This window comes from Monodelphis domestica, chromosome 3, assembly GCF_027887165.1.
Source record: "Monodelphis domestica isolate mMonDom1 chromosome 3, mMonDom1.pri, whole genome shotgun sequence".
Taxonomy (NCBI): domain Eukaryota; kingdom Metazoa; phylum Chordata; class Mammalia; order Didelphimorphia; family Didelphidae; genus Monodelphis; species Monodelphis domestica.
Window position 1 is genome coordinate 23,412,681 of NC_077229.1, and position 144,179 is coordinate 23,556,859.

Consider the following 144,179-nt stretch of genomic DNA (forward strand, 5'->3'; position numbering starts at 1 on the left):
AGATTTTTAACCATACATTCCCCCCTGAGACTCACAGAAGACTAGTCTCTCCAGTGGGTCTTGTAAACATACCAACTTTGAAACTGCAATAATTTAAGGATAAGAGGAAAAGAGAACAAAACCAATAATTGCTGGGTGCATTGACAAAAAGCCAGTTGGGGGCAGTCCCCTTTTGTCATAAGAGTATACATTCAAATTAAATGTTCAATCAACCTTCAGTTCAATCAACCACACCCAAAGTTCATTCTGGATCTTCTTGATGTAGCTTGTGGTCTATGGAGGCACATTGGTTTTGCTGTCTCTATCTTCTATTCCCCTCTTCTCTCTAACTACTGTAGTTTCCTCTTAGAAGGGAAAATTTTGTATGCACCTGCAGTTAGAAGAATTTAGAGGTGCAAGATGATTATGTTTAGTGATCAATTGGGGAGACTAGTCCCCCAATAATCATCAAGGGGGATTGTGAATTTTAGATTTTCTCTACCCTGCTTAGTCTTTAGAAATTCTAGCAACTAGGAATGTATACACCCCCACTTAAGGATTAACTGTGAGGAGAATGGCCTATGACCAACATGTGCTAGCAAGTGACAAATAAGAAACTACTGACAGACCCCCTGGGCTGTCCTAAATCAAGCTTAAGCTACCATTGGTACATGTGAGACACAAGAAGTGTTGTAAAGAACAGTCTATATATTTCATGTCACTTCCTCTCTCCAGGCTCTTTTGTTGAGGTGTTGGGCTCTTTCAGTGTTGGGAGCTTGTGGCAGCATTCTTAGCATGCTTGGTGAGTGGTCTAGGCTGATTCCTTTTTTCCTTTACCTCCTAAAAACGCTATCCTCCTAAGAGGCCCCTCATCTTGGAGGAGGCCTCATGGCTGGAAGCCAAGCTAGATTGAGAAGGCCCCTTGGCCTCTGAATTCCTATCGGGCTTGCCAAAGTAATCCAATTCCCTTTCCTCTCTCTCTCTTCTTAATTTCTTCCTTCTATTGTAATTAAAACCACCATAAAAATCCCAACCTGACTTGAGTAATTAATTGGGATTGAATTAATCCCTGGCAACCACTAGTATAATATATTCAGTCAATAACCCCTAATTTTTACCCTTTACATCTGCCAGATTTGAATTCAGGTCTTTCTGATTCCAAGCCCAGTGTTCTATCTACTGTACCACCTAGCTGCCCAGTCAATAAACTTATACAGTTAAATACAAAGAGATTTGAAGAGAGGAGACATTAAGAACTGTAGGAGAATAAGAGAGACCTCAAGAAGGTGGCCCTTGACCCAGAGTTGGTTGGAAGGAAGCCCGGGGTTCAAGGAGGCAGAAGTGAAGAGGAATTGCATTCTAGACATGGAAGTCAGCTTACATAATAGGTGAGTTAACAGCTAGCATAGATCTAGGCTTTAGGATTTTGCAAAGTGATTTTTAAAATATTATCTCATTTGATCCTCACAACAATCCTGGGAGGGAAGTGCTATTATGGTCCCTATTCTATATTTAAGATTTAGAATCCAAATAGAGGATTTTGTATTTGACCTCGGAGATGATTTGAGACTCATTCAACACAGAGACATTCATTAAATCCATGGTAGCCAATGAGATCACCAAGTGAAGCAGTATAGACAAAGATAAGAGGGCTCAGGACAAGAGTCCTGAGGGACACTTTTATTAGAGAGAAAGCCCTGGATGAAGATCAAGCAGATAGGTAGGAGGAGACCCAGGAGCTAGTGCTGATCTGAAACCCTAACAACAACAAAAAAAAGAGTACCATATCAGGGCAGCCAAGTAGCATAGAGAATCAGCCTAGAGTCAGAAGGACCTGGGTTCAAACCTGGCCTCAGATATCTCCTAGGTGTGTGACCCTGGGCAAACCACTTAATCCCCGTTACCTAGCCTTGCCCTTCTGTTTTAGAATTGATACTAAGGTAAAGGGCAAGGATTTAAAAAAAATTATCAAGGAGAAAAGGGTGACAGACAATGTGAAAGGATGTAGAGTTCAAGAAGAATGAGAACTGAGAAAAGGCCATTGGATTTGGCAATTAGGAGATCATGGAGAAAGCAGTTTCAGTGTAATAAAAACATAGAGGGTTAAAGGGAAAGAAAGTAAAGGTACCTGTTGCAGATGACTTTCTTCAGGAGTTGAGCCATAAAGACACAGACGATGATAGCAAGCAGGGATAGCTGAGTGATAGGAGATGAAGAAGAGGGGGAAAGAGGGAATTCTCAGCAAATGAACTTAATTTTTTCAGCAAAATATGACACAAGCTGAGAGGTCATGGGGAGGGGAATTATTGGGAAGTTTGATGATAGATGAAAAGGTTTGGAAGATCCTCTTTGGAGACTGAGATAGAGAGCTGAGAGAGGAAGTTGTGCTATTCTCTGATTTGTACCCAACCATTGCGATTTACTTGAACTTAGTTCTAAGGAAACCTGACCTCTCTGTGGGGGAAGTAAGTTACTTGTTTTTACATTTATTGGCTCAGCACTCCCATCCCATCTACTCCAAGGACAATGCAATTGAGTTTTTACTCAATTTACACAAATCAATTTAGTTTAATCTGTTAATTTTTCATTAAGTTTATTAAGTTTTTATTAAGCACCTACTATTTTATTTACTACTACTAAAATATTATATTCTTGGGTAAATTCCATGGTTATTCCCAAAATGAAGGAAGCAAAAAGGTACTCAATATACAAACACGAATCCAATATAGCACAGATGGTTTCTTATTACTAGAAAGCATTACTAAACTTAATAAAAACTATAGTGTGCATTACAGAGTGACTAGCACAAAATTTAGTAGCTCAACCTATTAAAATTAGAACAGTTAGCTGGGAAGCTAAAGGTTAGATCTCATGGAATATGAAACAACTCCTTGCTGAAATGATATCTTGTCACTTGGAGGGCTTTTTCCAAGAGGCTGTCAGCCAAAAGTTGCCGCTCCCAGCAATGAGTCATACATAGTTTGAAATTGGGCCTCCACATCTCCAACATGGGCCAGTGGAAACAGGCAGTAAATATCAACACATCCTCTATAGGGAAACGCCTTACATATTTATGGGAAACAAATGGAAGGTCCATTTGATGGGAACAATTTATTTTGAAGTAAAACTAGAAAAGTAAGTAGCCAGCTACATGGTAGAGGGCATTAAATGTTAGTCTGATGATTATCGTAGAGGCAAGAATAAAGTACTGAAAATTTATGAGCAAGAGGACACGGCCAGATCTGGGTTTTAGGAATATCATTTTAGAATGTGTGTGAAAGATTGGTCAGAGAGGGGAGATAGTAACATCTGATTTATTTGCTGTTGTTTAGTGAATTCACTTATGTTCTGTTGTTTGTGACCCCATTTGGAGTTTTCTTGGCAAAGATCCTGGAATGAGCTGTCATTTCCTTCTCTGGCTCATTTTGCAGATGAAGAAACTAAGACAAATAGAGTTAGGTGACATGCCCAGGGTCATTCAACTAGGAAGTGTCTGAGGCTGAATTTGAGCCTAAATCCTCCCATTCTAGGTCTGGCACTCTATCCACTGCACCACCTAGCTGCCCGCCACATCTGATCATGTCACCATTCTATCTAATAAATGTCAGTGGCTCCCTCTTCCCTCAAGGATCAAATATAAGATCCTCTGTTAGGTTTTTAAAGTCCTTCATAATGTGGCCCTTTTCAACTTTTCCAGTTTCTAATACTTTATGTGTTCTGTAATCCAGTGACATTAGTCTCCTCACTGTACCTGTCCTCCAGGTCTGGAATGCTCTCCCTCGTCATCTCTTACTGACTAGTTTCCCTGTTGTCCTTTAAGTGCCAGCCAAAGCCTTACCCTTCTGAACAGAGGTCTTTCCCAGTCCTCCGTCATCTTAGTGCTTTCCCTATGAGGTTACCCCTAATTTATCCTGTCTGTATCTTCTTTGCCTGTATTCTCCCCCTCACCACACCCCCATTAGACTGTACGATCTTGGAGAATAGGAACTTTTTTAGTGCCTTTAAAAAAAAAAAACCACCTCCACTGCTTAGCACAGTGCCAACTAGGCAGAGGATGCTTAATAAATGTTAATTGACCAGAAGCACAGAGGCCAATTAGGGAATTACTGTAACAGTTCAGGCCAGAGATGATGAGGGCTTGACTTCAGTAGGAGCTATGAGTCAAGAAAAGCAGGTTCAGGGGCAGCTATGTGACACAGTAGATAGAGCACCAGACCTGGTGTTGAAAGAACCTGGGTTCAGATTTGGTCTCAGATACTTCTTAGCTATGTGACCCCGGCCAAGTCACTTAACCCCAGTTGGCTAGCTCTTGTCTTTCTTCTGTCTTAGAACTGCTATCAAGACAGAAGGGAAGGGTTTAAAAAGCAAAGCAAAGCAGGTGCTCTGTCATTTTTTAGACCACTAGCCCATCATTGCCTGCAAAGAGTGGAAGAGAGGAGGAGATTGTCTTATTTCTTTAAGACAACCAAATCATCACTAAAATATGTAACGTTGGCCTTTGCCAGCAGAGAGTTTCCATTGTTTACCTCTCATCTCTAAGAGCATATTGAATTAACAACAGTGATAATAATGATAGCGGCTAGCATTAACAATAACACCAACTATGTACCAGGCACTATGCTAAGTACTTACATTTGATCCTCAAAAAAACCTATGAGTTTATTATCACCTCCATTTCATAGATAAGGAAACAGAGGCAAACAGAAAGTAACTGACTTGTCCCGGGTAAGTACCTGAGATACTTGGGCTGAACTCATCTTCCTAACTCCAGAGCCAGCACTCAATCTACTGCACCACCGCACTGCCTAGATATCTCTGTCACAGTTTATCTCTGGAGTGAAATGAAGTAACACATTGTAACAGGTACCTCAAAGTTAAAGACATGCTCCTAATAATAACAACAACAATGATAACAATAACAACTACATACCAAGCACTGTGCCAAGTGTTTTTCAAATATTATCTCACTTGATCCAGCCTCTTTCCCCCCAGGAACCTATTATGCTCCTGTCTGCCATCAATTTATTCAAGCAAGCAATGAGGATTTATGAAGTCCCTGCTATATGCCAAGTGCTGTGCTAGATGATAAGGGAATGAATGCAAAGGATGAAACGAATGAGGGGAAACAAGAAAATCTTGGCAAGTATTGACAGCATAAATATAAAATGAATCAATACAAATACATACAAAGTGATTAAATTCAAGGTAGTTGGGAGGGAGAGAACTAGCAGGAGGGATGAGGAAAGCTTTCATGTAGAAGATGGTACCTTTGGGGTATTTGTATTTTTAGCATGTGCCAATTCTATGTTTATATTTTCAACTATTACCACCTTAGGGTGTAATGCACTAGAAGTTCTACATCTTATTGTGTAAAATATGTCCTCCTATTATTTTTTTTAATTTTTAAAAATGTTATTTCCCACCCTCAATTACATGAAAAAATCATTTTTTTTATCCTTCATTTTTTTAAAAGTTTGGGCCAGTTCTCACCCTCTCTTCCTCCCTCTCCTCCCCACTTCCTGAGGTGCTAAGCAATCTCCATCAATTATCTGCAAATCTGCTGGTGAACACCTCTGTTCATCTGAGAGATGTTCATTCCTATAGAGCAAGAACTGTTTTTTTTTTCCTTTCTTTCTTTGGTATCTCCAAGAGAGCTGCCTCCATTACTCTGGTCCTCTCATTTAACAAATGCAAGGAGATTAACTATATGTCCTAGATAGATATCCAGGGCTTTGATGAGTAAGTCTGTGCTTCCTTGTGACTTCCTGTCATTTCTCTGCCCCAGATCAGTCACTAACTTTTTTGCATTTTTTTCTTCAACTTCTTGTTTTGATTGCTCTTCTCTGAACTTTTCCCCAGTTTTGAGTTTTATTAGAAGCAAGCAGAATGAATGAATGATAAAATTATTGAGCGTTTACTCTGTGTCCTGCGCTAAAGAGATCAATAGAAAAAAATGAGACCATCTCTGTGCTCCAAAAGCTTATATACTCCATTGGGGGACACAATACACCTAGCTCCGGTCCTCACCTCTTCTGCCTTGGACTATTGCAATCCCCTCCTAATTGCTCTCCAGGAAGTCTGTCTCTCTTCTCTCTAATCCATCTTACGTGCAGCTGCCAAACTGATATCCTTTTTAAAAATCAATTTTCCCCATTATGTGTAAAAGTTTTTAACATTAATTAAAAACATTTTTTTTAGTTTTAAATTCTCTCCCTCTATTCTTCCCTTCCTTCCTCCTTCAGAAGGCAAACAATTTGATATTGGCCATACATAGGCAGTCATACAAAACATATTTACATCTTAGACATGTTGTGAAAGAAAACACACACTGGAAAGAAAAAGAAAGTTTTTGAAAGTATGCTTTGATTCATATTTAAACTCCACCAGTTCTTTCTCTAGAGGTGGAGAGTATTTTTCATTGTGATTCCTTCAGAATTTAGATCATTCTATTAAGGAGAATGGCTAAGCCATTCACAGTTGATCACTGTATAAAATTGCTGTTACTATGTATAACATTCTCCTGGTTCTGCTCACTTCACTTTCCATCAGTTCCTTAAATTCTTTCCGGTTTTTTCTGAAGGTGTCCTGCTCGAAGTTTCTTATAGCACAACAGTATTCCTTCAAATCATATATCACAATTTATTCAGCCGTTTCCTAATAGATGGGCTTCCCCTCAATTTCTAATACTTTGCTACTATGAAAAGAGCCACATATAGATCCTTCTTTTTTTATGATCTTTTAGGGATACAGACCTAATATTGATATTGTTGGATCAAGAGGAATGCACAGTTTTATAGCCTACTGGGATGGTTCCAATTGTTCTCCAGATTGGTTGGATCAGTTCACAACTCTATCCACAATGTGTCAATTTTCCTACAACCTCTCCAACAGTTATCATTTTCCTTTTCTGTCATAGTATACAATCTGCTAGGTATGAGGTAATACCTCATATTTGTTTTGATTTGCATCAAATTGATGTTCTTTTTCTATTTTATTTATTATTTTGGAAAATTTTATTTAATTAGTTAATTTAGAATAGAATATTTTTCCATGGTTACAAGAATCATGTTCTTCCCCTCCCCTCAACCCCATCCTATAGCTAATGCACAATTCCACTGGGTTTTACATGTGCCATTGATCAAGACCTATTTCCATATTATTGATATTTGCATTAGGGTAATCGTTTAGAGTCTACATCCCAGTCATATCCCCATCGACCCATGTGATCAAGCAGTTGTTTTTCTTCTGGGTTTCTACTCTCACAGTTCTTCCTCTGGATGTGGATAGCATTCTTTCTTATAAGTCCCTCCAAATTGTTCTGGATCATTGCATTGCTACTAGTAGAGAAGTCCATTACATTTGATTGTGCCACAGTGTATCCATCTCTGTGTACAATGTTCTCCTGGTTCTGCTCCTCTCACTCTGCATCAATTCCTGGAGGTTGTTCTAGTTCACATGGAATTCCTTCAGTTCATTAATCCTTAGGGCACAATAGTATTCCATAACCAACATATACCACAATTTGTTCAGACATTCCCCAATCGAAGGGCATTCCCTCATTTTCCAATTTTTTTGCCACCACAAAGAGCGCAGCTATGAATATTCTTGTACAAGTCTTTTTCCTTATTATCCCTTTGGGGTGCAAACCCAGCAGTGCTATGGCTGGATCAAAGGGCAGACAGTCTTTTATCGCCCTTTAGGCATAGTTCCAAATTGCCTTCCAGAATAATTGGATCAATTCACAACTCCACCAGCAATGCATTAATGTCCCAACTTTGCCACATCCCCTCCAACATTTATTACTTTACTTTGCTATCATGTTAGCCAATCTGCTAGGTATGAGGTGGTACCTCAGAGTTGTTTTGATTTGCATCTCTCTGATTATAAGAGATTTAGAACACTTTTTCATATGCCTATTCATGTCCCTTGTCCATTTATCAGTTGGAGAGTGACTTGATTTTTTTTTTTTGTACAATTGATTTAGCTCCTTATAAATTTGAGTAATTAGACCTTTGTCAGAGATTGTTTCCCCAATTTGTTGCTTCCCGTCTGATTTTAGTTACATTGGTTTTGTTTCTATAAAACCTTTTTAATTTGATGTAGTCAAAATTATTTATTTTACATTTTGTGACTCTTTCTATGTCTTGCTTGTTTTAAAATCTTTCCCTTCCCAAAGGTCTGACATGTATACTATTCTGTATTCACCTAATTTACTTATAGTTTCCTTCTTTATATTCAAGTCATTCATCCATTCTGAATTTATCTTGATATAGGCTGTGAGGTGTTGATCCAAACCTAATCTCTCCCATATTCTTTTCCAATTTTCCCAGCAGTTTTTGTCAAATAGTGGATTTTTGTCCCAAAAGCTGGGATCTTTGGGCTTATCATAGACTGTCTTGCTGAGGTCACTTACCCTGAGTCTATTCCACTGATCCTCCCTCCTATCTCTTAGCCAGTACCATATTGTTTTGATGACCACTGCTTTATAGTTCAGTTTAAGATCTGGTACTGCTATCAAATTGATATTCTTAAAGCACAGGTCTGACCATGTTACTCTCCTGCTCAAGATGGCTTGAGCAATGACTAAAGCTTCACTTTGGCTTTGAAAACCCTTCTTAATCTTTCTCCTACTTATCTTTTCAGGCCAATCGATTTCACATTGTTTTCATGTATTTTTTTTAAACCCTTACCTTCTGTCTTAGAATTGATGCTAAGTATCAGTTCTAAAACAGAAACTGAGGTACAGAGAGAGCAAGGGATTTACTCAATCTTGCACAGGAAAGAAATAGTGATGGTTGATTGTCTTTCTGACTCCTGAATCTGTGCTGGTTGCCTTAAGGGCTTTTTGGGAAAGACCTTCAATTTCTGAACAGGTCTGGGTTCAGTCTACACAGGCGAGCACCTTTCTTTTAAGCCTGTCAACAGAGATGATGGAATATGAAGGAACTAGTAAGTTGGCAGAATCACAGAGGTAATCTACTCCAATCCATTTTTCATTATTTTATTCCCAGCACCTAGTACAGTAATTGTATTGTATCCTTAATTTTTAGTATAATATAATATAGTATGATATTTAGTATAGTATATATGCATTGGCTATTAAATTGGAATTTCCCTTCACAATAGTTCAAACAAACAATTATCTAACATCTACTTGAATGCCCAGTGAGGAGCTCCCAGGGCACCAGTTAACCATGGGTGTCCCATAGCTTTGTCTCATTTCTTCTCCTATTTTATTTTACTTGTGATCTCATCAGCTCACATGGATTCAATGATCATTGATATGTAGATGATCTTTAAATCTATTTGTCCAATCCTAACCTCCTTCCCAACTTCTAGTCCCTTATCTCCAGTTGCCTTTTGAACATCAAGAACTGGATTTCCCAAAGACATCTTAAACTCAACATGTCCCAAAATGAATTCGTTATCTCTCTCCAACCCCACTCTGCCAAAACTCGCCTCTTGCTTGTTCCTATAAAGGGTGCCACCATCTTCTTCTCAGGCTAGAAACTTGTATGCCACCCTTGACTCTTTGTTCTTTCTCACCCTTCCCCCTTATCCAATCAGCTGTCCAGTCTTGGGATTTCTACCATCGCAATATCTCTTGTATACATTCCAGATAAGCATGCAGGATGTAACTATTTCTCACCTGGTTGTACTTTAAGAATTCTCTGCCTTACCACAGAAATCTCATTACTGGGAAAACCTCATCATCAGCCTTGGGACCCCACCTCATTTGCTACCCTTTGCCCCTCTGATAGGAGAATGGGGCCATGAACTCCAAACATCTATTTATGGAGAAAGTTCAGCTTAGACATGTCCTCATGGATTATCTTCCCACCCACCCCATCTTTTCAGCTTCTTTATGTGTATTGTCTTCCACCATTAGATTGTAAGCTCCTTGATGAAGGGGATTATCTTTTTTTTTTCATATTCATATCACCAGTGCTTGGCACAGAGTAGGAACTTATTAAGTGTTTGATTATGCCTAAGGAATGATTGCTGTGTTGTTGTTCAATAATTTTTCAGTTGTACCTGACTCTTTGGGACCCCATTTGGGTTTTCTTGGCAAAGATCCTGAAATGGTTTGCTATTTCCTTCTCTGGCTCATTTTACAGATGAGTAAACTGAGGCCAACAAGATAAAGTGACTCACCCAGGGTCACACAGCTAGTAGGTGTCTAAGTCCAACTCTGAACGCAGGAAGATGAATCTTCCTGATTCCACATCTGGCACTCTATCCATTGTACCATCTAGCTGCCATGGTAGTTCTGCCTTCCTCCAAAATCTATCTACCTCCAAGAAGGTAGAGTTACTCTTCAGGAATTAAGGGACTTTGGAGTTCAAGAGGTAGAGTTATTACTCTTTCACAGAGAGATGTCCAAGAGGATTCTCTTCTGTAGAAATCAACCACCAGAGATTTTATCTTGTTCTGTTTATTAAATGTCTTTTTTTATATGTCTTAGTGATTTCCCCTGAGATAGTTTCTAATTTGTTCTCAGTCCATCAATATTTCATATATATTTCATTTGTATATAGTTATTTGGGGCATACAGGGTGTACAGGGAAGACTGGTATCTCTGGTATGAGGGCTGCTGCGCCCCTTTCAGAGCTGCTCATCCAGCTTTGGTGTCCACCTCCCACCTAGCTCTCCCCTGAGGCCCCAAGAAGCGGTAGCATGCATAGCAGCCACACTCTAGTAAACCAGTAATGGAAGGGCCTCGAATCCATTAGTGAGTTAGAGAGTTGGCTATTCCAAACATATGAAGGCTTCCCTGGTGGGATAGGCAGAGATGAAAGATTTGTTCAAACAGGCTATGAAGGTGGTAGCAACAGTAGGTGTTATGGATCACTTAGAGCTTGGTTAGACATCAAAGGTGGCAGCTAGGTGGCACAGTCGATCAAACTCCCAGCCTGACTTGAGTTAGGAGGACCTGGGTTCAAATATGACCTCAGCTTCTTCCTAGCAGTGTGACCTGGAGCAAGTTGCTTAACCCCAATTGCCTAGCCCTTACCACTCTTCTGCCTTGGAACCAATACTAGATTCTAGAAGAGACGGTAAGAGTTTTTACTTTTTAAAAAGTACTCTGAGCTTGGTTAGACATTAAAATCACCAGGTCCTTCCACTGCATCCTGAGCCATCATTAGTAATCTTGACTTTTGTCCTACCTCAAAGTTCTGTGGCCACAGGCAAGTGACAAAGCACCACATGTGAATACACTGGGAGCTGTAGTTACTACCCTACACATGGGCAGGCCAAGGCCTAGGGTCATCTTCTCATTGGACAAAAGTAGCAGTAATATTCAGTGTGTCCTGGGTGTCTCAGCAGCCTCCTGTCATGAGGAAGGGGCTAGAAAAAGTACCCTAAAAATTGCCTGCTTCACCTAGCTTAACCCTGGCCTGCTTGCTGTGACAGGTAGCAATTCTTTTCTGCTGTCGAAGCCCAACAAATATACTGAAACGTTTGAGAAGATGATTCACTCACCACTGGCATATGGAATGTGTGCAGTCTTTATGGCCAACACAAAATCCATTAAACCTTGTGAGAATTCAGCAGGAATTGTGGGGAGTCCTTGGGAGGAATGGAGTTGGAAACAAGAACGGCAATGGCCCCTTTCTTGTGAAGTCTTGTATATATCTCATGATCTCTTATCACCAATACTGGTCTCCATTTACCTAAACACAATGAAACTTCATGGAAACACCCTTGAAGCACACATTGGCATTTAATAGTTTATGCCAGACAGATAGACTGTGAGAGTGATGTGTGGCACAGAATCCTGGAATGATTACAGACTTCTCTTCTCCAAGCTAAACATTCGTGTTCAACAAAAGTGGTGGCCCCAAGGCAAGATGACTAGGAGAAGATGTAATGTCAACAACTTAGAGTGCTTCTTCATGCATGAACAATCTGTTGCTGACTTGGAGGGAAAGCTGACCCTCTACAGAGGCGGCAACATTGGAGCAAGAAAGGAGTGGGCAGCGTGTAGAGATTTGGTGTTCAGTACTGCTTTTTACTCATCTGGGCCAGAACACTTGCAAACATCAGGATTGGTTTGATGAAAATATTGGGGAAAGATTCAGAAGCTACAAATTGAAAAATGAGAACTCCACAGGTTTACCAGCAGGATAGTTCGTCCGTCTCCAAGGAGGCAGCATTTAACTCCATCAAAAGTAAAGTGCAAACAAAGCTTAGAGAGATGCAGAATTCTTGGTGCAGTAAGAAGGCAGATGAAATTTACTTTTATGCTGATGATAACTCAAAGTGCTTCCATGATGCTCTGACAGCCACTTGTGGGCCAGAGACCTATGGAGCATCTCAATTATTCAGCGCTGGCGGAACCCCACTGATCAGTGATAAGGACATGATCCTGGAGAGATCCACTTCCACAGTGTTTGCAACAGACCATCAACAACCAATTCTGAAGCCATGCACTGTATACCTTAGGTTGAAGTCAGTCCTTCTCTAGTTGAACTTCCAACTGCAGAAGAGGTTTTGATTTTGAATGGCATCAGGTTCCTCTTGTGTGATGAGGCAATTGCTGATTACATTCCAGCAGAGATTTACAAAGCAGGGGGTCCACTCCTCAGACAAAAGCTGACTGAAGTCTTCAGGGTTACATGACAAGAGGAGGTTATGCCCCAGGAGATCAAGGATGCCTCCTTTGTCCATCTCTATAAAGAAAATGTTAGCAAGTTGTCCTGTGACAATCACGAGGGGGAGAGGGAATCCTCTTAGTTACTGCTGGCAAGATTCTTGTTAGAGTCCTCCTTGTTCAGCTGATTCTTCATCTGGAAGATGGTCATCTACCTGAATGCTAATGTGGCTTCCATATCTCCCCAGCTGCTTGAGTCTGCCCCTCTGACATCACCGTCCATCTATTCTAGATACATATGCCTTGTATGTGCTTATTTATTTATGTGTTGTCTCTATTGACTACAAGCACCTTGAGAGCAGGGAAACCCTGAGCTTAGCATAGTGAGTGCCTGGCTCATAGTAGCATTGAATAAATCCTTGTTGACTATCTCTCTCAGCAGCCTTTTCCTAAGTTTTAGACAGCTAGGCAGCACAATGGCTGGAGTCAAGAAGACTCATCTTCCTGAGTTGTGTGACCTTGATCAAGGCACTTAATCCTGTTTGCCTCATCTGTAAAATGAGTTGGAGAAGGAAATGGCCAACCACTTCTAGGACCTTTGCCGAGAAAACCCCAAATAGGGCCATAAAGTGTTGGACGTGACTGAAAAATGTCTGAAAGAACAACAGGCTAAAATTGTTTAGAGAGCTGTGTGCTGAAAACCCAAGATAGTTTTCATTAAGAATTTTTTTCTAAGCTCAGGCCAAAATCTTCTTCATTGAAACTTCCCCTCAGTGTACCTACTTCTACCTTCTGGTTGGCCAAGCCCAATCCCTTTTCTATCAGAATTCTGCCTTTCAGATATCTATCCCATCCCCCCTGTGAATCTTCAGGCCAAATACTCCCAATTCCTTCAGCCAATGAAGCTAATAGGGGATGGCCCAGTTTCCTTGTTCAGCCTGGTCAAGGCTGGACAAGGTCAAGTCCATCCTCTGGACTTTGTCCAGCTCATCAATGTCTTTCCCAAACTTTGGCTGCCAGAACTGAACAAAACACTACTAAAGTGGAGATCTGATAAGAGCAGAGTATGGTGAGTCTGTTACCTCCTAGTGAGGGAGTGGAAAGCTGGCTTCAGTCTTGGGTTCAAGTTCTGCCTCTTGTGTTTTGCCCTTCAATGCTCCAGATAACTCCATGACTGGTGAAGAGCCCAGTACCCATTTGCCTCAGAAAACAGTTCTCTGAAACAATGAAATCATAGACCCGTCCCAAGCAAGGTTACACTTATTACTTTTTTTCTTAAACCTTCACCTTCCATCTTAGAATCAATTCTGTGTATTGGTTCCAAGGCTGAAGAGTGCTGAGGGGGTAGGCAATGGAATTAAATGACTAAGCTAGGAAATGTCTGAGGTCAAATTTGAATCCAGGGCTCAGGCTCCAGGCTTGGCTCTCTATCTACTGAACCACCCAGCTGCCCCCTCAGTATTTCTTTTGGGATCTAGGGGCTGCCGCATTGGGCTTGAGGGCCACTAAACCTCCCTGATCTTTTTTGGAATCTGCTGTCTAGCCGGTCCTCCCAGGTTGTGCTTGTGGGCAAATGGGTGTACAGAGGAAAGAGCGCTGGAGTTGCGGTCAGGAAGACCCAAGTTCAAATTCTGCCAGGAGCAGTGGGGAGGATCTGCCCCAGTTTCCTCATCTGAACCTCCCCTCTTTGCCTTAAAGATCTTGGAAGCGCGTACTCTCATGATTTTGCTTGCTAAGTGCATTTTTTAAGACACATAACATAGCGCTTTGGGCTTGGCAAAGCGTTTCGGCCCTGAATTTCGTCGGGGGAAACTGAGGTAGACAACAACAGCAACCAGAACTGAGAGGAGTCCGGAGGTGGGAGCGGCCGGGGCGGGATCCTCGCGAGGGTCGCGTGAGGGGGCCGGGGTGGAGCCTCGCCTGGGATCCAGCTGAGTAGAAACGGCGTCAGCGTGATCGGGGCCGCGCAGGCGCTGTGATGCCTACCGGGGAGGGGGCGGGGCCCGGTCCGCTGCGCGGACGCGGCCCTCAGGCGGAAGGGCGCGATGGCGCAGGCGCCGGGGCAGGGGGCGGGGCTGCGCAAGCGCCGTGGGGGGGGCGGTAGCGGCGGCGACGGTGGTGGCGGCGGCGGTGGCAGCGGCGGCGGCAGTGGTAGCATCGGCGAGGAAACGATGGTGCTGATTAAGGAATTGTGAGTGTGGAGCCGGCGGGAGCTGGGGGCCTGGGATGGGGCGGGGGAGGAGGTCCTTCCTCGGCGGGCGCGGGCCTCGGCACGAGGTCCCCCGCAGGGTAACGGAGCCGGGGCAGGCCCGGCGGCTCCTCCTCCCGGGCGCCCCCTCCGCGAGAAGAGACCCAGGCCGACCGCTCCCGGCCCCGTGCTCCGCCGGCCCGCTCCCCTCCTCCCACTTGCGCACGCGCGTGTCCCCGCGCCGCGCCCGGTTCCAGCCTTTCCGTTGGGACCCGGTCCGGACGGGTCGGGGGCGGCTGAGCAGGGGCGGCCTCGGCCTCGGCCTCCCGAGAGCCCCTCGAAGGGAAGGAAAAGGAGGGAAAGTAGGGGCGGGCCGGCCTTGCGGTGGGTCTTTGCTCTGGCCGCTAACCCCCTACCTCCCTTTCCCCCCCAGAGCTCAGGGCTTCTTGGTGCTGGGGGCTGCCGCGACCCTTGTTCTCCTCTGAGACCTTCAGTATGGGGTTGAGGATGTCAGAGGGGCACCCGCAACCCTCTCCCTCCCTGGTGGAAGAAAGGCTTCTTAGGAGGGGCCAGGAGGGCTATTGGCCCCGAGGGGAAGGAGGGGAAATGGGGGTTTCCTTTCTGCTCCGGAGAGCTGAGACCAAAGGTGTACTGCTAGGAGGGAGCCACCCAGGCCCGCCCCTTTGTTACAGAGGAAGAAACTGAGGCATAAAAGGCAGAAGCTTGGACACGTGGCAAGGTTCAAAGCCAGTATTTGAATTCGGGTCCTTTGACTTCCAATGCACTGCCTTTTCTGCCTTCCGTGATGTTTATAGGCCATAGGGAGCCACCAAAGGTTTTTGAAGAGTGACATGGCAGGACATTGAGAAGTTGATACAGAAATATAACAAAATCCTTCTACCCTTTCAGCAGAGTGAACTGGGAAGGGTGCTTAAAGAAGACTCAGCTTCTAGTTGAATACCTGCTTACCTAGCTCTGTGACTATGATCACTTCCTCTGAGAAGGGGTTAACAAGTTAAAAAGTGGGGGCCTCAATTTCCTCATCTGCAAAATGGGCTGACCACCTACTCCGATGTTTTGAGGAAAGTGTTTATAAGCTTTAAAGGGTCATAGATTCTTCTTCAAATACATCTTGAAACCTCTTGTCACATGTTGTAGCTCTAGAGGACTTTAGAAACCATCTAAATCCCCTTATCCCAGGTGAGGAAACTGAAATCCAAAGTATTGACAGAAAATCTGTAGCTGAGCCCGGACTCTTTAAGTGAGCTTTGAGGTCTCTTAGAGCTCCCCAGCTATCTTCTCACCAGCATCCTGCAGTTGTATTCTTTCTATTAAATACTAGTTTTAACTGCTATCCTCTGCCTGTAATTTACATTCTTCATAGAACTTGAGACAGGTCATAAACTATCTCTCTCACTTGACATAGACCATACTTCAATACAATTTCCCAATCATAAAAACCAATTATATAAGTAAACCAAACTTTCCTGTGAAATATGATTTGGTTGGGGATGGCCATTTCCAGAATTTATTTAATCTTTTTGTATAACTGAATATCCTTTTTTTTTCTTCACTCTAGAATGAAATGGTGGAAAATGCAGTTAAAATGTGCGAAATGTGCGATGATATATTTAAAATGCTGAAGTCTTGTTAGCTTTTAAAACTCTTTAAACTTTAAATTTATGTTTTTTGATCAAGAAATTCCCACTATTTGTCACTGGAACTTTTTCATTTTTTGCTCCATCATTTCTGTGGAGTAAGTAAATAAATGAATCAGTGGTATTAGAGGTAGAAAAGTGAGATTTATGTTTATTAAACCCCTATTATGTGTGGAAGATATGAAGAAAGGCAAAAACGGTCCCTGCTTTCACAGAGGGACTGATTCTAATGGGGGGAGGCAGCATATAAGCAACTACAAACTGTAGAGAGGATGAATTGGGGGAAATCAACTGAAGGAAAGGGCTAGAATCTTAATTGGGGTGGGGCTGGGTGGTTCAGTAGATAAAAAGCTGCGCCTGGAGATAGGACATCCTGGATTCAAGTGTGGCCTCAGATACTTTCTAGCTGTGTGACTCAGTATAAATCACTGAACTCCAATTGCCTGACCCCTACCACTTTTCTGCCTTGGAAGTGATCCTTAGTGTTGATTCCAAGACAGAAGGTAAGAGGTTTTTTTTGTTTTTGTTTTTGTTTTTTAAAGGACTAAGAAAGGCTTCTTGTAGAAGGTGAGATTTTAACTGAGACTTGAAGGAAGTCACCAGAAGGGGAAGATGAGGAAGGAGAGCATTCTAGGAATGGGGGACGGCCAGTGCAAAAGCTAGGTGTCTGGAGATAGAATGTGTCTTGTTTGTGGCACTGCCAGGAGGCTGGTATCATTGGATGGAAGTGTATTCATTTATTTAAACCCTTACCTTCTGTCTTGGAATCAATACTGCGTATTAGTTCCAAGGCAGAAGAGTGGTAAGGGCTAGGCAATGGGGGTTATGTGACCTGCCCAGGGTCTGAGCTGCCCCCTGAAGTGTATTTAGAGGAGTGTAAAATGTAAGAAGACTATAAAGGTGGGGGGGGGGGGTAGATTTAGAAGGCCAAAGGGAATTTATGTTTGATACTAGAAGTGACAGAAACCATGGACGTTTATTGAGAAAATTAGTGACATGGTCAGGCCTTAGATGTGGGAAGACTACTTCAGCTGTCAAGGAGGGGATAGACGAGGCTGACAGAACCCCGAGCGGGCTTTTGCATAAGTCCTGTTCTGTCTTGTAGTGTTCTCTCCCATCTTTTTGCTCAAATTCTATTTATCCAGAGGGACCCAAGTCAAATGCCACTTTCTCCAGGAAGTCTTCCTTGATCTAAGTTGTAAGGAATCTTCTTTCTCCGAAGTCTTTGAACTTTGGACTTTGTATTTGTCTAAGGGCCTCTCACTTCTGTGTGTTCTTATGTACCTGTCTTAGTTTGTAGTGTGGGAACTCCATGGGAGTAAAGGCTTTTATCTTCACATTTCCCTCGGCCCAGGGCAAAGTGCCTTGCATGTAGTAGGGGCTCAGGTATTTGTATGAAGGAAGAAAATATTTAGGATAGAAACTAGAAGGTGGGTTTTTGGGACACTGTAAATTCCAATTCTTTTCATCCTCTGTGGAAGTGATGCTAGGTTCTACTAGTGACCAGTCAGCTTTGGCAGGTTCTCAGAAGCTGAAATGACTGGGAGCACTGGCCTGGCTGTGGGTTCTTTGTCTTATCTCATCAGTAAGCCTCCATGAGTTTGGAGAAACTCAACTCTAGAAGGATGATCATTGGTATGGGACCTTTGTTTGTCCTAAGAGACAAAAGAGGCTGCCTTCTAAAGCTTAGAGGACCAACCTCTGATGGGCTATAGTGATCATTGCTTTGGAAGTAAAAGATTTGTTGAATTGTTCAGGAGGTGGAAGGATTCTTGAGATCTCTGGAAAGATCCCAGATATACTTTAAAGCAATTGGGTTTTCCAAAGAAATAAAAGTGAACAGGTTTGCACGAGTCTGAAAAATGTTTTTGGATAATAATGGGAGATAAAATGGATGTTCTTTTTCACTAATGAATTGGGATTTATTTTTAAAAACTTTCCAAAATACATTGAAGACTCATTTCTTTATTAGTCACTAACTTTACAAAACCAACATTTCTGGGAAAACCAATATTACATAAAAAGGATTTCATAGTATCTTTCTTCCAATGAATTTCTTGGCAATCTCCTCAATAGTCTGTGTTTGTCATACCTAGGAAAGTTTCTTGTGAAATCAGATTAGATTGGTTATTGAATTGCTAGGATCTAGAGAATTTTTGGCTGATTGAAGTTTTAGCATATCTTGGCAGTAAACATTTATTAAGCAATAAATGGGAATTCCCAACTCTTTTTGGAATTGAACTGCTTCCAATTTGATTCCATTACCTACAAAATTGTTATATAGCATTTGAAAGGATAATGAAGCTCTTTTGGATTTGAGAATTTTTGACACTACTTGATTTACTTGGGGATCTCTACTGTCTAATACTACTACCTAATCCCCTACCAACTGGTCTGTGTTGGACACAGAAAAGTTGCCTCTGCTGAGGCTTTATTGTGTCTTTGGTGAATTCACTTAGGAACTGGTAGACAAGTAATGGAATATTCTGATCCAATTGGATCAAAGCCAGCACCTAGACTACATTCTTCACGTATGTTTTCTCCTCCAATTAAGGTTCTGTTTTGCATTTTAAAATGTTGGTAGGAAATAGTCTGGGATGTATTGAGTAAAGGTTCAGGTCAAGGATTTTGTGGTGAATTATGTGAATCCACTGACAAAAACAAAAACTGACTGTCCCTGCCTGGGACAGTATAGAATGATGAGAGAAGATGGATAAGATACTACCTGGCCCTCGCTCAGAGAGGCAGCATTAATGTGAGAGAAAAGATGAAGAGGTGGCACATTGGGTAGAAGAAATAGCAGCTATCTGCCCCAAGCTGGACAGCAGTATTCTAGGATATTGGAAGCTGATAATTGAAAGTTTGGGGGCAGCAAAGTGGCTCAGGAAAGCCAAGCCTGCAGTCAGGAGGTCCTTTGTTCCAATCAGATTTCATATACTTCTGAGCTATGTGAACTTGGGCAAGTCATTTAACTCTCATTGTCCATTTCTTGCCCTTCTGTCCTGGAGTTGCTACTAGGACAGAAAGTAAGGATTAAAAAAGAAAGAGAAAGAGATATTTACCAGCAGACTGGATGCTGGTGATCACTGACTTTTGCATTAAAGTGTGCCCTTCTTGTGGGCAGGACCTATTTTTGTCCTTTCTTGGTGTCTTCCAGATTACTGAATGCTTGTTAATTGAGTGCCCCTCGATGGCTACTCTAGGAGTTGTGTGTTGGGTGAAGTGGCAAAAAGGCAGTCTTAGGCTTGACATAAAGAGTATCTTTTAGAGCTCCCTGAAAGCCTTCCACAGTCTGGCTGAAGCCATAATCCCTGACTACTTTGTAGCCAATCTGGTTCCATCTTCCATCTTTCTTGGTTTGTACTGGCTGCGCTCTCACTATGAATGCTCTACCTCCCTACTCCTCTCTGATCACAAAGCATTTATGAAATGTCTGATAGTGCTGGACCCTGGTGATACTAAGTGAGTATGTAACTAGACAGGTGTGTGCAAACCCAGAAAATAGGTAAAAGCCTCCTGGGATGGGGTTAAGGCAGGAATGTACTCATGGTGATGTTGGTGCTGGTGCTGAGTCTTGAAAGAAGCTTACAATTCAGAGATGGCATTGAGGGGGTGTGTTACAGATGTGTGTGTGTGTGTGTGAAAGAGAGAGACAGACAGACTTATGTGTAAGAAGACTAGAAAAGTAGAGTGGTAGGGCACACATTCTCTAAATGAATGATTAGCATATAAGGGCTTATTATCTGCCAAATTGCGACAGTCATGGTGCTGAATACTACTAGTGCAAGCTGGACAGTCCCTGCCCTACAGGAGTTTGCATAATAGACTACCCTTGTATGAGCTATGAGAGGAAGAGAGTTTAGGTCTGATGGAGACTGGGAATAGAATAATTGGGCCCTCCATTAGCACCCCTTATGCCCCCTGGCCTGGTAGTTGTGATTTGTTTGCCTTGGGTGAGGAGGCTAGCTGGGGTGAAAATAAGAGCCCAGTCCCTGGGAGTGATACCTGGTGTCTTAACTCCTTCCAGGCACGGCCATTGGAAGGTGGAGGATTGAGGCTTCCTAGGAGTGCCTGAGGAGTGGGGGCACTTTGGAGTGGATGGAGATCTGCCCCAGCTAGGTGGGGAAACACCTTGGAGCCAGTCTCCTCCAGCCTCCTCCCACGTAGAGGGAGGCAGCCCCATAGACACTGAGTTCTCTTACTATCTGGGAGAGTTTTCTATTTGATGGTAGGGGGAATGAGGACCCAGGAGTTAGGTGGGTGCAGGGACTTGTAAAATGATCAGACCTGGGCTTCAGGAAAATCATTTTGGTGGCTCCTGGAGGATGAATGGGACAGAATAGAGATTGGAGGCAAAGAGACCATTGAGTCTGTCGAGTCCTCCAAACTAGAGGTTCAGAGGGCTGACTTGGGATAGGGGATTGTGAGTGGAGAGAAGAGGACATACTCAGCAGCTGATTGGCTGTGTGGGGTGGGTGAATGAGGAGGCAGCTGGGGTACCAGCTTCCAAACCTGAGGAGCTAGGAGAATTGTGGTGGGGACATTTAGAAGCCAAATAGGTTTGAGGGGAGAAATGAATCCTGGTTCAGCTCAAGTCTTGCCTTTTCCTACTAGAGGCCTTTCCTGATAACCCTAGTTAATCTCCAGCCCTTTGTATTTCTTTTTGTATACATGTAGTTTTCCTCAGGATGGTTTCCCCCAGTAGTAGAAGGTGAACTCCTGCAGAGCTGGGACTCTTAGACATCCTCTTGCGCTGTCTAGCATATAGCAGGCACTTAATATGCCTGCTCAGTTGAATTGTGAAACTGTCCCCCTCTTTGGATGCCTTCAAAAAGGAGTGGGATGACCTCCTGCCTGGCCCATGGGGGTAGAGAGGATTCTTTTGCTATCATGGTTGGATCTTTTTGTCCACCACTGGGCTCCCTTCCAGCTCCAGGCTTTATTGATTTTGAAGTTCATGTTGAGTAGCAAGTTCTTCATGAAGAGATTCCTGGAAGAGATAAGGGCAAAATCAGATCAGAGACTAAGTGAAGGGAAATCTGGAGTAGAAGAATGTATTTTTACAGAAAAAGACAAAGGTGTGGGTGTTCTGGCCAGCTACTATCAGGTAGAGTATTATTAAATTTTCAATGTGAGCATTTGTTCATCAGAAACCAGCAAATGCTATAACTCTGGCTTGACTTGTTGATTGTGTAGTCTTAGGAAAGTCATGAAGAAAACATTAGTAATACAGATTAAACTTCAGAGTGCATTGCGCTTACCTTTTTTTTTCCTGGAGAGCCAGCATAGCTCTAGCTAGAAGCATCCCAAGACATCCCACTGCTTGTGGAGGTAGTGGTTTTCCTTCCTTGGTGGTCTTCAGGATGACGTCCGAGGTTCTTTGCAGCTCTGAAATGTAAATAAATAATGGAAAAACATATGGAGATATCAACTGGAGGGTATGTATTGGTGATTAAGCAGGAGACATTGAAGAGAAATGAGATAAGAAAGCTAGGACAAGGCTTTGGAAGCTCTCTCTGGAAGCCTGCTATTTGGGCCTTAGCATCCTTGGTGCCCATCCCACTGCAGGCATGAAGTCAGTGCTTGTCGAATTGAGTGAGGGCCCAGGGATTGAGAAGCAAAAAGGGAGCTTTTGATCAAATGCTGTTGTTGAGTATATTGGAGGCTGTGGCTAATGGTTTTCCCCCCTTTTGCCTCCAGCCAGTGTTAGGGGTAAAACGACTATCAAATGGAAGCTTCTTGAGGGAATGGATGGTTTTTACTTTTTTTCTGTGTCAACAATGCTTAAGCCTGTATCTGGTCTAAAATATGTGTTTATTAAATGCTTGTTGGGGTATCATAATGCATTCTTTTGGCATATTCACTAGTCGATACATTTTGGACCAGGTTAAAGACAGAACAACCTTCCTGAGTTGTACTTTATTATAGCAAGGCTCTGTAGAAAACTTCTCCTGGGAGGAAATGTTTTCTTTCTCAGACTAAAGAATTTTCCTCAATTTCTTTCAGTTTAAAATTGAAGAAAAAATGGGTGAATGAGGAAGTCCCAGTTTCCTGGAACAACCTTTAGACTCGGTTGTATTTTGTTAGAAGTACTATGAAGCGGAGGTGGGGTGGGGGGGTGGGGTAGCTAGGTGGCTTAGTGGATAGAAAGCCAGGCTTCAAGATAGGAGGACCTGGATTCAGATTTGACTCCAGATACTTCCTAGATATGTTGGCCTGGGCAAGTCACTTAATCACAATTGCTTAGCCCTGTCCTCCCTTCTGCCTCTGGACCCATACTTTAGCATTGATCCTAAGGCAGAAGGTAAGTGTTTGCAAAAAAAAAATAAAAAAGAAGAAATATCTTGGAAATAATTTGTCTGAAGCATGGATGGGATGGGAGACCTTGTGTGCCACACATTTTTTCCCACTTATTTTTAAAATGCCGTGTGTCTTAGTACAAGTTGTTATGGCGATGACAAGGCATATGTGCAGATAGCACACTGTTGGGTGCCTTCCTCAGTTCTTTGTTCCCCCAAGAAAGTTAACAAAATCCTAAGGATGAATGTTCTGGTTGCTTCCTGTTTAAGGTTAATTCAGACAAAGATTTATGAATCATAGTTGTGTTTCCTGAACCAAGAGAAAACATTCTGGATTTGGAACCACAGGACTTGTGTTTGAATTCTGGCTCTTCTGTACCTACTATGTCTTTAAAATGAGGGAGTCAGGGGGCAGCTGGGTAGCTCAGTGGATTGAGAGTCAGGCCTAGAGATGGGAGGCCCTAGGTTCCAATCTGGCTTCAGACACTTTCCAGCTGTGTGACCCTGGGCAAGTCACTTGACCCCCATTGCCTAGCCCTGACCACTCTTCTGCGTTGGAGCCAATACACAGTATTGACTCCAAGACGGAAGGTAAGGGTTTATTTAAAAAAAAAGGGGAATCAAATTAGATGATCTCCAAGTTTCTTTCAAGTTAAGTCCTACAAAGTTATCCAAAAGGGTGGAGAACTCTATGGAGACCCTCAGATAATTTATAGCGTTTGCTTTTCTTCCTCACAATTTTATTAAGTATACATTAAGGAAAATCCCATTACAGTCTCTAGGGATCTGTGACGTAAAATTAATTTTCACTGTGATATGGTTATAATATATATTTTCTTCTTTTTTTTAGCCGTGTGGTTTTACCATGTTCAGTTCAAGAGGTAAGTCTTGCTTGCTTCTGGTTTATCTAATGATGCTGTGTTTAAGTTTAGATATTATAGTGATATATTGTAACTCTTAGTCTAAATTCATACTTTTTCTGATATTTATTGATGTCTCCAGCTGTTAGAATGTGAATCCCGGAAATATCCCAGAATAATGTACATGTCTATAGTTCAGACCGTTAGCCTCCTAATTGGTTGGCTTGCCTCAAGTCTTTCTTTCCTCTTTAAGCCATCTTTTCCTTACTTTCAAAAATAACTTTCCTTATATAGATTGTCACATTATTCTCCTCTCAAAACCTTTCAGTAGCTCCCTATTAACTCTAGGAGGAAAGGCAAACCTTAGGAAAAAGCAGTATCATCTAATGGGAAGAGTCTGGAGAATTATTTAGGACATATTTAATAAATGCATGTTGATTGTTTGGTTTGAATCCTGATATTTCATAGCTGTGGGACCTCAGACAAATCACTTGACTTTGTGTTCCAATTTCCTCATTTGTCAAGTGGGTATAATACTTGTAGTATTTACTGACAGGGAAGTTGTAAGGAGCAGATGAGAGTGTGAGTGAAGCTCTTTGCAAATCTTTGAAGTCTTCTTAAGGGCCTCTACAATCTGGTTGCCACCCAGCTTTCCAGCCTTCACACAGTCTGCCTTCTATCCAAAGCAGAATATTACCAGCTAAATCCTAACTAAACATGCTCTCTCTCAATTTCCTCCATTCTCATCTACTCTCTCTGTCTGAAGTGTGTTCCTTTAGCATCATCTCAGAATCTCTTTCAGGAGTCAACCCAGGTGGCATCTAACCGATTGGTTCCCTTCCATTGCTAGTGTTCTCTTCTTCATGTCACCTTTTATTTCTGTATCTCATTCAATAAATAAACAATCAATTAACAGTTATTAAGTACCTACTATGCCAGGCAGTATGCCAAGCCCTGGGGATATACAAAGAAGCAAAAGACAGTCTCCAATCAATACAGCCCTCAAGGAGCTACTATCTAATAGGAAAGCCAACGTGCAAACATATACAAAGCAAACTTTATATAGGATAAAAGGAAATAATTCAGAGGCAGGGCATAGGACTTATGGCGATTGGGAGAGGCTTCTTGTAGAAAGAGGGATTTTAACTGGAACTTAAAGAAAGCTGAGGAGGTCAGTAATTGGAATGGAGGAGGAAGAGCATTATAGGTTTGGGAGATAGTCAAGAGATGGAGTATCTTGTTTGTGGAACGCTTAAGGAGGCCAGTGTCATTGGATTGAAGGTTATATGTCTGGAGTAATGTATAAGAAGATGGGAAAGGTAAGAGGGGGCAAGGTTATAAAGAGCTTTGAATGCCAAGTAGAAATTTGCATTTATTCCATGAGGCAGAGACCATTGAAGTTTTATTAAGTAAAGGGAGAGAAAGAGAAGTGTCATGGTCAGATCCTCATTTTAGGAAATGGCTGAATGGAAATGAATTAGAGTAGAGAGAGGCTTTCAGGTAGGCAAACCCACCAGCAGCTATTACAGTAGACCAGGTATGAGGAGCTGAGAGCCTGTACCAGGATTTGGCCGAGAAGGGTGAGAGATAGTCAGGAGTCCAGAATGTCTCCCAGGTTGTGAGCCTGGGGCCTAGAGGGAGTTTGGAAGCAGGGGGAGTGTAGGGGAAGATAAAGGGTTCTGTTTGAGATGTTTACTGGATGTCTAGTTGGAGATGTCTGAGAGGCAGATGGAGATGTGAAATTGGAGGTTAGCAGAGAAGTTGCGAAGGGTAGATGCATTTGAGAATCAGCATAGAGGCAGCAATTAAATCCATGGGATCAAGAAGAGGACCCAGGATAGAACTCTGGGGAAGACCTACATGATTTGGAGGAGGATCCAGCAAAGGAGACAAAGAAGGAGCAGTCAGAGAGGTAGGAGAACCAGGTGATAGAGGAGTCCTGGAAACCTAAGAGAGAAGAGAATATCAAGGTAGAGAGAGTGATCAGTGTCATAGGCAGCAGAGCAGTCAAGGAGGATTAGGATTGAGTAAGACAATTGGATTTAGCAATTAAGAGATCATTAGTAACTTTGGAGAGAGCAGTTTTGGTGGAATGATGTGGTCAGAAGGCAAATTATAAGGAGTTAAGAGAGTGAGAGGAAACAAAGTGGAGGCACCTTTTTGAGGAGTTTAGCTATAAAGGGCAGAAGAGATACAGGACAGTAGTTGTCAGGAACAGAAGGATTAAAGGAGGGATTTTTTGAGGATGAGAAAGACATGGGCATGTTTGTAGACAGTAGGGAAGAAGCCAATAGGCAAGGAGAGATTGAAAATAAGTGAAAGAGTGGGAATAACAAAGGGAGCAATCTGTTGGGAGGAGATGGATGGAACTGGAGTCACTTGAACAGGCAGAGGGTTTAAAAGAGTAAGGTGACTTCATCAAGTAGAAACAGGTAAAGGAGGCAAGAAGGGCAGAAAGAATCTAAGTGATAGAAGATGAGGAAAGTATATGTTGTATTCCTGTAGCAGAATATAAGATCCCTGAGGGCAGGGACTGTATCCTGTTTCTTGTAGCATTCTAAGTTAAGAGGCATGTCATAACAGACCCTTAATATTTGTTGATTGAATCCCTAAATCTTTTGAGTGCTTCTTCATAAAACATAGTTTCCATCAGTAATTCTCTGCTATGTAGATTATAGTTTGTACATTTCTCTTAAAATGTGTCACCAAGAGCAGAACCTGCTGCTTCAAGAGAGATCTTTTTGGATTGAGAGTTAGGCCCAGAGATGGGAAGTCCTGGGTTCAAATGTGGCCTCAGACACTTCCTAGCTGGGTGACCCTGGGCAAGTCACTCCCCCCCCCCCCCCCCAATACACACAATATTGTGTATTGGTTCTAAGACATAAGATAAGGGTTTAAAAAAGAGATTTTCTTTCTCTAGATAATGGTGAAATCTTTTGGTCTTTTTGGATCTCCTTGGTTGGCAGTCTCATGCTCACTGCAAGTAGACTCAGTAGAGGACTCTTGGCCTTCTCAAAAGCTCTGACTTCAATAGTCCAGTATGTGTAGATTGGCATCTGTGTGAGCATCCCTTCCAGTGACACAGATGACAGCCTGTCCAGGGTGACTCTTGGCCATGTCCTCCCATCCTCCCATCAGTTCAACCTAGGGACCTGTCTCTAGCATGCCACGTGTCTTTCTTGGATTCTCTTCATGTGGTGTAGGATGGAGTGGATCCTTCCCTTTTACTGTGAGGGTGATCTGTCTGTTTTCAGGCCATGCGCTTCCTTGCTCACACCCGTTTTGTACAATTTCTCATTGCTTATAATATGATAGCACCTGTCCAAACCTACCATACATCCCTTCATTGCTTTTTGGTTTTCAGCTTCAGGTCTTTGAAGACTCCAGCATTACCTGACTCCCGACTAGATCAGTGGAAGAATAGGTCTGTAGAAAGGATAGGCCTTTGTTTCCAGGAAATGGTCAGGGTCATTTAAAGCACTACATAGTTTTCCAGAGAGCCCAGCGTTTTCTTCCTTTCTGGCCTGGCCTCACTGTTTCTTTGCATGATCTGCACCAGGGCTCTATGAGTGGACCATCAGTTTCTCTGCTATAGTCTGGACAATAATAGTCTGCATTCTTTGATTCCTTGGTTTAGCCAGTCAGTTAACAAGCATTTATTAAGTACCTGGCGTGTCCTGATTGCTGGGAAGAGAAGCTAGGGAGGCCAGGAAACAGGGAGGGAGATGAGGGTCAGCCAGTGAAAATGCCTGCACTTGGGATGGAATGTCTCGTGTGAAGAGCAGTAAGGAAACCAGTGTCACCAGATCTCAAGAGTGTATGTAGGAGAATAAAGGAATAAAGACTGGCAGGATAGGACAGAGCCAAGATAGGATAGACTTTGAATGCCAAATAGAGGATTTTATATTTGGTTCTGGAGGTAAAAGGGAGCTTCCTCTGGAGTGTCTTGAGAAGGGGGGGGCACATGGTTAGAGTTAGGCCTTTGCTTTAGAATGATCCATTGACAGCTGCATGGAGAGGATGAACTGAGTGGAGAGAGACTTAAGCAGGAGACCACCCAGGCAGCTATTGCAGAAGGCCATTGCTCCTTCCTGTGTACAGTGAAGCCACACTCTTGACTGTGGATCTCATTTTGTTTCTCATTTTGAAGTTTGTTCAGACTAGTAGTTGATTTGACTACTCAGCTGTTTTCAGGAATAACTCCCACATCAGTAATGAGTCATTTCCTGCCTGTGAAAATGGGATCAGTTTTACCTTTTGTGTTGTTATTTGGTGCTCACTGTTACCTGCACCTCCAGCTTCTTTTCTTGAAGGAACTATTCACTGCATATGAGCATGAGGCTTCTGTGTAGTTGGCCTTTGAGGCTTACTTAGCTCAGGTACCACTTAGGGAGGCCTTACCTGGGACCCCCCAGATGTGAGTCATTTTCTCTGTACTATTCCAGAACTTGCTGAAATCAGCACATTTGCCACACAAACAGGAGTGTGTGGATGAGCTCACACTATCTTTAAGGCGTCCTTTTGGCTCACACAATCAGCTGGACTTGAGCACACTGACAGTGACGGAGGGAGAGACACCTTGGCGAGCATGCCTCCTTGCTTTATGCCTCACTTGGTATGAATGATCAGAGGACTGCTGTCTTTTTTGTTTCATGGTGTTTTATGTGATTTTGGCATATGGATGCCAAGATATAACTTGTTAGAGGAAAACCTTTAAGGTGACATTTTGCTTTGCCAAATCTTAAGCGTTTTATAGTCTTCAAGCAACAAAAGCTCAGTGGGATATTCTGTCTACTCGGTCTTTTTCAGTCACTTGTGTGTTGGTTATGTGATATTACTTGGGAAAGCCTTTTTGTTGTGGGTCATTTTTCAATGGAGTCCAACTCCCTATGATCTCATTTGAGCAAAGAAACTGAAGTGATTTTGCCATTCCTCCTCCAACTCATTTTATGGATGAGGAAACTGAGGCCAACAGGGTTAATGCTTGCTCAGGGTTACACAGCGTCTGAGGTCAGATTTGAACTCAGGAAAATGAGTCTTTCTGACTCCTCACCCAGTGCTTTGTACACTCCTGGCGCCCCCTTGTGACTCTGTAAAAGCTTACCTGCTCCCTTCCAGCACTGGTTGAAGGTGCTTCCCCTGAAAATTTTATCTAGGTAGGAAGGTAGTCATATGAGCCATCAGCTCTCAATATCCTCTTTGATCTTTTTGGCCTCATCCTGAGGCCTGAGATTATTTCCATGATCTTGGTACCTTCCCCTCTTATATACTCAGCCCTTCATCGCCTTCACAACTGTGCTGCCTGCCGCCTGATCTGCTTTCCTAGCTTTGTTTTCTTTGTAGAACATTTTCACTTCCTCTGAGAGCACATCTGGGACTCCCTTCCCTGCCTATGAAGGGGAAATGTTTGGTTTAAAACAGTTTATATGTAGATATTATCCTTTTTTTCCATCTCTTTTCCTACTTCCACATTCATCCTGATGTTCCTTAGGGTGCCAACTTATTTGTTTGCGTTTCCCATTGACTTTATCTAAATTTGTTGTTCTTTCCAGTACTTCTTATTCTTCCAAGGTTATAGTTCCCATAGTTTGCCATCCTTCTCTATGAAGTTTTAGAAGTGCATTTATGTATTTCCAAACCAGGTTATCTTTTGATGCCATATCTTTCCATTTGACAAAGAGTTGCAGGTGTTGGCAATTTCTTAGCTCTCTTGATCTCATCATTTGGGAAGAATTACAGTTACAACTTTTCAATGAATGTGTTACATTCTTTGTTATTCTCTTCTTCCTCTGTTTTCCTTCTTTCAGTATCAGAACTCTGTCCTGATGCCTCTTTGAGGAGTGGAGGGCATGCAGGGTTCTCAAAAGACCAGGCCAGTGGAATTAATAGCTCTAATAGGTTCTGCCATGCTGAATAAAGGCTTCTTGCATGACCTAGGCAGCAGGGATCAGTCTGTCCAAGCACATATAGAGGATTTTCATCTGTAGACTTGCCACTGAAGAATGATTTTTTTGGCAATATCAGTCTAGGAAATTAAGAAATATGTTAAAAGAGCTTTCAGTACTGTGTGACCCCTTCCTCTTCTGGAATGATGGAGGCAATGGATATCTATAAACTACAACTTAGCTGCTGATATTCTAAAAGTGAGAGCCTTATCCATATCAATCTGACATTCTCCTATAAATCAAGTCAGAAGAAACGCATGCATTCCAGCCAAAAGGAATGACTTAAGTGGCAGTTCCAGTGATTTCAGTGCAAAGGCGAGGGTTGAAGAGATAAGAGAATGATGAAACATGTTGGGTAAGGTGGTTCAGCAGCAAGAAATGCGAGGGCAAAAATACTTGTACATTGTACAGATGCCTCATATCTGCATCTTGAATGTTCCCCTTCCTTAAATGAAGGGTTTGTTGTCTCCTCCCTCCAATCATAATAGAAGATGGTGATGAGATATGAACAAGGCTGATTGGATCATGCAAAATGATAAGATTTCCCAGTGATGAGTTTAGTGGGGCCATGGTGAAGTCAGAGAAGTACCAACGGATTTGGAAATGAGATACTTGATATTTCTATCAACATAGAAATGATAATTATAGAGGAATAAGAGGCCCTGGAAACAGGGCTTTGGATTAAGATCCAGCAAAGGATATAGAGAAGGAGCAAAAGAGATCAGATAGGAGGAAATATAGGAGATGGTGGTATACTAGAAATCTAGAGATAAGGCATATTAAGGGAGAGGGTGATCAAGTGTCAGTGTTCAAAGAGGTAGGACAGAATCTGAATTGAGAAAAGCATTGGATTTGGCAGCTAGGTAATTGTTAGGAACTTTGGAGAGAAGCCTTTCTGTAGAGTAAGGTCAGAAGCCAGATCAAAAGGGGTTGAGAAGGGAGTGGGGCACCTATTTTATTTTATTTAAATTTTTCTTTTATTCTGTCAATTTCAAACATTATTACTTGGTTACAAAAATCATTTTCTATTCCTCTCTCCCTTCCCCCCCACCCCTTCCATAGCCAACGTGTAATTCCACTGGGTATTACATGTGTCCTTGATCAGAACCTATTTCCATGTTGTTGGTGTTTGCCCAGAGTCTACATCCCCAACCATGTCCCCTCAACCCATGTAGTCAAGCAGTTGTTTTTCTTCAGTGTTTCTACTCCCACAGTTTTTCCTCTGAATGTGGATAGTGTTCTTTCTCATAGATCCCTCCCAGTTGTTCAGGAACACTGCATTTGGGGCACCCATTTTAGATGACTTTTTGGAGCAATTTGGCTACTAAGGGCAGAAGAGAGGGTGATAGTTAGCAGGGATGGAAGAATCAAGTAAAGATTTTGAATTGCAAAAGAAAATAGACCAAAAAAAAAACCAGGAGAAGAAAAATTAAGAAGTGTGCTTCTGTCCACATTCAGACTCCTTCATTTCTTACTCTGGAGTTGATTAGCATTTTTAAATCATCATGAGTTATTATCTTATCTTATATTATATTATCTTATATTACCTTATATTATATTACTTTATATTACCTTTATCACTGGATTGCTGAGAAAGGTAACTCATTCATAGCTGATCATTATACAGTATTGTTATCATATATAGTGTTCTGATTCTGCTCATTTCACTGTGCATCAGTTCATTTAAGTTTTCTCAGGTTTTGCTTAAATCCTTCCCTTCTGTCTTAGAATCAATACTGTGTATTAGTTCCAAGACAGAAGAGTAGTAAGGGCTAGGCAATGGGGGTTAAGTGATTTGCTAGGAAGTGTCTGAGGCCAGATTTGAACCTGGGAGCTCTGGTCTCCAGGCCTGGCTCTCAATCCATTGAGCTACCCAGCTGCCCCCTCAGGTTTTTCTGAAACCATCCTACTCATTTTCTTAAAACGCAATAGTTTTCCATTACAAATATATTCTACAACTTGTTTGACCATTCCTCAATAGATGAGAAACCTCTCATTTTCTCATTCTTTACGACCACAGAAAGAACTGCTATAAATATTTTTGTATATATAGCTCCTCCTTTTTTAGGATCTCTTTGGGATATCGACCCAGCAGTGGTATATTTATATTAGGCTGCTTTGTCTTTATTTTTGACAAGACCTATGACTTCACCAGTGTGCACAATTCCCTGCAAAGCCACATTCAAATAAATGGTCTGCAATTTTCAAGTTTTGTTCTCTCAAGGCACTAAAGGGTTAAATCCCTGAGAGACACGGTTCCATCCAGAGCCAGATGGGGCAACGGCTAGACTTTGGATCCTGACTAATGCTGCTGCATCTCTCTTTACTATTTCACTCAATGTCTTTGTGACTGTCATTTCAGTTGTTCCTATGCAGAAATCTTATTCCTACTGCTTCCCTGACCAAGACCTATTTGCCTTCTAATTTCATTTTGGCTGCTAAACCCTAAGTATGCAATTTGTGAAGCGTACATTGAGAAAGACATAGGGATTTTGGCATTTGAAGTCTGACTACATTTGAGAGAGTAGCTATGAGTAGGAATTGTGTTTAATGTTTATTTTAGTGGACCCCTCCCCCTTTTCTCTTTGAGTTTGACACCACTGCCCTGTACCACTGAAATCACAGGCATTTGGGTTTTTGTGTACACAGACACACAGACACGCAGACACACACACACACACGCACACATGCACGCACACACACACATGCACACACACATGCCCATATAAATACATAAAAGATTTTGAGCATAGAAGATTTCTCTTTTGTATATATTTCAGGTGGAAATTCTCTTATTTTTTTGCAATTCCAGTATCAGGTTGGACAACTGTACTCTGTGGCCGAAGCCAGTAAAAATGAAACAGGAGGTGGAGAAGGCATTGAAGTCTTAACGAATGAACCTTATGAGAAGGATGGCGAGAAGGGGCAATTCACACACAAAATTTACCACTTAAAAAGGTAAGCAACAACCCGATTCTCATGGAGGAGCTGTCTTGAATACTGTTTTCCTTAGCTGACTCTTGGGCATGTGCAGGCATGTTGTGGCTCTTCTTCTTGGATGTTTTCATGGATTTCCTTAGTTGCGGACTGGTTTTTAGGCCTCAGCCTGCCTCACTTATCAGACAATTCCAATTGGTAAGTGTGGGTTTAGAACAGGAGGTGGCCAGGCACAGAACAAAGTTAAGGGCTCTGATACTGCAGGGGCTTTGGGGAATGTTACAAGACCTCCAGGAGGGTCTCTGGCACATTGAGCTGTGGATATTAGCCAGGTGATAGAATTGTTGTCAGACTTTGGAGGGGTCTATGAGACTTGACATTTTCCCCATATCTGGAGGGCCAGCCTATCCATTAGGCTCCCCCCCCCCCCCCCCCCCCCCGAAGAATTGCCTATCAGCACCTAGTACTACCTTTTACTTGGGGAATAATCATTTACTTCTAGAGCAACAAAAGTATGATGGGGAGACTGACCTTATAGAGCTCAATGGGCCCGATTTGCTCAGACTCTGGCCAATCTTATCAATATCTTCATTCTTAAGAACTTCAGAAGGCTCACATTTATGGACTTTTCCGACTGTAGGCCTATTAGTGAGAGGGGATGTGGATGGGCATGGCAGAGACACAACTGGAGCCAAATTTCCTGGCTTGCAGGCCTGTGCTCTTTCCACAAATATAACTTGTCTCCTCATGTAGTGAACATTCTTTTAAAAAAATGATGTTAGCTTACGTGGTGCTAAAAAAAAAGGTGGCTGTTTATAGTAGGAGTATGTTTAAAATAGAATTAGTGCTAAAGTTAGTCTCTTTTTTAATATTAGGAATGCTATACTTAGTTTTCTTATTACTTGTTTGGGGAATAGTTTAAGTACACAAATGAAAATCTGCTTCAGTTATGCACATTATCCCACAGGTAAATAATGGTTCTTTTGCAAATAGCCTTCACTTTGACTCTGGATGCTTTTGTTAGTCTAGAAAATACTTTTACCTTTTTATTATTTATGAATCATTTACTAAACATTTATTAAACTAATGCTAATTAAAAATAAAAAGCCCTTACTTTTCATCTTTGATTCAGTCCTATGTATTGGTTCCTAGGTAGATAAGTAGTTAGAGCTAGGCAATAGCTAGGAAGTAGGTGAATTTGAACCCAGCACTTCCTATCTCCAGGCCTGACACTCAAGTTACAGAGCCACCTAGCTACCTCTCAAGCTAATGTTAATTTTTTTGAATTGAATTCTATCCATTATGTTATTGGAGATTTTGATAAGTTTATCACTTTTGCCTGCTCTTTGATTCAAAAATTACAAAAAATAATGTTTTGAACATTACTAGTAGCTAAAGGAGTCTAATGAAAAAAAGGAAGAGAAGCCAGCATGATTTTCTTGAAGGTGAAAAATATCTATAATTTTCCTTAGCATCAAAAATGACAAATCAGGGGGCAGCTGGGTAGCTTAGTGGATTGAGAGCCAGAGACGGGAGGTCCTAGGTTCAACTTTGACCTCAGATACTTCCCAGCTGTGTGACCCTGGGCAAGTCACTTGACCCCCATTGCCTAGCCCTTACCACTCTTCTGCCTTGGAGCCAATACACAATATTGATTCTAAGACAGAAGGTGAGGGTTTAAAAAAAATGACAAATCAGGGGATACTTTATAACTAACCCACCTTGCCTGCTCCTTGATGTCCTCTGGAATGTGATGATTTTGTTCTTGACTACACAGAAAGTTGCCCCCATTTTACCTCATACTTCAGTCAGTTCATTTTTTTGGGGGGGGTTAAGTCAGTTCACTTTTAAATAACCCCAATAGAGGGCATTTAGATGCTCAATGGATAGATAGAGAGCCAGGAGTAGAGAAGGGAAGACCTGGGTTCAAATATGGCCTGAGATACTTCCTAGCTGGGTGACCCTGAGCAAGTCACTTATCCTCTATTGCTCAGCCTTTACTACTCTTTTGCCTTGGAACCATACAGAATATTGATTCTAAGACAGAAGGAAAGAATTTAAAAATAAGCAAGTAAATAACCCTCCAAAGAATTATTACCCAATAATCAAAGGCTGATTGGTCTTAATAATGCCTTTATAAATTATATGTTAAAATGTTTGTGCTTTATTGCTGTTACTTTCTTTATGCTTGTTTCTTCTTTGTTTTTCATATGTTATGTGTACTAGGTCACTGAACTTTTTCTTGAAAGTCAGCCCCTTAATTCATCATATCTGTGACTTTTCTTGAACACACTCCAGTTTTCTCCTTCCGATGTTCTTGTGTTGAGTAAAATAAGTGAAGATGCGCTTCTGATTTATGTAGTGAAAGGTCCAGGTGGATTATTCTTGATTGTATGAGAGAAGTTGTCTAGGCCAAAGATGACCTCTGCCTTTTCCCCATTTTCCCTTCTTTCCCCTGATTCTGCCCGTAGCATCTCACAGGCACATCCAGAATGGGATAGAAACAGATGGGAAAGAAATGGAAACTCAGATGAATGGATTTTTCTGCTAGTTACCAGGTTGAATTAAAAGGTTCGAAGCAGGTGTTTTTTGCTTTTATTGGTTGAAATGGAGATTTCCTAGATGCCCAGCTAATGGGGATTCCCCTGGGGTGATTGTTCAGAATAAATGTGGGCAATAACTTGGTATTTCAAATGGCAGATCCCATCAGCTTCTCCCAAGTGCAGTGATTACTTTTGCTTATTAAGTCATAAGATTTGAGATGGTACTCTTGAACCTGAACCCATGCATACACTGCTGAATTCAATCTTGTGCTTTTCCAGCTTTATCTTAGATGAAAGTTGAATTTCTTTGTAATGAAGATGGAGATGATCCCATTATTCTATAGCCAGAATGAGCCTTTATCACCTTGGGCGACCTGGTGAGGACAGGATGACCAGATCTAGATCTAGAGGGAACCTTTGTGATTGAGAGGAAGATTCAAGTGACCCACTCCATGAGGACAGGGACAATATTTGAGCTCTCTCTTCAGCCTTTCACTCTTTCCCTTGATTCACACAGAGAAATTTAATGGACATTCACTTTGAAATAAAAGCATGCCCATATGATAATTCATCAATTGAATTTATTCATGGGTTGGGATGAGCTTTGCACAGTGGATATTGAGACATGGGCTTGAATAGGTCAGTAGAAGGCTTCCCTACACTTATCTGAAGGCTATCACTGACACTTTATAGTGTCCCCAGTACACTAAAAATCTTCATCTTCCCCTCTGGTTCCTTTGGATTTCTGAGTTTGCCCTGCAGTAACGAAGGGTCATGATTGTGGCTGCCCTGTAGGTGAGTATCTACAGAGATCATGGAATCAGGGACCTCAAGCTAGAAAGAACCTTCAGTTGTAAATTCTTAGAAGACAGGCAGTAGGCAGGTTGTGTTTGATTCCTTGACTTTGGGTCTCTAATGACTTGGCAGAGGGCTTAGTATACAACAGATATCTAATAAATGCATGTTGATTGATTGGTGAGAAGCCAGGGAGTCCAACTTCCTCATTTCACAGAGGCAGAAAGGTTTAGTGATTTGCCCAGAGTCAGTGAGTAAATTTAAAAGGTGGGACTTGAAGCCAGGCCTTCCTTACTCCAGCACTCTACTCATTATACTGCTACCTCTCCAACAAACATGGCCCTTACAGGGAAGGAAATCTGTGATGTTGTTGACTGTAGTGGCACCATGCTCTGACAACTATCCAAAGTAACCAGCCCTAAGAATAAACATCTACTTCTTTATGGAAAAAAAAAAGGAAATTGCTTTGATCCAACCAAGTTTTTTCCCCCTTACTGTGCCATTGTAGTGAGATTTCTTCTTCTATTTGTCCTAGAAAAACACTTAAGTTTGTGCTTTGAGATAAATAAGAAGCAAACCAGAGACAGCAAAGCTATTTCAAAAGATTCTGGCCTGATGTAATTTGCTCACTTGTCTTGTGGGCGGAAACTGTTGAGGAAGGAATTGTCTTTTGTTGTTCAGATTAGACCATTCTGATCCACCATGTTCTTGCTGAAGTCTCTTGACTGCCATACACTTTGCCTTGTTTGTTTGCCTTTCCTAGATTTGTGAAATGCTGTGAGAGTTTTTAGAGACTAAAACCTGAAAATATCCTATGGTTTATTTTACTCATCCACCTGGTAATGATTATGGAAAAGTGGCATCTTGTAGATGTCCTCTTAGGATGACCAGCTGTCCATTTGAGCTGTGCTCTTTACCATATTTTGGGGGGTGAAACTTTTAAATTGTCATCTGTGTATTTTAAGCTAGCCCTTGATAATTACTCTTCCTCTATTTGGATAGTTCTGATATTGATATTGATAGTTCTTTGGCATGAAACAGAGGCTCAGAAGCAATGTGGTGTGGAATGAAGTATTCTTGCCCTCCAGTTTTGTTGTTGTTGTTGTTGTTGTTGTTTTTTCCTTGCTGGACTTTGCCCAGATAATACCACCCCTGAGGTATCATACTCAGTTCTAGGTGCCATATTTGAGCATCTGGAGGAGGGTGACCAGGAGGGTGAGGCCTGGATTTCATTCTATATTTGGATCAGGTAAGGGAACTGAGAAAGTTTACTTAGATAGAAAAAGACTGGACTTCTTGGCTGTTTTTCCTACATGACCTTTTATTTCCTGTCTATATGCTTTTGCATTGGCTGAACCCCATACCTGGAATGCACTCCCTCCACACTCAAATCTTAGAATTTGACATCCTTTAAATTCCAGTCCAGTGGTTTTTCTCGATTTCTCAGCTTCTCACACCTCCATAAAATGATTTTGTATAAACTATTATGTGGAGAGATATCCTGTCATAGTGGATGGAGACCTGGTCTTTAAGCCAAGAAGGCCTGGATTCAAGGTCTTCCCTCTGAAACAAACTGACTGTATAAACCTGAGCATTTCAATAGACTTCTTAATGCTCTCTATTTTCTCAGAGAAAGTACTGACCTGAATTGCTAGAGATAGTGTCCTCACCCAGAGCTGTCAGCACAATTTCCAAATTAAAATGTTATTGGGGAATGTTTAATAAAATAAAAATACAACGTAATGTTAATTCAGGGTTTTCTAAATCCATCTGTGGCTGGATTGGTTTCAGTTTGCCATTACTACCCTCTACCCATGAAGTCACCAGTATAGCTCCTGTCTTTAGATACTCCTAAGAACATATGCCACGTCCCCCAATAGAACATAAACTCTTTGAGGGTGAAGACTTTCATAGTTGTCATTGTGCCCCCAGAGCCTAGCACACTGTCATGCGTACCCCTTGATTGATTCCAAAGAAGCAGAGAAAGCAGTTCATTCATTTTTCAGTTGTGTCCAACTCTCCAACTGGTTTTTCTTGGCAAAGATACTGGAATGGTTTCCTGTTTTCTTCTCTACCTTGACCTGTGTGGCCTTGGGCAAGTTCTTCTCAGCCTCAGTCTGGGTATAAGAAATGAGAGCGGTTTGGACTCATTGACCTCTGAACTCCCTGCCAGCCCTCCATTGCTGATCCCATTTGTCATTCTGCTTTTCCTAGGGTGGGGATTCTGGAAGCATTAGACAGTCTTACCATGTGGTCTTTATATGCTGTCTTCTCTGACATTGATTATCCCAGCCTTAGATCCTTGAAATCTTATCCCTTTCTGTGACCCTCCTGTGAACTTGGAAGGGATAGAAACTCTGGCAGCGTTTAGCCTCTGTCAGTTTTATCCTTTTAAGGAAAAACTAATTTGAAGAAGTCTGTAAACATGTTTTTCTTTGTGGTCTCATTTTTTATTCTGCCATGTTTAATATGGGACTTGAGCCACTGCCTTCTTTTTCAAGACCCCTTTAAACTAGCTTCAGTTATACTAACAGACCCAGGGATAAAGAGGAGAAATAGAGAATTGAGTCCCTCAGTATTTCTGTTTCCTGCTGTCATTGGACTTCTCACCTTTGTCCAGTCAAACTCAGATTGACTAGTGGATAATGCATAGTCTACACTGTTGCACTCAAAGGGGTTGAGCTAGATCGGACCTGATGTCCTCCTTCCTCTCTCTCCTTAGCTAGACCTTTTTGCTTTTACCCCTCTGGCTCTGTCACAAAGTGCTAATGTACCTCTTTTCTCAAAAGGAAAGACATGTTGAATCCTCAGATGCGTCTAAGTTTCATCATCCTAGCAGTCTTATCATAGGTCTTCCCAGCCAGTCTTGTTAACTTTGGTCCTTCAGACAGGAAAGAGAAAAATGATGTTGGTTACATATGTTGTCCCAGGATGAAGTGTCTTGACTCTCTCCCCTCCACCCCCCCAGTTAAATGTGGATGATTTGCTTGTGCCTTCATTACCTCCTAACTGACTGTATTTCCAGTATTTGAACTTCTCACATAGCGATCAGGTATCCTTTTTGACTCTCGAAGGACCCAAGAATATTCTACACACTATTTTAGCAATATTATGTATCTTTATATGTTGTCTTAAGTTCTCAAACATATTCTTTCCTTTCGTTACCTGTACTCAGACTTTGTGTTGTTCTGAGATTCTTCTCCATTAAGAAATAATAGTTTGAGTATGAGATGGAATTAGGATAATTAATTTTACCAGTTAAATAGCCTTCATTTGGCCCTTGAGTAAAGGTAAGAACAAGCTTTGAATGGGCAGCCTTAAGAGTAGAACTACTTCTGTTTGTATGAAATCATCTTCCTACTCATTGTACTTTTAATGCAAATGTAATTTATTTTCGTATCTGCTTTTCTATTTCTTCAGATGATTGCTTTAGAATTGGACATAATTCATATAAAATCTAGTTGTCTACAACTTATTCAATATAATCATTTTTGATTAAACAGCTATTTGAATTGATAGGATAAGACTGTAACAGGCCCTTGTGGCTAAAATCGTGTTCATTGTTTTATTCTTTACAGTAAAGTTCCTGGGTTTGTCAGGATGATTGCACCTGAGGGCTCTTTGGTATTTCATGAGAAAGCCTGGAATGCATACCCCTACTGTAGAACAAGTAAGCATGGACCCTGTGAGCTGCTTCTCTCTGTTTCTGTGATCCTATTGAAGAGCTTAGCTCTTAGCCCCCAGAAACCCAGCCTTCATCTTGTCACCTGATCCAGGAGCCACAATTCTGTTCACCTGCTGGTGATAAATTGTACTTTCAAGCGGTGGTTCCCAACCCCCCTTTTACAATTATTGAAGGCCTCCCCCTAAAGCTTTTGTTTCACGTGTTGTCTTTGGACATTTCGCTTATTAGAGATTTAAACATTTTGGCATTATGGAAATAGTTTGGATCTCACAGACCCTTTGAAAGGGTCTCGGGACCTGCATTCAGTTTGTGGACTACACTTTGAGAACTGTTGTTCTAAAGCCAAAGAACTTGGCTATAGGAGATGGAAATTATTACTTCGTATTTTTGTTATTGCTAATAACAATGAGCTATGAAATATGAAAGATCAGGCCTTCAGCTACAGATCTCTGGTCGAGGGAGGGCTTTGTTAATATCCTAATGATACTATATATAAATAGATATAATAAATGAGAAATAAAAGCTGAACTGACTCCAAAAAAGAGACTAGAAGCAATGTGACATATTCTTTCTGCCATTTCTTATTAGTTTGGGTCATGTATATGATTTAATGGTAAAATGCCAGATTCTCAAATCCTTCCCTTGTCTTTTTTTCCAAGTTACACGTTAAAAACAATTTTTAGCATTCGTTTTGTAAACTTGTGAGTTCCAAATTCTCTTCCCCTCTTCTTGAGAAGGGAAGCAATTTGATTATATATGTGTAGTCATGTAAAACATCCCCATATTAGCCATATTGCAAAAGAAAACACAGACCCCAGGAAGAGAAAAAAGAAAGTTTCAAAAGTGTGCTTTGGTCTGCATTCACACTCCACCAATTCTCTGGAGGGAGAGACCTTTTTTTCATCCTGTTGCCTTTGGAATTGTCCTGGGCATTGCATTGCTGAGAAGAGCCAAGGCATTCACAGCTGATCATTGTACAGTATTGCTGTCACTGTGGACAGTGCTCTCCTGGTGCTGCTCATTTGACTCTGTATAAGTTCTTATAAAGACTTGCACTTTCAGGTTAATCCTTTTGTAGTTACCTTTATGAATTGAATTTTTATTTTATAATCTGTTTGCAGATTTCAAAAATGAAAATATTTTAGAGTACTGAATTCAAGTACTTGTATAGACGAAGTTGTTTCCTGCAGACTTTAGCTACTAAATGTTCTGTATGTACAGATAATCTGGGTAATTTATGTGCTGTAGAATCATTAGGTTGGGCTGTTTTTTATTCAGATTAATACATTCTGAAATTTTTCCCCTTTCCTTGCCTGCTGATCCATTGTGCCTCAGTTGTGACGGTGAGTAGACAGTTTATTATATGTTGTGTTCCTTTGTTTCTAAAGCTTAATTCCTATGCCCTGCTTTCCGCCTATCTCTCCTTTGCTTGTTACTGCCCATAGCTGCATGGCTTCTCCTACTGCATGGCTGTCCTACCTTATACCCTCACCTCCTGCTGCTGGGCTTCTCCCAACCATGCCTTCAGCTTGCCCCCTGGCTCCCTAATATGAACCTTCATGTATGCCCCAGGAAAAATTGGGACCTGAAAGACTGGAACGTCTATGCAGTATAGGAAGCTGGAAATCTGAGAGGAAAGCTTTCTTGCTCACTTGGGGCTGGGCACTAATGAAGATGAGTTTACAGGCTCAGTGGCAGAAACTGAGATCTGTCCAGAGGCTGCTCCTGGCAAGTTATGCGCAGGGAGGCTCAAGTTGACTGAAGACAGAAGCACCAAGAAACTGGTGAGAGAGATCAACAAATGTCCTCTTGATGTGTTTTTCACAGAACGAATACATGAAAGACGACTTCTTCATTAAAATTGAAACTTGGCATAAACCAGACTTGGGAACAACAGAAAATGTAAGTTTCAGCTATTTCCCTTAGTAATCCAGTATGGTCCAGGGTGGGAGGATAGCAGGGCTGATAAGAATGGGAATCAGGATGGCTTGGGCTCCATTCTGCCTCTGATCTCTATGTTGGTTCTGTGACTCCAGGCAAAACACTTCTTTGTGTTTCTCATCTGTAAAATGGGGATATCACAACCTATTGGCCCTGCTACAGAATTGTGGTCTTTGTAAGGCCAAGGTGAGAGAAGGTTTCTGAGTGCTCAGAACATGCCCAGGTTGTTACCAGAGGCTCCACACTGCTAATGTGACTGGCATAATTACCCTCAGAGGCTCTGCTCACTTTTAGCACTGGGTGGATTTGGGGATCTGCCCGCAGTTATGGACAATTACTTTACTTTTCATCATCCCTCACATTTACACAGCACTGGAAGGTTTGCAAAATGTGTTCCTTATATATAGCAGCCTGCCACCAAGTCCAGAACTTTTTCCACCAGACCACTCATGATTTATGGTAACCCCTGATTTCATTTTTAGCCCTGAATTTCATCTTCTCTTTCTAAAAACCACAGATGCTAATAAGCAGCAAGCTTATTTGTCCTAATTCAACACTAAATTCTGTCTCTCTTGGGGAGGCACTGCAATTTGATCACACAGCCAAAGAACCCGGTGCAGGAGGAGGAGGAGGAAGGGGCCGCAGGACATAGTTGACTGATTCTCCTAATAAATCATCCAGTCCCTAGTTTACCTGAGGTTGATTGTATACAACAGTTCCTGTCATATTAAAATCATCTCTGCTTATTCTCCGAACTGAATCATGCCAAGTCTAAAGGAAATCATTTAGTCCTAAAATGTTTAATAAGAAGTTAATTAATTTCTTATTAGAGATTGATTACAGTTTGTGAGGGAACCTTGTGTTTGTTATAAACAGATTGTTTATTTCAGTCATGACTGACTCTGTGACCTCATTTACAGTTTTCTTGGTCAAGATACTGGAGGAGTTCACTGTTTCTTTCTCCCAACTCATTTTACAGATGAGGAAACTGAGGTTCACATAGCTAGGAAGCATCTGAGATTGGATTTGAACTCTCTTCTTCCTTCCTCTGGGATTTGTGCTCTGTCTACTGTGCTACCTAGCAAATGTTGATGTTTTGTTATATAGAATTGTAGGAATGAGTAAATATGGCTGAATTAATTCAATGGGATTCCTAAATAGAAATAGGGGAAGAGCTATTTTTGCTACCTGGTGAAAAGGTCCTGCCTCACATTTTAATTAAAATACCCCAGTGGCATAAAGCATTTTGAACCTGTTCACGTAGACATTTTCTTGGGGCTCTAATCTGAAGATGGTGCTTTTTATAAAATCTCATTAAGATGTGGTGGTGTGCCAGAAGCATTGGGAGACTCTAGTCCTAGAAGGGCTGTCACTGAGAGGGCATTTCTTAACTTGTCTGGGTCTCAGGTTAGACTAGGAGGCTCACCTCCCTTCTTCCAGCTCTAGAATCTAAAATTCATTTTGAAAAGCATCTTTGCTAATTGCTTTTAGATAAGGGCTCTATTTCATTGAAACAGATTTAAAGCTGGAATAGACCTCAGATATCATTTAGCCAATCCTGTCATTTTTGTAAAGAAACAGGCCTCTGGAGATAAGTGACTTGTTCAAGGTCTTGCAAGTCACAATAACAGCAAGGATTTGAATCCAGGTTTTCTGACTCTAAAACCAGCACTTTGACCCCTGTCCCATACTGCCTCTCACCTTCGTTTCTTTACATTTAATTTTTTTTTATTCTTTGTGCTAGCTTCTTTGCAGATGCTTTAAGAGAGGTATTGAGTTTCACTTTAAAGTAAATTAATGATGGTCAAATGCCTATCTTGAATCAAGATGACAGCATTTTTAAAGGGTTCAATTTCCCAGTGACCTGTGGGGGAAGTTTACAATGACAGGGATTGAAGGGTAGCTTAGTGGCCCAGTAGATAGAGCACCAGGTTGGGAGGATCTGGGTTCAAAATGGGCCTCAGTCACTTCCTAGCTCTGTCATCCTGGGCAAATCACTTAGCCCTATTTGCCCAGCCCTGGCTCTTTACAGAAAGTTAAGGATTAAAAAAAAAAAAACAGACAAACAACTCAACAAAGCCCAGTGACAATGATTATGCAGTTCTCAGAACTAGGAATCCAGGAATCCGAGTTATTTATAAACATTCTTCTCCCCCACCCCCATCCCCCCACTCCCCTTCTCTGAACTCTTTGGTAGTTCATTGGGACTCCTTAGTTCCTACAGGGAGGCAATTTCTAGCAATGCACATTGGTACCTGCTCTGCAATTGTCGTCATCATTATTATTAAGAATAGCAACTAGGGAACAGCTGGGTGGCTCAGTAGATTGGGAGCCAGGCCTAGAGATGGGAGGTCCTGGGTTCAAATCTGGCCTCAGACCCTTCCTAGCTGTGTAACCCTGGGCAAGTCATTTAACCTCCATTGCCCAGCCTTTACCACTTTTCTGCCTTGGAACTAGCACACAGTATTGATTCTAAGACGGAAGGTAAGGGTTAAAAAAATAATAGCTAGCATTTATATAGCAACTTAAGGTACACAAAGCTTTCTATAAATATTTTCTCCTCTGACTTCACCACAACCCAAGAGGTAGGTACTCTCATCCCTATTTTACACATGAGGAAACTGAGGTTGACAGAGGTCCCACAGTTAGGGAGTTTCTGATGCATAATCTGTATTCAGGCCTTCTTGATTGCCAAATCTAGCCCCTTACTCCATTGTACTGCCTTACTGCCTACATATCTTCCTATAACCATAGCCAGTATGAAGCAGAGTTGGAGTTTGAACCAGTATAGAGCTTCACTCCAGTCTTCTTCACTTCTACTTAGTCTGAACTTAAGAAATTAAATTGACTCCTGGTTGTTTCCCTATAACTGGGCTGTTGACTTTCTTTTCCTCTTGAAAATTTCTGCCATGTAAAAGAGATTTTGCTGATAAAATTGGATACTGTGAATGGGATTCATTTATGAAGTTGATCTTTTCCTCCTTGTTTGTATTGATGTTTTTTGTTTTTACAATATTCATCTTCTAGGATGTCTCCCTCCCTCCACCCCCACCCCCCAATATACCATTATAGTACTGATGTTTTCTTTTGTCATTTTTTTTTAATCAGGTCAGCGTCTTGAACATGTGTGTATTATTCTCCTATACAGTGTCTGTCACCTTCCTATGAAAGGCAGGGGGTGTATTTTCTATTAAATGTATTGAAATAACTTTTTCTCTGATTGAAAGGTTAGCCAAAGATATTGTTTTTAAGATTATGTTTTGTACATCCTTGAAATCCTGTAAAGAACCACTGAGAGGCACTTGAAAACTATGTAGTGACGATGATCTGATTTCAGTTCCAGCGTCATTGCTGTTTCCAAGGCCCTCACCTCATAGCACTTAGCTGCTTTGGGACCTAGGTTGCAAAAAGACAAAATGTAGAAGGGTGTCAGGGCCTCCCAGTTTCCAGACTAATACAGCTTACTACACGAAATGATTATTTGGGCTTTTCATTGCCTGTGAAATGGAAACTCGAGATCAAGATAACTTGGTAATTGTGATTGGAGATTCACAGGTCTCACTCCTTTCTTCCTCTCTAGGTACATAATTTAGATCCGAACATATGGAAGACGGTTGAAATTGTCCATATTGATATTGCAGACCGAAGTCAAGTAGAACCTTCAGTAAGTATTGGGGGTGTCATTAGAAATGGCCTCCTTACTGTAACCAGGATCGGCAGCATTGTTTCAGTAATGCTACCTCACACTCTGGCTGGGCAGGGGGTGGTTGGGATGGGGGTGTTTCTCTTGGCTTCCCTTCCTCCAACTCCTGATGTGGCCTCAGTGGGAGCTGTGGTGATTTTTCCTTTTTAAAAGTAGAATATTATAAAAATATCTGAACATTAAAAGCTGATTAGGGGAAAAGAAGTTATTTGCCTTACAGAAGGATTTACTTTGAAGTTTCTTGATGCCTTTAAAGTGGGATAAAAGTATCAAGAATTAGTTTCTACAGAACTTTTCAGTGACAGATCCATTATGTAAAGTAGGGGCATTTGTCTGTTACAGCATTTGCTGGGGTTGTGAAGTGACTTCAGCTTACTAAAGAATTGGCTAATTTGCAAAAGCACATAGAGCATTCTAGTGAAGTCATCCTCAAATGGACCCTTTGTCGGACCCTCCTTTTCTTTAGCAAGCTATACATCTTATTGGCCCATTAGGTGTTGTGTGTTAGAAAATAGATTTATTTTCATTTGACAAGTATTTGCTTTTGACCTTGTTAATCTGATGCATTTGACTTAAAACTACGCAGGAACAACTAAACTAAAAACATTAAAAAAATGATATATTGAAGCTCTTTCTTTTCTAATCCAGAGCACTGAAGCCTGAATCATATGGTCCTTTTTTTCCCCTTGTCAAGTCTAAGCCAAATGTAGCCCTACAGGACTTCTATTTCTATTTTTGGTCTGTCTTATTGCATGATCTTGAACTAAACAGAAACAACTTAGAAAATAAAGTTGTTGTTTTTACTGCTGAAATCTGGTAAATGCCTTGAGCAGGAATCTCCAGCCCTTTTGTGAGTGGGGTGAAGGCAGCTTTACTTTGCATTTTCTGGAGTTTTGTGATTCCTAAGGACAGAGCAATGGCAGGGTTAGTGTGGGGCCCCTGTGCTGAGACACCTCGGGACAACTCTGAGAGAAGTAGTGGGGCTCTGACAAGGATTGCAGATCACAGTTAGTTGCCAGAAGATTCGTGTAGGAACAATAAAGTTAAAAAGAATCCAGTGCAGTGGGGTTGCTTATTAGGAGGTAGCTCACTTAGCCTGATCCCTTCTGATAACTTCCCATCCGTCATTTCTTCACCTTGCCAACTAGGGGTAAAAAGATTTGGCAGGAAACCCAGCAAATAACAATGTTTATTGAACCCCTGCAAGGCCTTATGTTGTTGTGTTTTGGGAAGTGCATACATGTGTAAGATGTGCTTATGTGGAAAAGAGAGTGATACATGCAGTACTTCAAAATTTGATGCCATTGTCAGGGTGGTTAGGCCCTCCACCAGGGAAGATTACTACCTTTCTTTGCCTTTGTAGTAGGCAGTGTTAGTGAGTTGCTCTGAGAGGGGTTCATTGCCCTGTAGGGATGAGGAAGCTTAACATTAGGCAGATTGGTCCTCACATCTAGGACCTGCTGCAGTTGGAACAGCTCCACTATGATAGACTTTGAGAAAACCAGGCCACTTCCCCACCACCAGTGAGGCATCAGAGGGAGATTTTAGAGGCTCTCAACACTTAGGTCCTAAATAAAGGATCCAGAGTGTGCCGTAGGACTCCGAGGTGGAATTGGCCATGAGGGAAGGGGAAGTTGTTCTTGAAAATGACAGGGAATGCTTTCAGGTATGAACAGAAATGAGAGGAGCAAAGATTCAGAGGAGGGAATGCAGCTGGAGAGTTTGAGGACATGAATGGAAACACGGGGTTTGGGCAAAGCCATCAGATTGGAAAGGTGGGCTGGCCTCGGATTGAAGGACCATTAACTGGCCTGGTGATGGACAGTACCGACTCCCAAATAGAAATTGTAGGGAGATTGCACTGGTCGTGGTGTGTGTGGCAAAGATTAGATAGAGCAGTAGTGTTGAACTCAATGGAAAGGGATCCCTGAAGGGGATCCCATATTGACAAATTGACGTCTTCGATCTATTTGTATTTTTATGTGTTTTGTTAAACATTAGCCAGTAACATTTTAATCTGATTTTGGCTGCACTGGAAGTTTTGTGTGCAGCTGCCATTAGTCTGTCACCTCAAGATTTGAGTAAGGGTGAGGGTAGGAGACTCAGGAGCTTCTTGTGACACACCTGGGGTACAATTCAAACTATGTTCAGAGAGAAAGCCTCTGGCTTGTCTAGCCCTTGGGTCCTCAGCTCGTATTCTCTATTCTGACATGAATGGTGTCAGACAGGGTTTTCTACTAGGATTTGGCCCAACAGGTTTACCTTTGAATGGTTAATGTAAATGTTGGCATTGGATTTTTATTGACAATCCTTACTTTTTTTTATCAGATCCACTTTTGTGTTTTACTCCTTGTTTTACTCCTAAATAACTTCTTTGATTGACTACTTTGGCCCCAGTTTGGGTCTGGTAGACAAAACAGATGATTTAGAGGGAACTGTGAGTGACCAGTCTACAGCTGCCAGCTTAGAGCCTCCCATCTGCAAGTTGGTTTGTAGCAGAGAGGAGGGGAGCAGACATTGAGTGCTGAACAGATGGGTCAGATTCTGAATTAGAGTGGAGTGGGTACACCCTAGAACCTCATTAGTGAAGATGTGGCACGAGTGCAGAGCCGGGCACTGGGGGGAGCTGCTCGGTTCTCCCTCTTCCTAGTGCCCTAGAATATTTTTTGCATGCCTTATCTTTTGCCCAGCTGCCCAAAGCAAGCACTTTCCCCCTGAGCGCTCTCTGGTAATGGTAGGGCTCACCAACAGCTTGAATTTGCCTTCTGGGCACTCGAACTTGTTAAAGGTTCACCAGTGTTGCCCTAGAACCTGCTTTTGTTAATGCCCCAGCTGATACTAATGTTGAATTATTTTTGTCTTAATTTATGTTGAAAATGAAATACTTACAGTTATTCTTAAGAATGCTTTTCTGCTAAGGTTAAAGAATAGCGCTAGAAGGGATGGGGTGCTAAGGAATGTTGGAGATTGCTCTGGCTGACCTCACTGCCCTTCCTTTTATGGGTAGTGTGTGCTCATTTCAGTCGTGGCAGAGATACTAAAGTGGTTTGCCATTTACTTCTCTAACTCATTTTACAGATGAGGAAAGGGAGGCAAACAGGGTTAAGTGTCTTGCTCAGGGTCACACAAATGTTAAGTGTCAAAGGCCAGATTTGAACTAAGAAAGACATCTTTCTGAGCCAAGGCCAACACTATCCATCCGGTCACCTACCTGCCATTTTTATAGATGAAGTAACTTCAAGTCAATGCTTACTAGGAGTTTACTGTGTGGAAGGCCCTGAGCTGGGCTTGGTGGGCTACAGAGACCAAAAGGATACAACCCCTGACCCCAGAGAGCTTTTGTTGTCTTTGTGTCACTAGAAGCTCGGCTAATAAGTATGAGTTATTTGGAGGAGGAATGGGGGAAGAAAATACCTTCCCCCCCCCCCCCCCCCCCCCCGAAAATTGTAGTGTAAAAACTCTTGGCAGTATATAAGAGTAGAAAGCAGATATATAAAGTGCTTTACAGCTTTCAAGAACTTGAGCTATTAATAAATGTTACATCCTTTCTTCCAAGAATTTAAAGAAACCGGAATTTAAAAGTTGAGTTTGATTCATTTTACTCCATCTTGTGGTCATTTTCTGTCATTGCAGATGAATTTTTCAAAATATTTGTAGCCCAAAGTCTTACTTCAAGTCATAGTGCTGACTCCTTTGGACTTGGAACCCTGTGATGCTGCTGGTGTCCCGGAAAAGCTGTTCTAGACCCTGTTGGTTATGGGGATGGGGTCGTACAGAACCATGTGTAATCTTGACACCTTTCCTTGGCTCTTATCCCAGCTTCATCCTTCCTCTAGTCACCAGGGGCTTGCAGATGGTCTACAAAGATTACAAAGTTTGGTACTGTCAGAACGTTTGTTCATGGTCCTATGATCGTGGGAATTTGGGGATTTTTCCCTTCTTTGATATGAGGGAGCATTGGGAAACTTGGGGCTTCTGATGGTTGGAGCCTCAGGATGCTTACTAACAGGCTTCACCCAAAATAAGCACCTGGGTAGTGTTTGTTTGTTTGTTTTTTAATCTGATCAGTTGGACTTAAAATGCCTTCAAGCTAGTCCCTTTACCTCATTTAGCCTTAATTTTCCTTAGTCTACAAAATACTAATGATATTCTTGTACTGTTAGATTACAGAATTGTAAGAATCAAGTCAGAGAATGTGTGTGAATGAATAGAACTTGGTAAAGTGCTGGAAGTTGTTAAGGGGCCTTGGAAAGATCTACTTGAGTAGTTAGAAAATTTAGGTTGTGGGATTCCAGGCTAAGCAAGAATCTTCTTCTCTCGACACCAACTGATATAAAGTGCCTCAAAAGGACAAAAATCAAAATCAGATGAGTGAAGGCGCTCTATCATAGGGCACAGCCTTCAAGGTAGGCAGGGTTTGGGCATTTCCATGCTATAAGGGGGTAAAATTACTCCTACCAAAGCGTGAGCTGATCACGCTTCCCCTGCTCCACCTATGGTGCCAGTCAGTGAGTGCAGGGCAATTTCTAGGAAAATTTAGGTAGCAATCCTGGGGCTGATATTTAATAACTTGTGACCCTAGGTAACCCTGAATCTCTAAATTGGGTTCATCGTGTTTACCCCACCTGCTGCTCATTTATTATGTACTTTTCATTATGGGGTAGGTCCTGAGGACTCAAGGACAAAACAGGGCAGGCCCTACCTTTAAAGGTCTGAGATTCTCTTGGGGGTGGGGCAGGGGGATGGGGCATATAATGGATTAGTGTAATACAAGCTGAGGAATGAAGGGGGCAAAGCTTAGATAAGCTCAAGTGATGTAGAAATACTGGAGGAGGTGGATGGATGGATAGGTGGGTAGGCAGATAGATAGATCAAAGAAGTCTTCTCAGAAGATGAGGCAAATGAACTAAGCTTAGAAGGTGGGGGGAGCAATCTCCAGTCAGGAGAGAGGGGCTGGTAGGTCCTGGGTGGGTGGAGGGCACAGCTTGGGGTAGGAAGGTGGGACCCACCCACTTCTGAAAACAGCTTGTGGTCAACCCAGCTTGGTAGGAACATTAGTGTCTGAAAGGGAGACTATTAGAAAGGACTGCAAGGGAAGGTTAGAAGCAGATCATGGAGGCAAAGGGACTTTTATTTTATCTATGAAGGCTGAGAGATGACAGGCAGAATTGTGCTTTTGATCATGCTGACGGCTCCCAGAGCTTTGAGTGCCTGTTGGGCTTGAGATGTGAGCCCTGTGTCTCTGAGATCGACTCATTGGATCCTTCCGTTGTGCCAGGTTCAGCAACCAACTGTTCTGTTTGTAGATTGCTAAGAGTTCAGAAACCCTGGATCCTTACTAAAGCAAGAGGAGAGGACCAGGGCTTCTGCCTAAAACCCTTTGCTCTGTTTTTGTTTTCCATTTTCTGTTGGGTCATGAATTGACTTGTGTAGTTTCCTCCTTTAGCAGGAAGCATTTTGAATAGGACACTAGCCTGTAGGTAGAAACTTAGGATGGTGTCCTCTGGAGTGTGGTCTGAGGAGCTTACTGTAACTTAAGAAGGAAGGAGCAGAGTGATTATTCTTTCAATTTAGACCATCTCTGAAGGCTTCCTGTTTGCAAGGCATTGAGTGGGCGATGGCTTTCACGTATATCCTTTATATTTATGCTAAGTTTTATTTCAACAAGTTTTAGTGTCATTTGCAAATGACCAAGTAGTTTTATTTCAAATTCAGGAGTATTTAGTTAGGGTTCATGGTTAGATGAAAATATAATTTGATTCAAGATTGATAACATTCCATGCCAGAATATGAAGTTTTTAAAAGATTTTCATTTCAAAAGTTGTAATTGATATGTAACCAAAATAGAAAATTGGGAATTCTTTAGAGGTTCTGATGAAATACACATGCCTAACCTCCAACTCATTTCCCAAATGTACACAATCAATTCTTTTGCCATCTGCTTCTGCTTTTTTAAAGGTATAAATTTAAACCTGGCCCCTTTTAATCATCTCCAGCACTGTCTAAGTAGCTTTACATACTTTGTATACAAAAGCCACTTCCCAGGAGAGGGAGAGTCTTTAAAGTGTGAGTAGAAGTGTACACCCGATTCACATCAGAGGACCTGCTGTTTGGGAAACTAATTTGAAAGAAAATGAGAATAGAAAAAACCCCAAAGAAACTGAAACCGTATTTTTGGTATGTATGTACAGTGAGAAAAAAGTATGTATCCGTTTTGCTGTGGCATAGCATTCATGATTTTATTTTGAGAATTGTCATTTTTTAGTAGTATTAGTGTTTTATTCAGATGATTAAAACCTTATGAAATGATACATTATGCAATTAATACTGGATAATAGTAATAGCTAACATTTACAAAGTACCTACTATGTGCGAGGTACTATGCTAAGTATTTTACAAATATGATACCGTTTGCCCCTCACAAGTAAGGGAGATAACACAACCTACCTCCCTATTTCCCAACTGAGGAAGCTGAGGCATGCAGAGGCCATTAAGTGATTTGCCAAGCCAAGCCTGGTCCTGGACTTTCTTTGACTTCTTTCTTCTTTCTGAGAGCTCCCTCCTCCCTCCTTTCTCTCCCTCTTTTCTTGTTACAGACACACTTAACATCACCAGTGGTCATGGATCCAATGGCTGGGCTGTGGAACATTTAGGATCATGCATCTATGTGGGGATTTATGAAAGGGAAGTTGGGTCATGGTTTTAGAGGTGGACCCAGATCCCTTCTTTTGTAGATAAAGAAACAGATCTAAACAGGAACAGGTACTCATTGCACGAGGGGAACAAGGACAAAACTGTCTGCTCTTGAGCTTATATTTTAGCAAGGAAAAGAACGTGTGTACCTGAAGCGGGGCCTGAGCATTTTGGGACAAAGAAAGTGGATGTAGGAAATGCGATTGAACTGAGGTTTCATGGGAACTAGAGATGATAGAGTCAGTTGTGTACCTACAGGATAGCCCATTGCAGAGCCACCACCCAGGTGTAAGGGATCTGGCCAATTTGGCCCAAGGGTTATTGTATGATGGGGAGGTGGTAGGCTGGGGCTGTAAGTTAGAACCCAATTGCAAAAGGCATTAAATGCCAAAGGAGTTTGTATTTGGTCCACAGGGCCATGGGTTCATGGGAGCTTCTTGAGTGGGGGGAATGATGAGGTGGGCAGATCTGTGCCTCAGAAATATTGTGTGGGCAGCTTTTTATGTCATAAAATTCAACTAACTAGAAGTCAGTTGAACAAAATGCACTTAATATTATTGCATTGGAATGCCCTCAAAACTATGGTTAAGAGAAAATGGAGGCCAGAAGAGACTTTTATGGATTTAGTCAATAAAGGATGGGGGAAAGTGACCAGCAAAAGTGGTCACTTCTGGACCATACCAAGGAAAAAAGTTAATTTGGGAGTTTCTGCTCCTGGCCTTGGCCTATTCCCTTTATACTGAATCACTCGAGCTCATTTCCATTGCATCATGCAAGGTGACCTGGACCAGATGGAATACTAGAACATCTCTGATGACTTTTTAGGAAGGATAATGGTGTTAGACATTTGGTTCTCTGATACCCTTCTGCCATTGAAGCTTTGTCCTTTTATCATTGGTTTTGTTTGAATGGATAGATAGTGGTCCTTGGCCAGCAGGCAGCAAGAATTTCTTATTTGTATTCAAATAAGCACATGTGCCCAGTATTGTAAAACTGTTTGTCGTGAGCCTCCATTTTATGTTGTGATTTGGGGGGAGATGTAGGTCTCCCTCTTTAATTGACATTTGGCTTTTCTGTTCTGAATGCTGGCTCTTAACTTTGTTTCACATAAACAAAATAGCAAATAAAGCCTTTGGGCCTTAGATTCAAAAATAGTTTGTTTGTAGACTTAATCGTCCAGCCCAGAAGTTCGAATTACCAAATGTCCCATTGAGTTCTATGGTGACTTTTAGCCAGAAGCATTCTAAACCTTTCTGAGCAGTTCATTGTTTGATTCTTCTGAAGTTCCAGCTGACTTTGAAAGTTTCAAAAGACATACATGATTTTGCATTCCCATTTAAGAAAAAATGTTAGCTTTTTCTCCATCATTCCATTATTCGATTGTAGCAAACTAGCTGTTGGTACTATTTGTTACCTGATTTCCTCAAGATTTGAGTATAATTTAGTTTAAACCTGTGTGTAAACAAGTTCGTGCTTTTTCTGCACAAATTTCCTTGTGCTTACTTTTTTCTTTGAATCTTGCCTTTGAAAAGTGGGTAGTTTTGCTGCTTAGGTTCAATTGCTTAGGAACTAGGAACTTGGGTCATGTCATAGGCATGCAGTTTCTAACCCTTTTTGTGACTTACAGTACTTTAAACTGTCATCGTGAGGAAGAAGAATCATTGGTAACATTGGTCTTACCTCTCGAATGTTGACTTGATTATAGATATTGGTGGGTTTTCCCCTCTCAGATTGTATTGTCTAATTTTATCATTTAGTCATCGTGTTTGACTTAATCACCCCCTTTTGGGGTTTTCTTGGCAAAGATACTGGAGTGGTTTGTTATTTCCTTCTCCAGCTCATTCCACAGATGAGCAACTGAGGCAAACAGTTAAGTGGTTTGCCCAGGGTACCACAGCTAGTAAGTTTATGAGGCTGAATTTGAATTGAGGTCTTCTTGACGCCAAGCCTAGCATTGTATCACCTGGCCACCCAAAGAGGTCTAAATGGAAGAACATGAAGTGATGTCATGGACTGTGGCCCCGGTTGTAGGCTTTAATTAACTCTGGCTTCTGCTATTCAGACATTGGTGTAGTATTTGATTTAGGAAAGATTTTAGGTTTTTAGTGAGTCATTTTTATTCGTGACCTCTTTGACTCCTCAAGATATGCTTTCTTCTCCTTTGCTATGTACTGAGCAGAGAACTTTGAAAAGAACTTTGCTCTGTACCTGGAATCCTGCAGAGCTGAGGAGGGCCTAGGGCCACAACTATGGCTGACTGGAAGATCACACATTTTTCTCTTTTCCTAGTGAGATTTCTTTGAGAATCAACCAACATTAAAGTTCAGGATTCTATCCTGAAACCTGGTGATAATCATGCTCACAGGTAAGCTCAGAAAATTGTACTTTTCAGAGTCGGTGATGATTTCTGACCCAGCCCCTAAATAAAGTAAACGACAACTCTTTAAATAGCAGAAAAAAAGCTAGCATTTCTATAGCACTTGGCCTTCCCTGGTTTCTAGGAAAAAGCGAGCAAATTGATTTCCCTTTAAAAAGAAATTTCAAAAGTCTCAGAATATTTGACTGATGCAGTTGATTTCTGACTTCTGGTCAGCGTCTTGAAGAAGTTTGACAGTGCCCTCTGGTGGGAAAGGTGGGGAGTTGTTTGCTTCAGCCTGAGCCTCTTAAATAGATTTTTTTCTTCATGAACTTCCCCAGACATTTATTTGTACAGAATGCCTTCTTGGAGTTCACGAAACTTCTTGATGACTTTAATACTGACACAGAATTGGGAGAAGATCATCAAGAGTTGACAACCAGTGGCCAGCTGCTCTTTTCAGGTTTTATTGCAAATACTGTTGGAAGAAAGGAGGAGAGCATGTTTTTGCTGAACCATCTTCGCCAGCAACTTATTATGTTTAAAACTCAGAAATTTAATGTTAAATAGCAATGCAAATAACTCACCTTGTTTAGTAACTATTTTTAAGCAACGTTAGTACATTTATGTGGGCACTGCCTAAGCTCCCATCAGGATTCTTTTGTGCATTCCTTCTTATCCACTTTTCCTCATATGGCTTTTAAAGTTTCGTCAGTATAGAATTTGAAATATGAAGTCTTTGATGAGAGAGGCAAGAACACACCATGATTTTGTTGTTTTTAAGTTCGTCAAATTCTTTCTGGGGAATGTGAGCATTTTTTTAAAATAAGGCATTTCTTTGACCTCTCCCCTCTTTGTGAATAGAGGCTGCTCTTGGTTAAGCACCTTTGATTTTTAAATACATGAGTGATTTGTAAGTAAGGAGGCCAAATTCGTCAGAGCTTGAAATTCCAGGAGATTGTTTGTAAGTCACTGACCTCGGCTCTTGCCTAGGAAACCCACTGGACCTAGGAACCAGTGCTTCTTTTCTTAGTTTCTGATGCTGTTGCTAGTAAGCATATGCTACTTGCACATGAAAATTGCTGTTGTCATCAGTGGAAGAGGGTCTCTCAAGACGTGTACCTCATTCTAGAGTAGCAAGCAGTTGATTTTCAGAATTATAGAGTATTGTTTTTTATAGGGAGAAGAAAGGGAAGGATATGCCCATTCCTTCCCCCCCCCCCCCCCCCCAGTAAGTTGGGAGTTAAAAATTAATTATGGTTGTGGACACCCAGAGAAATGGGCAGACATCCAGACGCCTGGTTGTACAGTATGATGTGGAAGAGACTTTTTAGGTTAATAATGGCATGAACCCTTTGGGAGGTAAGTCTTATGATATCCCTAAATTTTTTAGAGACATCTTCTAGAATATAGATCTTTTTAAAAAATCTTTTCCTTCCATCTTAGAATCAATACTAAGTATTGGTTCCTAGGCAGTGGAGGTGAAGTGACTTGCCTAGGGTCACATAGCTAGGTATACCCTTTCTTTTAAAAATCTCAGTATAAAAGACAGCATATAAAGATCAGAACTTTGCTAGGACAGCAGATGAGAGAACTTACTATTTTACAAATGATTGGGAAAAGGCAGTTTTGGTGTCATTTTTGATTTACATGCAGGTTTTCAGGATTTAGCAGAGATGATAACATGCTTCAGACTTGGGAGAACAAAGAGTAGGATATGGCATTCTGATAGGACTTGATCTCCCTCCCTGTTCAGAGACTGAAGCTGTGAACTCACATGTAACTTCTATGCAAGATGCCAACTGTAAAAAGAGTGTATAGAGCCATATAGGCAGTAACTGGGCAGCTGGTGAGAAGATTGTGCTGGTGTGCAAACTGCAGATTGTCACGACTTTGTCTCTTCCCCACAACAGGCTTTTAAAACCCACGGTAGCAATATTTTCTGAGTTTCCTGGCTGGCCATAGAGTTTTCGAGTTTGCACCAGCCAGCCCAACAATGCTGTGTTTCATTTTATTTCATTTTATTTTATTTTTTAACCCTTCTTTTCCATCTTTCCAACTCTAGAGCAGCAAGGGCTATGCAAATGGGATTAGTGACTTACCCAGGGGCCACATAGCTAGGAAGTGTCTAAGGCCAGATTTGAAGCCAGGTCCTCCCAACTCCAGACCTAGTACTCTATCTTCTATGCTACTTTGCTGTCCCAATGATGCTGCATTTTAGAGATGAGGGAACTGAAGCCTAGAGAAGGAACATTTGGGCTCATAGGCAGTTAATAGCAAAGCTGCCTCCCCACTTTGCGAGAATCAGATGCAATAACATGTGTAAAGCACTCTATCCATTGCACAGTGCTATAAAAATGTGTGGTATTAAAGCTAGGACTGGATATTCTTGGGATCCCCTTCCCAAGCCCCTGTTTCTATTTCTACCTGTCAATTTCCCTCCAGATCAACCTTAAAGAGAAAATCTGTTCTCTTCATAGTTGAGAGCCCTTTTCCTGGCCTCTTCCTTTGTCCCATTGGCTTTAGAGTCCTTTTACCCCTGATCCTTTGTGCATATCCTCTGTAAAATAGGAATAAGACCTGTTTACTCCACAGGGTTATTGGGAGAATTCAGTGAAGTAATGCCTCTTAAGGGATTTGTAAACCTAAAAGGATATTACAAATGTGAGCATTTACAACTGATGTTGAGAGAACAGTTGGCTGACAGGAGTGCAAGGACTTAGAATAACTTGATGCTTTCACATTTTCCTTGTAAACACAGTCCCTTGGAGAGGAAGGTGTGGCTTGGTTTTTATTTTTACGCTAGTATTTCTGAAATAAAATTAGCGTTTAAAAGGAGCCTACATGATGCTTTCCTCTTGAAATCTTATTTTCAGCCCTGTAGTACACACACACATCTGATTTTTTGAAAAATAGCACTCCCAATGCCATCACAGATTTTTAACATCTTGTGTCTTCTCAGAAATCTGAGCTTCCTTTGGGGGAGCTCCATTGGAAGGGGAGGTTCTGAAAGACCAGTGGAGCTCACACCTTCTTGGAAGGGCAACAGGCCCCTCTGGTCACGGCTGGCTTTCACCCTATTACAAATCACCTCCTGTGCCATTTGTCAAATTTACACCCTGTTACCATCAAAAGGGCTGCTCAATTTCTCAGTTACTATTTCCCATAAAATATTTCAGTACTTTGTAATAGATAGAATAGATTCACTCTTGGTGTGTAGCAGAATCTCTGATGGGATGTTGTCCAGAACCCCAGGACTCATTTCCTGACCGTCAGGTCAAGTACGCCTTTTGATGATGAGCATTCTTTGTGCCTCATCTGTTCTGAAGAATTGAATGGAACAGTTGCCTGACAATGTTGAATCTGATGACTTAGCTTGCTAACATTCAGTGAGGTATGTGATTTTTAATATGAAATAGACTCTGTCCACAACAGGAGAATCACTAGTGCTGCAGGCATATCCTAATTTAGTTGTGAGATAAATGCTATTGTACAACAAGGAACAAAATTATCTAGAGGAAATGAACTTTATTTTAATGTGATAAAGATACCTAATGGTTCTTTGGAACCCTTTTTAGATCACATTTCTTCTGGAAATAGTTTGTTGATTAAGATTGACAGTTTTAGTATAGAATTATTATCCGTGTGTGTGTGTGTGTGTGTGTGTGTGTGTGTGTGTGTGTGTGTGTGTGTTTTGTGTTCATCATCTCATCTGAAAATCAAGGAAATAGATGTCTGCACAGAACATGCTTCTGTCCTTTTAGAATCACACAGAATAAACATGCTTCCTGCCTTGTGGGGTGAAGAAGAGCACTGTGCATCTGCTCCTCTCACAGCAGCAATGGCCACCCACCTGTGCTGATCCCCTCTTTGCTTTTGTTTCTTTTTCTTTAGCACTTGGAATATCATCAGCCCCTTGTGGAGGGAGGCTCTATTGTCTTGGATTTAACAGGAATGTCTTTAATGTACAGTATGTAATTTTGCAAGACTGGTCCTGTTGGACTAACTCACTTCTGATCCAAATGTAAAGGGACAAATATCTAGAGGGAAAATTAGGCCAGCTGAATTGGTACTGTCATTTAACATTCGAATGTCCAGTTCACACTTAATTAGCTGTATTCTGTGTCAGATAGAGTCCCCTGTCCGTTCCCCCAACTCCTGTGGAATATCTCAGTGGCCCCTCACATACCATTTGAAATTAGGGGAGACTGAAAAAGAAAAGGGTGCCTGCCTTGGAGACCTCATTGATGCACAACTGTCTGGCCCCAAGGTAGATCATGGCTCTTTTGGCTTCAAGATTTAGTTGCTTGGGACATTGAGACATTACTTGACTTGTTCATGGTCATGCATTTTTGTGCAGATGATTCTCAGATCTCTCTCCATCTCTGATCTCTCTCTCTCTGGTCATTAGCATAGTGCATGGCACATGGTAGGCAGAGATCCAGTCCCACCCACATCACTATCTGTCTGCCTTCTGGACATATGGAATTAAAACTGTTGATACTTTAAACTCACCATCTCTAAAATAAAATTCTTCTTTCTCCCCAAACCTTTTCCTCAGATCGACTCACTTTGTTATATACTCTCAGATACCAAAGAGATTTTTCCCACAGTGTAATTCTGACCATGTCATTTTCCTTGGCCCCTTCAGTCAACTCCAGGATCCAATATAAAATCTTCTCTCAAGCATTTGAAGTCCTTCATGTCTGTCGCTTGCTTGTCTTTCCAGACCTATCATACTTCACTCTTTTCTCCGCGTTCTTCATGTTTAGTTGTTATATGTGGATCCAGCCTAAGGAAGCCTTTGGCTCCCTTCTCACAATCACATTTGTAAATGTGTCCAATGTCCTCAGATGTAATTCTGAGGATTACAAAGAATTCCAGCTATCCTGGATTTCTGGGTGGGCCTCACTCAGGGTATTCCTATACTTCTCTGGACCTTTATATGTGGTGTTGCCCAGGACTGGAATGTTCTCCCACATCTTTGCCTCCCTGGGGTCCTTCTGTTCTCACCTGTGGCTCCAGGAAGCTGCAGCATGCCCATTAGCCATTCCCATATAAAACCATCTTGGCAGATGGGCTAAACCAGGTTGAGAGCAACTGATAGGCCTCCAGTGTGTTGGTGAGTTAGAGGGTGTCTGCCCCAAGCAGGTGAAGATGTCCTCTGGGAGAATGGGCAGATGAGAACAGTTGTTCCAATGGCCATGAAGGCAGCTGAAGCAGGTGCTGTGGAGCACTTAAATCTTGGTCAGACATAGAAGATGCCAGGGTCATCCATTGCATCCTGGACCATCAGGGATAGTTCTGGCTTTTTGGCCTGCCACTGGACTTGAATGATTCCAGAAAAGAGAGTAAGGCCGACAACTTGGTGCAACTCTGTCTCACTTAGGTTCACTTGTAAGCAGATTAAGACATTGCCCTGTTCTCTTCTAAAAGAAGGACAAATAGCAACACCTTTTCATCTAGACCTATGGGTTCCTCCTCCCCATCTCTCTTTTTTGAGATTATCTTCCTTTTTCCAATTCATATATTTTGTCTACGTAGTTATTTCCTTGTTGTGTCCCTCATTAGAACATGACCTTGAGGACAGGGACCATATTGTAGCCTTTCACCAAATTCTCTATATGTCTGCCTTTAGTATGATATCTGACACATGTTGCCTGACTGTCATCTTGTATGTATCAAAAACAGAATTTTATTTCAAAAAATGAGGGTAGGGACTCTTTCTTTGACTGGAAATGCAGTCTCTGGTCCCAAGAAGTATTGAGAAGGAAGCTTTGACCTGCTCCATTTTTCACCCTTCCCATCCTAGGGGCTCAAAATACTGGTGCTGATACATCTGAATGACTTTGTGAACCCTCTGTAGCTCAGAATCCCTGAGCCTCAGCCTTAATAACAGAAGGAACTTATAGGAGTGACCCCATCTCTCCCAGCTTAAAGGCAGACCTCAAACCCAAGCTATCCCGGCTCTAGTGTTGGCCTTCCCTTCACCTTTATACTGCTCCTCTTAGGTTCAAATATAGGCAGACCCCAACCTCCTAAAGAGCCGTCTCCCAGAAGTCTGATGTGATTGTTTATAAGTAAGAATACATTTTTCTCTGGGAACAATGTATGAAAGGTTTCCTTCAGAACTCATACTAGTCAGCCTCTGAATTCTGAAAGTCTCCCTTCTTGTGGTATGGAGAAGAATGACCCAGCTGACCTTGAGCTCTGTCTTACTGGCCTGGACATCATAGGCCAGTGGTGGCGAAGGTCTTCACATTCACGTGCCCCAACTGCAACTTCTGACTGGAGGGAGGAAGTGCTTGCTTTGGGCACCTGGACAGAGGGGCAGGGTATGTAAAAGGTCTCAGCATTGGGAAGACGGGGAATGGATCAGTTCCCTGGGTACACATGCCAATTGTTGGCCCAGGTGTTCTAGATTGTGTACTAACATAGCCCTGGATGCTGTTCAGGGGCCCCTGTGAGCTTTCCCAAAATGTGAGAACTGAGCTTTTCTGTAAGTTGGCGTCAGGGAGTTACAAAGTGTCTTTCCCTAGTCATCCTAATGGCAGTGTTCCCCTTGTGATCCCATCTGTAGCTTTTCAGAATCTGCCTCTGCCTCTTCTTTCAGTAGAGGCCTGATTTCACAGGCCATGTTTTCACCTTGCCAATAAGACTTCTTACGCCTCACAACCTCAGCTTGGCCACCATCATCAGCTTTTTCACTGTTACGGGAGAGAGGCCATGGGTCAGCTCTGCGGGCACAGGACATTTGGAGGGCCCCTCAGCTTAGATTTTGGACTTCTCCATTGAGGGACAGCTGGTTTAGAGCTAGCTTTCTTGGGATTCTTTGTAGAGTCTGGCTTTTTTCAAGGGGTACAGTGAACAAGAATTGCCTCCCCAAAGGTCTTGGAACTCCACATCCCAGTGCCAAAAAAAAAATTTATGAGATTTTAATGAATGTCATTCATTGCAGTGCTCATACTTATTTGTTATTTATTACATTTGATTAGCTCTCAAAAGGAACTCTTGGCTTTTATTTGCAAATAAATAGCTCTTTTCAATTAAAACCTGTTGTGTTAGCATTAATCAGAATTTGCCAGTGTTGGTCATTTGTATTTTTGTGTTTGGAGCACTATTATGAGTATAAAGGAAGAAACAATTCTAGGGAAATGACACCTAATCTTATAATGCTGCCTTTACAAAGCTTCCTCTGGCCCTTCTGTCCCCTGCCCACCCAGTCCTTTGGGGCAGTGTGTAATTAACATTTGATCATAAAAAATTTTAAACACAATGCACCTTAGCGATCTCTGCTTCTAAACATAATTTGAAAATGCATTTAAAAATACATTTCCTTGGCCAAGTGAATTTGCTTTCTTTTTTTTCCCAAGGATTACAGAAAGTGCATAGCAAATTCAGCCCTCAGAATACCCAGGAGCAAGTCGGCTACAGCTGTCTTCCCCCACAGTATTCTAAAAGAACTAATGAGATGAGAAGTCTACAGCTGGTGGCAAGCACAATAAACCATGCGCCAAGGGCTCCTCCTCATCAGATCCGCTCCTTTCCCCATGGGATCCTGAGGGAGAGCGAATACTAACAAAGCCAGCAGGCTGTCTCCTTCCACTCTATTGCTCATTTGCAGCTATAATTGGTAGCTGAGGTTGCATTCTCTATTCCGAAACTGTCATACATGAAGGAATAGATTTGTTCATTGTGATTTGGATATAAATCGATGGATATCCATCCACGTGTAGGAAGCCTACACTGGCCACACCACAGTGAAATTGTAGCGAGGCAGATAGCACAGAGATAAATAAGATGGCTGCTAGGGAGACTAGTGTGATAAACAACTTGGATCTTACTTGTACTACCTTTAGAGATGAAGGAGCTAAGAAGGCAGAAATGTCCACCTTGGGCAAGATGTAGTGTCCCCAGGGAGGTCAGTGGAAAGAAGAGGGCTGGGATTTTTCCTGGGAGCATCTTTACCCCCTTTGGTTCTATTTGAGAATGAGAACAAAGGTAAAACTTATTTTTTATAGGGAAAAAAAAAAACCTTCTGTATTGTTTTGTCTGAGATATTTTTTTAAATGCCTTTTGAATGCCCAGCAAATGATTTCACTTATACTTCATAGGTTTAGAGTTAACAGTAATCTTACTCTGAGGTCTCTGAGCCCTGATGTACACTCCCTTAAGACCCCATTTTACAGATGAGCAAATTGAGGCTCAAAAAGAGAAAGGACTTGTCTGAGATCACATGGCATTAAGCAGAGTAGTAGGGCTTTGAATCTGGATCCTCTAACTTCACTCCTATACTCTGTCTATGGCCCTGCATGCTCAGATGAAAATTAGAAGCACAAACATTGTGGACTTGTTTCTTTCTCTGCTATTGTAAAATTGCATCCGTGAGGTTTCAGTCAGAAGAGTCTGAAAGAATGGATCTACTTTATTCTGTAACTGTAAATGAAATCTATGGTGAAAATCCTTAGAGTAGGGTAGGTACCTGTTGGTCTAAATTGTAGTGAATTTCCATTGCCTTCATCTTCCTCCTCTGCCGTGGAATTTCTTGTCCTCTCTTTAGGGACAGATTCCATGGACTGACCATAATTTCATCCAAACTCCCATTTTTAAGAAAAATTCAAACATTTTATTTTCTTTAAAAAATATATATTTATTTGTTGGTTAATTAAAAATTTCAGGTATCTCACCCCGTCCCTCTCATCCCCACACTAGAAGGCATCACTCAACAAAAAAAGTCTATAAATTATGTCTTTGGTGTTTCTTTTTATCATTTTCTTGATATAGGTATTTAACATCATTGGGTTCCTCAAGTTATTCCACTGAGGAGGAGTACTCTCCCCCCCCCCCCCCCCCCAATGCCTTGTGAGCACATACCCCCAGCTCTCTGGAACCTTTTTTCTTTTCCCCTTGAAAGATGCTCCTTGCCAGTGGCAGGACTGACATGTGATATGTAGTGTTCAAACCCTTGCTGGGCACCCACACATATCATAAAATGATTGCATTGTCATCTCCCTCCCCAAGATTATAGCATTAATAGATTTGCCAGTAACAGTGCTCTGAAAGCAAGCTTTGTGAAAAGGAAATATTCTAGACACATCCATATTTTTAAGTATTTAATCTCACTGTCTAGAGCCCCCATTTGGCAGTGATCAGCAGTTAATTAATTGCCTCATGTGTTTAGTTATTTTTTAAGGGCCTTAAGGTGGTCTCCTCCACTCTTTCTACTTTTTTTTCTACACTCTTTCTACTTTGACTTTAAAGGAACCTTTCTTTATTCTTCTCTATCCCCTGCAAGGCTTATTGGTATAGCCCCTCAGCATGTGCCACATGAGAAGTAGTGGCATAGTGCTATAGGGATATAAATATGGGGCTTGGAGTTGAAAGAGAGAGAGATCTGAATTCTAATCCTGTCCCTCCCACTTAGCTCTATGACATGGACAAATTGTTTTACTCCCCCCCCCCCCCCCCCCAAACCTCAGTTTCCTCATCTCTAGGGAATAATAAAACCTTTAGAACTTTCCTCAAAAAAAAAACTGTAATGAAGCACTAGGTAAAGTGATCAGGAAACTTTCACTCCTCTATAGATAGGGCAGTTATTTCATAATGGGGGCAGAGAGTATCACTTTTTTTTTCCTTTAATGTTTATTTATTTAATTGTTGAATTTAGAATATTTTTCCATGGTTACATGAATCATGTTCTTTCCCTTCCCTCCTTCCACCTCCCTCCCGTAGCCAACAAGAGTTCCACTGCTTTTACACTGTGTCATTGATCAAGACCTATTTCCATATTATTGATATTCGCAATAGGGTTAAGAGTAGACTTAAGAGTCTACATCCCCACTCATATACCTATCAACCCATGTGATCAAGCAGTTATTTTTCTTCTGTGTTTCTGCTCCCACAGTTCTTTCTCTGGATGTGGATAGTGTTCTTTCTCATAAGTCCCTCAGAATTGTCCTGGATCATTGCATTGCTGCTAGTAGAGAAGTTCATTATATTTGATTGTGCCACAGTGTATCTGTCTCTGTGTATGGTGTTCTCCTGGTTCTGCTCCTTTTATTCTGCATCCATTCCTGGAGGTCATTCAAGTTCACATGGAATTCCTTCAGTTCATCCTTTCTTTTGGCACAATAGTATTCTATCACCAACAGAACCACAATTTGTTCGAGTATTATTCTTGATATGAAATCTGAGGAAAAGTTTGAGTTTGGCTTTGGAATATCAGATGTAGAGAAGAATAAAGAGGGTGCTCTTATTTTGAAATCTTGCTGGTAGTACTTAGTTGACAAAGAAAGGCAAAAACAGTCTCTTTTAAGGAGGGAGGTGACATGCAAACCACAGTTAACTAGATATAGATGGGACAGATTGGCAAGAATCTGAGGGGAGGCACTGAAATGGAGGGCTATGGAAGGCTTCCTGCAGAAGGGAGGACTTGAGGTGAGACTCTAAGGAAGCTAGGAAGAGATGAGGAGGGAAAGGGTTCCAAACCTGGGGAGCAGTTGGCAAAAACTCTAGGAATTAGGAGGTGTAGTGTTGGGTTCAAGAAACAACCAGGAGACCAGTATCACTAGATTACAGTACCTAGAGGCAAGCAGTACAGTGTAGAAGGTAAGAGATAGGAAGAGGCGACATTGTCATAGGCTTTGATCACCAAACAGGATTTTCTGTTCCATCCTAGAGGTTTAGGGAGTCACCGTGAATATATTGAGTAGGGGTGACTTGGTCAGACTTGGGTGTAGGAAGATCCTTTTGATAGCCAAATGGAGGATGACTTGGGAGTGGGGAGACTCTGCATCAGCAGGCTATTGGCAGCATCTGAGGAGAGAAGAGGGCATATTCAGGAGATGTTGCCAAGACAGAAACAATAAGATTTAACCCCTGCGTAGGTGGATGTGGGGATTGAAGGTTTGCTTCAGTTTTCTGTTCATGGCTGATTTTGAGGAGTGTGGTGACTGCCTACTTTATTGTAAAACAGTCAGTTAAGGCAAGCCTCTTTTATTTATCTTTAATGCTTGTTCCCAATCATGGGCACTTCATGTAAGAGGCATAGGTTCCAGGAGGAAGATCCTGATGGTCTCTCCTGAACTTTGTCTTCTAGCCTGTTCACACCCCATCTGGAGTACTGCTGTGTTCTGGCCACCACATTTTAGGAAAGATTTTCATCAACTGAAGAGAACAATAGGTATGATAGAAGGCCTTCAGTCCTTTCTATTTGAGGGTCAGTTGATAGATTAGGACTGACTGGGATGAAACTGGGAAGGTACTATGATTGACATCCTCAAGGGACCTTCCAGTAGAAGGCACAGCCAACCTGCTGGGCTTGGCTCTGGGGCCTAGCTAGAGTTAGTAGCTAGAAGTTGCAGAGAGAGAGAGGCGCATATTGAGGCATGGGTGATGGAAAAAGGTTTGAGTGTAGCAGAAGTGGAATGGGAAGTTCTGGAGGGACTCAGATAAAATCTGAGGCTTATTGCTCAGAATCTGGATTCTCTGGACTAACCAGATGACCCCTTACACTTCAGTTCTGTGAAAAACACTAGTGCCTTTTTTTTTAATGGAATTACTTTATTTTTTAAAAATTTCATTTAATTACATAATTTAAAATATTTTTCCATGGTTAGTAGATTCATGTTCTTTCCCTCCCCTCCCACTAAAATGCCTTTTCAAATAAGCCTTTAGTAGAGAAGCAACTTGGAATAGGACCCAGGGCCCAGGTCTTGGAGTCCAGAGGTTTGAGTTCTAGGCTCTTTGTTTCCATTGGATGTGATCTGGAGTGGGGCCTTACCCCCTCAGTGTCAATATCTTCATCTGTGAAATGGGAGTGCAAATGCGGTTAAAGATATACCTCAAGGCTGTTGAGAGAACACTTTGTAAACTATGTACCAGTGATTATGAGATGCCCCTGCTGCTTAATTATCTCTTGAAATGCTTCTCTAGTTGATTAGATTTCTTCTAAAGGCTTATTTTCCATTTGTTTCCTTTTTCATTTTCACCCTGTTGCCCTAGCAGAAGTGACTTGTAATCATCCTAGGTGTGTTATTAGATGCTTTACTCAAAAATTAGGATCTTAGGTCTAGAGCAGGGAAGGACCTCAGAGGCCTTAGAGCACTGTAGTTCCTTATTTTATAAAATAGGAATCTGAGGCCCTGGGAAAGGACTTGGGGCAAGTGATAGAGGTAAAATTTGAACGTAAGTCTTCTGACTGCAGTTTCTTTCCCAATGAAAGGCAATTAGGTGATACAGTAAGTAGTGTTGTACTTGGAATCAAGAAGACCTGAGTTAAGATCAGCATCAGGCACTTATTAGCTGTGTGACCGTGGGCAAGTCATTAAACAGTCCTCAGTTTCCTCAGCTGTAAAGTGAAGATAATAATAGCACCTACAGAGTTGTGTGATTGTTAAAATTATTTTGAGAGATTGATTTTGGTTAAGAATATAATTTTATTGATTAGTCCAGCATCATAACCAATAAAGTAACATAGGTCAATGGCCCTTTTGATAATCAGACCTCAGGGGTCCTGAATCAGTTCCTTCATACACTTTGAGAAGCTCATAATTTAGCTCCTCCCTTAAGTATCCCAAGATATCTCTAATTAGGAGGTGGTCCATTAAACTCTCAGTACTTCCCCAAATCCAAAGGTAATGCTTGTCATGTAACAGGAAAAGAGTCCTTGTACAATCTTTCTGTTAGCCAGACTTTGCCAAAGGAATATATTTCTTTGGATTCCTAAGAACAAAGAAAATCAGTAGATTGGGGTATGGTATCTCAGGTCCAAGGGTTTGGCCTAGGAATCCTCTCTACAGGAATACTCCAGGACCCTGATAGAAGAATTAATACAGTATAAGAAAAATCAGTTCTCACAGTTGGTATGAGGATCCATTGAAGTAATATTTGTAGTTTGGAAACCTTAAAAGAGCTTTATAAATGCTATTGTTATTTCCACTGTGTTAATTATTTCAGTAGTGGAGTAAAGGTAGAGAGCACCTGGAGAGGGGTCACCTCCCAGTTAAGAGGAGATGCCAGATGTTTTGCCAACTTGAAATGAGCCAGTTTGAAATAGGTGCTCAGTAAGTATGTATTGACTGATAGAAGTGACTGAGATTTCCTAGTTTGGGGTCAGGGGAAGGGGAAGGCTTCTTTAAAGGTGTCTGGGCCTTATCATTTTAACACTACCACAGATGCTGGAGTATGTTCAGGAACAGATATCATCTATGCTTTCGTTATTGTCCTCCTGCTTGGTCTCCAACATAGGCTTGGAGTCAGGTTTCTGCTTCCTTCACCTTGCTATACCTGATGGATGGAGAAGAGGCCTCCTGGCCCTGGACACATCATTTAACTGCTGAATGTTTCCCTTTCTTTCTGTGGACCAATGCTGGTGCTTGCCTGGAATCCATGACCCTCCAGGAAGACTGAGATAGTCCTGAAGCAGCATTTCCCCACTCCACTTTTCATAACACCTGTAGCTTCTCTGGTCCCTAGATTTGTTGGGGAGGCAGCTTACCTCCCTGTGGTGGCCCCAAAGATGCCCTTTCTTGCCAGGGGGAGGCTCTTGTGTCCTGTAGTTGTTCTCCTGCTTCTGTAAGCCTTGAGGACCATCTCTAGGTCCTGCCAGCTTCTGGATGGGTGTGTGCCTCCTCTCTGCCTATGTGTAAGAAACATAGTTGATTGCTCCCTTAATAATCATTAGGATGCAATGATGCTAGAAAATGTGCTCCTTTTTGTCCACCTCAGACGTGGCAGAGGAGAACTTACCAGATGTTGGGGAGTATTGGGAGCTTTTTTGCAAAGCTGCAACATGTTCTGTCAGGGGGGCTTGGTACCCTCAAAGAGCCTCTCCTCTGTGACCAAATGTGTTCTCACTTATTTTCCTGTCTGATACATAGGCTCACAGATTTAGATCTGGAAGAGAACCTGATGTTCCTGTAGATTTGTCCTATCTTTTGATTGAAGAGGAGACTGGGGCCCCAAGAGGGCAGGTCACCCAGCTGGGATTTGAGCCCTGATTCTCTGACTCAGTCCTCTTGCTAGTATCTCTCCATAACTGAGACTTTTATCTTTGGCAGGATTACAAAGCAGATGAAGACCCAGCACTATTCCAGTCAGGCAAGACCAAGAGAGGACCTTTGGGACCCAACTGGAAGGTATAGTGTCCTGTCAGGGCTGATGGGTGGGTGGTCTTTGACTGCACAGCAACGACTGGGCAATTACCAAGCCCTGGAAAGGGACTGATGTTAAAGGTAAAATTAGAATGGGATTATAAAATGAGAGTTTGGTTCTGTGGTTGTGGCTAGTGGATATAGCTTGTCTGCAGGTGGGTAGCACCTCCTTAACAACTGCAGGGCACCCCAAACCCATGTTGAGTGTAGCGCCCTTCAGAGAGGCTTTGGTGTCACACAGACTAGACCCTGAAACTGTTCCAGGGAAGAATTGTGGTTTGATTAGTCTCAGACAAATGCTAAAGAAGTTTTAGCATATTTCTTTACATTTCTTAATTATGCTTTAGCTCTTAGAACCAATTTTTGTGACCATTGTTCCAATCCAACTAGTACTGCTTGGCCCAGGAGATACTCCCAGAAGCAAAAATGAACTGGTCCCTGACCCCAGGGAGTGCTTGTTTATTTGGCATATGCAGAAGGTGTCAGGGGAGTATCAGGGTGTGCTCTTCCTAAGAGGAGGCATTGAGGGAGGGATTGGGAATGGGGAAAGCCATGAAAGGGTACTCTCTAGGCAAGGAGGCAGACAGACTGAGTAGGGCAGGGATGTGGTGGTGATTGTGGAGTCTTGTGGTAAGCTGGAAGGCTCGTTGGACTGATGTAAAGGGATAAGCAGAAGGCACACAGGAGAGCATGGTAGCATCCTTGATAGGGGTGGTATAGTCAGATTGAGCTTTAGGGACATGATTCTGAGAGCTACATGCAATACAGATTAGAGGGAGAGGGGAGAATTGGGAAACAGGGAGCTGCCCTTGGATCAGGAGTCAGAGGTGAAAGGTCCTCCCCTTCATTAGTACAGGTGGGGAAACTGCCTCTTTCCACTAAAGTTGTTGGAACAGTTATAGTGGAAGAGGCTTAGGACCTGATGGACCACTTACTAGGGGGTTATGTCGGTATAAAAGAGGAGAGAATTGAGGTGACTCCAATGAAGGGCAACAATGACCTTGTCAGAGTTTGGGGCATGGGAGTTTGGAGGGGCAGGGTCGGTAGGAAGAAGAAAATAAAAGAAAAATCCCATTTGGGAATAGGAGGGCTTTGAAGGTGCTCATGGGACATCCTGATGGAGGGATGGATAGATAATAGGGACTAGAGTGAAGGGAATAATCTTAGTTTATTCACCTAAGGGTGAATTAAGACAGTTGTTCAAGTTTGCCTCATGCACACATAATAGAGTGCAAAATAAAGAATAAAGTAGTCAACTTCAAGGAAGGTCGGATGATCCATGCATAAGTATTTCTGGTCATAAGACAAGAAAAGAACTTAAATACTCCCTATAATTGAGTGCCCAGAGCAGATTTTCTGCCATTATGATTTTATTTGGCAACTCATCTGTCTATTTTTAAGCCACTCTCAGGCCATCTATAAATAGTGTGGGTCTAGGTGCCAGTTGTTGCTTGAAAATAGAGATTGTTGTAATATTATAGCAAATAACTCATGGAGTGGCTTATTTAAGGAGTCTTGTGCTTAGGCAGATTGGGCACCTGACAGATTCCTTCTGTTTGACAAATGATTTGTAGTCTTGTCCTGCCTAGGGGCCACTGCCTGGAAGACCAGCCCTGGCATGGTTTGGTAAGAGTTGGTATGATTGTGGGAATAAAACATCTTCCATCTTCAGTCTGTATACCTGGCTTACCAGAAGTAAGACCTGTATTTTCTTGAAATGTATTGTACAAGTTAGATCTAGAGACTTGCTTAGAAGTTATAAACAACTTCATCTGTAAGATTTTCTGTTATTTATAAATTTGGAGAGATACATATTTTCTTAAATTTGTTTTACTTGAAACCATCTCACGCGTTTTGAGCACTCTGCCAACAACAGAAGGCTGTCGCTTTTAAGCCCCGACTTCTTTTTGAAACAGAAGACCACAATAGGAGTAGTCAGAAAGTCTCCTTACTGTCCTGGAATCACGTTTTAAAGACTTCTATGTCACAGTTATTAGCCTCTCTAGCCAAATAATTTATAGAACTTCAAATGAGCAGTAGAGAACAGAGGATTGTGAGACTGAGACATTGAGACTCCCAGAGATGGATTAAATATTAATATATTTTATCATGAATTATCTATTCCTTTCAAATCTGTACTTGAAAAAATGTGTCACATTATCTAGTGTGATTTCTGGTGTCCTCATTTTTTGTGTAGGAACTCATCTCCAGTTTTATAATCAGAATCAGACACAAAATTGGGTCCAGTCTCCTGGATTTCATGTGACAGCTAATTCTTTTAGGATCATGGACTACACGTATAAAATAGCAAGTTTAGAGTCAGAGGGACCTGTATAGTCACAATTGCTTGTTTTGGTGTGGCTCCTTTGTAATTCTTTTAAAAATGGCACCAGTTCTGTTCTTAGGATGATCAGGAAAATTTTCATGTTGTTCTTTCTCAGTCTTTTTGCTTTGCGGAGTGAAGGAGAATCTTGAGTCTCTAGTAGATGCAGTTGTTGCATGCCTGTTGAATCCTCTGCCTGGCCAGAATAAGTGGCAAGAACTCATTGAGTCTCCACTGATAACTGAATTTATTCTTTGTGGCCATCCCAACAGTAGCTCCATTAGGGAAAAACCATCACATTCGTGTGCTGAATTTGGTACTTTAGAACATAAATAGTAATCAAATGATATTTCTGTTAAGCACCTGTTGTGCCAGGCACTGTGTTGGGAGCTGGGGACATGAAAATAAGTGCGAAGCAGTCTTTTCCTACAAAGGCTAAAAGAATGCCCATGACTGCTTACAGGGCTTAGACAAAGTCTCTTCTGAGAGGAGCAGCGAAGCCCTCCAGTAGGAGTTGGCACATAGAGCATGGGAGAAATTCTGTTCCATGGGAGTCCGTTTCAGGGACGGGAATAGCCTGGGGCTCCTAGGGGCCTGGCATATGAAGGCAGCAGTGTAGTTGAATCCTGAGAAAGGTCTACTGGAATCACCTTGTGATGGTCTATTAGGATTAATGACAGGAAGAATTTATATTGATTGAGTAGGGGAATGATGTGGTCAGGTCCATGCTTTAGAAAGGTCATCTTTCTGAGTGAGGGAGAGATGAGCCAGAGAGACCTTAGGAGGTCCTTCAAGGAGTCCATTAGTGAGACAATGAGTATCTGTCTAGGGCAGTGGCCATGTGAGTGGAGAGGGACATGTACACAAGATTTTGTGGAGGTCAAACAGGTTAGACTTGGGGCCTGCTCAGATATGTGATGAGCTCAGCATGCTGGGAACCTGGGAGTCTGAGAGGATAGTAGTGCTCTTGACAGAAATAGGGGAAACGGAGCGAGGTGGATGGGCCAGGAAGATGAAGGACAACAAGTTCTTTCTTGGCCAATTCTCAGAAGTGTCTGTCTAGTTGTTGTGTAGTCTGTAGTCTAATCCATAGGCTGTTGGCGATATAGAACGGATGCTCAAGAGAAGACCTAGAATTGGGAGTAATCTGCATAGACAGGGTCATTGAACTCTTGGAAAGGATGACATGTAACTGAGGGAAGAGTTCTTGGGACAGAAACTTGGAGAACCCTCACAGCTAGTGGCTATAATATGAATGATGGTCCAGGCAAACAGAATGAGAAGTAGTGATTTGAGAGGCAACAAAAAGTGTAGTGTCAGTAATAAGCATATGCAGCAAAAGAGGGTGGTCATCCTTATCAGATGTTCCTTAGAGATTGGGAAGGAGAGGAGTGAGAAAAGAGGTGGTGGCTATTAAGGGGGGAGCCCTCTTGTTATTTGGGGGAGATCAATTTCTGGTGATGAGTTAAGAAACCAGACTGCAGAGGGATTTTAGAAGAGAGATGGAGGAGAATTAGAGACTTCAGGTGAGTGTGGCTTTGTTTGGCTGAGAGAGATGGGTCATAGAAGATAACTGCCAGGGATGGGGCAATCTGGTGATAGGGGGAGAGTTGGGCATTTTTATTGGTAGCAAAGAATGAGCCTTTAGTTGTAAAGGTACCTCGTTTACTCTTTGATCCCAACAGTAGGTGAAACTGTCTTTCAGAGGGCAGCTAGTGGATTGAGAGCCAGGCCTAGAGACGGGAGGTCCTAGGTTCAAATCTGGCCTCAGACACTTCCCAGCTGTGTGACCCTGGGCAAGTCACTTGACCCCTATTGCCTAGCCCTTACCATTCTTCTGCCTTGGAGCCAATACACAGTATTGACTCCAAGACGGAAGGTAAGGGTTTTAAAAAAAAACAAAAAAAAACCAAGGCTGTAGCAGAATCATGGGCTATGTGACATTGCAGCAGGGTTTGGTACTTTACAGTGGGTTTTAGTAATAGCATTTCCATAATATTGCTGTGAAACTCCAGCTCAGACAACTTATGGGAAGGTTCTGCTGGTGCCTTCTTTACCGGCCCCCCTTGGCCTTGACATGCTCTAAGTTCAAGGATGGCCCCTTGCTCTGGCTTTTTGGCATTTGGTGAGCAAATCCACATTAGACCCATCTCTAACCACCATCATTTTGAAAGAACTGAAGACATTCTGGCCACCTCACTCAAGCTGTCAACCTTAAAAGAAAGTAGATTCACAGTACTGAGAGATGTTTGCCAGAGGTGATGGGATTGATTGCCAAGGCTGAGTGGTGGGGAGCACAAACTTGGTTTTGCCATCTTTTGTCAATGTTGCCATGTTTTGGGCAGCATTGGTTCACCATGTATTCCTATGGTGTTTTACAGTTTGTAGGGCGTTTTCTTCTGGAAAACCCAGTGATGGAGGTGGTATAAGTGTTCCCCTAGCCTTGTTTCCAGGTGAGGAGACAGTATCAGATTGGGTTTGAGGCCTCAAGCCCAGTCCTCTACTTGTGACACCTATGCAGTAAGCATTCTTGTCTGTCACAAGCTGACTTTGTTTTTTCTTGTTTAATCATCACCCCATGAGCTGCTTCCAGATGTGGGCCAGCTTATTGGAAAAACATTTATCCCCCCATGGAGAATGTTTGGTTTTTAAGGCAAAGCCACTTGATGCCCATGTTCATTTCCTCGTGGCTATAGATACCTTTTCTGTTTTCTCATGTGCAGGGAAGGTAGCAGGGCAGTGTGTTCAAAGTGTCCTGACTACTTCATGCCTTTGCCCTTTCCAAATTTGTTTCTCCTTTGGTTGAGGCAAGAAACCACCTACTTTAAAAATAGATGAAAATCTTACTTTGGATGTTATTTATGGTCCAATAAAGCTGTGTATTGGCCCATTTAAACCAAATGCCTTCCAAAGATCTGGGATCTCACCTTCATGATTAGATAAATATGAAAAAGGTGATTATATCTGGAAGTACCTTTCTACAGAACGAGCACTCCCTCACATTTCTATCTTCCAGTCTGGCATTCATGCCTTTACCCAGAAACCTCAAATGGTAGGCTCTTGCTGGTTGCCAGTAATTCTTGCTCAGTGTTTGATGATTCTGTGGTAGTGGCCATCCCACAGAACCTGGGTGGGGAGGAAGAAACTTGAAGCCAGCCCCTTTCTTTGCCTGCATTAGGAAACTGTCAGAATTGAATGAGCAGAATTTTGGCTAACAAACTGTAATGTTCACCTGTGCCTTTGGTCATCCATGATTGGGTATATGATTAAACTTGGCCTTGGGGTCCCCCTGCTCTGTAGGCACTTAATGGGAACAGTGTTGGCAGCCAGCCCATTCCTGAACTCCTAGAAGTGAGAGGAGGCCCACAGGAAAAGGAGGGAAGCCCACAGTGACAGGAAGTCTGGGCATCCTATTGCTCAGATTGGAGAAGGGGATGGAAAGAGCCCATGCTTGAGTCTTAGCTGACCTGAGGCACATTGCTTTTCCTCACTGGTGCTGTTTTCTCTGCTATAAAATGAAGATGATTTTACATGCCATCTCAAAGGCCTCTTGGATCTAAAGCTACAATCCTAGGACAAAAAAAAATCCAGTGATGGGAAATGAAATCCCTCCAGGGATGAAATTAATGGTAAAAAGGGCACCCAGCTATTTAAGAGAATCGTTTTGATTCTAGGCTGTGTTGATGCCCCATTGAGCCTGTTGCCTTCTGTTGTACTTAAGGGCTCAGTGGAGAGAAGATGCCAGGAGCAATGGGCTAGAAACCAAGGGTCTGGTCCTGCCTTGTCATTGACCGACCCGTGTGTCCTTGGGCCAATCACTTTACTCCTCTATTCCTTGTTTTACACCTCTGTAAAGTCAAGAGGGCTGTACTAGACCAATCAGCAAGCTTTTCTTCCTACTTTTCCCCTATTAGTGTGGTATGGTGCATGGAGTGCTGGACTTGAAGTTGGGGAGACCTGAGTTTGAATCTTGCCTTGGACACTTACTAGATATGTGATCCTTGCTAAGTCATTTCACTTCTTTCTCAGCCACTGTTACCTTATTTGTAAAATGAGGATAGGAAGATCTATCTTATATGTTGTTCTGAGGAGCAAATGAGATAATATCTGTAAAGTGCATTGTCAGATTAAATAGTGATATTAGCTTTTGGGAGTAGTAATTGTAGTTATTGGCTAGGCATTATATTCCGTGCTGGAGATGCCAAAACAGAAATGAACATTCTTTACCTCTCTCTTTTAGGGGACGCGCCATCTATTGGAGATGATCTCTCCATTTTGTTCTCGGGTCTGAAGTTTTTTGAATTGGTGTATTCAGACTTCTAAGGTGGTGTTAGGAAAGCAGCTCACACATTTGCTTCTTGGTAGACCTTTTGAAGTACCATATTGTACAAATGATTAAGAACAATTTTTTTTAGCATAGCTATTTTTAGAGCCCATGTTTTCAGATATCTTTTAGGTATCGCTTTTGGAACTCGGCACGGAAACATGGGTTCTGTTGACATTGAAGAACATAAAACATTTTTCGTTATATGTAGTGACTAGTCCCACCCAATGTTCGCTCACTCTATGCTCAGCTGTTGGAGTACTAAGACAAAATAAGACCCAGCTCTTGCTGGATGCTCTTTGAAGCAAGATTCTTATAGAAGGACTTGCCAACTCAAAGGGAGCGATCCCAGCTCACTGGATTTGTATGGCTTTGGACATCCAAGGGTCATGGCTTCACCATGATGAAGTATGAATGGAGAAGGGCATGGATGGGAATAACTCAAGTACAAATTAGAGTGGGGTTGTGTACCATGAGGAGGGAGAGAGTCCCAGCAGAGGGAATCAGGAAAGGCTTCTTGGGCTGAGCTATGCCTTGGGGGTAAAAGATGGCTCTGGGAGACATCTTGTTCAGAAGAATCAGGTAGTGTGAGTGGAGTCCTGGATGAAATGATGCTACAATGAGATTATAATGAGCTTTTTAGATTGGGGAGCCACTGAAGGGCTTTGAGCTGTTGAGTAGTGCTGTCCTTGTCAGCTCTTTGTTTCTGGCCCATTTCCCTCATTGTGATGCGGTACATAGCTTAAAGGCCTGACACTTTTACAAATTAAGTTTATGGACTTCTTTTCTCCCAGTATCCCTTCCTTTCCTCTGGTCAGAGAGCCATTCCCTATAATAAAGAATGTTTTTAAAGAAAATAAGAGGGAAGAGATCAGTAAAACCAGCCAGTATGTTAAAATGTGTAGAGGTTCGCATTTGGGCATGCAGGCCTTCCTGCAGTGGGGTAGCATAAATCTTCATAGCATTTTTCTTGGCAAGCTTGTTCTTTGTGAGTTTGTTGTGCACTCTGGGTTCTGATGGGAGTCATTGTGTGCTTCTTCACCCTCTTATTTCTGGCAAATCTTGAAGTGCTTCTTTCTTGGTAGTCCTCGGTGAGACTACATGGCATTTATGAGCCATTTTGGGTGGAACCCTTTACCAGTGAGAGACTTTGTTTCCAAGTCAGCTAAAATGAGAACATTGTTTTAAACACCCTTAACTTTGTGTCTTAAATCAATACTTAGTGTCAATTCCAAGACAAGAGCGCACAAAGGGCTAGGTAATGGGGTTGGGGGGGGGTACCTTGCCCAGGGTCACACAGCTAGGAAATGTCAGTTTTGAACCCAGGACCTCCCCTCTCGAGATCTGGCTTTTAGTCCACTGCACCCCTTAGCTAAAATATTAAAATACTTTAAAAAGAATGGGCAAAACAATAGAGACGCTCTCAGGAAAGGGGGCTTTCCTGGTATAATCATAGCAGATATAGCTTGCATTCATATGATAACTTAAGGTCTGCGAAGGTGTTTTGTATCTGTTTCAATACAGTGAGTTTGTGAGGAAGATGCTGATATCCTTTCTTGATGAGGAAACTGAGGCCTAGATTCATAGCTAATGAGTGATTGAGAAAGGGTTTAGCTCTTTGTCTTTCTGATTTCAGATGCCTTTGATGATCAAATTCCCTTACATATTTGATCATCAAGAAAAAGCTGAGGTTTTTTTTCTTGGAAGGTACTTTTAAAAATAGCATATGTCCCTACATTGCATGGCTAATGTCAAAATATATGTGGTCTGTAAAAAAGAATGTCTGCGAATGTGGCTTGGAGAGAATGGCTCAATAGGGTTTTTTGTTCACACTTTACATTCTTGGCCCATCTTCATTAGTTCCTTTTATAAAGATAGCAGTGTCTTGCAATGAACACAGTGTTGATCTGGGATGGCTTTATCCTTTGATTGATGCTGAATGTAGTGTCTGATAGCTTCCTGTCTCCTGGGCCACCAGGCTTTGGGCAGGTCCCAAAGTTCCAGGCTATCCACTTGTCATCTTTTCAATGATTTCATTTCTCTGGGCCTTTCTTTCAGACAGTGCTGCTGGCACCAACCCAGCAGTGCGGCATTTAGGTTTAACTTGTTCATCTTTCCTTTGGCAAGCTAGGAGTCGAAGACTTGCCTTGCAAATTCTCCGGAAAGAGGGACTTCAGACAGTTGTCTAAAGTTGGACATCTGGGAGGGGTGGGGGAGCCAGGCCTCCATGCTGGAGAAGAGGCTTTGTTGGTGCTGGATGTGAACTGGAACTTGAGGTGATGTGCACGCATCTAAGACCCAGCCGGCCTCTTTTTCAGGAGGTAGAAGTAGATGTGTATTGTCGACATCCAGTAAAAGGCTAGGAGAGCGTTGCCGTCTGGAGAATTGAGTTTTTAGTATCCCTCAGGACTCACTTTTCAAAAAACATTTCCCATCACATTTGTATATATTTATTTGTCACAGTTCTGAAAGGCAAGAGCTGGTGGATTATACAGACTGATTGCACGCCATGCTTGCTAAACATACGGCTTTTTGTTTGGTTATAATATGTCGCTTGAGTATACATTACCCTCCCCTAGGCCTCTTTCCCATACCTTAGAGTAACCGAATATGCAGTGTTAAATGAAAAGCATGATTTGGCCTTTTGGGTTTCATTTCATGTTAGAGATGTGAAACTTAAGGAATTTGGTAAAAATACAAACTACTTTAAGTATACTTTGGAGGGATTTCACAATTGCTTAGTCCTTGAGATATTACAGTTGAAATCGGAATTATGTTGTGGTGATTCAGGACTTGGGGGTTTTTCTCTTGACTTCTCATTAAAACTCAAGGGATCTTGTCCCTTGATAACCAGATGACTTTTGCCTCTATTTTTGCATTCCTGTATTTGCTTGTCAGCCTATTTTTTAGTTGCCTGCTTTGATTTTTTTTTTAATCTTCTGAGATAGAAGAGAAGCAAGGGCTAGGCAGTCAGTCAAGACTTTTCCAGGGCCACGTAGCTAGGAGGGAGGTGACTGAGGTCAGACTTGAACCCAGGAACACCTGTCTCCAGGTCTGGCGCTCTATCTTCTGTGCTGCCTAGCTGTCCTTACCTGCTTTGATTTTTCCTTAGCCTGATATAACTGCCATGGAGCTACAGAAACAGTAGGGGTTTGGGTAATGTTTGAGTTGTATTTTCCCCCAAATTTTTGTGGAAGAATTGAAAGACTGGAGCCCCAGAATGTAAAATCATTGATCAAATGCACTTCATTCAGTACGTGGGTGTCTCCCTCTTGTATAGAAATCAGGTCAGTGAGGAGATGAGATATCTAGGTACAGAAGGATCCCACAGTGCCCAGGGAGTGGCATGAATGAGAGAGGAACTACCTAAAAAGAGTTCTCAGTAGTTTCCCTTCTGGCTTTGCTTGTCTCAAAAGTAGACCTGCTGCTAGGATTGTATAAAGGAGGAAGGGGTTAGGGAAACATTCAGGCTGCATGCCTGGCTAGATAAACAGATGGTATTGAGAAATGAGTAGCTGACAATTATTCCAAAGAACCATTTTCCCCTGTATAGTCAAAGCTGGGTGGGAGTCCAGAGGTTATCAGAGACCATCCCTTTCCTTTTAGAGATGACTGGGAGGCTCAAGAATGCACCCAAGGTCCCACGGGTTGTAAGTCGTGTAGAGCCAGACTTGGAACCCAGTTGCTGAGATTCCCCAGCCTCCATTCTTCCCATGATTCCATACTCTCTTCCCCCGTTTTTCCATCAGCTATTTTATCTCAGAATGGTTACGTGACTCCTCCACCAGAGTCAGAGGTTGTAAGCAAGGCAACTCAGTCTTCTGACACCCCCCCCCCCCAATCCAGTGCTTTTCTTGAATGAGAGAGGAATGTTTCAGGGGTTTTGTTTGTTTTGACTTAATAACTTTTTCTTTAGACTACAGTCTTAAAATTTATCACATAGGTGGCATGGTGGAGAGAGCTCTGGGCCTGAAGCCAGGAAGACCCAAGTTCTGATCCAGCCTCAGACAGTTTTTAGTTGTGTGACCCTGGGCAAGTCACTTTACTTGTTTTCCTTAGTTTCCTCATCTGTAAAATGGGGATAATTAAAGCACCCCCCCAAGATAGTGAGAATCAAATGAGATGATATTTCTAAAACTCTTAGCCCCTGTGCTTTTCATATAGTAAGTACTATATAAATATTAGATATTATTAATTTATCTTAAAGAATGAATTATAACATTATAGAGCCAAAGGAAGCATTATTGTGAATTGTTGCGTAATGTTAAGGAAAGGAGAAGCATCCAAGTCTGTAGCATTTTCTCCCCTCTTTTTCCTTGAATATTGGAGAGAACATATTTGTGCTGCCTGGCTTCTTTGTTTTGTCCTTGAATGATAAGAGGCCTGAGTTCAAATCCTGTCTCCATTGTCTTTTCTCTTTGTGACTTTAGACAACATACTGAATCCATATGGACTTCATTTCCTTATGCAACAATATAGTAGGTTGACTTTCCATGCCTGTGAAGGAACCTTCCAGCTGTGGATTCTGTGCTCTGGTTATAGAAATGTGTGCATGGACCCTTGGGGAAGGAACACCTCCCCCATACTTTGTCATTGTTCACATGCTCTTCTTTGGGTGGTTGTAATGATGGGAGCCAAGAGAGATGGCTGCTTTCACAGCCTTCCCCAGTCTGGCACCTGCAGCTTAACTTCCTACATGCCTTTTATGTCCTAGTCAGACTTTCTTCTTACTCTGCCTTTTGTTTGACATGTCAAACACTACCCCTGCTCTCCCCATCACTGGAACACACTCCCAGCTGTGAACTTTGCTTTTCAGATTTCTTCTCCTCCATCAAAACCCACCTCAAATGGCATCCAATATGTCAAATCTTGGGCTCGAGTTTAAGAACCAATCTCATTGCCCCTCCCCCCCTTAACCACTCTTCTCTTTTGGAATAGTACACGTCCAAAAAAACTCAACCTCAATAAAAGGATAGCAAGATATGGTTAGACAGTAGTGTGTCTGAAAAAGATCTAGGGATCTTAGTGGATTGCAAGTTCTGTGTAACTTTGCCACTGCCAACAAAGCTAACACGATTCCGAGCTACATTAAAAGAAGCATCACTTAGGCATTTTTTTTCCCCTTACAATAAAATGGTTTGGGATAAATAGTTTTCGATAAAGATCCTTTTCCTCTATGGGGTATGTATGCCTACTTGCTATATCACCAGACAAATTTTGGGACATAATTCCAAAATGTTTTCTTGAATGGTTTGGACTCTGTCCGTATTGCCAAGAATGACTATCTCTAAATTGAAGCCTAGCTTTCTTTGTGTGAGGCATGTTTTGGAGTGGTATTCACGTAAGCCCTGAGTGTGTCTTACTGTGGTTGAATTCCACCTATCTGCTACCTCTTTGGTAATTCCTGTGAATAGAATGCCTTCTTTTCTTTCTTCCTGCTGAATTTTCTTAGCCATATACGGAAAGGCTGGTGGCTTTGGTGGGGTTTAGTAAAGTTATTGTTTCAGTGAAATTTGAGTTGGCCTCTGCTAGGGTCCTGCAAATAAACGTTTCACAACCCAATATTTTGTTGGTTTTTTCTTTGCCTGTGATTATTGTATTGCTTTCTTTGTTCCTATTTCAGTAGTTTGTGGTAACAGCAGTCATCCTGACTTTATTCCAGTCTTACTGGAATGGCCTCTAGTGTTTCCCCATCGTACGCAATGCTAAGTCTTGATTTCAGATAGCTACTGTTTATTATAATCAAAAAATCTGTTTATTCCCAAGTTTTTAGTGTTTTTTAACATGATCGTGTTAGTTTGTCAAAAGCATCTTTTCGATCCATTGATATAATCATCTGTTTGAATTGTTTTTGTTACATGGTCTGTTTATAGGTTTCTTGAAATGTCAAACTGGCCCTACATTTATGATTGTATAAATCCAACCATATCATAGTGTATGATCTCTTTAATCTGTTTCGTTAGCCTTCTTGCTAATATTTTATATTGTATTTCCTTACTCATTCATTAGAGGTGCCGATCTCTGGCTTTCTCTCGCCTCGATCCCACCCTTGATTGGACATCAGGACCTCATTAAACTGCTCATTAAAGCAGTTTGGTTGGGTGTGTTCTTTCATTTTTATTGCAAACAGTTCATCTATTGTTGGAGTTCATTTTTCTTTGAATGTTTGCTAGAATTCACCTGTAAATCCATCTGTTTCTGGGTTGTTTTCTTTTGGTAATTTATTTATGACATATTCAATTTTTTTTCTCTCCTAAATTGGGTTATTTTAAGTCTATTTCTTGTTCTGATGATACGTGTTTTTTTATTTTTGCAATTAGAGTTTTGTCGATATATAATTGTGCAAAGGAGAGGTATTGTGGTGTATCAGATAGAGACTTGTTTTAAAGTTGAGAAGACCCGAGTTCACTTCTGAAACATTTTTGTGTGCCCAACTCTGGGCAAGTCACTCAGTGTCTGTGCTCTTGGTAGTGTTCGCCAAGACTCCGTGTTTCGGAGAACGTGCTGGTTTGAATTGGGAAAGGGAGTTCCTCACAGGGAACTGTAATGAAAAATCATAGATCCAGGTCCAAAAAATTAGTTAAAAATTTTTTTTCCTGTTTCTCTTGGGTATTCTTCTTTTACCTTTTGATTTTGGTAATTTGGATTCCCTGTTGGGTTTTTTTTTTTTTTAACCAAAACAGCTCCTACTTCAAGGGGATTTAAAAAATCTTTTATTCTCAATTTTTTTTTCATGTTTCTTTGGGATTTTTGGTGTTCTAACTTTTAAAAAAAATTGCATGTGCAATTCCTTGATTTATTCTCTCTGGTTAACGAAAGACATTTAGAGAGAAAAAATTTCTCCCTAATAACCACTTTGATTTAATCCCCCAAATTTTGGTATACTGTCTCATTGTTAGTATTTACTTTAATAAAATCATTGCTTCTGGGTTGTGTTCTTTCTCCTACTCATTCTTAGGATTACATTTTTCACCATTTAGATTTCAATTTTCAGATTCCCTTTATTGACTACGTTGTTGTCAGTAAAGGTTGTGTGTTCAACATTTCTGCTTTTCTGTGTTTGCAAGGGAGTTTTTCTGTCCAGACATAACAATACATTTTTGTAAAGTTGCTGTGGAAAGTGATACATACACATACTACTTTCAATTCCCATTCATTAATCACTAGATACAGCCATCATGATTACTACCCCAACTCTTGGAGAGTCACCTGAAACATAATAAATTCTACTCAGGCTCTCATTTTAACTCTGTGTCCAATTGTGTTTCTTTTGAACAACATATTGTTAGATTTTGCTTTTTAGTCCAGTTAGCAACATTCCTGCTACATGAAGAAATTAATCACAGTCACAATGTGTTACTTGTTATTTTCATTTGTTCATTCAATTGATACTTGTATTTTCCTTCCCTATCTCTTATTATTTTTCTTCTCTTTGGCCCTATCATGAAGAAATAAAGAAAAGAAAGCTGGGGAAAGAAAAAGAAATGAGTGTAGCCCGGTAATCTGTAATTGGAGTGTTCTGATCCTGAGCCTCTGCCTGTCCTTGCTTCATTAAACCCAGAGCCATATCCCTGTTTCTTGCCGCCCCCCCCCCCCCCCTCCCCACACACACACTTTTAATACTTGACTTCGTGATAGCCCTTTTGCTTTCCAAACTACGGCTGTTTGCTGTCCAAGCTAGGCTTCTGCCCACCCTAACCCTATCCCCTCCTGTTTCCCTATTGACTTTAATAGATGTATTGGTAGAGGGGTGGGTGGGAATCCTGAAGTATGTGAGGTGACTAATTCTGGCTTACCTTAGTTATAAAATATTGTTTCTTTATTTCTTCTCTAGTATAGTATTTTCATTTTTCTTCCTTTTATTACTTCTTTGACCTTTGAACTCTGAAGAGTTGGTGTCTCTTTTCTCCCTATTAGAATGAAGTTGTATGATCATTCTTTAGCTCCTTCATGTTACTCGAATGTAATTTGAATTTTAAAAAATGTCAATTTTTCATTTTATGATGCTTGCTTCCTATCTCTTCTGTAGTCCTAAATTCTTCCCTTATCCATAGATCTGAAATGTAAACTATTCCATGCTCCCCAATTTGCTTAGATCACGTACCCATCTTGGTATATATACTGTGTGAGATGTTGGCATGTTCTCAGCCTCTGCTCTACCATTTTTCAATTTTCCCGACCATTTTTGTCCAATATTGTCCCAAAAGTTTGGGTATTTTGATTTATCAAACACTAAATTACTGTGGCCAGTTATCACTGTGTTTAAGTAACTAATCTATTTCCACTGATCCACTGCTATTTCTTAGTCAGCACCAGATTATTTTGATGATTATTGCTTTGAAATACATTTTGAGATCTGGTACTACTTTCCTTCACACGGTTTTCATTGATTCTCTTGGTATTCTTGACCTTTTGTTCTCCCAGGTAAATTTGATTATTATTTTATTCTATCTCTAAAAATATTTTTGGGCAGAGTTTGATTGGTATGACACTGAATAAGTAGGTTAGATAATATTGTCATTTTTACCATATTTGCTCAGTTACCCATGAACAGTTCATATTTTTCCAGTTGTTTAGATGTGACTTTAACATATGAAAAGTATTTTGTAATGAAGTTCAGACAATTCTTGGGTTTGTCAGCAGGTAGATTTCCAAGTATTTTTTAATGGCCTATCATTAATTTAAATGTGATAGAGATAAGAAGAGAGAAGTTTTTGCAGGATTTTATTGGTGATATAGAGAACGCTGAATGAGTTGTAAGTTTTTTTCTTCTCTTTAGGTTGGTGCATCTGCATTTTTTCTTTTCTTTTTGGTAGTTGCATGGCTTTCTTGTGTGATCCTTTGACATTAGGACTTTTTCTTCTCTCTTGGCCCTGGAAGCCATGGATCTTGGCTAGTATTTCTGCATATTTTCAGTTTGGAGTTTCTTAATGGAAATGATTTGCGAATTCTTTCTCTTTTCACTTTGCTCTTTTATGGTGCTAATAGTTTTGGACAGTTTTCTTTTGCGGTTTCTTGAAAGCCAGTATCCTGGTTTTTGGTTTGCTCGTATTTTTCTTAGAGTAGAGTAATTCTTTAATTATTTCCCCAAACTTATTTTTAGATCACTTATTTGTCATAGTGAACACCTCATTTGCACTTCTAATTTTTCAGACTTTTGACTTTTTGTTTTGAGTTGTCTCAGTGAGTCATTGAGTTCCTTTGTTTTGTTGTTTTCAAGATGTTCACTACTTGGACAAGGTTTCCCACCTTCTGTTCTAATACTTTTTTTTTTCTAGTTCCAATTAGTTTTCTTCTATTTACTCATGTCTCCAGCCTCAATTTCTGACTTTGGATTTTGCCAGGCCCATTCTCTGTGCCCTCTGAATTTTTGAATGAAGAAGTGACTTAGCCTTGGTTCTATTCCCACTGGCATCTGGGTACTATTGCCACAGCCTTTTTATATAGTTCTGGATGAGGTGGCTGGGTTAGGGTCAGGGTCTTGCTCTCTGCCGCCTATTAGATGGATGCTAGGCCATTAGACCATTAGCTTGGAGTTGACTTTGTCCCCTCCTAGAACTTGAGAACATTGTAGTTACAGAGACTTCAGGTCCTGAACTAGATGGAAGAGGTTGCAGATGAAATTTCTCCTTGATTTTATGGAATCTTTGTTTCATCTGGCGTTCTTTCATCTTTGGGATGTTTTCTGAGAGTTAGGTTTGACTCAAATCTTCCTTGTTGCCATCTTTCCATTACCAGTGTTTCATAGTTTGATTCAACTGTAGTATCCTCCCAAAAATTCCTAGAGGGGTATAAACTTCATTAATTGTAGAAGTCAGATGTATATGGCCTGTTCTTGGAACCTGAGTTTGTTTGAACTATTTTTGTGTATTTTTAGCTTGTTCTTTAATTAGAGCCATACTTCAGCCCGTTGTTTGTACACAAGCGTTTGACAGTTTGAAAGAGCAAATATTCCACCACCAGCAGGAGCCAGGCAGACAGGCAGGCCTGCCTTCTGAGCAAGCTAATCCAGTGGCCGAGAGCCCCCAACAGGGACATCTGCAATGTGGCATTTTAGAGCTAGAGTGGACCTTGGACCTCCTCAGGTTCTTCATTTTACAGATGACGAAACTCAATATTCAGAATAAGTGCCCCTTCATCCAGAGGCTTGTGGATGTGGACCAGGCCCAAGGCTTTCGGGACACCCTGTGCTCTGTTTTTTCCATTTCAGATGAAACCTATATGAAGAGGCTTCTTTATTGTCTGGAAAGTGCTGTCTTACATGAGCTATTCTTTATCTCATCAGTGGTCTTATGAAACTCACTGAGAAGGATAAGCCCTCTATTTCTCTGGCTAGATTGAAAAGAATCTCAGAATTCTATTATTGTCCAAAATACCTCTTTTAAATAGTGGCTCATTAATTTGTTTAATCAGAAAATCAGTAGACCTAAGAGAAGATCTCTGGTCTTAAGTAGATGGCAGCATGTAAAACAGAAGGAGACCTTAAAGAAAGTTCGGGGTCAGGACTTCTTAGTTTTAGGTCTGTGACTAGGAAGGAAGCATTTATTCATTCATTCATTCTTTTATTTGTTATTTTATTTTATTTTATTTTTTAAAAACCCTTACCTTCCATCTTGGAATCAATCCTGTATATTGGTTCCAAGGCAGAAGAATGGTAAGGGCTAGGCAATGGGGGTCAAGTGACTTGCCCAGGGTCACACAGCTGGAAAGTGTCTGAGGCTGGATTTGAACCTAGGACCTCCCATCTCTAGGCCTGGCTCTCAGCCACCGACCTACCCAGCTGCCCCCCATTTATTAAGTGACTTCAAGTATAAGTATGAGCAAAATGAAAAAGAATCCTTATTCTCAAGAAGTTCCAGTTTCATGGGGGAACATTACACTCCAAAAGGAGCTGAGTATGATGACAAAGATAGGGGGCAAGGTGTTGAGAGACCACTGAGGCAGGAATAGAGCCAGAAGAGCAGTGAAGGCTGGTTGTTTGGCCTTGGCCACCCCCTAAAATGGAAGATCCAGGAGCGGTTCATCCAGTGGAAAAATGGGGTTGGCCCAAGTTGAGGGGTGTTTCAGGGGAGGAGACCAGAGGAAAGTTCTAGAATGAGATAGGGGGGTGGAGTCAAGATGGTGGCTTAGAGACAGCAACAGTGTAGACCTCTGCAAATCCTTCCTCACTGATCAAAAACACAATGTTTTGAGGGGACTGAAAACCAAATCTAACAACAGGACAGAACTAGGGAACCCTCCTCCTGAACCCAACTTAAAAGATATGCCCCCCCAAAAGCCTGAATTCAAGAATACATGGGCTTAAGGGGAAGGAAGAAGGAAGGTTCCAAGACCCCTCCCCTGCCTGCAGTGCTGAGCCTCCAGTGGTGGCTGGAACCTCTGGGCAGGCAAGGGCGCTAGTCAGGAGGGAGTACCTTGTGGGCAAAGCTGTGCCAGGCTCAGGGCGTAGAACACAGGCCACATAGAGGCAGCAGGAGAAGCCAAAATGCTGGATCTCTTCCCCCACCCTTTTCTGGAGGTTTTGGCCTCAGGGCACATCCAGTTTTGCAGATCAGCTCCTCTGTGCTGGTTTAGTCTCATCAATAGGGCAGATAAGAAGCCTTCTGAGGGCTGGGAGGCTCAAGCTCCAACACCCCCCCCCCCCCCCCCCATCTGAGAGCCTTGCTGACTAAGCTCCAGAATGAGATAGCAGCTGAAGCATAGTTGAGAAGTCTAGAGCTAGAGAAATTCCATCTTAATTATTTAAGTTTAATTGAAATTTAGCATTCTTTTCATTTGCAAACCTTATTCTGAGAATAATGAGGTTTCACCAGACTGACAAAGGGCATGAGCACACATGGCTCCCTCTCCCCCTTTCCCTCCTAGATCAACTATTTATTTTACAGGTAAGGAAACTGAGGCCCAGAGAAACTAGGGATACACTAGGGACTATGCTAATGTCATCTAGGTAGAAAAGAGTGTGTTTGAAGAGCCTGGAATCTTCTTGGCTCTCCATTAGCTCCCCAGCCACTGCTCAGGGAGTTCTCAGCCTTTTTTTGTGTTGTGTCTATGAAGCTATGGCTACAACCTCCTCCGAATGTCTTTAAACATATGAAGTATGTAGAGGATCACGGAGGGAACCAGTTATGTGAAATACAGTTTTCAAAAACAACTTTGACAGTCCCAAGTTAAGAGCCTCAGGTTGCCTCACATCACGATGTCTTTTGAAGAAGACTTCAGAATAGGGCATTGCAGGCTTGGCTTAGTGTCTCATATTTGGAGTGGGTAGTGAGCTCCTGTCCCGTGGAGTCTTCAAGGGGAAGTTGCAGAAGGACTCTACGACAAGCTGGACAAAGTGACTGCAGAGATCCCTTCCAGCTCTGACATTCTGGAATCCTTGAAGAACGAATGGTCTTTACGGGGGGTCTTCGCGCCTGGGCCCTTGCTGGGCCAGGACTCCATTTCGTATGCCAAGGTACCAAGGAATACTGGAACCCTGGACTAGTTTTCAGACTTTGTTATTTTACTATGTTCCATTCACACCACCCACAAAGATGATTCCTGATTGTACAGGATTCAATGTTAGTGTGACTTGAATCGGTTCTGATCACATGCATGGTGGAATTTGTGTTTGATCTAAATAATAGTCCAGACTTAGCAAGCTCAGGCAAGTGAGAGGGAAGATGAGAACTCGGGCTCTTGAACTGAAACTCCAAGTGCTTGGGCTGAAGCATGCTTGCTCTCCCCTCACCTTGTATACAATCCCTTGTGTTTCCTCTATGCCAGGAGAGGATAGACTTTCAGACTTTTCTTTTTCTCTGTGGTATTTGCCAGCGTGATGCCCTGCTGCACATAATATGAGTGAATGAATAAAAAATATTTACTAAAGGGAGTGGCTGAGTAGCTCAGTTGATAGAGAGCCAGGCCTAGAGATGGGAGGTCCTGGGTTCAAATGTGACCTCAGACACTTTGTGACGCTGGGAAAGTCACTTAACCCCCATTGTAGCCCTTACTTGGAACCAATACACAATAATGATTCTAAGACATAAGGTAAGGGTTTAAAAAACTAAACAAAACATTTAATGAAAGCCTTCTGTGTGCCAGAAAATGCTAAGGAAGCCCCAGGGAGCTATGGATGAAAGTTCTACCTCCCTACTGGCCCTCTAGGAGCTTAAGGAATCACCATAGCATTATAGGGTTAGTACTAGAAAAGCCTGGGAGGTCAACTACTCCATTCCCTCTTTTTCTAGATGCAGAAACTGAGGCAGAGAGATCAGAATTCTCCCTAGCTCAAAAGTGCCCAAGATGGAATTTGAGCCCCAGATGTCCTGGTTTCCGGTCTTGAATTGGCCACCATGTTGTGCTACATTTTTACATTCTGATAGGAGGGCTGGTGGCAGGGAACTCAGTGCTGGTCTGAGCTCCGAACTCTAGGAAGGAACAGGGATTGTCCTACCCTTTCCAGTAGGCCTAGCAGTATAAAGTGGAAAGCCTATGGAACCTGGAGAGACAGTATAGACAGTATGAGCCCTGTACTGCTCAAGGCGGCAATTCCTGATGACTAGCCGGTATACAGCGTGATCTGGGGCTCAAGAGAGCTCAGCCCTAGGCTACTGTTTGAAAGATTAGTGGATTCAGCTACTTCCTTTTTTTCCCTTCCTCTCCAGGGAAGGAGAGGGAAATAAATAAGTGCTTAACAAATGCTTAATAGATTTAGATACTTACAACTTCTGTATGCTTGGGCCAAAATTTTAATTTTAATTAAATTTCATTTAATCTGGGTTTTTTCAAGCACCACTCAATAATTTCACCTTTCCATTTTTCCCATCTAGAGAGATTTGGCAAATAATCCAGAAGCTCCTCAAATGTGTGCCTACAAGCTGGTAACCATCAAATTCAAGTGGTGGGGTCTGCAGAACAAAGTAGAAAACTTTATTCAAAAAGTAAGTCTGCCCATGAACAGGAGTGTGACCTTGACTGCCCAACAGTTTGAGTTGGGCTCCAAACCTGTCCTCCAAGGGAGTCCTGTCCTCCTCACTTGGGCGTCAGGCCCTTCTGTGAAGGACTCCCATATTCCAGACACTTCTCTTGAGTACTGAGCTTTGCTTTTATTAATTAGCACGATGGCCATTGCAAAGGGGTTTGAGGTCTTGGGGGTGGAAATGTCTGAGCTTTTTTTAAGTTCATGTAATTAAATGGGCACTTCTGCTCCTAGCTGCCACAATGGTAATTCTCTGTCGCCTCTTTTCTTTTCAAAGCAAGAAAAAAGAATATTTACCAACTTTCACCGTCAGCTTTTTTGTTGGATTGACAAGTGGTTTGACCTGACCATGGAAGACATTCGAAAAATGGAAGATGAGACACAGAAAGAGCTGGAAGCTGTAAGAGTGCCTTCTCTCTTGAACTCTTTCCATTGTCTTTGCTCATGTGTGTTGCTGGTGTGCTGTAGAAGGGAAGGGATCGCTGGCCTTCAGAGTACTCACAACAGATTGAAGTTCCTTCGCTTGGGCTGAGTTCTTACTGCTATCTTTGGAAGAGCTTCCCCTTTTTTAAAATCCCTTACATTTCATCTTGGAAACAGTACTGTTATAGTATCTTTCTGCTCTCAAGGACTTCCTGCTCCTGCCTTGTAGGACTTCCTCCCGCTTTGCAGCAAAGAGCTAAATCCTATATTCTTGCAATAGTTCCAAGGCAGAAAAACTAAGGATTAGGCAATGGGGTTAAGTGATTTGTCCAGGGTCATATCATTAGGAAGTGTCTGAGGCCACATTTGAATCTAGGACTTCCTGCCTCTCAATCTGCTGAGCCACCTAGCATTTGGAAGTCTGTATAAGGTCCTTCCCAAATCCAGACTTCGGAAATGTAGAATTTCAGTGGATTTCCATACCCTTTAGGGCCTTCCTGAATCTCGGTATATTTATGCTTCCCTCTCCTCTTTATCTTTCAGACCATTGAATCCAAATTCTCCCCATATTTCAAGAAAACCCAATCTTTTCTTTTCAAATTCAGATTTTTTTTTTTAGTTTTGCTAGTAGTAGGTGCTAATAATAAGCTTTAAGAAGAAACCAAGTTTTCTTTTTGGTAGGATAATAGTACATCCTACATTTTGAAATTATTCAGACTCTTTAATGTTATCTTGGGAATGCATGCATTCACACCTACAGGGAGGATCATCTCTCTGGATATATCTCTGGACTTCCACAGTGGCCTTTCATCCAATATGACAGTCCCTACTAGAGATTTGCAGGAAGTCAGGATTGCTTGGGTTGCTGAGGCCCTGATGTAATAGTAGTGAGTGTCAGGAGATTTCCATATAGTCATCCCAGAGATATGCCAACTAATAGAACTGTTTAGAAATACCATCTCATCATAGGACAACGGAAGTGATTTCTATTTCTCTTGCACAATAGAAAAGGAAGCTAAAGATGCTGTTTTAAATTGCCAGGATTTTTGTAATTAAGGAAAATCTGCTTCTAATTAGTTTTACACGGACCTTATAGAGGCCTTGGAAATGTTTCCTTTATAAGGCAATAAAATGTCTTAACCTTACCCTTCACATAAAGTAAACTACAAGCAATCCCTAGATTACAAATGGGTTGTGTTCCAAGTGCTTTTTTGGAACTCAAGAGTCTTTTCTTCTAGAAACTGTGCTATATAGGGTGATTACATCCTTGGCCCAACCCACAAATGCCTGCTTAACACATAATTCAATTTGATAGTCATTTATGAAACACCTACTGTATGCAGGGCCCTGTATTAGACACTGAGGATGCATGAATAGATGAAGGATTCATGATGTTGTCTGCATTGGGAGCTCCCTTTACCCCATCACAAATACCAGCCTCTCCGATTTATTTAGGAGCTAACTTACCTTCTAAGAAGATCTCTTGAGGCATAAAGAGGCCGAGATACATTCCCCAAATCACTGAGAATTGTTGAATTGGAAGGGCATCTCAGTGGCCATCCAGTCTGGTCCATATCTCGAAGACTAATTCCCTCTATTCAACCCCATCTTGAACACCTGCAATGAGGGGGAAAACTACTGTCTTATCAGAGCAGTGCATTCCATTTTGGCTTGTCTTGAAATGTTGGGAATTTTTTCTTAAGCCAATCCTAAATTCTAAATTGTCTTTTTGCAGTTTTCATTGATTATTCCTGATTCTTCCCTATGAAACCAAACAGAAGTTTGGTTCTTTTTTTCATGACTGAAAAACAGATAATCTTTTTCCTTCTAAATCTTTTCACCTCCAATTCCTTCATCTGGTCTTCATCTGTTTGTCAATGGTCTTCCCAAACCAAATCAAAATACTCCTGCTTCTTGTTAGGTTTTCCTCAGCTTCCTCATTTGTAGTATAAAGAGATAATCTCTGATGTCCCTTCTATAATCTTAAAGAATTCAAAAGGAGCAGCTGGGTGATTCGATGGATAGAGTACCAGGCCTGGAGTCAGGAAGACCTGGGTTCAAATTTAACCTCAGACACTTCTTAACTATTTGACCCTTGGCAAGTCACTTAACCTCCATTGCCTAGCCCTTACTGTATTTCTGCCTTGGAACTGATGTTTAGTGTGGATTCTAAGACAGAAAGTAAGGGTTTTTGAAAAAAGGGAATCTAATGTGGATGTAATCTGATCTTTGGCGTATACCCAGCATGACCAACATCTTTCTAGTTTTGGATGTTATGCCTCAAAATGCAATCTAAGGTTGCATTAATTTTCTTACCTACCATGCCATACTGTTGGTTCATATTGGGGCTTGTGGTCCCCTTAGATCCCTACATCTTTTTTCAGACAAACTGCCATCTAATTGAATCTCCTCTATCTTTTGCACATGGAATTGATTGTTTAAAACCCAAGTATCCCTTTTTAATGTCACACTTAATTTGGCCCAGTGTTTTAGCCTGTTCAGAACATATCCATTTCTGTTCTACAGAGTGCTAGTTACCCCCTGCCTACTGCCCCCAGCTAGTCACCTCATTTCTGCCATAAATGGTTCCCAATTCATGTATATGTAAAGAACTGCAAGAGGTTTGAAAATTAATGTGATTGAACCAACTCAGTATAAGGTAAGGATAACAACTCAAAGCATAGAAGCCTCCTTTCCATGGCAACTTGAGGCATTTGTAAGCAGGTAAGGCAAGAAACCTTCAAGAAGAGGCAGTAGGGGATGGATAAGTAGGGGCAAGAAGGCCCTGTGGACCAGGGATTGATCCTCAAGCAGATCCTCTTCCTTTAAGGTCAGTGCCAGGGTATTCCAGCTTTCCCTTTTCCACTTCTCATCCCACAAATGCCTTAAAACCTTCAAGATAGCTTTGTGGCTTGTTGTTTAACACCTTGGCCCTCCTGATAGTGGCAGCAGCTGCTGACCATTGGGCCGGATTGCTTATTATTGGGGACTGCCTATTTATTAACAACTCCTCTAACTAGTAAAAGGAATGTTGTGAGACAGACAAGTAGTTGTCCAGAAGCTCCGTGTATTGGAAGTTCTTGTAGCTCTTAGATCTATTTAAGCTGAAATCTTCGTGTTTACATTTCATTCTGTAAAATAGAAGAAGTTCTATGTGGATATGGGCGGATGCTGGGGAGTGGGGTGGTAGAGATTTTGTTGCTAAATGTCTCAAAAATTCTATTGAAGGGGGCAGCTGGGTAGCTCAGTTGGATTGAGAGCTAGGCCTAGAGACGGGAGGTCCTAGGTTCAAATCTAGCCTCAGACACTTCCCAGTTGTGTGACCCTGGGCAAGTCACTTGACCCCCATTGCCTAGCCCTTGCCACTCTTCTGCCTTGGAGCCAATACACAGTATTGACTCTAAGACAGAAGGTAAGGGTTTAAAAAAAAAATTCTATTGAACAACTTCTATGCCTTCAGTGCTGATCACCTTAATGTGAAATCTTGTTTACTGTACTGCTCAAAGAAATGCCAAGAGTGCTTTACTCTAGATTTTCTCACTCTTAGTTTGTGTACTAACATAATGTGTCTTCAAGCATCCACAGATGAAGCATGGGGCACCTGAGGGCATTTCTTTCAGGATGGGCTTTGGCCCCAGAGAAAGGGTCCAGGGAGGAGGAGGAGGAGATGGCCAAGCTCAGAAAGCCTGTGAGCTTCTGGCTTTAGGCTTAGCAGCAGCTCACTATTTTAGATGAGCATGGCACCTTGTCTTCTATCTTTTGCCCTAATTAGTGTTGCCTTTATTAAGAAAAGGAAAAAAAGATAGTATTATCTTTGCTCCATTTCCTATCTGTCCTCTTCCTTCATTGGCTGGGATTAAGTATCCTTGACACGTTACTACTATTCCCAGTACATCTTGGTCCACTTGAATGTTTCTCTTCTTCAGCCTCCTCTTATTTACTGCTGAATGACTTGTTTGCTGGCCCTATCATCTGTTTCTCTAGTTCTTCCTTGTTTTCTTAGTTTTCTTCCTGATCTCTTTTGCCCCTTCTGCTTCTTTCCTAAGAGCACCAAGTGCTGTAAAGCCCATTTCTTCCTCTATAGCTTCAGCAGCTGTGCAGAGGTTTAGTCCTACCTTTTAAGGATATTCAAGTAACCTTGGTGGACATTTTCTTGAGTCTGGGGCTATTTGTAAAATAATTTCACACCATCAGCTTGTGAGCCTTTCTCTTCAGTACTCAAAGACAGCTAATTATTTGTCATGCTGTTTGAGCACATAGTCCTATCTTGGGGAGCCCTAGGTGGATGTGACTGTGCTGCAATCATCTTTGCCTTCTCACTTACTAACCTCAATTGCAGAATCTGTGATTCAGTAGCTCACGGTTTTATTTTACGTTTAGATGCGTAAGAAGGGTTCCGTCCGAGGCACAACGGCTGCTGATGTCTAGATGAATCTTCTGTAGGGTCAGAGGCCGTATCAAGCTGTGTAAGTGAAGGGCTGGGTGAACAGGACACCATCCCCACCCCTTGATCCATCTTCCCCAAATCCCCACATTTCTGGTGATGGAGAGTTTTTGGTGAGCAGAGATTCTCTTTATAGTGAATATTCTTATGGTTTCATTTCTAAAAGTGAAAAAAAAATCAACATTAGAACTCTGAGAACTTCAGTTCTTGTCATATAAAGACCTTTCTGTGGCCCAAGTTGAGACAGATAATTGAGTAATGAGTAATCAACTCATTCTCATATTTAGAAGATGGCCAATTGTGTTTGAATTCCACGAGGCCTTGACTTGGGAGCCAACATTTTTCGAAGCAGTAATGAGGAGCCGCTGGTTCAGGGAAGGAGGGGAAGTGACCTGCTAAACGTCATAGCAGTAATGGGTTGGCGGACCTGGTATTCAAACCTAGGTCCCGTGTTTCTGAAGCCACCCAACTTTGCCCGACATCCTGGTGCCTTTGAGTGCTTTCTAAGCTGATACAGTTACCTGCCACGTCCCCCATGAGTTCTTTCTACCGTGCTCCTGCATAATTAGCACTTCGATGTGACAAAGCAGCCCCCTCTACCTTCCATTGTGGACCATCTCAGCTGTTTCCCTCGTAAATTCTCTGTTGTCCCAAATCCTAACTTCTTAAATCCCTCAGCTTCTCAGTTAGCTTCCAATATTTGTAATTACACTGTAAGTTGAATTTGTCATTTGCGGTGTAAATCATTTTGTAGTCTTAGGAGTGGTGGTTCATTGAAAGCCAAAGCATATTTCTTTACTAAGGGATGCATGACTTCTGAGAAAATGGAGCAGCCATCAACTCGAAGCACTAAGATGGAATAGGACAACACAAAAGGGGCTCGTTTGTGGCATTGCTCTAAAGGAGATGTTTACTGTGGGGAGAGAGAGCAAGCGAGAGGGCCATTTCTCCCTTGATCTGTGGCCTGCACTCCCTGGACCTTCTGTCCAAGCCACCTGCTCTCTTGCTGTGGAATCTGCCCTCACCACGCGTTGGCTTTGCCCACGGTTTGTTTGTACAGCTTTCTGTCTGCCACTTTGTCACTCAGGTGAAATTTTTGCAAAGATCAGTGACCTTTTCAGTGATGAATTCACTTAATTCCTCCCACCAATGGGACAAGGTTATGCCATTAATAAGACAAATCTTAAATTGGGTTTCTAAAGTGCAGCAGTCTGTTCAGTTCAGATTGACATTCTGATAAAGATTTTGCCACGTTAAGCATTTTTTCTGGAAAATTGATGTGAAGTCTTACAGTGCTTAAAACTGAATTTCGCCTCCCTTCTGCAACCCTTCTCTTTCCATTTTCCTACAGTTACGTAATCAAGGTCAAGTGAGGGGAACCAGTGCTGCCCAGGAAGAATGAGGAGGGATCTGACCAGTGATTTGCAGTGTTGACGTTTCACAGACGTGTGCGTGTGACGATCTGTACACATGTCCCGCTATCCAAACACGTGTGTATATATGTATATGTGTGTGTAAATCTGTAGCTGTATGTAAAACACGTGTAGAGCTATAGATACTGATGCACACACTTGTGTATATATGTACATACATACATACATCTACTTAGGGGATTCGTACAATTTCTCCAGAGTACTGTACCTACAGCAAAAATGCAAAGGAAAATATTTTCATTATATATACCTGAAGCAGATTTTAATAATTATCAGAGTAATGCCATTAATGGATGAATTGACTACAATGTAATGCTAGCTGGTATGTTTCATGGATGTCAAGTTGTGGACCAATATATACTTTTTTGTTGTTCTCTTAAATGTCTGTTAAAAACTTTCTATTTTAGACTCATAAGTAAACAGACTCCCAAAGCAAAAGTTTATTCTGAATTTTTTGTTTTCCCTCTGATTCTGGAATGTAAACTATGAATGTATTTATAGCTATTTATTTCTGGATGGTCACGATCTTACAGCCAACTTTGAGGATTTCTGTGAGTAAGGAATCAGGCTATAATTTAATTTGTACTTGCCCTTGAAGAAAAAAAAATCCTTAAAAAATGTACCTGTTTTTATTGGATTTTTGTACATTTAAATTTCAAGTATTTTTCTACATCAGAAACTGGCAAAAAAAGGGGGGGGGTGTAACGCTGGCTTGTGATTTATAATAAACACTATAAACATTTCAGAGCCTGTTAGGCACAAAAGAAATGGGTGATAATAGTATTTAGTCTCAATAAAAATTACTGTAGGCTCAGTAGAGAAGTTGGAAGTCTAGCACTTCCCTTGAGTCAAATTTCTTGTGTCTGAAATGACTATTTTCTGAAATTGCATTTTGGAAACTATGCAAACGGCCTCGATTTCTCACAACTTACACAATGGAATATAATGATGACTTTTAGCTCTTTTCATGTTGAAAATACATTTTAGAAAGAAAGATGTTCACTTTCCAATAAGATGAAAGTGTAGCGCGTGGCCAGTCACGGGTCTCTGTGGTCTGTCCGAAGACATGCTATGAAGATGATGGTTTAATTCCAACCCTTTTGTAGACTGTCCTCAAATCTTCAGGATTTTTAAAGACAATAACTCACCCAGGGCCTCTCCTAGACACCTATTAAAATGCTTGTTAGATAGAAACAAAGAAGTTATTTTAGGAACAATACATAAGTAAGATTTTTTTTTAATCAGGTTTCTTTGTCAGATTCCAACTTTTTTCTCTTCTTAGTCCTAGAAGCTTGTGTAGGACAAGGTGTAAGCCTTGATGTTGAAAATCATGCTCTTTCCCACTTAAAACGTGCCCCCATTGCAGTAGAAGAATGACACCGGTCATTTAATGTGCTGAAGGCTCAGCTAGCTCCCTTGCATCTGCCCACAGTGATTTTTGTCCCCCGTTGAAGCGATCGCCATGCTCTGGCCAGGGGACGATTTGCATCATGTTGTCCTGTCAGCCTCAGCTCCACCTACACACATCTTGTGTGTACTCAGGATGAAAACCAATGTTTGCTCTCCGTGCTTCTTGGGAACGGGCTTGGTCACAGCAAGATGGTTTGGGATGAGGGTTGCTGCTAACTTGGTGGGATAAAGGTCTGGCTCTTTCCATTTCATGGACTCAATCCTCCTTGGCATCGGCAGCATCGTGGGGAGCGTGCACTCGCATGGACAGGAGCGCCTGACGCATGGATTTTAATGTTTTCTTGATTCGCTGTGGAAATTGGAGGGATCGTATAGTGACTGTAAAATAACTCGTTTACTCTACAGTTTCTTGTGTAAATTACAGTAAGGCAAAGTAATTGAAATTGGAACCGAAAATAAATTTGATCACAAACTGCCACTGCCGTCTCCACTTGGGTTGTTGTTTTCACTTTGTGGTGTTGGGTTGGGGGTGCTGTCCAGTGCTCCCCTTGACTGTTGGCTCAGGAGCACTGTGTGTGCTTCAAAAGAGCTCTGCTTTCCTCTCTATTCTTCAACATAGAGTTGTCACACCTGGCCCCCAAGTGCCAGTTACTCATGTCTGCAAAGCATAAATAGTCATTCTTAAACTGCTTTTTCCCTTCACTTTTTATCACCTTGTTATGATGGGGATAAATCCTGAGTACCCCACACGGCTTTTCTTTTCCTGGTAGTTATTAGCAGACAACGTGGTATTCCGGGGAAATGTAGTCCTTGTGCCGTTTGGGCCCCACACCTTGAAATGTCAGTTAGGTGGATCTTGGGAGAGATCTCATGGAATCTCACACTCATGCCCCAAACCAAGGAAATCCTGAGAACGTCCGTATCTGCCTCCAAAAGTCTGGCTCAGGCCTCAGGAGTATCTTGTTTCTTCCCCTTGTTCTACTTTTAGAGGGATCTTCAGTTTCTCTTTAAGAACTCAGACTAACTAACAAGATGTCAGCTGGAGGATGTCAAGTATTCACGCCAATAGGAGATGCAGGATGGACCAGCGGGCAGCTCATGGTGCCCTTTGACCACCAAAGGGAATTATCTCCCTCTTCTAGAGAGTTGCCATCAGCTCTCCTTGCTGGTGGGTGGGTGGTCCCACCTATCCTCAGGTTCCTCCTCAGACCCTTCTTTTCAGCAGTAGCAATGGGTATTCTTCCAGATCCACTTCCAGGCCTTACTGCAGAACCTCAGGGCATCAAAGGCACTGTGGCCTGTGTAGTATGTCCAAGTAGCAGCCCTGGTGTTTGAGGTGACAGTTGAGTCTATGCAGTCCTCTCAGCCCCTCAGTGTCCCAATGGCTGGGAAGTTCCCATCTCCCACCATACTTCCATGCTCTAGTGCTCATAGGAACCTGGCTTTCTCCAGAAGACAGGATGTCCCTGGGTCCCCCCTTTTCAGTGCTGGTTGTTGTCTTTCACGCTCCCAGGCACTTCGGCCCATGAGGAGGAGTTGGCTTATACCTTGCTCCCCATTTCCACTTCACACCTTACCTCTGCTACCATCACTGTCCCAATCTTTACAGCAGCAGCCTCCAGATGACTCTTTATAAGCAGGGCAGATCTTGGCTCCCTCTCACTCCCTCTCCCACTTAGGCTTAGTTAAATATTTAGAACTTTGACATACATATTAATGCCCCTTTGAACACACTGATCTTAATCAAACCTCCAGTGTTTGTGTGTGTCTTCATTCTACCTCCACCACCCATGGATTGGCATATCTTAGATCTCATCATTACTCTCATTTACAAAACTGAAACTGATTTTAATTGTGGGCAGAGTGGATAGAGGGCTGGGCACAGCATCAAGGGAGATGAGTTCAAATCCTTCCTTGTGCCCTTACTGTCTATGACCCTGTGTAAAACAACCTCTTATCTTCTGCTTTTTCATCTGTAAAATGAAGGGAATGGCATTGATGGCCCCTGAAGTATCTTCCAGCTCTAATTTATGATCCTATGATACACCCTGTGACTTCTTCTGAAACCCATTCTTCGTCATCGTGATCTCCAGAGCCCTAACTCCCCTTCTGTTCTAATCTCTCATCCTGCCCTTATTGTTCCTTCTTTAACCTTGACCCTATAGTTAATTGGTCAACTGTGCATTGCCCACTGTTGATTCCTGTAGTTCCCACTCTTCTAGTCCTCTCGCCTCACCTGCTCTGTTCACTTTCTTTGATCATTCCATTGCCCTGGAGGAGGTCCTACAACCCTTCTGACTACCTGCATACACTGCAAATTCATGTTCTCATTTTCACTTGGGCCCTCCTTCCTAATTGGCAGGTATGGGGATATTCAGGGCGGACTAACCTCTGAGGTGAGGGCTCTTCAAGGCTGCTCATCCGCCTCTGATGTCTGCTTGGCACCCAACTCTCACCTGTGGCTCCAAGAAGTTGTAGCATAGTCGGTGGCCACACCTGGGTAGAACTTCTAGGCAGATGGGCTAAACCAGTTTGAGGGCGAGTTAGAGGAATGTCCACTCCCAGCTTATGAAGATGTTCCCTGGTGGAATGGGAAGATGAAAACAGTTTGTCCAGTAGCCATGAAGGTGGCTGAAACAAGCACAGCATGAAGCACCCAGAGCTTAGACATAGAAGCCCCCGAGGCCATCCACTGCATCCCAGGCCATCACCAGTCCTGACTGATGCCTGCAAGTGAGAGAGAGGCCGATGACTGCAACTGTGCCCTCGGCCACAATGTCGAAACTCCCTCAAGCCTTCTCTGTGGTTCCTGCCCTTTCCCTCTTAGCAGATGACCCAGTTTCTTCACTCGTAACCTTTCTCTTCTCATCTGTCATGAGTGCCTTTATCTCTCCAGCCCCACACCTCAAACCCCATGGATACCACCTTTTTTCTTTGCTCCAGACTTTGGGGAAGTGGCTCTCCTTGTGAAGTCTTAACTTCTTTTGTGCCCTTGATCCCATTTCCCTGGAGTTTTCTTCCTCTTACCAGCACTCTCCCTTAATACTGGTTCTTTTACTGCTATTTATCAAACACCCAATTCTTCCCCAGAAGAATTCACTCGACCCTTCCATCCCCTCAAGTTCTCCATTTGTATGTCTTCATTTCACTGCCCAAATCCAAGAAAGTTGTCTGACCTGACAGCCACCTGACACCTTCCTTTCCCATGACCCTTCCATGCTACCAAGACTACACTTCCAGGGAACCGGTGGCCTTCTCTCGGTCTCTGCCCTTGGCTCCTTTGCTTATTTTGTTGCTATCGACTACTCCTCTCTGCATTTTCCTTCCTTGACTGCTGTGATTCTGTGTTTCTTATTCTTCTGGGGCACTCCACTTGACTTCCTTTAATGGTTCCTTATTCATTCTCAAGGGCAGGTGTGCATTAAGGCTATCTTGAGGCCTCAAGACAGCTTCTAAATAACTGGATCCACTCTTAATTCCGGGGCATTCCACTCCCAGCCAGTTACCTGTCCAAACACCACCTTGAGTCTAAATATGTCCAAAATAAAGTCATCCATAGTCATCCTCAACCCCCTGAGTCTGTTGCCAAGTTGAATTGCTTCTACTTCTGATGGCTCTCTCATCTGCCCCTTTCTTATCTACCTTTCACCCTAGATGAGGCCCTCATCATTTCCCATATGCATTATTATCATTGCTTCTCAATTGGTCTCTCTCCAGTCTCCACATAGCTGCTACTATTTCTTGGCTCCAAAGCCTTCACTAGATCACTATCGCTTGGAGGATAAAATAATTCTTCAATGTGGCATTTAAGAGCTTCCATAATCTGGCTCCAAAAGGCATTAGATTTGGACCCAGAGAATTGAAGTTCGAATCCTAGCACTACTGGCTACTTAGCAATGTGTCCCTAAGCACATCTGCTCTCTTATCTTTCCGCCAAACAACTCTTAAGGACCCTTCCCATATTCAAGTTTTGATCTTGCTTCACTGGCCTTACCTCACATCACTGCCCCCTCCTATGCGTTTCTAGCCTAACTACATGGGAAGGTTCTTTCTAGCTTCCATATCTATGCATTTCTACCTTTACTACTGAGCCCCGTTCTTAGAATGCTTCATCTCTACCCGTTGGATTCTTATTCAGTCAGGAAGTCTTTTCTCATTTTCACTCTCCACTCCTCCATCCTCATTAATGTAGGTGTTAATACTTTCTCTTTCCTCAAATTAACTTGTATACATTTATCATCTGCTCTATAAGCCAGGGCAGCTAGGAAGTGTAGTAGACAGAGTGCAGGGCCTGGAGTCAAGAAAACTCATTTTGCTGAGTTCAAATCTGGCCCCAGATACTTGGTAGCTGTGTGACCCTGGGCAAGTCACTTCATGCTGTTGGCCTTAGTTTTCTTAAATGAACCAGAGGAGGAAATGACAAACCACTCCAGCATCTTTGCCAAGCAAATCCAAAGTGGAGTCACAAAGAATTGGACATGAACGAAACAATTGAAAGTCAACAATTATAAACCACTTCTCCACCCTTCCATAAATAAAATGGTCTTATATAAGCTCTTTGAGGGCAGGAACTGAGGGATAGGATTTTTTTGTCCTCTCTTTTGGATTATCTATCTTTGTGCTTAAAACTGCCTAGCACATACTAGGTACTGGGTGTTGGCTTAAATAGAATGTTGTAATGAAAGATGTCCTTATGTTGGTGATGGAGATCTTGCTTTTGAGTCTCAGGAAGCAGAAGTTCTCAATCCTTAATGAGTTGAGGAAATTAGGGTCTAAAGAAGTCAAACTAGGAATTAAGGGGGGGAATTGTGAAATGAAGCCACACTAGGAAATGCTCGTTCGTTCAGGGACAGGATAGCTTCATTTGAAATGTAATCATTTGGAAGGCAAATTAGACTTGTTCAGCTTGGTTCCAAAAGGCAGAACTCGGAGAGAATGGAAGATGCAGATAGTATTTGGCTCAACTTAGTAATGATTAGGGCTGTTCAAAAATGGAATGGACTGCCTCAGAAGGGGCTAAGGACTGTCAATTACAGGATATCACCAAGTCAAGTCTGAATGGTCCCTTGTTGGGGACATCATAGAGTGGATTTCTATTCAGATATAGGTTGAACTAGACAGTTCCTGAGGACCTCTGTGAAAAGTCTGGACAGCAATACCATACTTTAAGATGATGAGCAGACCCTTTGGACCCACTATTGCATCTTAGATTTAGATCGGAAAAATCTTTGAAGGTGGTTGTGCCCAGTTCTATAAGGCAGATAAAACGTGCCAAAGAACAGAAATTCCTGGATGTGCTCCACAGAACAGAACTCCAAAGAACATTCAGAAAGGGCACTCCTATTGTTTGAACCTCAAAACTATCTTGGGAGGTACAAAGAACAGGAGATGCAAACAGCTTGATTTAATGGCACGTGCTTTGTACACAGGCATTGTTTGGGGCATTTTAGGAGTTTTCTCAAAGACTGTAGATTCGTCCAAAGTCCTTAGTAGGTTTGTTATTGTCATGATTTCTGTGGGCTGTAGAGATGTGTATACATGCCCATCCCTTGTTTGTTCAGTATTAAAAGAGAAATGCCAGTATCTCAAAGAAGTTCTGGTTTCAGTAGTATAGGATTTCTCAAAGTTGCAAAGCACGGTCCCCTTCACTCAATCCAGAAAGCACATATTAGGCAGTGTCAAAACGTGCGTGAGGCTGAAGGCACAAAGACAGGACAGAAGGTAATTCCTGCCTTTGAGGAGTCACCGCATGGCAAAGAGGGCATGATCAGCTGAGGAAGGAGAGAACATGAATACTTGGAAGGTCAAAGGAATCTGGAAAAGCTTCCCATGGATGGCACATGAGCTTGACCTGGAAGGAAGCTGGGGATTATAGGACAGATGAAAGATTAAGACTTGGGTTCTGCGTTTGGCTCTGTCCACTGGGCTAACCAATCCCATGGCCATGGGAAGCCACTTCATTGGTTTCCACTTCAGTTCCTCATCTAAACAATGGAAGAATGGGATGAGATGCCCCCTAAGCTTCTGCCCCACCTGGCATTTTCTTTTGTCCGTCTCTCCCCACAGCTGTAGTTGACTACTTTCCATCTGCTTTTCTTCATCCCTGAGGCTTCAGTGGTTGGCCCCTTGTCTGGGAAGGGCCAAAGGCTTTTCATCCATCTTTGTTTTTGCCTGACTTGCCCCCATAAAACCTTGGGCTTTTGACTTGTCTTTCTTTGTGACTGCTTAAAGAAGGGAAATATGAATTGTTTCCAGATTGTGATACCAGGTGGACTGTTTTCTCTTAAGATCCTCAGGAGTGGTGTCGCCAGAGCTTTGGGGTACCATTGATCACATTATAGTAGAGTGTTTCCAGCATATTTTCCTAGGATTTCTTGATGGTAGGACCTGGCTTTGAATCCTGGGGCTGCTAGTATAGATATTTTGATCAGATTACTTCTCTTGACCTCTGGCTCTTTCTCTATACGTGCCGGAGAGGGAACAATTGGGTCAACGTTTATAAAATGGAATAAATGCAGAGAGATCTGCTCTGCTTGTAGGAGTTTGGGTGGTGTGTTGGATTGCCTAATGCTCCTGGCGGCAGGAAGACTTGAGTTCAAGTCTTTCCTCAGCTGTCATTAAACTTCTCAAAGCAAGTTTCCTCATCTATAAACTGGCTTAAACGATAAAGTACCTCCCTTGAAGGATTGTCATGAGGATCAAATGAGATAATAGATTTAAATGCTTTCTAAACCTTAAAGTTCCTATATTGCCTGTTGGAGTTATGAAACCATCTGAGAGCTACAATTGTGGGGAGCATCTGGGACTGTGCCCCAGGGGGCTGAAAATTAGGGAACCCTGACCGCGGCATGGCAGGTGGGCTCTCATCCATCATCGTCCTGGACCTTCCTACAGCAGAGGCCTCCTGCTGTCCAAATGTCTTCATCCACAAAGTCAGTGGCTCAAGTCTATCCTTTCATCGCAAGGCACTGCCTTTTGTCCCAAAGTCCAAACTCTCCCTTCCTTCCTTCTTTTTATTTTAATGTCTTATCTTTATTTTTTATTCTTTATATTTATTTTAATGTCTTATTTCCATAACAAATTGCCCCCTAAGTTACAGGAGTCATGTTGTCCTCCTCCCGGAGCTGACATTGATAGGAGGGAGGCACCCTTTATGGGGTTCCCCCATGGGGCAGACTTGCCTAGTTATAGCTCTTGGCTACTTCCGAATTTCCACAGAACTGATTAGAGTTTAAACCAACCTAAAATGTGATTCTTTGGGGATTAGGAGATTGGGTGACTCTCCTAGATTGGTAAAAATTGGAGGATTCCCCCTAGATTACAAAGCTGCAGGGGCAGAGGGTTTCCCCTCACTGGAGGGATTCTGAGACTCTCTGGGCGACTCCTAGGATATCAGCAAAGGAAGGATCCTTAGAACGTAGACTATCAGATCTGGGGGAGCCTTAGAACAGATCTGCAAGAGTGGTAGGACGGAGGATGTCAGACCCAGAAGAGGACTTAGAACAGGGAAGGCCATCTCGGTCAATCATGGCATTTTCCCAGATGCAGCGGCCCAGGCTTAGTGTGGGGAGGTGTCTCTCGGGGCCACACACGGAGATTCTGCCCTGGATCCACTTGCCAGCTGTATTACAAAGCAGGTTGGACTGGCCACTTGACATCCTTCCAACTCTGAAATCCTAGAATTCTGTGATTGCAAGTCTTATATTCTTTCCGTGGCACCACACTGCCTCCCATGCAAGAGCTAGAAAAGAATGTAGAGACCCTCCAGCCCTACCTCCACATTTAACCAGTCAGGACCTGGGCTCCCAAAGGGAAGGTGACTTGTCCAGGATCACACAATGAACAGACAGAGAGCTAAGTCTGGATTCGAATTCATGAGCCTTGTCTGTGACTCTGGGAATCTTTCATCCCTTTTACCGTGAAGGTACAAACCTGGGGACTCCTGAGTAAAGAAACCAGAGCATGGTGTGGAAGTGAGTGACTTAACCAGGATCACCCAGCCAGTATGTGTTGGAAGCAAGACTTGACACCTGTTCTTTCTGGCAAGGGCTGCCCTCTTTAGAGTCATCTGGAGGCTGCTGTTGTCCTAAGGATTGGCACAGTGATGGTAACAGAGGTAAGGTGTGAAGTGCACATGGGGAGCTAGGTGGGGCAGTGGTTCTAGTTCTGATCCTGGAGTCAGGAAAACTCCGCTTCCTGAGTTCAAATCTGGCCTCAGACACTTATTAGCTGTGTGACTCTGAGCAAGTCATTTAACCCTGTTGGCCTCAGTTTCCTCATCTGTCCAATGAGCTAGAGAAGGAAATGAAAAACCTTTCCAGGGTCTCTGCCAAGAAAACCCCAAATGGGGTCAAGAAGAGTCAGACACTTAGTAACTATGCAACCCTGGGCAAGTCACTTAACTCTGATGACCGTAATTTTCTCATCTGCAAATGAGCTGGTGAAGGAAATGGTAAACCACTCTAGGATCTCTGCCAAGAAACCCCCAAATGGGGACATCTTTGAAAGGGGCTTTATAAATGCCCATTTGTGGGTTAACAAAGGCCCCAGTCCTCCCTTTAATAGTTTAATCAATAACCCCACAGTTTGGGGCCAGGAAGAGTTGGTTAGGAAGAAAGGATCTGGTTAAATCCAAATGCACCAATCCCTTTTTTATTCTTTTTTAAACCCTCACCTTCCATCTTGGAATCAATACTGTGTATTGGTTCTAAGGCAAAGGAGCAATTAGGGCTAGGCAATGGGGATTACGGGACTTGCCCAGGGTCACACAGCTAGGAAGTGATCAATCTGTTTGTCTCTCTATCCATCCATCTAACCTATCTGTCTGTCTATATCTATCAATCAGTTCCTCTATCTATCTGTCTGTCTATCTATCTATCTATCTATCTATCTATCTATCTATCTATCTATCTATCTATCTATCCACCTACCTATCCATCCATCTATCTATCTATCCATCTATCTATCTATCTATCTATCTATCTATCTATCTATCTATCTATCTATCTGTCTGTCTGTCTGTCTGTCTGTCTGTCTGTCTGTCTGCCTGTCTGTCTGTCTGTCTGTCTGTCTGTCTGTCTGTCTGTCTATCCATCCATCTGTCTGTCCATCTATCTATCTATCTATCTATCTATCTATCTATCTATCTATCTATCTATCTATCCATCCATCCATCTATCTGCCCATCCATCTATCCATCTCTCTGTCTGTCTATATCAATGAATTCCTCTATCCATCTGTCCATCTATCTATCCACCCATCTCTCTCTCTCTCTCTCTCTCCATCCATCTATCCATCTCTCTGTCTATATCAATCAATCCCTCTATCATCTATCCATCTATCTATCTATCTATCTATCTATCTATCTATCTATCTATCTATCTATCTATCTATCTATCTATCTGTCTGTCTATCCATCCATCTATCTGCCCATCCATCTATCCATCTCTCTGTCTGTCTATATCAATGAATTCCTCTATCCATCTGTCCATCTATCTATCCACCCATCTCTCTCTCTCTCTCTCTCTCTCTCTCTCTCTCTCTCTCCATCCATCTATCCATCTCTCTGTCTATATCAATCAATCCCTCTATCATCTATCCATCTATCTATCTATCTATCTATCTATCTATCTATCTATCTATCTATCTATCTATCTATCTGTCTGTCTATCCATCCATCTATCTGCCCATCCATCTATCCATCTGTCTGTCTATATCAATCAATCCCTCTATCATCTATCCATTCATCCATCCATCCATCTATCTATCTCTCTATCTGTCTGTCTATCCATCCATCTGCCCATCCATCTGTCCATCTCTGTCTATATCTATCAATCAATCCCTCTATCTATCCATCCATCCATCAATCCATCACTCTATTCATCCCCCCCCCCCCAATTCTTCTGCCTCCTATTTTATACAATGCATTCCAAGATCAGTTGAGGGTTTTCCAATCCTTACATTTTATACACGAGGAAGCCCAAGGCCCAAAGTAGGCAGGTGACTTACCCAAGGACACACAGCTACTTATTGGTAGAGCTAGACCTTGACCCTCGTCCCTCAGCTCTACATCGGACGGTCTTCCCTGATGCCTAAGCCTCTTCTTCTTTGGGACATTTATCTTAGAGTAGCATAATTGGCCCCCCCCCGCACCCCCAATGCCACATTCGCTTCCATTTGAAAATCTTTTGCTCGCACACAAGACTCCTGGTTTCCTGTACGCTTGTAAGGGCAGAAGCGGGCTGTGGAATGCTAATGGGCTCACCTTCGCCTGAGATAATGGCTCTCCCAGCCCAGGGAGGGCTCCGACTTCTGCTGCCGAGATTGGCCCCGAGTTTCCCTGAGTCAGGGAGAATTCACCTGGGTACCATAACTGTTTATTTGTACAACGTCTGAGAGGCAGAGGAGAAAACATCAGGATGTCCCTATGGCTCATTGGTCCCTAATATATTCCGGCACTGCCTGTTAATCAGTCGATAGCAAGATCGCCCGGCCCGCCGACCGGGAGGGAGCTTCCCCGAGTGGAACCGGAGAGTGACTTACTTATGGTGTTTATTAATGTAGGTGCTGAGCAAAAGGTTTGCCCCTGGGCATCATTGCGTGGCAAGCCGCCTGGCAAGGTTGAGGAATACTGATTACCCATTCTCTTAGCAGTAGGCCTGGTCGCCCGCCCGCCCGCTGCCTTCCTGTCGGATCAGGAGCCTCCTGGCGTCCTTTCCCCTGTCACCCAGCATCGCTGTGCGCTTGGCCTTTTTCTGTCTGAAGTGTTATTACAGGTCATCGATTTAGAGCTGGAAGGGAAGGACCTCAGGGGTCATCTAGATCAGCCCCTCCAATTGACAGAGGTGATGGGGTGTAACGAGGACCTGGGTTAAAATCTGGACTCTGGGTGAGCTTGGAAAAATCATGTTACTGCCCTGGACCCCAATTTACTCAATTGTAGTCACACAAACTGTAAGCAGCAAAGGCAGAATTTGAACCCAGATCCCTTGATCTAAAATCCAGTGCCTTTTCATACAATATGGAGCAGCAGGCGTGGGGGGAGGAACCCAATTACTGGCCCTGGAGCCATAGGACCTGAGTTCAAAATCCCCCCTTTCATTCTGCCTACTTTAGTCCTTATTTTCAGATGGTTGGAATAGAGGGTCCCTGAGGCCCCTCTCAACTCAATAAGGATTTAAGATCCAGTCCTCTGTGATGTTCCTCCATTGCAGTGAAGCAGGTCACGTGCAGCTTCGACATCCTTGATGCCTCTTCTAATTATTAGGTTTTCAGTGAGTGGTGAACAAGAGTGCTGGATTTCTGAGTCAAAAGAACTGGGTTCTAACCCTCACCACCCATGACCAATCCCTTTGACTCTCCGCCCCATCTGTAAACTGAAAAGGGTTGGACGTAGATGACTTCTAAGGTCTTTTCTCTTGCCAATCTGTGTTACTATGGAGATGGGATGGGGGCATAGAAAGCAGGGTTCTAACCACTGAATCATCTCTACAGAGCTCGCAGGGACCCTCCTCATTTTACAGATGATGAAACCGACCCAAAGAGGCTCATCCAAAAGATTCCAATCAATGTAGAATTGGACTCCCAATCCAGCGCTCTCTCCCCTCCAGATGCTCCATCTGCCTTTGGGGCTTCGGGAAAGCCACATTTCCTTTCTGGCCTCTAGCCTCCTTCTATGGACATGGATGGATTTGGACTCGCCAAAGAGAACATGATGCTGAAAATGTCCCGCTGAAGAATACGTGACCTCCAAGAGTAAGAAGCCCAAGAGTGAATGCACAACGGTGACTTCGATCTCGGCGGATGACGTTCTATACCAGTATGGAGCCTCCTCCCCATGTGGCTCTGCCAGAAGGTTGGGAGTGGGCAGAGAGGCAGCCGGCGGGAGTGAAGGAAGGGACAAAATAATGGTCCGTCAAGGTCCCAGGTTGAAGTCCGTGATCTCCTTCTCTAGGTAAACTCTCCATTTGGTCTGGCTCTTAGTGAAGACCTCACGAGACACGGATGTGGCCCTTCCATTGAACCTCACCTTCCTGTTCCTTGTTGGCCCTTTCCACGAGGCCCCTGTGCCTGGGGACCTTGGAGGAAGTGCCACGCTCTGAGCCCCTCACACAGACACCAGTCCTCCCAGCCGCCATGTTTGCCTGGTAATTCCTTGGAGAGGAAGTCTGTCCAGGCAGAGAAACAGTTCAGTGCGTGCTCGCTTTTAAGTAGTTTTGTTCTTCTAGCCACCCACAGAATGTGGGAGGTGGGGGTTGGGGTGATATTCCACGAGATTTCTGACCTCTTCCATCCATGCAGATGTCCCTTCATCTGCAGATTGAGTTCCTTTTCTGCTTGTCTACCTTCTTTGGCTCTCTTCCATGATCTCCCTCAGACCTGCCATGGGAAGGTCCACCCAAAGCACTGGACACTTTCCTGGATTCTGCAGACTTTGAGAGGGTACCAACAGAGTGTTCATGCGGGGGCAGCTATGGATTGAGAACCAGGCCTAGATATAGGAGGTCCTGGGTTCAAATTTGACCTCAGACACTTTCTAGCTGTGTGACCCTGGGCAAGTCACTTCACCCCCATTGCCTAACCCTTACTGCTCTTCTGTCTTGGAGCCAATACATGGTATTGATTCTGAGGAGGAAGGTAAGGGTTGAACAACAAAAAGCAAAAAACCCCAAAACATTCATGCTGCCCAATAATATTCCTTCATACTCACCACAGGACCTGCCCATCCTTTATTCATACATTTCCCTGATGACATCTTTTACTCACACTCCAAGTTCCTATTCCTACCTGCCTCCCATCTATCCTGCCATCATCCTCTTAATTTTCATTTCTTCAGGACTATAGACCTCTAGAAGAGCCGGAAGGCACCGCAAAGGCCAACCAGTCTGCCGTGTTCCAGGTGAGGAAACTGAGGCTCCAAGAGATGAAGTGACTGCTCTAAGGCCACCTTGGTAGTAACCAGTGCAGTTGACATTCGAGGACCATCTTCAGAGATGGGGCAGTGGAAACTGCCTCTGGGCACAGCTCTGAATTCATGCCAAAGACCAATGCTGCCTTTTGGTTTTTTAATGAATCCATTTGGTTTCTGATGACTTCTGGGTCCAAATCAGGTGGGGTAGAACTGAGACAGGACCTCTGGGTTGGTCTGATCTGGCCAGTAGCAGTGCTTTGGAATCTGCCCCATCTGGTGCTTAGGCCTGGGAGGGCACATTGTTCTATGGTAGAAACAGCGCAGGCTCTGGTTTGTTCAGTTGTTTTCAGTCTGGTCGACTCTTTGTGACCCCATTTGGGGTTTTCTTGGCAAAGACACTGGAGCAGTTTGCCATTTCCTTCTGCAGCTCATTTTATGGTTGAGGAAACTGAGGCAAACAAGAAAAGTGACTTACCCAGGGTCTCCTAGCTAGGAAGTGTCTGAAGCTGGATCTGAATTCAACTTTTCCTGATTCCAGATTCAGTGTTCTATCTACTGCTCCATCAATTGGAGGACTTGGGTTCAAATCCAGCCTTTAATAATTAAAACTTATGTGACCTTGGTCAAGCCATTAATAATAATCACTAATATTTATGTGTGCCAGGCACTGTGCTAAGCACTTTATAATTAGTATCTCATTTGTTCCTCACAACACCTTGGGAGGTATGGCTATTATTATCATCCCCATTTTGTGGTTGAGGAAACTGAGTCAGAAAGAGGTTAAATGACTTGTCTAGAGTCACATAGCTAGTAAGGTTCTGGGATGGATTTGAACTCAGATCTTCCTAACTCCAAGTCCAGAACTCTGTGCCATGTGGTGCCCCCAGTGCCTCTCCCCACACGGACAGCAGCTTGGCAGTGGCTTGGCCATGGTCTTCTACAGAATGCTGTACTCACTCCATCTTGTCAGAGCCTTGTTTCATTGAGAGGGCAAGGTTTCTCTCCTCCTCACCCTCAAAGCATCTCCCCTTCATTTTTTTCCACTTTCTATTCCTTTCATTTTTTTTCAATTACACAAAGAAACAATTTTTTAACAATTGCTTTCTGATCTTTACAATCCAAATCCTCTCCTTTCCCCCTCTCTAGACAGTTTTTCCAGTGTTGCCATGCAGTACAAATCTCCAGATTCCTCATGGAGTGAAAGAAGACGTCTGTCACGCATGTAGGAAAAAACTCATGAAATAAGGCAAGAAGCACTATGGTTGAATCTGCATTCAGACCCCGACAGTTCCTTCTGTGGCTGTGGAGGAGCATGTTTCAGCCTGAGTCCCTCGGGGTTATCTTGGGACCCTGTTTTGCCGATAATAGTTCAGTCCTTCACAATTGGTCGTTGTACAATATTTCTGTTGTCGTGTACAACATTCTCTTGGTTCTGCTCGCTTCACTTTGCATCAGTTCATAGAAATCTTTCCAAGTTTTTCTGAAATCGTACTGTTCGTCATTTCTCGTGGCCCATTACAACCACGTGCCACAGCTTGTCCAGCCATTCCCCAATCGATGGACATCTCGTCAGTTTCCAATTTTTTGCCGCGTCATAGAGAACCGCCATCAGTATTTTTGTACCCGTAAGTTTCTTTTATCTATAATTTCTTTGGGATACAGACATAGCAGTGGCCTTGCTGGGTCAAAGGGTAGGCACAGTTTGTGGCCCTTTGGGCATCCTCACCTTTATTTTGTATACATTTGCATACACTTCTGGGGGCACATCCCTTCCCTCTCCCCTAGAATATAAGCAACTTGAGGGCAGAAATTGCCTTGCCTTTGTCTTTGTGTCCCTAGTTTTAGCACAGAGTCCTGTCCATAGGAAGTGCTTAGTAAATGCTTGTTGGCTCTTTCTAGGGCTGTGCTGGCTCTTCTGCATGAAAGGCAATATGATAATAGTGCAAAGAGCCTTGAAGGACTAAGAAAGCACTCGGACTTTATTATGCCTAAGACCACTACCAGCTCTGACGTACTAGGTTCTAGCATTCCTTCTAGCCAGCATGTTCTGTGTGCTTAGAACATAGCCACCTGGGCCATTCTAGGTTCTTCCCCAGCTCTGATATTCTAGAACATAGGATGGATATAAAACTGAAAGGGACCTCCGAGGTCATTAAGTCCAACATCCTTATTTTACAGAGAGAGAAACTAAGGCCAGGTCCTAAGTTCCCTCCCAGCTCTTACATTCACTGTTCTCAAGTCCTTTTTAGTTCTGACATTCCCTGTTCTAAGACACCTCCCACCAAGCTCTTGCATTCTCTGTTCTAAGAGTTATCCTAGCTTTGACCTACTTTGTTCTAAGACCCCTCCCAGCTGTGACATCTTTTCTTTTTTTTAATTGAAACCTTTTATTTAGTTAATTAATTTAGAATATTTTCCCATGATTCCATGATTCATGTTCTTTCCCCCCACCGTAGCCACCGAGCAACTCCACTGGGTTTTACATGTCATCGATCCAGACCCATTTCCATATTATTGATATTTGCACCGGGGTGATCATTTAGCGCCTGTCCCCATCGAACCTTGGACATCTCTTCTTCTAAGACTCTTCCTAGCTCTGACCTTCCCTCTCAGCCCCTTCCCAGCTCTGACATCCTCTGTTCTAAGACCCCTCCAGGTCTTCCCATTCCCTGTTCCAAGACTCCTCTAAGCTCTAACATGCTCTGCTCTAAGCATCTTCCCATTGCTGATATTCTGTATGTTGAGGTTCTTCCAGGTAACGTTCTTTCTGGTTCTGACATTGTATTTTACAGGGCTTTTTTGGCTTTGGCATTCTGTGATTCCAAGTAAGGCTTCCTCCAGCGCTGACGTTCTTTAGTTCCGGGAACCCAGTGGGAGTCTCCTCCATCTCTATTTGATCCCGTAGAAAGGAAATATTTCTATTTCCTGTCTAACCTGCCCCTTTTCCCTTTTAAGTGATCTTAATGGATGAACAGGGCTGCCATCATCCCGCCACCTGCAGCTCAGGTCCTGCTCCGCCCTCTCCACCCTCACCCGTAAAGCCTATACAGTCATCGCGCTGGCTCCTATTACAGTAATTGGCATCAACATGATTCTTTGCGGGGAGATTTTTTGCCTGCTGAGACTGCATAACCATCTGCCATAAATTGAGCCTGGTACGGCTCATTTTGGCGAATGCAAAATTGGATCCCATTCTTTACTCTGCGGCCTGTTTCAGCTTCCAGATGGCTAATCCCCATGAAATGATAGAACGACAACAGAGTTCTGTTTAACCGAGGGTGTAGACGTAATATTGATTCACTGGCAGGGAGAGCTGAGAACAGCATCCCGGAAGTGTGGCGATGTGTAACTTGGCAACACAGAGACATCTCGCTGTTCCGCGGGAGTGGCCGTGTCCTGATGGTCTGCTGGGAGGGAGCCACAGCATACGCTATGCCCGGCCATGCCTTCCTCTTGGGGGGGACCGGTGCCCTCCTGGGCTCTTCCCTGCCATCAACAGCCCCCTGGGCAGTAGGGCTTCAGTCATTCCTACTCAAGCGCCAGTGATGGGTTTCATTAATGCTCGCCCCGAGATATAGTCGAACCATGTTGGAATCTACGTCAGACTCAGCCACGAAGCTGCATGGTGCACAGCCGGTGGGTGCCAGGACACACGGCCCAGCAACGTCAGCAGTCAGGCTCTTCTTGGAGTGGTCAGTGCATTAAGCAGTTCATCATTTTTGTTTCTCTCCTCACCCCTGCAGGTTGGTGATCTCTCGCACTTTTCAGGCAGTTCAGAATTTCCTTTCCCAACGGGACACCGAATCTTAGAGCTGAGGCTTGTTCTAGATAATCCTCAGGGCAAGCAACAGTCATGGGGGGGACATACAATATTTGTGTGTGCAAATCTGGCCACCTACAGGAGTGCCAACCCTTTACTGCTCCAAGACAGAATGATTAGCACAGAATCGCAGAGCTGAGAGGAACCTCAGAGGTCATCTGGTCCAACGTGGACCTTCATAAGGATCTATACACTACCATCTCTGACAATGCCAGTGTCACTTAGGCTACCCGTTATTCCTAGTTTGCTTAATTAACTATTTATTCAGAGTTCATGCATTACACACAGTTTCCCCATTATGTTCTTTAGACCTGGTTCATCCATTACACCTACTAGACCTATTTTTTCTAGTATACCTAGTTCTTCTTTTATACCTAGTCCATCCTTGCTGTTCCTTGTGCAAGACATTCTATCTCCCAACGCTGGACATTTTTACTGGCTATCTCACTTCAATTAGCTTAATTCTTCCTTTCTTTGAGAAGCTTTCCAATCTCCCCCCCTCCCCACACACCTCTCTCTCTCTCTCTCTCTCTCTCTCTCTCTCTCTCTCTCTCTCTCTCTCTCTCTCTCTCTCTCTCTCTCTCTCTCTCTCTCTCTTTCTCTCTCTCTCCTCCCTCCCTCTCAATCTCTCTCTCTCTGTGTCTTTGTCTCTATCTGTCTCTTTCTCTCTCTGCCTCTCTGTCTCTGTCTCTCAGCAACTAGGAAGGACCTGGGTTCTAATCTGACCTCAGATTTGTATGACCCTGGGGAAATCACTTAATCCCGTTTACCTAGATACTAAATTACTAAGATAGAAGATAAGGGTTTAACATTTTTAAAAGAGGGGATTAAAAATCCTGCTACAAGAAAGGAAGATTTTGGGAGCTGATGAGATCATCATGTGAAATATTAAAGATGGAGAAGAAAAGAGGACACCCAGGACAGAAGTGACAGAACCCTGTGATTAGAGGACATGATCTGGAAGAGGGCCCAGTGAAGGAGGCAGAGAAGGAGCAGTCTGACAGGTGGGGTAAGAACTAGACAAGACTGGTGTCCCGAAAACCTAGAGAGAAGAAAGAATCAAGGAGACAGTGACCAGCAGCATCAAAGGCTACAGAAAGGTCCAGGACAATGAGGATTGAGAAAAGGCCATTGGATTGGATGACTAAGAGATTATTAGTAACTTGGAAAAGTGATTGCAAGGAATGATAAAGTTGGAAGCCAGATTATAAAAAGAGAATGAAAAAGAAAGTCAAGGCAGGCAGTAGATGGGTTTTTTGAGGAGTTTAATACAAAAGGCAGAAGGGATATAAGATGCTAGTTAGCAGAAGGATCAAAGGAGCGTATTTTTCAGGATGAAGGGGGAGCAACACCAAAGGATGAATATCAGTCATTCAGAGAAACTGGAATGAAAAGCAAAATAATTGAATGATATGCACAAAGACTCTAACTAAGTAAGCGAGAAGATAACCAACAGGAGATGGAACTCTGAGTAACTGAAAAAAAAATTCTGGAAAATAGATAATGAACCTATCTCTTCCCTTACTACACAAAGATGGCGTCTGTTGGACCAAATACTTTATACACTGCCCCATTCAGGAACTGTACTGAATATTTTGCTTAATTGTTTATCTTTGCCACAAAGGGAGGCAACTTCAAATAATGAAAAGAGAGCTATCTTTAAAGCCAGGACTGAGCTTATGGACCAACACCAACTATATGACCCTGGGCAAGTCACCAGACTTCTTGGGACCCTAGGCAAATCTCTACAACTAAAAGTTTCAGAGAAGGAGCCCACTTGCTTTGGTAGAGGGAGTTTCCTCACCTGGGAACCCTCTGGACTAATGAAATCACAAGTCTGGTATCTATTTCCATCCTTGTGCCAAGGGAGGTATTGAATCTGAGAGCAGGCTGCAGTGATACCACACTCAAACCTACTGAGTTAATTTGCCAATAAATGGAACAATTATGACTCTATCCATTCACAGTGAGTGAAATCAACAAACATTTATTATGTACCTACTATGTGCCAGGCACTGTGCCAAGTCCTGGGATACAAGGAGTAGTAGGGTAAAGAAGATTGGATTTTGAATCAGAAAACGTACATTCAAATCCTTCTACTTACTACTTGGACAATATAATAACTAACATCTCCAGAACACTTTAAGGTTTGCAAAGAACTTTACAAATATTAACTCATTTGATCATCACAACAACCCTGGGAGACAGTCCCCTTTTATAGATGAGAAAACTGAGGCAGAGGGCGATTAAGTGACATGCCTATGGTTACATAGCGAACTCAGATCTTCTTGACATGAAATCTGTTATTCTATAGCCTCTTAGAACCTTATTCTCTTCATTTGTAAAATAAAAGAGTTAGTCTAGATGGTCTCTAAGGCTACTTTCAGCTCTAAATCTATCATTTTAAAAACTTATTTGAATTTTATATAAAATCCAGATCAGTTTGGAACCCAGAGATTCAAGGCCCAGCAGTAGAGAGAAAGAGGGGACCTTATAGAGAGGAACCAAAAAGAACCAGCTACATTAGGGTAATAAGTGAAAAGATAAAGGGGGGGAAAAGACTTAGCTGGGACAGAGAAGGGAGAGATGGAGAACTATTGGACATCCAGGCATTTTTTTTTAGAAATAAACATTTTATTTGGTCATTTTCAAATATTATTCATTAGAAACAAAGATCATTTTCTTTTCCTCCCCCTCTCCCACCACCCCTCCCATTGGCAATGCATGATTCCTCTGGGTATTGCATGTGTCCTCGATCCTAACTCATTTCCATGTTACTGGTTTTTGCATTTGGGTGTTCCTTTTGAGTCTCTCCTCAATCATATCCCCTCCACCCCTGTTGTCAAACAGTTGCTTTTCCTTGGTGTTTTTACTCCCACCGATTGTCCTCTGCTTATGGGTAGCGTTTTTTCTCTTAGATCCCTGCAGATTGTTCAGTGACATTGCATTGACACAATGGAGAAGTTCATTACGTTTGATTGTACCACAGTGTATCCGTCTCTGTGTACAACATTCTTCTGGTTCTGCTCCTTTCGCTCTGCATCACTTCATGGAGGTTGTTCCAGTCTCCATGGAATTCCTCCACTTTATTATTCCTTTTAGCACAATAGTATTCCATCACATCCATACCACAATTTGTTCAGCCATTCCCCAATTGAAGGGCATCCCCTCATTTTCCAATTTTTGGCCACCACAAAGAGTGCACCTATGAATATTCTTGTACAAGTCTTTTTCCTTATTATCTCTTGGGGTACAAACCCAGCAGTGCTATGGCTGGATCAAAGGGCAGACAGTCTTTTATTGCCCTTTAGGCATAGTTACAAATTGCCTTCCAGAATGGTTGGATCAATTCACAACTCCACCAGCAATGAATTAATGTCCCAACTTTACCACATCCCCTCCAGCACTCATTACTTTCCTCTGCTGTCATGTTAGCCAATCTGCTAGGTGTGAGGTGATACCTCAGAGTTGTTTTGATTTGCACCTCTCTGATTATCAGAGACTGAGAACACTTTTTCATGTGCTTATTAATAGTTTTGATTTCTTTGGCTGAAAACTGCCTGTTCATATCCCTTGCCCATTTATCAATTGGAGAATGGCTTGATTTTTTTGTACAATTGCTTTAGCTCTTTATAAATTTGAGTAATTAAACCTTTGTCAGAGGTTTTTATGAAGATTGCTTCCCAATTTGTTTCTTCCTTTCTGATTTTGGTTACATTGGTTTTGTTTGAACAAAACCTTTTTAATTTGATGTAGTCAAAATTATTTATTTTACATTTTGCGATTCTTTCTATGTCTTGCTTGGTTTTACATCCAGGCATTTTTGAGCAGAGGATTCAGGCAGAAACTCCCAGTTTGTCCCCTCTCCTGAAGGTTTGAGGGAGATTCCAAGAAAAGGTCTCATCTTTCCAAACTCTTCCTCTTTGGGTCGGTCCTTTAACAGACACTATAATATATTTTGCTCACTTCTTTATCCAAACATTTATGATAACATGAATTTTACCTCAGCCACAGAGAGTTTAGGGGTTAGCTAGAGATAGATATAAATTTAAGGCAGAAAGCCAAACCTTCACATAAATGTTAGGGATTTTCCTAACTGGGGGCTCCGAGCAGTTGTGATTGTTCTCTTAACTTTAATATGAATTCCCTAACATTTATCATAAGTTCTTTAAAGCAGCAAGGGAGGGAACCATATGGACCTCAGAGGCCATTATAGTATTCATAAACTCATTATCATGCTAAGATATGGCTGATTACATTTCTAGAGTCAAGATGGATAGGAAGGAAAAAGTTGGTTACCTTCCCCTTCCACTAGGGTTATATAGTTATACCTGCAATCTTCATAAATTTCTGAGTGGGGTTCAGTCAACCTATCAGATGATGATTTCTAGAGCAGAAAATATTCTTACCAATGAAACTTTAACTGGCTTGCCAATTTTTTTTTTTAAACCCGTACCTTCTGCCTTGGAGTATTGGTTCCAAGGCAGAAGAGTGGTAAGGGCTAGGCAATGGGGGTCAAGTGACTTGCCCAGGGTCACACAGCTGGGAAGTGTCTGAGGTCAGATTTTAATCCAGGACATCCCATCTCTAGGCCTGGCTCTCAATTCACTGAGCTACCCAGCTGCCCCTGGCTTGCCAATTTTTGACTTGTAGTTTATATGTGTGAAGGATCAGGCTTGTTCTGTTTTACCCCAAAGGACCAGACTGGGAACAATGGGGAGAGGCTTAAGAAAGGGGGCCTTCGCCTTGACCTAAGGAAGAACTTTTTCATAATGAGAGATGTCCTACAATGGAACAGGCTGCCCCTGAACCTACTGGTCTCCCCCTCTTGGGAGAGATGTTTTAAGCACTGGCTTGAGGACCACTTGTCATAAATATTACAATGGAGGTTCCTTCCCAATGTGGATTAGACGCGGTGTTGTTTTGGTTGTTTATTCTTTGTTTTTGAAGGACCAATGACCAAAGACATGGTCATTCCAGCATGGATTGGGTTTAAGTGAGGCAGAGCTGCAAAAAGTTGTCAGCCTCACTCTCTCTTCCAGGGAAACTGAAGTTCAGCGGAAGACAAAAGTCAGGATAGCTGCTGCTGATCGTGGCTTCTTCCAACTCTCAGATTCTGAGATTCTGGGAAAGCATCTTAAGACCAGTAGAAGTGGGAGCTTGTGGTCATTTTATTTGGCTTTTGCTGTTGTTGCTGTCATCATCTCCTGCTCGGTGTGGCCTTTGGTAGTCCCTCTTCATTCGATGAAGCCCGAAACCATTCCGAATGGCCTGAACTTCCCCTGACATCAGAGCTGACTTCTTTCTTTTTTCCCTGTGCCGAGAGTGCAGCGTGTCAGCTGTGGAGCGCAGAAGGGAATCTATGGTAATCACATCGAATCCAGAGACATCGCATTAGGCTTTTGTGAGTTCCGGAATTTTTGCAGCCCCGATAAATCAGCGCAGGGATGATGCGAACTGTATTTCCATTCCGTAAGTCTGACCAGCCAGGATGCCAGAGGCTGCCAGATAGGAGACAGTGGCTCCTCGGGGAATAGTATTGATGGGCCAGGCGAGCTCTGGCTGCCCCGGCTGCCTCTGACCTTGTTGATGGGAATAACAGAAAGAGGGATTCCACCCACGACTTCCCCTTTTCCTCCCCCTCCATCATATGTAGCCTTTGCTTCTCTGCCGTACACCATGGGATACTTAGTACATCTTCCACAATAGCAAGAGTTTCCATTTTTATAATCTAGAAAGTCCTTTTCTCACCACAGCTCAGAGGCAGATGCTAGTAGAGTAAGAGAATCCCCTCGTTTCAGATGAGAAAGAGACTTGTCCACGGTCACACAGCTATTGAGCATCCACGTAAGTTTTGAGGCAAAATCCTCCCCCCCCAGCCCCCAGCTCTACACTTTCTCTTCTTAGTTGAGCTGCATTGACTTTGTCTACGCAAACAAATTTAATTCTCCATGTTGGAAATTGTCTCTTTTTTCTTTATCATCAATTCTCTCCCGAGCTGTGGTTCTGTCCCAAATCTCTTGATTCGCCTCTCCGTTCGACATATGCTATCTCTCCCAGGGCCATAGGATCCTGCATCTGGAGCTGGATGGGACTTTAGAGGCCCCCTCCCCCTGCCCCACTTAATTTACAGCACAGAAATGTTAAGGGAAACACTACGCAGATAGCATCATTGGGCGTATTTGAACCAGAATTCTGGGTTTCTCTCTTTTTTTTTTTTGGAGACTCGGTCTCCCTCTCTCATCTGAAGGGGAATGGATGAACCACGATGCCGAGAGGCAGAAAAGCTTGAATCTGCTCTATTTTCCTACCCTGAGCTCATTTGTCCCTTTTTACGCAGCCTTCTCTTCCCCTCCCTTGCCTTCCTTCCCTTTATCTTCTCCTCCATTTCCCAGCATCCTCTACTACTGTTGTGTGTGTGTGTGTGTGTGTGTGTGTGTGTTCACTGTATCTATGCCAGATATGGGCACCCAATTGATTTTAGCCTTACTATAGCCTAGAATTCCCAAACGCAAGCCATCCATAAGCTTCTGTCTTAGTAAAGATTTCAGACATGTAATGGTACTGGACCACTTCCCAAAGTTGTGCCATCTCTATTTTAAGTCCCCTTAAAAAAAAAAGCCCTTATGGGAGCAGCTGGGTAGCTCAGTAGATGGAGAGCCAGGTCTAGAGATGGGAGGTCCTGGGTTCAAATCTAGTCTCAGACACTTCCCAGCTGGGTGACCCTGGGCAAGTCACTTGACCCCTATGGCCTGGCCCTTCCCACTCTTCTGCCTTAGAACCAATACACAATATTGATTCTAAGACAGAAGGGAAGGGTTTAAAAAAAGTCCTTATCTTCAGTCTTAGAATTAATATGGGGGGGCTCCTGGGGGGCTTAGTAGATTGAGAACCAGGCCTAGAGATGAGAGGTCCTGGGTTCAAATCTGCCCTCAGACACTTCCCAGCTGGGTGACCCTGGGCAAGTCACTTGTCCCCATTGCCTAGCCCTTACCACTCTTCTGCTTTGGAGCCAATACAAATATTGATTCCAAGGTGGAAGGTGAAGGTTTTATTAAAAAAAAGAATTAATATTGGTTGATTATTTGCTGATCATATATAAATATACATTAAATATTAAATAATAAAATAAATTATTTAATTAATATATAGTAATAGGAATAATATTGGTAATACTGTGTATTGGTTCCAAAGCAGAAGAGTGGTAAGGGCTAGGCAATGGGGGTTAAGTGACTTGCCCAGGGTCACACAGCTGGGAAGTATCTGAGGCCAGATTTGAACCCAGGATTTCCCATCTCTGGGCCTGACTCTATCCACTGAGCCACCCAGCTGCCTCCTCCCCTAGAATTCTCAGTTATTTTCTACAATGGTTGGACACATCCACATCACCAACAATGTATTCATGCACCTTTCTTCCCGTGTCCTTGCCAATACTCACCGTTTATATTTTTTAAAATCATTTTATCCAAATAGCACTCCAGGAATCTAGGCAATCACTGGGTTTTAGCTTAGCTGTGTGTGACCTTGGCCAAGTCCCTTCCACTCTCAAATATCTTACCTGATGCCCCTTTTCCATCTCTCGAGCACAGATGTGTTCCAGGGCTCTGCCTCGGACCCCCTCTTCCTCTGAGGCACGCCTTCCTCGGTTCTCTCTTCTCCTTCCCTGGGTTCAGTTCTTTTCTCTGAACAGCTGATGAATATCTCCATACAAAGCCCTCAGTTCTTTATCGAACCCGGGTAACAGCTCATTGACCAGTTGGACAACAAGCATTTATTAAGCTCTTACCATGCCTCCTCTGCTGATATTACTTTCATACATGCTATGCACACATGTACATATACACATGTGCATACAAGGCTACAGTAATGTGGACACGTGTGTTTGTGTGTAAGTGCATGTGCACACGTGTGCACGTCCCCACAGCACGATGAGCATATACATAGATGCTGTTCACATAAGGATATGCAAACACACATACACATATGTCAACACACAGAGGCATGCAATACACATGCCTGATACATGTGTACACACACCACATGTGTATTGCCAATGTGCGCGGTCAACACATGTACACACAATGCAATAAGGCTGTGTGAATGTGGACATGTACATGTGTGTACATGTACTCCTGTGTAGGTGCATGTATAAACACATTACATATGTGCACACTGCACAAGACTACATCACACGCATGTATATATGTAGATGCTGTGTGGTTACACATATGTATGCACTTGTGCATGTGGGCGGAGCAGTAGATAAAGTGCTGAGCCTGAAGCCAGGAGGACTCTTCTTCCTGAGTTCAAATCCAGCCTCAGAATTTCCTAGCTGTGTGACCCTGGGGAAGTCACTCAACTCTGTTTGCCCTGATTTACTCATCTGGAAAATGAGCCGGAGAAGGAAATAGAAAAAGACACCAGTATCTTTGTCAAGAAAAACTCAAATGGGTCACAAAGAGTCAGACACTACTGAAGTGGCTGAATAACAACACTCCGTGCCCACACGGAGTACATATATGTAGAGACATATATGTGCATGTGAAGAACACATCTGGATATGCACATGTCCACACGCCCACACACATGCATGCACCAAGTATTTGAATCTATTTCAATCTACGTCTACACACTCAGTCTCGATATTTCTACATTGTGTTCTCCTTGCCTGGACGTTCCTTGCAAAAGTGGATCTTTTCTTAAGTACTCAGCACAGTGTTTGTCACATAATAAGTCAGTCCTTACTAAAGCTTGATTGCCTGCCTGACTGTTGTTGTCCTAGGCAACCCCCTCCTGTTCCCCCCCCCAATAAAATCTAGGCTCTGGACCCTCCAATGGCTCACATCCCAAGGGGGGAGAACTTGAAAATAACTCGGTGCACACAAGATATACACTTGCAAAAACTATCCTTCCCTTCTGTCTTGGGATCCAGGCTATGTGTTAGTTTCAAGACAAAAGAGTGCGAAGGGCTAAGCAATGGGGTTACATGACTTGCCCAGGGTCACCGCTAGGAAGCATACACCTAGTTGCTCCCAAGTCCACTGACTTTTGTCCTGCCACTGGACTTGGATGACTGGAAGAGAAAGTGAGGCGGATGACTCTGTTTGTAGCTCTACCTTCCTGAGATCCAGTTCACTCACAAATCGAGACATTATCAGTGATAACACCATTGTGCCTCTTTGAAAACAGGGAGGGACAAGCACGACAGTGTAAATAGAGGCTAAGGTCCAAGGGAAGTGACTGGGTGGGGTCAGCAGGGCAGGGGGAAGGGCTTCTGGAGAAGGTTGGATTTGATCTGAGAGTTTGGAAGTAAGCTGGGGAAGACCTCAAGTGTATTTGAATCATAGAGGTGTAAGAATTTAAATATAGGTTTTATGCTAAATATGAGAATTCTAAAGCAATATCGTGGTCGCCAATTTTAAAATATTATGGCTTAAATGAAAAGGACTGGCTTAAATGAAAAGGACTTTTAGCAGCTTTATTTACAAAGAGATGGAAAGAGTGAAAGTGGGAAAATGTTGATGAAGAGACAGAAAGTACTGCCTAGCCACAAATACCCTAAATTCAATCCTAATGTCTCTAGACCACAAATGCGAATCCAAAAGTGACTCTCACCAGAATCCAAAGTCCTAATTAGGAAGCCAAAATCGGAAGAGCCAGGAGATGCTAAAGAATCCACCTAGAACTTTCAGTGCACAGGAGGCTAAGACCTTGGAGAATCCCACCAGAACTCATGCTGAAGGGAGGGTCCCCCCAAAGTGCCAACAAGCAGAGAGGGCCTCCTCCTCTAGTTCAGCTCACCAATGTAGAAATAAATCACTGAATCCTCCAGCTGGCCTTTTTAAAGCAGTTTTCTCGAAGTCACTTCCTGTTTCTCCCCCACTTTATGGGAGAGTTTGCCTAGCACTGCCCAAGGGGGTGAGCCAGCGACCTTTGGTGGTGTGAGCTTACTAGTAAGTGATTTGCAAACTCTCTTACTTAGTGTCAAATAGGGATACTTTAAGGTCTTGATTTGTTTAGTTAAAAATAGACAAGGGACCGGTTAATCCTATCTTCACAGAGGGTTGATTTAGAGGAGAGTAATACATGAAGACTAGAAAAAGGACTGAGGAGTGAAGGGCTTTAAACACAAAGCACGAGATTTTCTATTGCTTTCTGGAGATGATAGGGAGCCACTGGAGTTTACTGAGCAGAAGAGTGACATGGTTAGACCTGTAGGAAAATCACTTTGATTGATGAGTGAAGGATGGATCGGCATTTGGGGGAGACTTGAGGCAGGAAGACCCTCCTCCCCAGAGGCTATGGGCCAGATGTGAGGTGACAGGGGCAGGGGAAGCATTATTCTAGTGAAAAGAAGGAAACATATACAAGAAATGTTGTGTAGAAACAAGACTTGACAACCGATTGGACTTGGTTTTGGGGGTGATACGCAGAGTGGAGGATGACACAGAGGTATGTTACAGCTATGTTACACCCCTCTCTGGGAACTATTTAGGCATTTACAAATTATGTCAAACAACGTTAGCTGGATGTCTGGTTAGCCACTGGACATTTCCACTTGGGTGTCCCATAGATAGCTCAACCTTAACTTCCAAAATAAACTTGTATCTTCCCCTCTAAGCCCACCTTTCTTCCAAACTTTTATTGGGAGCATCAACATCCTCCCAACCATTCAGGCCTCTTGTTGTTATTTTGTCATTTTAGTTGTATTTGACCCTTCGTGAACCCATTTGGTGTTTTCTTGGCAGAGATACTGAAGTAGTTTTCCATTTCATTCTTCAGTTCATTTTACAGATGAGAAACTGAGGTAAGAGTCACCTAACTAGTAATTGGCTGAGGCTGGATTTGAACTTAGGTTTTCCTGACTTCAAGGCCCATGGTCTATGCACTATATGGTACCACCTAGCTGCCATCTTGAAATCATCCCAGATTTTAACCTCTTCCTCATATAATCTATTTCCACATATTGTCAATTCCTTCTCTTCCCCCCTTTCCACATGACCACCGCCGGACTTTAGGTCTTCACCATCACTTGCCCAAGTTATTGTCATAGTCTCAGAACTGCTATCTCATTAAAAATCACTCTAGACAATATAAAATATTTAGCAATCTATTTACCAAGTCAAACACAGGCACTATATGAACACAACTACAAAACACTCTCCACGCAATTAAAACTAGATCTAAATAATTGGAAAAACATAAATTACTCCTGGGTAGGATGAACTAACATAAAAATGACAATCCTACCCAAATTAATTTACTTATTCAGTGACATACCCATTGAACTACCAAAAATTTTATTGAATTAGAAAAAACTATAACAAAGTTCATTTGGAAGAACAAAAGATCAAGAATATCAAGGGAAATAGTGGGAAAAAAAGTGAAGGATGGAGGCCTAGCAGTACCAGATCTTAAACTGTACTAGAAAGCAGTGATCATCAAAATAATATGGTACTGGCTAAGAGATAGGAGGATCAATGGAGTGGACTTGGGGTAAATGTCTTTAGGAAGATAGCATATGATAAATCCAAAGATCCCAGATTTTGGGACAAGAACCCACTGTTTGACAAAAACTGCTGGGAGAACTGGAAAACAATATGGGAGAGATCAGGTTTTGATCAACATCTCACACCCTATACCAGGATAAATTCTGAATAGGGAAATGACTTTAATATAAAGAAGGAAACTATAAGCAAATTAGGAGAGTATAGAATAGTATACCTGTCAGAGCTATGGAGAAGAAAAGAATTTGGGACCAAGCTAGAAATAGAGAATATCACAAAATGTAAAATAAATAATTTTGATTACATTAAATTTTTAAAAAAATTTGTACAAACAAAACCAATGCATCCAAAATTAGAAGGGAAGTAACAAATTGGGAAAAATCTTTATAACAAAAACCTCTGACAAAGGTCTAATTTCTCAAATATACGAGGAACTAAATCAATTGTACAAAAAATCAATCCATTCCCCAATTGATGAATGGGCAAAGGACATGAATAGGCAGTTTTCAGATAAAGAAATCAAAACTATCAATAAGCACATGAAAAAGTGTTCTAAATCTTTTATAATTAGAGAAATGCAAATCAAAACAACTCTGATACCATCTTATGCCTATAAGACTGGCTAATATGACAGCAAAGGAAAGTAATAAGTGTTGGAGGGGATATGGCAAAATTGGGGCATTCATACATTGCTGGTGGAGTTGTGAATTGATCCAACCATTCTGGAAGGCAATTTGGAACTATGCCCAAAGGGATTTAAATGACTGACTGCCCTTTGACCCAGTCATACCACTGCTGGGTTTATACCCCAAAGAGATAATAAGGAAAAAGACTTGTACAAAAATATTTATAGCCACATTCTTTGTGGTGACAAAAAATTGGAAAATGAGGGGGCATCCATCGATTGGGGAATGACTGAACAAATTGTGGTATCTGTTGGTGATGGAATACTATTGTGTTGAAAGGAATAATGAACTAGAGGAATTCCATGGGAACTGGAACAACCTCCATGAACTGGTCCAGAGTGAAAGGAGCAGAACCAGGAGAACCTTATACACAGAGATGGATACACTGTGGCACAATTGAATGTAATGGACTTCTCTACTAGCAGCAATGCAACGATCCAGGACAATTCAGAGGGAATTATGAGAAAGAAGCTATCCACATCCAGAGGAAGAACTGTGGGAGCGGAAACACAGAAGAAAAACAACTGCTTTATCACATGGTTCAATGGGGATATAATTGGGAATGTAGACTCTAAATGACCATTCTATTACAAATATTAATAATATGGAGATAGGTCTTGATCAATGATACATGTAAAACCCAGTGGAATTGTGCGTTGGCTATGGGAAGGGAGAGGGAGGAGGAATGCGAATCATGTAACCATGGGAAAATATTCTAAATTAAATAAATTTTAAAAAAAGAACTGCTATCTCTCCTTCTCTCTTCACTCCCATCCATCCTTTGCAAAGCTATCAAAGCAAGATTTCGGAGCCCTAAGTGACCATATCCCTGCCCTGCTCAGATGACTATTATTTGAAATTGTGTTTGAATCCCAAGCACCTAGCACATAAGAAGCATTTAAAAAATATTTGTCCATTGCTTGATTAATGAGACAACATGCGATCTGCTTAGCCTGGAGTTTATGAGTTTCCTCAACTTGGATCTAGCCAAATGGGAAATTCCATTTTGCCCCCTTGGGTATTGCCCAAATCATCATCTCTCAAGCCTGGAATGCACTTCCTCCTCATCTCTACTTCTGAGAACTCTTTTCTCCCTTCTAGACTCAGTTCTTCCTGTTCCACTTTCCTCAAGGGAAAGAATCTAGAACCCCGTCCCCCTCCCCTCTATCAGAGCTATTAACCTTTCTCCATCTCCTCAGATTTCATCTTCTTTTCTACCTGGCTATGTACCATTTCTCCTTAGTAGAATGTAAGCTCCCCAAGGGGGGAGACCATCTCATTTTCATGTCTGAAGCCCCAGTGCCTGGCAGAGGCGTACAACCAGCAGTTGCCCTGAATAGACTGGCACAGAGTTCTTTGCCCGTCCTGTGCCCAGCCACCCTCTCCTGTTTGATCCAGCCTGGAGTGGCTGAAGGGACTTTTATTTTTCTTTTGAATAATGAAGTTTTTGTTATCATACTAATTAACAAGTTGGCATAGAGCCTTTCCTCTTAGAGCCTCCCCCACATGACTTGATTATTTTCCACGACACCCTCCGAGGTGGCTCAGCAAATAGAACCGCTTAAGGATGTGAGACTATTTTAATTAGAATAAATATGCTGCAGGGGGTCACAGTACTCCCATGCTATCTTATTGTTTCCTTGGAATCATTGCTATTTCCTTCCCCCCCCCCCTACCCCCTACAAGGGAAATCCAGGCCCAGAAAAAGTTAATGAATTGGGCAAAGTCAAGACAAAGTCAAGAACTGGTAAATAACAGGTAATGAGCTCCCCATCCCTGAAGGTCTTCCAGCCAAGGGCTCAATCGTTTCTTGTGAGAGGTAAGGTAAAGGGAATTCACGTTCTGGTGTGGGGTGGATTAGATGACCTCTGAGGTGCCGTCCAGTTCAATACTACTCATATAAAATTCACAAAATTCAGTATTGTAACAATGATGATGATAGCTCTAATTTTTCTAAACCTTTAAGGGTTGGAATGATGGTCCTGATACTAGCTGTATGGCCTTAGATAAGTCACTTAACCTCTATGGGCCTCCATGTCCTCACCTGTATAATGAGGGGGGTAGACTAAATGACCTCGAGGTCCCTTCTATGTCCAATTGCTACTAAGTCTATCAGAGCCTTTTACTTGGAACATTCTTAGAACCTTTTTTGTTGTTGTTCAGTTGTGTCCGACCCTTTGGGGCCCCATTTGGGGTTTTCTTGGCAAAGATATTGTAGTGGTTTGCCATTTCCTTCTGTGGCTCATTTTACAGATTGGGAAACTGAGGCAAATAAGGTGAAGTGACTTACACAGGGTCCCACAGCTAGGAAGTGTCTGAGGCCAAATTCAAACTCGGCTCAGTGTTCTATCCACTACCCCACCTACCTGCCCCTATAACTATTTTACAAAGGAGGAAGCTGAGGCTGGGGCCAGTGGAGGACTTCCTACGGGCACAAAATGATTAAGATTTGAGCCCAACAATTAAAATGCCCTGATTTCATCCAGTCTTCCTCTCCCCATCTGGGATTGGCCCAGCTGCCTGCCTCCTTCCTTCCCTCCTTCTTTGGTCCCTCACAAGCTCCAGCTTGACTGCGATTGCTCCAATGGCCAGCAGGGGCCACTGAATGCTGCCTTGTTTGCACAGGCCAGTTTGTCTTTATGAATGAAAGAGAAGAGATGCCAGTTCAGAGGCCATGTCCTTCCTATGGCATACCGGGCAGCCATGGGGGCTGGAGGGTTTCCTCCCGGGGCCGTTACCGTGCCAGGGAGCAACTATGGAAACAGACTAGGCTTGACGATTTCCACCTGGCAATGGGAAGGGTTATGGCGGCCAAGCTTTTGTTACCCAGGACTTGGGTGCTGAGGAAGCTGAGCTGGGGAGACAAGAGAGGCAGCTTGGGTCTCCCAAAGCTTCCATTCTATAAGGCAGGTAGAGGTTCCCAGCGAAGGAGATGTGGGGCCACAGGAGCAATGGCTCGCACCTGGCTCTTGGGACATGTATGGGTTCATGGGATGTTGTAAATTCACCCTGGGGACATCGTGTTTTTGTAGGGTGGCTAAAGAAATGGGAACGTCAGGAGGTGCCTTGGATCTCCTGTGTTCTGGGAGCTAGAAACACTCTAAATAATTCTTCTGAGTCACAGGTTTGTCGACTGTCAGCCTTGTAGAACACAGATGGCAAAATGTAGAATATTAGACCTGGAAGAGGCCTTAGGACAGAGAATGTTAGAGCTGGAAGGAACCTTGGAACAGGAAATGTCAGAGCTGGAAGGAACCTTGGAACAGGGAATGCCAGAACTGGAAGGAACCTTAGAACAAGGAATGTCAGAGCTGGAAGGAACCTTGGAATAGGGAATGCCAGAACTGGAAGGAACCTTAGAACAGGGAATGTCAGAGCCATAAAGGAGTCTTAGAACAGGGAATGTCAGAGCTATAAAGGAGCCTTAGAACAGGGAATGTCAGAGCTATAAAGGAGCCTTAGAACAGGAAATATCAGAGCTAGGAGAACTTAAGAACAGGGAATGTCAGAACTAGAAGAACCTTAGAACAGGGAATGTCAGAGCTAGGGGAACCTTAGAACAGGGAATGTCAGAGCTGGGAGGAAGCTCAGAACAGGGAATGTCAGAGCTAGGGGAACCTTAGAACAGGGAATGCCAGAGCTATAAAGGAGCTTTAGAACAGGGAATGTCAGAGCTAGGAGAACTTAAGAACAGGGAATGTCAGAACTAGAAGAACCTTAGAACAGGGAATGTCAGAGCTAAAAAGGAACCTCAGAACAGGGAATATCAGAGCTGGAAGGAGCTTAGAACAGGAAATGTCAGAGATAGGAGGGAGCTTAGAACAGGGAATGTCAGATATGGAAGGAGCCTTAGAATAGGGAATATCAGAGCTAGGGGATTCCTTAGAATTCTAAGGAATAACAGAGCTTGGAGGGGGCCTTAGAACAGAAAATGCCAGATCTGAGAAGAGCCTTAGTACAGGAAATGTCAGAGTTGGAGGTATCTTAGAACAGGATCTGGAAAGGGCATTTGAGATCATTTAATTCAAGGCCTTTATTTAGAAACTGAAAAGTAAATCCCTCCAAATCACCCATATAATCAGTGGCAGAGGTATGTTTTATTTCCCAATTTGAGTGTTTAATCAATGAAAAGAACTTTGATTTTTGTTTGTATTTAAATTCTTTATTTGATGTGGAGAAAAAGGAATTCTTCCCCTTTTGCATCATCCAGAGTGAATCCAGCATTGAGCCTCTGGAGCCTAAGCCACAGTTATGTAATGAGCAGTGAGACTCAGTGTGACGCCCTCTCAGGATAGAAATAGCCAGAGCTCTCAATGCGCAGGGGACATTCTGTCCTGCAGAAATGGTGCGTGTGTGTGTGTGTGTGTGTGTGTGTGTGTGTGTGTGTGTGTGTGTGTGTGTGTGTGTGTTTTACCTTTGTGTAATTCAAAAAGAGCCAGTTTTGTTCTAGCTGTCAAAAAAAGAGAAAAAAGACCCAAAATGCCCCAGAAAAACCCCAAACCCTACCCGGCACCAATATTGCAGTTTTGGGTGAGGGCCAAGAATCGTAAACTGAAACTGTGTGAGAATGTTTTCCAAAGATCTGAGCCAGGGGGGAGTAGGAGAATTCTGTGGACATGAGCCCTTGGTGTGACCGTGATGCCACTAACAAAAGGTCACATTCTGGTCCAGGGCAACTAACTCAATGGAGCTGGTCCCCAACTGGATTTCTTATGTGCCCATCAGAGATTGAAAGGACTGCTGACCTGATGGATGATGCAATTCACTTTTCCTTCCTTAGCCTCAGTTTCTCCATTTATAAAATGAAGATGTTAACTGAGTAGACTCTGAAATTCTTTCTAGCTCTGAAGTTCTATGTTCTATATTCTGACATTCCATCTTCTGATGCTTTACCTAGCTCTGATGTTCTGTGTTCTAGGTGCCTCTTAGCTTTTGAGATGTTGTGTTCTAAAGTTCCTTCCAGCCTTAACAATCCCTATTCTAAGCTCCCTCCCAACTGTGACACTCCCTGTTCTAAGGTCCCTCCTAGCTCTAACATTCTATGTTATGGTGCTTCTCAGTTCTGAGGTTCTATGTCCTATGTTCTGACATTTTGTTTTCTAAAGCTTATCCTAGCTCTGACATTGTGTTCTAGATGCCTCTTAGCTTTTGAGATGTTATGTTCTAAAGTTCCTTCCAGCCCTAACATTCTCTATTCTAAGCTCCCTCCCAGCTGTGACATTCCCTGTTCTAAGGTCCCTCCTAGCTCTAACATTCTATGTTATGGTGCTTCCCAGTTCTGAGGTTCTGTGTCCTATGTTCTGACATTCTGTGTTCTAAAGTTTATCCTAGCTCTGACATTCTGTGTTCTAGGTGTTTCTTAGCTTTGATACTTTGTGTTCTAAAGTTCTTTTCAGCTCTGACTTTCCGTAGGCTAAGTACCCTTCCAGCGCTGACATTCTATGTTCTAAAGGTCCTTCCAGCTCTGACTTTGTTTTCAGTTGTGATATTTTGTATTCTAAGAGCCTTCCCATGTTCGGACACTTTGGGTTTTGACACAGCATGCACATGTTTAAAGTTCCTCCCACTTCCAACATTCTCTGTTTACAAACGGGCTCTTCTGGCACTCACACTGTGTTCTATCTTCTAAAGTTCTTTTCAGATCTGCCATTAGATGTGCCCTTTTTGCATAGAGCATCCTGTGTTCGAAGGCTCCCTTCAGATGTGACATTTAAAGTTCAGTCTCCCTAGATGGGTTTGCATGTTGGGCAGTTAACCAATAACAAGTAATCGTTACCCAATGACTATTTATTGAGCACTTGCTGTATACAAGCCATGTTCGGTGGAGGAAGGGGGATGGATGGCTCAGAGAGTATCTTCCAGTTGGGTTTTCCATTTCCATCTTGGTTTGGGAGCTTGGCTTCACTTTACTCTGTGTGAGAAAGCTGGCTCTCCTTAGGATTCTGGGATGGCCATTTCATTTAATGATGCTGGTTCTAGAAGTCACATGGATTTAATCCAATAAATAAGAAGGCTTTGACCTTCCCAAGATGGTGCTCTCTGAACATGGCTGTCCCCCTTGGCTTGGGCCAGTCAAGCAGCTATTGATTGGGAAAACACAAGATCTGGAGAGATCCCAAGAGGGGTCATCTTACTCAGTCCCAGCCCTCTGTGGGAATCACTAGACCTAGGGATGCACAGACCACCTTAGAGAGAGAGCAGGCCTCACCTACGCTGGCCCTAGTTGACCCTAAGTATGGCAGGCTGGGACTATTTTGTTTGGGACACCGTTGGTGAAGAGGATAACTAAATTATTAATGGATAGAGAGCTGGCTTTGGAATGAAGAAGATCTGAGTTCAAGTCTTGACTCCGAGACATAGTGTGGACTCTAGGCAAGTCACCTAATGTCTAAGGCCCCAGGTAACTCTTGAAGAAGGGGCTAGTCCACATTGGCGGAGGGAGTTCCTCACCAGGAAGATCCTTATGACTCACCAGAGAAAGACTTGGGGAATCAGAGCAGGCTGGAGAGGTAGCTGGTCCAACCCTGCCTGATAAAAGTCCTCTGTGAATGGCTGCTAGACTTTGAGTGAGGGTCCCTACTTTGTTTTCTAGGGTTCTATTATGGGCTGCCTCAAATGTCAGGAAGTTTCCCCTCTCTGATCAAGCTTTCCCTTTGTGTACCTACTCCTGCACTCTGAGGCCAAATAAAAGAAGGCTACTCTTTCTGTCAGGGACTCCTGGGTGGTGCAATGGATAGAGCACTGAGCTCACCTTCCGGAGTTCAAATCCAGCCTCAGACACTTACTAGCTGTGTGACCTTGGGCAAGTCATTTAACCCTATTTGCCTCAGTTTCCTTATCTGTCAAGTGAGCTGGATTTGATTAAAAAACAACTGCCCACTCCTACATCCCTACCACGATGGAGAGGCAATCCTTGATTCTCGATGGCCACGACCATGGAAGATGAAGTCTTGTGGATCTCAACAGACCTCTGAGGCTCTGAGAAGGGGTTCAGTGAAGGCGTACATATTTGCTGTCCGAGGACCAGCTTAGCATCAGCATCATCTTATCTAACATTTGCACAGCTCCTACTGTGTGTCAGGTACTGAGCTAAATGATTTGCATTTCTAATTTCATTTGATCTTCACAATAACCATGTAAGATTTAGGCACGGCATTAGCTCCACTTGAGATTTTCTTGGTAAAGATACCAGTGTGGTTTCCCACTTCCTTCTCTAACTCATTTTACAGATGAGGAAACTGAGGCCAACAGGGTGACGTGACTTGCCCAAGGTCATGCAGCTAAGATATTGCACTGGTTTGCTATTTCTTTCAGTGGCTTATTTGACAGATGAAGAAACTGAGGCCAATAGGGTGAAGTGACTTGGCCAAGGTCACACAATAAGTGTCCAAGGCCAGATTTAAACTCATATCTTCTTGCCTCCAGGCCCAGCTCTCTATCCACTGTGTCACCTCCCTGTCCAGTAATATCCCTCTTAAAAATGGCAGGTGGGAAGGCCAAAATGGAGCTCCAGGCTTCCCCTGGGTCTGATTGATGCATGTTACTGTTACAAGGTCATGCGTAATGTAACACACTGTGACTGATGTCAGGACAAGCTGGTGAGTCTCATCTGGGTGGAGAGCTCTGGAATTATCTGATCTAGGAGAACACGCGTGCTCATTGTGGAGTCCTGGACTTGGAATGGGAACGGAGCGAACGTCTTTCCCTGGAGTCTCTCGCCTTTACCGTTATCAGAACATTAGCTGGCATTTCTTGAAGGCTTCACGTCTGCTTATAGACGCCATCTTCTTTGGTCCTTCTCAGAGGAGCTGGAAGAAGCCATGGAGGTCCTCCCGCCCATTCTACAGATGAGGAAAATCAAGCCTAGGGACACTAAACAACTTGGATTGAGCCACATAGCCAGTAAATAGAGTAGAGCTGAAATCCCAAACCAGGTCTACTTAGTACTGACCCGTGTGCTCCAGCTGTGAAACCTCCTCCAGAGGAACAAGCCAGGTGACGTCACTTAGCATGGCTGCTGAGTCTGCACCGCTCAAGACCAGCCAGGCGTCACGTGTAATCCCGTGGAAGGGGGAAGAATGGACACCTGTCCGGACCCAGCTTGTCCTTCACCCAGTTTCATGTGACAGAGATCTCTCTGGCTCCTGGCCATCTGGGCCACAGTTAGTTCACTGGTGCTCAGGAGGGCAGCTATTTTTAGGGATCTATTCAAAGTCTAAACTTCTCTCTGTTTCACATGGTGCCTGGCTTAGCTCAAGAGAGAGAAAGTCAAACATGACCATTAAATACCAAGTCGATTTTGGAGCTAGCGAGGTGACACGGTGGAGAGGGCGAAACTGAGTCAAGGAGGACCTGAGTTCAAATCTCATCTCAGGCTTAGCTGGCCAACTCCTTGTCAAGTTACTTAAACTGCCTGCCTCAGTTTCCTCCTCTGTAAAATGGGAACAATAATACCACTTACCTCCCAGGGTTGTTATGAGGATCAAACGAGCAAATTTTTAGAAAACATTTTACAAACCTTAAAGGACTATATAAATGTAAAATATTATATTATAGAAACAACAGCAACAATAATGATAACTATTATATGATTATTTTGGAGTGATGGGCTCCATTTATTTGTTTATTTATTTTTAAACCCTTACCTTCCATCTTAGAATCAATACTGTGTATTGGTTCCGAGGCAGAAGAGTGGTAAGGGCTAGACAATGGGGGTTAAGTGACTTGCCCAGGGTCACACAGCTGGGAAGTGTCTGAGGTCAGATTGGAACCCAGAACCTCTTGTCTCTAGGCATGGCTCTCAATCCATTGAGCCAGCCAGTCAGCTGTCCCCTGTGAGCTCCATTTAACATGAAGAATTGGCTGCCAATCAATGAGAAAAACTTACTAAGTGCCTCTTGTTAGCCTCATAACTTTCCTAGGTACTGTGGGAGATAAAAAAGAAGTATTAGGATTTCCCTTTCCTGCCATTTTTAGCCAAGTTGTCTTAGGTAGAATATCTGACTTCCTCATTTCATCTCCCAACTTTGTGCCTTAACCTAGGCTGTCCTCTATGGCCAAAATGTCCTCCTTCCTCACCTCTACCTCTTGACTTCAATCAGTTTCTTATATCCCTTCCCTTCCCTTCCTTTCCCTTCTTCCCTTCCCTTCCCTTCCCTTCCCTTCCCTTCCCTTCCCTTCCCTTCCCTTCCCTTCCCTTCCCTTCCCTTCCCTTCCCTTCCCTTCCCTTCCCTTCCCTTCCCTTCCCTTCCCTTCCCTTCCCTTCCCTTCCCTTCCCTTCCCTTCCCTTCCCTTCCCTTCCCTTCCCTTCCCTTCCCTTCCCTTCCCTTCCCTTCCCTTCCCTTCCCTTCCCTTCCCTTCCCTTCCCTTCCCTTCCCTTCCCTTCCTTTACCTTCCCTTCCCTTCCCTTCTCCTCTTCCATCTCTCCCTCTTCAAAACTCCTTGTATCTCCTTATCTATGTTCAAGATGTTCCTCCCCTCCCTCTGGAGGCAGACTATTGAAATTTGCTTTTCTTTTTACCCAGAACACATCTCCTTGGACCTAGAAGATACTTTATAAATAAGAGTTGAATTGATGCTAGCGTTCATGAAGCTTATAGTTATTCATTTGTTCATTCATTCATTCGTTTGTATATTTATTTGTTCATTCATTCGTTTGTTTGTTTATTTGGGGGGCAAAGATGATCTATGGCCCAGCACCCCAAGTTCTTGGCCACTATGATGAGTCTCAGTCTGATCATTTTGGTACGACCCCTCACCCCCATCACATCTCCCACCCAGAGGTTCCCTTGGGAAACCTCTCAGAATATAGCTTGTGGGTCAGTGTCCCCAAAGGTCCCTGGGAGCTTCCATACAAGCCTTCAAGGTAACCGTAAGGATGAGGAGCCATTATTTTTTCTTGTGGAAAATAGAGAAAGCTTGTCAGCTAGGTGGTACGGGCAATGGGCCTGGAGTCACGAAGACTCATCTCAGCCACTCACCAGCCGCGCAACCTTGGGCAGCTCACTTCCCCTGGTTTACCTGTTTCCTCATCTGGCAGATGAATCAGAGAAATGGCCCTGCTGGTGACTCCAGTGTCTGTGCCCAGAAAACCCCAAATGAGGTCATGGAGAGGCAGGCCTTTTAGACCCGAAGTGACTGTACAACAACAACAAGAATGGACTCTCGATGGCCCGAAATCGATAAATGGAGATCTCTTCCCTCTCCGAGAAGTCCTCCCTGCTTCTGGAAGGGTCTTATGCATGATCTCGTGCTCTAGCACCACTCTCCAGGCTTCCTGAGGGAGGGAAAGAAGCTCGAGGCTACTAGGCAGACAACCACCTCCCAACCCTGCCTGCATCTCTCCAGTAACTCACGCGGAAGTCAGTGGGACGTCCAGGAAGCTCCAGCATATTGTGGCTCCGTCCCTTGCTGCTTCTCCAGTTCAGAGAACTGTGTGTGAGCTTCTTTTAGAGCCCAGAAACTCTGCCTGCTCTGACTAGGGTCTTTGAGCTATCGAGGAACTCGGCACTGAATGGGACAGGAGATCCTGAACCAAAGTAGGCCAGAAATTGCCCCAAACTCCCATCTGACTCCTTCTCTGATCCTCCCCAGGATTCGGGAGTTCAAGAATTCCTACCACGACTCACTGGCTATAGACTATGAGACCCTGGACATACCTCTGGCACCGCTTTGCATCTGTTCCTTTGGTTGTAAAATGAAAAAGTTGGACTAGATCCCCTTCCAGCTTTAAAATCAGGAAAATAGGACAAATGTAGAGTTAGAAGAAAATCTAAAGTTTCAGAATATCAGAGCCTGGAGGGGTCTTAGAACAGGGGATGTCAGAGTGGGGAGGGCCTTCGAACAGGGGGTGTCAGGGCTGAGAGGGGGCCATCTTGGCAGAAGAGCTAGACCAGGTTGAGGGTAACCAATCGGCCACAAACCCATTGGTGAGTCAGGGGGTGTGTATGTCAGGCACATGAAGACTTCCCCCCAGGGAATGGGCAGATGAAAACAATATATTCCAAAGGCTGGTGAAGCCTCTGTGGAGTGTGTAGAGCTTGGTCACACATGGAAGACACCAAGGTCATCCACTGCATTCTGGGCCATCACCCATTCCCCTGACTTTTGCTTTGCCACTAGACTTCTATGACTCTGGAAGAAAGACTGAGGCTAGGGGCTTGGTGCAACTCTGCCTCACCTAAATCCAATGTATGCTCAAGTCACAATTCTTCACCAGTGCTGCCATTTTGGTCCTCTTGGAGCATGGAGGTCACAACAACAACCAACTAACCATGTGACTTTGGATAATCATTTAATCTCCCTGAGCCTCAGTTTCCTCCTCTGCAAAAGGAGAAGAATGGGACCAGATGGCATCGTCTCAAGCTCTAGATTGAGGATCCCACGAAGGGACATGGTACCAGGCTCACACCCACCCTGTTAGAATCCAGGCCTCTTGGACTCCCATTCTGAGATCTTCCCAATAGATGTCCATGGTCTCATCTTAACCCCAGCTTTGAAGGGTGGTAGGGCGTGGGGAAGTGGAGCCAAAGGCTGGAGTTTGGAGGTGGGAAGATGGTAGGAGGAAGTCCTTGGACGAGGGGAAGCAGCTTAAAGGAAGGCAAGGGGCAGAGGAAGTAGACCTAAGGACAAGACTCAGGGCCGAGCCACAGTGACGCCAATGGAACCTTCCAAAGACCCATCTCTAGAAAGTCTGAGAGGGCAGGTTCCTTACAAATGGACGCCCCCAAGTCCTGGCCAGTTAGTTCTGCCTCAACTCGAGCACGCTCATTAAATAGCCTCTGAATCCTTTAGCAGTTTGACCTCTGTTGTTCTGTGAAATATCTTTAGGGATTTTCAAAATATATTTATAACAAAGAGGTCTTTGTTCCTGGCCTCTGCCGGGAGGAGGCTGGGGATATTAGCTGGAAACCTGATAGCCAGACATTGCTACAAATCCAGGAGCGAGTACACTGGGAATCGTCTGCAACCGGGATTAAATCCGGCCTTTTGTAGCAGCCTCTTCATCCTGTGGTCCTGGGAAAGCAACAACTACATCAGGAAAGCAGGTTCTTTAACCCTTGAAGGGGAGGACAGAGCCCTGGGCCCTGCTGCTGTGCCTCAACTGGAACAAAGAGGTCTAACAGAAGAGCCTGGGGGAAGACGGGGAACCTTCAACTCAGGAACCTTACTGGGAGAGCTCCACTTTCAAATCCCAGCATAGGATTCAGTATAGCTAGGAGGAACCTTAGAACACAGAACAAAGAAGGTCAGAGCTGAGAGACCTTAGAACAGAGAAAAGAGAATGACAGGGCGGAGAGGGGCCTTGGAATAGACAATGTCAGAGTGGGGTGTGGGGTGCTTAGAACAGGGAATGTCAGAGCTGGGGGGATCTTAGAACAGGGGATGTCAGAGCTGGAGGGATCTTAGAACAGGGAATGTCAGAGCTGGGGGGATCTTAGAACAGGGGATGTCAGAGCTGGAGGGATCTTAGAAGAGGGAATATCAGGACTGGAAGTGAGATTGGAATAGGAAATGTCAGAGCTGGAGGTATCTTAGAACAGGGAATGTCAGAGCTGGGAGGGACCTTAAAATAGGGAATGTCAGAGCTAGGAGGGAGCTTAGAACAGGGAATGTCAGAGCTGGAGGTATCTTAGAACAGGGAATGTCAGAGCTAGAGGGGGCTTAGAATAGGGAATGTCAGAGCTGGGTGGGGACTTAGAACAGGGAATGTCAGGACTGGAAGTGAGATTGGAATAGGAAATGTCAGAGCTGGAGGTATCTTAGAACAGGGAATATCAGAGCTGGGAGGGACCTTAAAATAGGGAATGTCAGAGCTGGGAAGGGGCTTAGAACAGGGAATGTCAGAGATAGAGGGGGCTTAGAATAGGGAATGTTAGAGCTGGAGGGGGCTTAGAACATGCAATGTCAGAGCTGGAGGTATCTTAGAACAGGGAATGTCAGAGCTGGGGAGGGGCTTAGAACAGGGAATGTCAGAGCTAGAGGGGGCTTAGAATAGGGAATGTTAGAGCTGGAGGGGGCTTAGAACATGCAATGTCAGAGCTGGAGGTATCTTAGAACAGGGAATGTCAGAGCTAGAGGGGGCTTAGAATAGGGAATGTCAGAGCTAGAAGGACCTTGGAGTATAGAATGTTAGAACAGAAACTGGAAGGGGGCTTAGAATGTGGAACATAGAAACATCAGGACTAGAAGGGACTTTATGACACGCAATGTAGGTTAGAAAGCACCTTTGAACATAGTCTATTAAAACTGGAAGAGTTCTTGGAATTTTCCCTATCAGACCTGGAAGAGGGTTATTACAAAGAATATCTGCCCTGGAAGGGAACTTGAAGTGTAGAATGTCAGAGCTGAAAAAATCCTTTGAACACAGAACGTCAGAGTTAGGAGGAACCTTAAAAATAGCATGTCAGGGCTAGAAAACAACTCAAACACAGAATATTAAAGCTGGAGGGGCCTTAAAACACCAAATTCCAGAGACAGAGGGGGCCTTAGAACACAGAACATAGACTATTAGGGCTGTTTAGGGTCCTTAGATCATGGGACAAGGGACATTTGTGCTCATAGTAACCTTTTTTTTTTTTAACACCCTTCCCTACTGTCTTAGAATCAATACTGTATATTAGTTCCAGGGCAGAAAAGAGGTATGGATTGGGCAATGAGGGTTCAGTGACTTGCTCAGGGTCACATAGCTAGGAAGGCTAGATCTGAATCCAGATCTTCCCTATTCCTGACTCTCAATCCACTGAGCCACTCAACTGCCCCTAATAGTAACCTTTGAAGAAAGGCCACAGAACAGCAGTTTGGAGTCAAGGAGTGTTGAATGTCTCTGCTGACAAAGACCTCGGAGGTCATCTCTGGGGGACTCTGGGGACTCCAAGTTCCAGCGGAATTGAGTCACTTGCCCAAGGCTGTCCATCCTAAATAATGGTGGAGCCATGAGTGGGCTCCAGCCCTCCCATATTCTAGCTCTGTTCTGGTTCCACATGTCAGAATCAGTGAATAAACTGGTCCAATCCCCCCTCCCTTCCCTCTCCAAGGATGGCAGGCGAGACGTCAAGGCCCCTGTCTTGGCGATGGAGATTCCTACATGGAGAGTCTGGGGAGCTCCTTGTCAGACAGAGATATTGTACATTTTTCTCTTCTGGAGCTCGATTTAAATAGTGAACGTTGGTGGGGGTGTTGGGGGCGAGGATGCCGAGCCGGCTTTGGTTGTGTCTGCCAGGGCCGAACGCTCCCCGACGTGGGGATGCCCAGGGAATAAGAGCTTTCACACGGCGTCTGAAAGAGCGATGGAGGTGGTGTCTTTGGGATGAAATCTGGGACAGAGGCCATGACCCCTTCCACTTTCTCAGAAATCCCAGGGCCCTGGCATGAGAGTTGGAGTGTTAACCCCCGTGTTCTGGGCGCATTCCAAGACGAGAATTCTATTTTGCAAAGCATCAGATGCCCCCGGATGGCTGTGGTTGGAAATGTTCTGTCTCTTGTTTCTCTGCCCTTCCCCCAAAATGTTCTGCCTCCACACAGTGGGGAGAATGTTGGACAAGGCTGCTAGAGTCCTGTATTGGTGTCCTAGAACTGGCACCCACTTGCCGGGTCACCTTGGACAAGTCCCCTCCGAAAGCCTCCATTTTCTCTTCTGTAAAATGGGGTCATATAAGAACACGTGTATGGATTGCCCACTTCACGGGGGACTTTTCTTTCTCCTGACCTGAACCTGTGATTTCATGGGTGTTCTAGTGACCATTTGGTGCTTTCCAGACCGGTCCAGATGGGCATCCCGAGTATGCATGCGTGTGTGTGTGTGTGTGTGTGTGTGTGTGTGTGTGTGTTCCATGTTCCCACTATGTTTTACAAAAATCGCTGGTAGCTGAGTAGGGCTGCTTTGTACCAACCTGAGTAGGGGTAGGGGGTAGACTTGGGTCAGGTAGACCAATTAGGAGGCCGGGCAAACATGGACAAGGGCCTGAACTGGGAGACGGCCAGGGGAGTAGGAGAATGGGATGGTTTTGAGAGATACTCTCAAGGTAGAAATAACCAAGGTCCTGTTTTAGAAATTCTACAATTTTAGAGATCATTTAAATTCTACAATTTTATCAATACATTGATAAAAATAATTATTATTTTGCAGTGAGAAGTCAGTGCTGTTTGACACGGAGTTTTTGAGCCTGGGTGACTTGGGGGGAATTGTTGCCCTTTTTTATACTCTGACCTTCTGTCTCAGAATCAGTACTGGGCATTGGTTCCAAGGAGGAAGAGTGGTAAGGACTGGACATTGGGGGTTAAGTGACTTGCCCAGGGTCACACAGTAAGGCAGTGAGCCTGATACAAAAGGCCTGATTTAATCCTGATTGCAGACAATTCCCAATGTATTCACTCCTGAATTTGTAGCAATGCCTGGCTATCATCGAGGTCAGATTTGAAAACAGGACCTTCCATCTCTAGGTCTTGATCTCTATCCACTGAGCCACCTAGCTCACCCCAGACCTCCTGTCTCTAAGCCTGGCTCTCTATCCACTGATCACTGCCCCCGATGGTGGCACTTTTGACAGAGATTGGGAAGTTGTGGATAAAGAAGGTCTTGGAAGACAGGCCAAGAAGGGGGAGGATGGAGAAAAGGCCATTTGATTCGTTGATCAGTGGGAACTTTGGAGAGAGCAGCTTCAGCTCAATGTGGCTGGACACCAGAGAGCGGAGGGTTAAAAAGAGAGTCCCAGCCCTGGAAGTAGACACAGAGATTTATAGTGATGACCTTCTCAGGGTATTTGGCCACAGAAGGGAGGCAGGAGATGCCTAGCAGGGATAGCTGGATTAAGTGAGGGTTTTTTGAGAGTGGGGGAAGAGATATTTGTAGGCAGCAGCGAAGGAGCCTGTAGACAGGGAGAGTTTGACAAGAAGTGGCATGGGGGGCGATGATAGAGGGGACAGTCTGCTGGAAAAGATGAGGGAGAATGGGGATCCCCAGTGACTATAGAGGAGCTAGCCTTGGCAAAGAGAAGAGCCTCATCTTCATGCAAGGAGGAAGTCGAGGAAGGCATCTCAGTCACAGATGAGGAAGAGGGGAGAAGGAGGAACTCTTCATTAATGGTCTTAATTTCTTTAGTGAAATATGAGGTAAGATTCTCAGCTGAGAAGGCGGAGAGGCAGGAGGGGGCCAGGGCACATTTGAAGAAGCATGAAATGGTTTAGAAGAGCTGGTGTAGTGAACAGAAGAACTAGTTACTTAGGGATGCTTTAAAGGATTGCCTTGCAGCAGCGAGGGTCTAATTGAGATCATGCAACATAAACTTGTAGAGGATCCAGTCAGCATTATTTCAGATTTCCTTCATCTTCCTTCACCAAACTGGGAGTTGGAGGGAAGGCGGCATATGGCGGCAGAAACTCAAGGTTGACACTTGAGACTTGGCAGGGTAAGATCTTTTTTTTTTTTAATTTGGAAAATTTTATTTAATTAATTAATTTAGGATATTTTCCCATGGTTCCATGATTCATGTTCTTTCCTTTCTCTCTCCCCCATCTGTAGCCAACACGTAATTCCACTGGGTTTTACATGTGTTGTTGATCAAGAGCTATTTCCATATTATTAATATTTGCACTAGGGCGATCGTTTAGAGTCTCCATCCCCAATCATGTCCCCATCAACCCATGTGATCAAGCAATTGTTTTTCTTCTGTGTTTCTGCTCCCACGGTTCTTTCTCTGGATGTGGATACATTCTTTTTCATAAGTCAGGGTAGGATCTTTGATGGGATAAAGGACTCAAGAGAAGAGGACAGTGAAGAGTTGAACTGGTTTACCAAGAATGCAAGATAGGAAGAGAGAAGAGTGTAGCCAGGACCTGGGAGAGAAATGAAGAGTCATGGGATTGGAGGTTCCAGCGAGAGGAAAGAAGAAGACATTTGGGGTAATACAAGGCAGGGAGAGATGAAATTAAAACAAATTATGGTCAAATAAAGAGATTTTAGAGGTTGTAAGCAGGGAGGTTGTGCATTTTTGGCTGATGGAAATACGGTCTGTGTGTTCTTGTGGTGGAGAGGAAGAGCAGCTCATGTCAAATGAGTAAGTAAATGGAGAGAACATTAGGTTGTTGGAGGGAGTATCAATGGTATGTTGAAATATGGCGGCAGGGGTGGAGGAGGGGGAGGAGGAGGAGGAAATGAGCAAGACTGTGAGCTAGGCAAGGAACTCATGGAGGGCCAGAGGAAAGTCCTGGAAAAGGCCAGAATTTTGATTGGGGGATAGATAGGAACTGACTAAGCCTCAAAGAAAGTGACAGTGACAGAGGAAAAGCCTAGAACTGGCAATGGGGCACGGGGGATCCCAACTCCCCATCAGGGACAATGAATCAGTGGGTATGGAAGGGCTAGCTGGGGAAGCTGGGGCATGAGGAGGAAGCCAGGTCTCAGGGAAGGCAAGATGATGGAGAGAAGCAGAAAGGAAATGGCCGAAAATGAAATCCAGTCACTTGCCTTTGGTGCTGGCATGCTAGCACCAAATGCTAGATACAGAGATAAAGAATGAAATAATCCCTTTGTGCAAGGAAGTTTTGTTCTAATGCAGGAGATGTTAGTACAAATATGTACAGAATAGACATGGAGCCAATAAATTGGTTGCCATTTCCATTGTGTCTGGCTCTTCATGACCAGCTCTGATATTCCTTGTCCTAGGTCCCCTCTCATCCCTGACATCCCCTATTCTAAGCTCCTTCCCAACTGTGACATCCCCTTTTCTAAACCCCTTCCCAGCTGTGACATCCCCTGTTCTAAGCCCCTTCACAGCTGTGACATCCCCTGTTCTAAACCCTTCCCAGCCCTGACATCCCCTGTTCTAAGCCTTCTCTTTCAGCCCTGACATCCCCTGTTCTAAGCCCCTTCCCAGCTGTGACATCCCCTGTTCTAAGCCCTCTCCCAGCCCTGACATCCCCTGTTCTAAGCCCTCTCTCTCAGCCCTGACATCCCCTGTTCTAAGCCCTCTCCCAGCTGTGACATCCCCTGTTCTAAGCCCTCTCTCTCATCCCTGACATCCCCTGTTCTAAGCCCCTTCCCAGCTGTGACATCCCCTGTTCTAAGCCCTCTCTCAGCCTTGACATCCATTCCCTGTTCTAAAGCCCTCCAAGCTCTGGCATTCACTCGCTTTCCTGACTTCCTCTGCTTCTCAACAATGCCACGTGCACATGTATGTGGCCAGGGTCTCTGTTCCGTGATCCTGGTGGCGTCTACCTCTACGACGCTGTCCGAGGGCACGAGATCCCCATAATCCATTGTGGTTGGCGGCTGTCACTGAACGGAGCTCAGGGGCCCTTGGGGCAGGGATGCTTTCCTCTCAGCAGGTAGTTAACCCAGGCTGTGTCTGCTTCAGAGATGGCTTCCTTCCCAGGCTGGGGGGAACCTCACTATGTGTCATCAGAGAAAACAGCGGCTTCCGGGCGGGAGAAGGCCGTGGAGATGACTGGGCTCATCGGAAGCCAGCCTCTGTTCTGCATGGTGTGGGCTTGGCTGGAAGTTCTGCCTCACATTGGGCGCCTTTCTACATTTTTTTTTGGATGGGACGTGCCGTTCCTGCTTTCTTTGGTCCATCTCCGGCTGTCTTCTGTCCTTCCTTCCTCAACACCAGA

The 144,179-nt window shown here is 43.0% G+C and overlaps 1 protein-coding gene across 1 annotated transcript; it reads left to right on the plus strand.

The window, feature by feature from the left end:
* The first annotated feature begins 14,604 nt into the window (after positions 1–14,604).
* On the plus strand, positions 14,605–97,125 carry PITPNB (phosphatidylinositol transfer protein beta). Its single transcript, XM_001379939.5, has 12 exons — positions 14,605–14,765; positions 23,570–23,600; positions 32,337–32,482; positions 39,378–39,469; positions 40,820–40,827; positions 41,312–41,386; positions 45,006–45,089; positions 68,238–68,315; positions 88,789–88,899; positions 89,215–89,337; positions 93,741–93,826; positions 95,156–97,125. The coding sequence occupies exons 1-11, from the start codon at positions 14,620–14,622 to the stop codon at positions 93,786–93,788; spliced, it is 942 nt and encodes a 313-aa protein (XP_001379976.1). The 5' UTR covers positions 14,605–14,619; the 3' UTR covers positions 93,789–93,826; positions 95,156–97,125.
* Positions 97,126–144,179: the final 47,054 nt, after the last annotated feature.

Excerpts from the sequence above, each read along its gene's own strand:
- PITPNB (XM_001379939.5), top strand. The coding sequence starts at position 14,620 with ATGGCGCAGGCGCCGGGGCAGGGGGCGGGGCTGCGCAAGCGCCGTGGG. Across the intron at positions 32,483-39,377 it reads AAAATTTACCACTTAAAAAG|TAAAGTTCCTGGGTTTGTCA; the intron begins GTAAGCAACAAC and ends TATTCTTTACAG. Across the intron at positions 41,387-45,005 it reads ACTTGGGAACAACAGAAAAT|GTACATAATTTAGATCCGAA; the intron begins GTAAGTTTCAGC and ends CTTCCTCTCTAG.